Raw genomic sequence first — 144,179 nt, 5'->3', positions numbered from 1 at the left:
GGAGGCTTTAAGATTCCGTAGTAGTGCTTCTATGTCTTTATAATTGTTTGTTAAGGGAGCAAGGAGATTCTTAATATGCTGTATACTTTTGTTGGGATCAATCAGATGTTTTGAAAAATTTCATGCGCAACCGGTAGCAAGATTGCCTCTAAGATCCTCGGATATCTGGTGTCAATTCTGTCTACAAAGTTGTTGACTGTATTCGTGAATCTGCCTTGTAAACTCGGGTACCTTAATTTAGAGCTTCTATTGCGTTTTTGTTGAGTATACCGTTTTAAGAGACTTTCATGTGCTTCTGGTAAATGGGGCCGGTAATTTTGAATCCCTCACTGAAACATGGTTGAAGCTCACGGTATACAGTTATTTTGATTTCCCAATCAGGCAACATAATGTGGGAATGATGGACACAAGTCTAGATATCACTATAGGAAGGCGCATCGAAAATCTACAATAGAATAGAATGACACAGAATTTAAGCAGTATTCACTATACTATTAAAGTTAAGCTCAGTGGTCCACAAGTGTCTCGAGTGCGAATGAAACATAAATAATTAACTGGAATAACTCCAGGAAACAGAGGGAAGGAAATCAGCGAGCAGGCGCGACGGATGTGCGCGCATGGACAGCAGAGGTTCTCACGTTGACTCAGTAGGAGTCAGCGGACCAGCTATCGAAATGCTTATAGAGGTTACTTTTAAGTGCACAGTATTTTAGTGGCCCGCGCGGCCATATGCTATTATGTGTCCTCTAGTTTCATTTCATATAGTCGCTTGGCGTTACACGGGCAAAACGATGTGTACCACAGTCACGCATAGCATAGTACCGCAAAGAGTAGAGAAAGGTAAGTGAAAGGGGTTGAGTGATTTGAGAGTGAAATGAGGAAAAGAGGAGAGACAAGAGGACGAAAAATGGTGCCACTGCTACACTAATTGAGGTTTCCTTTCGCTTCATAAACGCCAAGTAGGCTGTACGTTTCAGATATCGGCACTCGCTTTTCCGCGAACGCTGGTGTTAAATATGATCAAGTGAATCGCTGCTCTTCACTTCTTGTAGCCTTCTCGTAGAACGCAGCAGCCCATTTTTTTTAGTGTAAAGTAGCCCTCTTTCGGTTGAGTTTTGTTTGACTCATCCTCGTATACCGAAGGATTCGAGAAATTCCTAAACAGCACCAAATGAAATATCAAGAAGCTCAATAATAATGTACGATACACCGCTCTTTGTAAATATTTAGATTGTGACTGCAAAGGTACCCAGGATTTCATTTTGGAAGTAGGCGAGTAGTTGAACACCTAACTGGCTCTTAGCTGGTTGAACACCTCCCTCTAGCTGAAGCTGTGGATTAGTGGCATAACAAAAGGTTGGTAAACAATGGCACAATTATGTCCAAGCTGTTCATTAATTGGTGAGGTCTGTAAACGACGAACAATCTAATGATTTCAGTTTACATAACAATAACATCTTTATGTTTATGATGCACCGTTAATAGTGTGCAAAGTTCATGCTCTTTTGATGACTTTTGTTCAATACATGCAAAACATTCTACACTCTAAAAAACAAGTTATGCTTCTTCTAGAGCTCTATATTACGCAAACTTTTATTAAAATTCAATTCACGGCAAATAAGCCTTCCATATTATAGTACCACAGGAATGCGACCACATTTACAAAAAATTGTAATTTCGATACACTTTTTGCAGCGGGACGCCCAATCACTGGATCCTCAAGGTCTGCCTGCTGTAACAAAGAGTTTCTGTGCAGTTCAGAAGCCACTTTCGAAAACTAAAAGCAGGAAACCAGCCGAGCCGAACTGAAAGGATGCTACGTAGGGAACATTAGAGGAAAATCTGACGTCAGCATGACCTGCGAATTGTGTTCCAAGACACGCACAAAAGCTGATACGCATAGCCACGCTCATAGTGACACCCTGGCCGCTTCTCATTATATGAGACTCGCACGAGAGTACCACGTGTCCGACTGACACAATACTGGTGCAATAACCCAGCTTCAGACACAAAGATTTTGAAAAGGGCACCTTTGTCAAGTCCCACGCCAACCCATAACCTATTTTATTGCCACGAGTACTTGCCAAACTGGTCCAACGAATTTCTACAACCGATGGCACCAGTCTATATTTTTTTATGATACACTGTTACCTTTGACAATGCAGTACTCTCTTCTATTAGTTCCTGGAATTCGCAAGCTACGGAAATTCTCTCCGGTTACTGGTATTGCATCCGGTGCAACCAGATACACGTGTCGCAAAGACTTCAGCTGTCGCCACACCATAGCACAGGCGAAACATTCCCATTGCGAATAATCTATCCTCCGCAGGTTAGTTTGATACACAGTGAGAATAATTATTTAACATGTACCAACATTTTTAGAAAAAAATCAACTTTGCGTTTTAAATTTATCTGAATACCAAATCTGAGCAAGTCTGATCTTAGGGCTTATACTCACCAGGTGTCATCCCAAAAATAAATTTCTTGATGTAGTGCTACACTCATGCCTCAAGGTTACCGAGAGCCGTTTTTAATAATATTGTTTACCGTTAGCGTGATATCAGAGATTAAGGGATGAGCGTTACCGTGCCGCAAACATTCGTTGCGAAAAGCGTCTTATAGTTAAGCGGGGTGACGCTTACGTGGTTTCTGTGCACCAGCTGGGACATTGGCATGACTTAGTGGAGGATGAATAATTCAAACAACAGTGAAAAGGAAAACAAAAACGAGAATGTTTGCCTGTGTCGGCGCGCGAAGCAATATTACAAGTTTTTTTAAGTAATAATAAAAATAAATAAGCATGAACCACGCACCAAACACAAAACCATTTATGTTGACGATTTGTTTACATCAATCACCTAATAGACCTAAAACGTTCTAATGGTGAAGCTATCTCAAAAACATTACCAAATTATTCGTAATACTCGGTAATCGAAGCTAACTGAAGGCAAGCGAATCCATTTTGAAGAGTCGTTTGCTACGAACAAAGTGAATTTTCCTACAACTATGCCAAAATCACTTCACAGCGGGTGTCCGAAACCACCGCCATGTTTTAAGTACACTACGTAACCCACGCTAACACGGTAACGTTAAAGCAGAAATGTAGCACGCGTACGGTAAGCGGTATGGGTAACGTGCGTATCTACACGTGCGCATTCCGATTCCGCTATAAGAGTAAGTCCGCTATACAGCTAATCCAGGTATACTATAACTGTATAATATATCCTCTTTCATCTGTCATCTCCGCCAGCAACTTCTGAGTGACAATGTGTTCTTTTCCACAAAGACAACCGATTCAGGGGTTTAATGTGGAGCCTCAATGCCATTCACAAATTGTACGAATGCGTTAATTCACTAAACAGTCACTAAACGAAAATCAAGCTAGTTAATTTTAAATGGGTGTACGTTACATAGTAGCCACAGATAATTGTTACTTTTTTTCCCGACTGGGGCGACTGCATTTTCGATGGACGTTAAAATGCTGTAGGTCCATGTGCTCAGATTTCGGTGCACGTTAAAGAGCCCCAGGTGGTCCAAATTCCCGAGCCCTCCACTATGGTGTCACTTATAACCATGTGGTGGTTTTCTCACGTGAAACCCTACATATCGATAGTAAGTGTTACTTTGGTGCTATTATAGTCGGTAACATTTTAGTGTTCATTTGAACGCTCTACAGAGAGGTTTGTTAAAGCGCTTCTAGGCTATTTATTGCAAACGGTAATGTTCTGGCTAAGCTATGGCGTGCAACGGCTCCAGTGTGCGACACGTGTATGCATGCGGTTACACCGGTTGCCAGCACGATTAACTGGGGGAGCCACATAGTAGCGACAACGCTGCGGCTCATATTCCATGCGGGATTCTCGTAGCTTGCCAATTCTAGGAACCAGTGCAAGATGGTATACTGCATTGTCAACGGTCACAGTGTATCATAAAAGATAGTAACTGATGCCAACAGGTCTCGAAATCTGTTGGACGAGTTTTGAAAGTACACATACTCGCGGCAATCAATCGTACGACATGGAGGCATGGGACCACGCGAAGCGGCTTTTCTTCAAGATCTTTGTGTCTGAAGCTGGGTTATTGCATCAGTACTGAGACAGTCGGGCGCGTGGTCCTTTCGTGGAGTTCTCATATGACGAGAGACACTGCCAAGAAGGCAAGTGAATATGAGCGTGGCTATACGTATCAGTTTTTATCTGTGTCTCGGAACACTTCAGTTCGCACGTCATTTTGACGTTGGCTTCTCATCTAACCCTCCATGCGAAGCGACCTTCCACTTCGGGTCTGCTGGTTTCCTGCTTCAAGCTTTTTAAAGTGACTTCTGAACTGTGCTGAAGCTTTCCGTTTGGGAAGGCCTGCCTCTAGGATTCAGTGACTGGGACGTCCTGCTGCTAAAGCTGAATTCGTAGTCACTATATCGTCGCGTTCTTGTGGTACCATGTTGAAGAATGCCCGTCTGCTGTAAACCGATGCATAATAAATAATTCTAGAAAGTCAACGTTAACTCTAGGGCCAACAACATGGTAATTTCAAAACCCTTTCATTGAGTTTTGGAGACAAACCTCGTGGTTTTTAACTTCGGCAACTTTTTTTCATCTAAAGGAAGGGAAAAAGGCGAAAAAGTTTTAACACAAAATACAAGTAACGCAGTCTCTATACAGCAGCAAAATACAATAAGTTGACGTATCAATTTATTAGTTCAACAAAGTTAGTAGAATCATTATATAGAACACAATTCATTCTGCTTTTGAAAATTCCTTTAACTGCGTACCTGAATGGCAGGTTCTGGCCTGTGTACCTTTACCCTTCTCCCGAGAGAGCACATTGGCGTTGTGCCCCTCTAGGTGGCAGTCGCCACCTTGATCTTTCCCTATTTTCTTTTAATTATTGTGTATCTCTGTATGCAATTCAAATAATAATAATAATAATAATAATAATAATAATAATAATAATAATAATAATAATAATAAATCGAGCTTGATTGCTATCTTCCATTCATTTATGAATATAATAGATGGTTAACGTAATATGAAACTCCAAAGAATAAATATTAATTTGTGAGTAAGCTTTTCTACGTATTTGGCTGTTGGTTATGACTGGAAGCTTTGGCATACCCACTCCGTGTGTATGTAGTAACACAAGTCAAACCACTGTCACCTAATCATTGTGGAAAAAAGGCCTTAGATGATAATGTTGGCGAGTGAAATGACCAAGGTTCAGCATGTGCTCTTTCTTATCCAGCTACTGTTACATGAAATGCAGAATTAAAATAACTCAATCCGTAATAGCTTAACTGAGCTGATACAAGAACTATAGCGAACGTAGAACTGTAGCGAACTGTAGCGAAAGCCAGCGCATGCGCAGTGATGTATTAGTGCGCACGCGTTGCCTTTTATTTTTGTCATGTTGTCCTTCTCATAGGTCGACGAACTCACTCATGAGTCGACTCACTTAGACTCACTCAAACTCAGATCAAGCCGTGAGTCTGAGTCTGAATGAATTTAGGTGAATAATATTATGGTGTATATATATTCGAGTGAGTCCAGCTGAAAAAAAATATTCGGGAGTGTGAGTCCGATTCAGTTCAGCCGAGAAATGTTTTGGTGAGTCTGAGTCCGAGTGAGTCCAAAGCACAAGATATATTTCTTGAATGAGTCTGAGGGAGTTCCACTCTTTATTACCGACACAAGATTCTATCTATAGTTATCTTCAGCATTACTATCAGCCTTATCCTAATTAACGTTTATACTCACGTCTATTCACACGTACTCCAAAGCAGTGTCGTTTATACACCATTTAAATATTTATTGATCAGAGGCGTGAATTACATAACGGGTGCCTTGTTGCACACCCGTCCAGTAATGCTAGCGCCAGGCTAACGTACTCATGAGTCGAATCACTCGGACTCATTCAGACTCAGATCGAGCAGTGAGTCTGAGCCTGTGTGAGTATGAGTGAGGAATGTTTTGGTGAGTTTGAGACCGAGTGAGTTCGGTTGAAGAACATTTTTGTGAGTGCAAGTGCGAGTGAGTATGGATTAGGAAGATTTTATAGAGTCTGAGTTCGAGTGAGTCCACAGCACGAAATCCATTTTATAAGTCAGTCTAAGTGAGCTCTAAGGGTTTTGCTCACCTATGGTCCTCGTATTACCACAGGTAAACCAATACGAAATGATTGCCGACCAACTAGCCTAACTTCATTCTGTTCTGCGACGTAACTGAGGCATACCAATCGATTGTACTAAAATGTAATAACACAGGCCATGATAACCTTGTTATAATGTAATATGAGAGTGGGCCAAAAGGACACTGGCTGAAAAGGTTGAAATCGTATGACTGTTCGTGTACTGCACTTTGGATGCACGCACCGTCAAAGCTTATCTAGAACCGATAGTAAGCAGACAACCCCCTTTTTCAGCAAACAGATTGTAGGATCAGCAAGCGTTCTGTGTTTTGCTTTGTTGATAGGAATTCAACGGAGATTTGAAACTGTTGTCATTGTTGTTGCCCATGTGAGAAATATATTATTTTACATACTGACACTTATTTCATGTTGAATCATCGCCTTGTGGAAATAAGTCTCAAACAATTGCATTAAAACGTATTCTTTGCACATGCTATAGTGGGTGCGAGTATACACATGGCAGTTTTAATTTTTATTCACTGTTGCTTTACATCATTAACTATTTTAAAATTTTTGTTTTTGAACATTTCCACTAAGAAACTCTAGGCACATTTCGCATTAAATTAAATGCCACCAACAACCATTCGGAATTTCTGGGGAAAACCACTTTTGATGATGTGGCCAAGTGTGCAGCAGATTGCTCTGACTTTAGTTTCACCTGGGCTCGAGGGACCAAGTTTTTTGTTGGTATTTTTCCTTTGTTTTGATAACACAACTAAAAAAGCATTTCAATTTGGCCCAGCTTTGGCACTTCTTATCTCGGAACAGGTGGTTCTCCTAAAGTTTATGTCAATTTACCAGCGTTATTATTATTATTATTATTATTATTATTATTATTATTATTATTATTATTATTGTTGTTGTTGTTGTTGTTGTTGTTGTTCATGAAATATATAATCTCTTCTACGCGTCAAAGGGTTTACATTGACCTTCAACCTGGCATCTCTCGCGCGAACTGATAACGTTTTATAGGTGTGAACTTCATAGCTTCATCTAACTGTGTGGTGTCCTCAGCTTCTTATTTTTTTCTTACCTTGGTATCTGATTCAATGTTCTGACTTACCATTGGTTCAGTGATCAACTGTCATGCGCGCACCATGGGCCTCTTCTTTCACTTTGTATCACCGAGAATGTCGGCTACACCTGTTTGTTGTGCTATCTATTATATTGTCTTTTGATCTCTAAAGAATTTTTTTGCCTAGTCTTTTCCATTTCATTGCGCGCTCGACACTCCGTGACTTTTTCTCCTCTTTTCTTGCTTTCCTCCAAGTTTCAACCTAATACGCTAAAACTTCAAGAAAGCAATGGTTACACACCCTTTTTTTTCGGGGCAGCGCACATTGTCATGATTTGGTAACGTTTGGCGTGTGCACACTAGTCAATATTTATCTATCGGCGCATTTTCTGATCATGATTAGGCCCGGTTAGTAATACGACCGCTTAGGTATACGTGCTCAGGTCAAATTCTAAGAGTTCATTCGCAATAATGTAAACATTTCTCGCTTGCAATCCTTAATTTTGTCTTCAGAATATTTATCTCTCAGTATAATTAAATATTTTCTTGGTTTAGCTGATAAACAATTTCTTCAGAGTTCGACAATATCATTGCTGAAGCGCACAATGTCGTCCTGAAATTTTAAGTTGTTGAGGTATTTTCCGCTAATTTTCATTTCATTTTCACTCCATGATAGTCATTTAAGCGGTTCTACACATGCAGTCAGAAGCATTGAAGAGGCTGTATTGGAGTCGTCTGCCGAATTTCTCTGTCATAAGTTTATTTATTTTTTCCTGAAGCAGGGTGGCTGTGGAATCTTTGTAGATGTTAGATGGAATATTTATATATTCTTCAAGCGCTCCTGGGTAACGCGAACGCTTCCATGTCTGCTGGTGTTTTTACTGAGTGAAATTTTTGTAGTGATGAATGACGCGGCGTTGATACTTTGCAGAAAAACACTCCCTCAACGCGGCTAGCACTGTATAGCTGGTTGAGTCAAGTGTTTCTTCTGTAAAGATTTTTTATAAAAACTTTCTCTAAGCAAATCGGTTTATGATTCTAGTATTATTTGACATTATCCTTCTTGTGTACCAATATAATGCTGACATTTTTTTCAGATCACTGGTACATTTGAAGTTTTAGCGCTTGTCAAGTTCCTGCAATATATTATACTCAGCATATTTAATTAAGTTTGAAGTTATGTCAAATTTTTGGCCGCTATTCATAGCACATACCTTTATGTCTTTTCTAACATTATCGGTAGTGACATATACAGCTTCAGTGCGTTATTAAATGTGAATTATTTATTACCTGCAAGCATATCTATCTATCTATCTATCTATCTATCTATCTATCTATCTATCTATCTATCTATCTATCTATCTATCTATCTATCTATCTATCTATCTATCTATCTATCTATCTATCTATCTATACCTTGCCAAGTTTTCGGGGACGACGACTAACTACCGGTGAGGCAGAATGCCAAATGTTTGAGTTCCATGGTTTTCTGTGAATAATTTTCATTCCGCCTGTCAAACACAGTCTCCTGCAGGTGTGCGATGGAGTTGAGCCCTACGGAAGACTACTGTACACCGGAATGACCACGAGTGTTGCTTCCAGGAAGCGCTATAGCTCCGAGAGTGGCACTGACAGTCATGACACCGAACCCTACAATGTCAGCAGTGATGAATCAGGGGACGACAACTTCGAGCTTGTGAGAAACCACAAGGGAAAAAGACGATTTCTGAGCACGTCACCCAACTTTAGTGAGCCCACCATGCGATCTTCGCGGAATACCGAGGCATTAACCATCCTTTGCATGCCAGTTCTCGCTAGTGATAACATGAGACGCCTTAACCGGCAAGCTGTGTCTGTACAGCTAGATGCACTAGTGCCGAATGAAGTGAAGGAAGTCAGAGTGAATAGCCGCAAGAACATCCTAGTGATTGACGTCAATCATGTGACTGCGCTTGACAGATTGCTTGAAGATTGCGTGAAGATTGCGGGACAGATTGCGTGAAACTTAATGGGATGAAAGTCCGCTCTCATATACTACTGGGCAAAGAAGGGTACACTGGGGTGATACATGATGTCGCCGCAGTCATTACCAACTCGCACCTACCAGTCTTGCTTAAGCCGGCTTCGCAAGATGCCTTTATTACAAGTATATATCGTATTGGGACGTCACGACGCCTAAGAATTACATTTAAGGGTGAATCACTTTCACCACACGTAAAAGTAGGCCACTTCCGACACTCAGTTCGCCCTTTTATACCAAAACCACTTCAGTGCTAGAAGTGCAAGGAAGTTAGGTCACGCAGCCCCGCCGCGGTGGTCTAGTGGCTAAGGTACTCGGCTGCCGACCCGCAGGTCACGGGTTCGAAACCTGGTTGCGGCGGCTGCATTTCTGATGGAGGAGGAAATGTTGTAGGCCCGTGTGCTCAGATTTGGCTCAGCGAGCTTAGAATACAGGAGGTCACGCTAGAGATAAAAAATAAATACAAATATCTGGGCGCATTGATAAGCAATGAGTCGGAGTATCCAAAATATAGTTGCCACGAAATATAGGTGGCAACTAAAGGTAACAGGAATGCAGCGGTGATGAAAAGCAGGGCACTGTGGAATTACAATAGGTATGATGTTGTGAGAGGAATATGGAAAGGGGTCATGGTTCCTGGTCTGACGTTTGGCAATGCGGTCTTGTGCGTGAGATCAGAAGTTCAAGCAAAATTAGAAATTAAGCAACGTGGATTAGGTAGGCTTGCCTCAGGAGCTCATGGATTATGATGATGATATGTAAGGTGTGACGTCCCAAAACTACCATATGATTATGAGAGACGCCGTAGTGGAGGGCTCCGCAAATTTCGACCACCTGGGGGCCTTTAACGTGCACCCAAATTTGAGCACACGGGCCTACAACATATCTGCCTCCATCTGAAATGCAGCCGCCGCAGCCTAGATTCGAACCCGCGATCTGCGGGTCAGCAGCCGAGTGCCTTAGCCACTAGACTACCGCGGTGGGGCAGGACCTCACGGAAATACACCAAATCTCAGAGTACAAGGTGATACGGGATAGACATCATTTGAGGGCAGGGAAGGAAGCAGCAAGATGAAATTCGAGAAGTGATTGAAAGAAATGGGGGAGGAGTGGTCGGCTAGGAAGGTACTCAGCTACTTGTACTTGAAGAATGTCGATACAAAATAGAGGAAGCGAACCAGAAAATTGAGTGGTAAATACTGAGAAAACAGTAGGAGGCCAAACCAAAAAGAGTTATCGGTAAAGAAGAAGTTGAAGGAAGCTGAGACTGATATGTGGAGAATCGGCGTGATTAAGAAGTCCGCACTAAAGATTTATCGAACTTTTAAGTAGGAAATTGCCAAGGAAAAGATCTATGATAATACTCGGGGTAGTTCTCTTCTGCTTGAGGCCAGGACCGGATTATAGCAACCAAGACATATCGAATAAAATATGAAGGGGTAGACATGGTATGCAGTGCGTGTGGAGAGGAACAGGAAACTTCCGAACACTTGATAATGTTCCGTAAAGGGCTTCAACCTATAGTTCAGGATGATGGCGCAGAGTTTTTCAAAGCACTGGCGTTCAGGGACAGGGAGGGCAAAATAGACTGTAATTGGGTAGAATTAACTAGAAGGAGGTTATCTGATTGGTGGCTAAAGTCAAAGCACGAGTGAAAAATAAATCCTTCACTGCAAAGTATGACTCCTCAACCTCACTATTTAAAGGAAAAATAAATCTAGCTTTTGGTTCAATACGTATTACGGCTTGGTGGCATTAGCCACCACCCGATCTGAAGGGCACAGCCATATTAATCTATCCGTCCATCCATGTCGGTTTTCCGCTCGACCGAGTTAACCGTTGCTCTTTTGAACGTGTGGTCCCTCAACGCACACGTTCATGACGTCAACCATGATCCCGTCCCTACCGCACTTGCCGTGCTCTGCTTCACAGAAACATAGAACGCTGGAAACATGCGCATGAATGGTTTCGTTCTAGTCGTCTGCACCAAAGAAGCGGAGTGTCCTGTAGGCGGTGCGGAATCTACGTCAAGCCACCTGATTCGGCTGAAGATGTCGCATTTCCAACAACCAGCCAGAAGGAAGCACGCCACTGGGAAGCTCTCATCCGGAATAGCAGTCACGTCCATGCACCTGGCACTGAAATTGAAAGAAAGAGACGTCACCACGGACATCGAGAAGGCAATGCATCGATACAGGACCGAGTTAAAACACAGTCCCTTCGTGCTCGTTGTAGATATTAACGTGGGCATCATTCAAAGCGCTTTCCCCGCCGTGGTGGTCTAGTGGCTAAGGTACTCGGCTGCTGACCCGCAGGGCGCGGGTTCAAATCCCGGGTGCGGCGGCTGCATTTCCGATGGAGGCGGAAATGTTGTAGGCCCGTGTGCTCAGATTTGGGCGCACGGTAAAGAACCCCAGGTGGTCTAAATTTCCGGAGCCCTCCACTACGGCGTCTCTCACAATCATATAGTGGTTTTGGGACGTTAAACCCCACATATCAATCATTCAAAGCGCTTGGCTAGTCTAACACATGATGTCACGTTACGCTCTCTGATGCTTATCGTATGATTTCAAACGTCCCACCGCCATGAGGGGCACTTGTGTTGATGTTGTTTACTCGAAATTTTTATTGCGTCCCATCATTTACGATCCCTCGGCGACATAGTTAAGTGATTAAAAAGTAATAATCTTTGAAAATAAACGAGTCCACGAGCTCATAGAGGAACGCCCTTTTAGTATTTATGATGATCAATAGTGCGGTTTTATTGCGCAAGGGTTATAAGTGGCCAAATCCACCCATAGCATTTGGTGTATATATAAAGTATATAGTGCAGGCATCATGAAGTGATTATCTTTAAAGGAATGCGAGTCCCTATGCTCATAGAGCGATGCCCCTCTTGTACTTTGCAAAAGAACATCTCTGGCGTATATAAAATGTATATAGTTCATCAAAATGTCTATAGTGGATCCTAATGAAAATAATAAATATTATGTATGTAATATATATGTAACAACGTTGTCACGTCAATATATCATGGTAGGAGATGTGTACGAATGATTCACTGGTTACCCCGTGATCACCGAGCAAGCTTCTCTAACATCATTCTCTTTCTGGATATGACGGGGATTTTCTTTTGCTTTTTTTTTGAAAGGTGGCCACTGGCGGGCACTAGGGAAACCGAAAGCGACGCACCTAATAGTGCATCTACCATTCACTTTCAAAACGCCATGAGTGACGACACTGTTTTACTGGCCGTTATCAACCCTTAATCTAGACACTTCGCTTCGATCCATGGACAATCACTTATCTCCCCCCACCCTACGCGGAGGGAACAGTGTCGAAAAATTGAATTGCTGCAAAAACTTGAAGAAAAAAAACAAGGGAGACAGGAAAGAGCGCAGACTCCTGACAGCATCAAAAAGCGCGCCATGTGGAATTGAGTAAAAAAGTTCTTCCACATCAATTGAAAAAGCCGTGGACGCCACTGGTAAGCTTTCCTTCAAAATAGAACCGATTTCATAAGAACGCTACAGCCATTTTTCACCTGCAAGACGCACAAGTGTGACTACCCGCTACGCCTCATTGTGTCCGAGAAGGGCAGCTGGCAAAGGGTAGTGTCACGGTACCTACAAGGCATACTTAGTTCTCTTAACAGCGGTGACCCTTTCTTAGTGCGAAGTTCTTTGGAAATTGTTTTATTTTGAAGGAAAGCGTACCAGTGGTGTTTACGGCTTTTTCGATTGATGTGGAAGAACTTTTTTACTCAATTCCACATGGCGCGCTTTTTGATGCTGTCAGGAGTCTGTGCTCTTTCCTGTCTCCCTTGTTTTTTTCTTCAAGTTTGTGCAGCAATTCAATTTTTCAAGTATGAACCAACTAGTCTGCAAAGAAGTATTGGAACAGTGTCGTAATAGAGGTAGCTTTTGAAGGGAATGATAGATGCGCTGTTTGTCGCGGTAGTTTCGGTTTCACTTGCTAAGTTGACCAATGTCATCGCTCCATGGTGTTTACCAATGGCCGCCTTTCACAAATTTCACAACTTCTTTGGACTATTCACAGAAATGAGTTCAATTGGCTAATTTGACTCCATTGACTACTTTCACTCGTTAAAAAGGTAATTGTTTTCTTTTCCCAGGTACTGTCATAATTAATTTTTGCGCGCATCTGAAGTTGCCTTCTTCCACAGCAAAGTTAACGTCGAAGGCGGCACGTAGATTCTCCTTTTCTGTGAGTTTTCAAAAATACTGAACACATTTCTTCAAACAGCCTGCATATCTGCGCAGCTAGCGGTTTGGCTCGAATGGGTTACCAGTGCATTGCTGTCGAGATAGGCCGCTCTCACGTTGCAGTCACAGTTGCAGTGCGCAGTCGTCATCTCATAACCTAGTCATTGTACTCTTCATCACTTTTTTGACATCTTATAAACAACTGTTCGCTTTACCCTTTTAGTTTGTGGCATACGGTAAAGCTTTGCGAAATGCGAAATGAGACTGGCTAGTTTTCTCGGTGCGAAATGTCTTGCATAGCAACTTTCACAAGACCATAGCCTTTCTTTTTGCTCACATCGTAAGTATTCCACAGGTTTCTTTATTAATAAACTTCCAAGAAAAGGTTTGAACCTCAATCAAGGTGCTCATTCTCTCACCATAATTAATGTCTTGCATGTCCATAAAGTGATAACACCTTGTGTGCACGTTGCGTCTTTAATATTCAAGCTGAGCGCGCCAAATACTTGCAAAACTCTCAGCACCACTGAGGTTTTTTTTTTCGTTTTGCAAAAACCATTTCTTGGTCAAGTTGGGTTGTCAAATATTCAAGAAAGTATACACTTGAATGTAAATGAATCATTACACAATCGAGAAAATACACTGGCAGCGCACCTGAGATTTAATCGGTGATCTCTAGTCTACCAACGCAACTTCACGGCCACTCAGAGAATCAGTTGGTTTCAATGCTTTCTATCTTACTAAGCATGCAACAAGCGGCGCACTAATTACCAAAAGAAGAAGTAGCGTGCAGCATTTTATTCTAAAACTAATAGGATGTATTTACGCACATGTAATTAGATTTAGTTTTTCTTGGCAAGTTGGTAAACCAGGCGCTCCAGGATCTGATGGCAGATCAGGGCAGCAGCGCGCATATCGGTTCTCTCAGCGTCCTGAAATTGGTAAACAAAAAAAAAGATAAAAAGTTGTCAAATAAAACACCTAATAATAAGAATATGCAGACTTTATTTATTAGCTTAGAAACGCTCCAGCAGGGAATTAACTAGCTTCTTGCAAAAGTGTTCCTGCGGCAAATGGCAATAGCTTTAAGGCAAAGTAAATAAAGACATAAAAACAAACATTCGGTAGGCTTTCATTACCTACTGCATGCCATAAACCGCTTCTGGTGCGCATTACTAATACGGTGATCTGGAAGAGTTGGTATACTAACATCTTTGAAGAAACGTGCAGCGTAGCACCAACAGATTCGATGCAATCTGTTGGTGCTCCGTGGAGCACCTACAGATTGCATCGCCCGCCGCTCCGTGGAGGGTGGCGACATACATTGTTCATACGTCCACCATTGAGGTACCCACCCCTTCACTCACGCTTACGTGCCTGCCAAAACAAGCTCACATTCTGGCTAGGTCTCTGCACTGCAAAAAATATGCCTGTATGCTGCGTTCCCCTGTACATGCAAACTTTTCCAACCATGTGCACGTGCCAGCCACGTGCTGCCAAGAAGTAGGCACAAACATGGCACAAATGTCGCCACAGTGCACAGAGAGGTGGGGCAGAATGAGCCCTGAGACACCCTAGTCGGCAGAAATTTCACCTTCTATGATTTAGCACTTCTTCAACATTGACACGTTAACAAAAAACAAATTTGGTTCGTCCGGTCTGTTTAGTAAGCTATCAAAGCTGTAACTGGAGAAAGAAGCTACCACAGGCGGCATGCACTTATCATAATGGCTATTTTTCGTTCATTGTTAATCAAGCCACTCTTTTTCTCGCCTTTAGGTTGAGGAAAAACGGGGGGAAAGTCAAGCGCAGAAAGGTTAACCTTGTGTCGCATTCAAATACCACTCGTTTAAGTGCTGCATGCCATCGGCTGAATAAAACTAACAATACGTCTGGCGTCATAATTGGCTGAAATATTCTCCCACCAAAAGTTTTTCACAGTTTTAACGTAAAGCTTGCGTGAGTGTCAAGACCCTGGTTCTTTTAGTTCTGGCTAGCAACTTTTGCTATTACTGCGAGTTAGGTGAAATAGGATTATCATTCCATGAAATCTCATAATACTATGTCATGGCAGAGATTGCCTGCATCAAATATTGCACAAAGTAAACGTTTTGACAACAGCGATGGCTAAAAAAATTGAAGACTATTGTAAAATCTTGACTTGAAACAATAAATCTTCGAATAGTAAACCCCAAGAAGTTATTCTGTCATTAAAAGCCACGTAATCTAAACAGCAGTTTCACTAGCCCTCCTCTGTCCAGATTATGAATAACACACAACAAGGATAACACTTTCGGCTCATATCACAGTGAAACGCAGGAAAAAAATTTGAGCACACAGTGCTGCTTGTTGGTAGTGATGTGCCCTTGCGTTTTTGGTGTATGAAGGTTTCTTTGCTCTAGATCAATATGTATGCACCGTTCACTATACCACCCATATGTTTCACTAAGAGCTGCACTGATCAACAATGCTCAAGCTACACAATATATAACAACTCTGAGTCTTGAATAGTTTCTAGAATAATATCTATTGATGTATAGAGATAATGCTTACCGAGAGCTTGTCTGAAGGGTCTTCCTGCAAAAAATTATAAAAATATGTTTATATGTATACAACTCACTTGAGTTTATATATGATGCGTTGAAGCTTTCAAGCACAAATTTATCGCTTTGCAAAATTTTAAGCGACTGAATAAACTAGAGCGGTTCCTGGGTGCTGGCGTCGGCTATAATGAAAGTTCCTGATACCATCGTTAGTTAAGAGTTTGCTAGTTTTTGTCGATATTAGTCAGCTGTTACGATTGACCGACGCATTTTTTGCGAATCGCTAAAACGCTAATGTATAAGCAAATCCGTCTTTCTGTATTATCTATAAATTCAAGCGTGTCCTTGCAGTACAGACCATTCATCTATGAGTTTTTTTAAAATCATGTGCTATTTAAGGTATGCTCAATGTCGGAAGCAGTTGAACACCCACACGTGAGCGCACGCATGTGGAATTGTTGCCGTGGAGCCATCGCGTCGGGGGCGCCCTCACCTGAAACTTCACCACCAATCTCGCCCTAGTAAATATTTCTGGGGTTTTACCCTCCAATGCTACGATATCATCATCAAGCTTGTCATAGTTCCGCAGTCTGATATAATTTCGATCACCGGGGAGATTTTAATTTGCTACATAGTTTAAATAGCAAGTCGTTTTTGTATTCGCGACCGTGAGGGTCGACAGTCGAACCCGCCACCTCCACCTCAGCAATACTTAAGAAATGCTCGGAATATAAATGCAAAGATCACATTCACTATAACAAAATAACGAAGAGATATTATGCGTATTGTTGAAGTGCTGCCAAACTTTCTCCTTTCTGTGAAAATCTGCTATTTACCAACACGACAAGCAACACGAAAGGTGCTTAAATAAGCACCAAATACAAGCAAGTTACCATTCGCAGTACACCTCTGTGTAGGGCTAAATTTTGAAAGTACACCGCAAAGCATTATGTAAATGATACCTGAGACGCACTGGCACATACCCTGCTTAACGGAGCGAATGTATATATAAATCACACTTCCCAATATATTAACGTGGTTCGAAGTCATTAGCTCATAGCTAAACTATTTGTATCATATAAAATGTACCAGTGCACTCACTTAAACCCACGTAGCTTACACTCGTAGGTAGTTCTCTGGCTAACTACTCATATAATCGGTAACGGCTTTTAGATCATTGTGTGCAGGAAGTGCATTGTGAAATAACATACCCTAGGTTTCTATGTTCTTGTACTCTTGCTTATCTTTCTGTTCCCTAAATAAAAGCAGATATTGTTATTGACATTAGTGCAGACTTTTCATAGTATATTTTTAAAGACATAGTCGACCAGTGCTTGCAGCAACCACGGTTTCACCAGAAAAAGAACGCGTTCCTCTGTAGCGAACCCAAGCGCACCCTACATTTTCGATACTCGATCTGAACAGATTTATTACAGTGGGCGCATGTTATGACATTGGAAATGACCACCGTTTCAAGAAACAACTTTGACATGATCTCAGCGTCACCCTCGTTAGCCACACTAATACCGACTATTGCCCCGACATACGTTCACTTGAGGATAATTGCTAAAAATAGCCCGTAACTAATTATCGGTCTGAAGCTTCTCAGTAGACAAACAGGCTGACTGGGCTAGTTGTTTGTGGATATTTAAGGTTAACAGCGTGAAAATAACACACGGCGGACAAGAAAAAGACGGAACAAGCGCTGACTTCCAACTGTAGTTTTATTGACAAGAAGCCTCTTATATATGCCCTATTGAGCAGTAAAAACAGTGAGAAAAGACGACAACATATGCAAAGATATGAAACAACTAAACAACAACGATCATTGAGCCTGCAACGCCGACCCTCACAACCACAGAAAGCAGAGCTCTCTTTCTTACGGAGCAACTGATGGCTTGCTCACGCACGTGCTCCTTTCACGTGCTATCTGAGCAGCCTCACATATTACGCGCACGTGCCTTTCTTTCATCTTTTCGAGAACTGTGGTTCTTCCAAACTGCGCAGTGAACCCAGAGTGCTTACGCGTAGTTCTAGTAAGTCATCTTTGCCATTGCGAACGTTTTTGGCGTGTTGCCATAAGCGTTCGTTTAGTCATCCGCCCGCCTCACTCACGTAACACGCACGACAAGACAAAGGGATCCTGTACACCACGTCCTGCGCACAATCGACAAACTGCGTCCGATGGTTTAGCATGCACTGTTTACAGCGCCGCTTTACCTACCCCGTAAAAAGCCGTGGTAAGTAGTGCGTGGTCAAACACAGCTAAGATGCAGTTTATTATTTTCGTGCGTTTAACCTTATCTACTCAATAGGTGTATAAATGCTCCCGGTGATTGACTGCTCGTTGAGCTCGTAGTAAAAGTTGTATATCTTCTGCATTTCGTGCTTGTTAATTTTGCTTCGTTTTTGTTTTTGTTGGTTTTTATTATGAAGTTGAAGGAAGCAAAATGCCTGAAGACGAGATGTCTCAAGGGAGACAGTATAAGGACACGGAAACAGGTGCAGGGTTATAGAAAAAAAAGTGATCGACCACTTCCCCGAAGGGAACCCTGAAGGTACGCAAAGCAGCAGTGCTGCACACGGCGTTGCCCGGTTAAAACGGGCGTCGAGACGTGTGCTGGAAGAACGATTTGAAGCAAAACTCGATATACTGTTTACTCGAGTAAATATTTGTTTGACACGCAAACACACAAAAGGTGGGTTGCATTTCGTGTAAGTTTCATCGCAGACAACGAGCTGAAAGAGTAGAGAGATTTAGTAACTCATCCGCAGAAGCCGTACGGACGCAGACTGTTAGCCATTTGCAATGGCAGGCCACTTCTTTACCCCAGCAGCGTACGCGCAACTGAATCAGTCTAAAGTTTCCACTCGGCATGTGGTCGAGCGTTGTGGCTGGTGCAGAGGTGAAGCGAAAAAGAAGTGTGTTGTGAGCGGGCGGAGGAGCCGGCCGCTGATGCGGGGGAGGAAGTGACGTCAACGTGCAGCTGTGACAACCTACTTGGCACCGCTACAACACCTGCAGTTAGGGGGTTGTGTGGACTCACGGGACAGCGTTACACAGGCTAGTCAAAAGCTGCTTGGCATCTAATAATGTGCCAGTAGATAGGTGACGTGACAACACTAGTTTGCAGTACCATAAGTTCTGAGGTGCAAGACAACCTTCTGAAGGCTCACTTACCAATGTTCGATTGGTCCCTTCATAGACTCTGGTGATAACGCAGTGAAGGTCTCCGCAGTGATACTGCTCCTTCAAAGTCCTCACTTTCTGTGCAGTCTAAAAATAAATTGATTCCTTTCAGTCATTTGTTCCTAAAATACCACTCGGAAGTGCACATGATAAAAGGCTCCATTGAGCACAAGTACAAAACAGGCTTGTTTATAAAACAAATAAAAAGGAAACAATAAACCTGTGTTTGTCATTTACCATGTCATAAGTTTGACTCCGCGTAAACGCGAAGCCGCCAGCAGCACGAGGAGCCATGACTGATGCGACAGAAGAACCAATTTGTAAATCCAGTAGTAATGATGACTTCAATGATGTAATTATGCAACTATTTTAGTAGTAGTAGTAGTATTAATAGTAGTAGTAGAAGCAGTAACAGTAGTATTAGCAGTAGTAGAAGTAACAGTAGTAATAGTATTGCATTCAGATTGTTGACGCTGTAACTGCCACCATATACCACAACGGCCCCACTCCTCTCTTTAGTATGTGTGGTCTGTGGAATTTCGCTTCCTATAGACTATTTTACCCAACTTTGAGGGCCTTGTATTACTCTGTATCGTCAGCAGCCATATTTGATGCGTTCATCTTTTACAGTCACTTCCTGTTACAAAGACAAATTTTATACTCTATTCATTGTCGTGGTGTTGCCGGAGGCGGAAAAAGGTGCATGACTCAATACTAAAGTGCTGTTTTTATAAGAAAAGAACAATCGACGCAACAGTTCCATGTTATAAGTTAGTTATTCAAGCTGTATGGCGGCAACTTTTATTGGTGAGGCTCAGTACTTTGTGCGTCCCATCCGTAACGTCATGAAGCACGTAATTATGCTCTATTTCTCACAAAAGGCGAAGCCATGCTCAGAGCTTCGCTCATGTGCACTACGTGAAACATGGCACTCTTACATATGCACGGCCACATGCAGATGAGGCGTGCGCAGAACTAAGTCTACTTTATTTAAAATTTATTCAGCAGAACATTCCCAGTGATGTAGCTGGTGTGGAAAGACACAAATGTAGAGAACAAGCTTCGAATTCGCTTACGCATAAAATTAATGAGAAGCTGCAATTGCATCAATAGCGAGGCCTTGAATAAGTGCAAATAATTGTGGTTACTTTTGTATACTACCAAAAACCAAAATAATGTTGAGAACTAACAGACAATGACAACTAACAAAGTTCTCAGTAAAATTGTATCAAGCAAAGATCGCGTGCTTTTCAAATTCAACTTTTTTTCTTCCTTCAAAAGAACGTAGTATAATACACAACCTTGTTTGTTTCTTAGAGCAGCTGACTTACTTCTGCATTTAGATAAATCGGGGCACATCCAGAAAGAGCCCTCCCGTAAGCTTTGGCCATTGCTGCAAAATACAAAACAGAGGCCAGTATGTACAAATCGTCAAAAATAAAAGCTCTCAATTTCGGCCGAAAGGTCAATGCGTCGTGCTTTTTATAGAAATTATTCCTCTAGCAAGCTTTTAGGATACAACACAGCACCTTGGGCATATCATATGGACACCTAGCCTAAGGTGCGCTTTCTTTCATTGTCACCAAGTCATAGATAGGTATGTCTTTCACGCTATGCACTACATTATGATTCAGTCGTTTTCTGCGTGAAGCGGTTAAATATTACCTGCCCTGTGATGGTCCAAGAGGGAACATAGCATTTCTTTGTCTTGGCAATAGTTTGTCGTTATTGACGTTGTATATAGAAGTATTACCAAGATATTGAGCAAAAAGTACTATAATTGCATTATTCACTACGAAAGAGCCCCGCTGGCGTCCCGCACTGATATGCTATGAAGAAAAAATGAGCCTGAGGCAAACTTACAACATTGTGTGGGTTCAATTTGAGAATCTTTAGCTCACTTGAAAAAAAAAGTACTTTTTTGTAACTTTCTGTATCATGTCATACAAGCGCAGTTTACTTCACAAAGATCTATAAGCCATAGTATTACTTGAACTGCTTCATTTTGAAGCTATGAATATATAATGTGTGAACATACAACTAGTCAAAAAATTATAGCTTACATGAATTAACGATTATCGCTTATATAAATTAAATATTAAAGCTATAGTACATGAATAATTTTGCGAGTTCTTGCGAATGTCCCAACTAATCAAAGCTAAAGAATGGATAAAGTGTCACAGTGATGAAAGATCAACGCCATCGGATTTCAGCAAATTTTGTTTTGTGGTGATTACTCTGACTAATAATTTTATATAGAATATTTAGCGTGGCCAAACTTTTCTCAGTGCCTTAAGTTTGAAACGCCCTAAGGCATCACAAACTTTCTTTTCCGAAATATAATGCCTCCATAAATACTTGTCACATTCACCTATACTAGAACATTTTTTTTCTGCATAATTCAAAGTATTCTGATAACCGTGACAACTGATATGTAATGAGCCATATATGTGGGTTTGCATATCAAGTGAATTTTCGACCATTTGTAATTGCCTCGTATAGTGGAATCAATGATATCCGAAGCATGAATGAGAAAGGTTGATACGTCACCTTAAAATCACCATAACGTTACAAGGCGGACATAAATATGTTGTACAAGACTGCACCGCCATGAATATCTTGTTGGGATGTGTCATTTACTTTCGGCGTCTATTCCCCGTCACGTTATACCAAATTTAGTATATGTGGAGTTGGTGAAACGGCCACGAGCGTGCTGTGAGCGTGGCATGTAGCCATGTCTTACAAGACGCTCATGTGATGCTTGTCATGTTTGGACGTGTCATTTACCTTCGTCATCCGTTCGCGTCACATAATACCTAATTTGGTATATGCGAAGCTAGCGCAATGGCCACGAGCGCATCAAGAGCGTGACATGTAGCCATGCTTTACATGACACGCATCTCATGATTATCGTGATTGCACCAGTCACGTACCTTCTTCATTGATTCACGTCCCGTAATAACAAATTTGGTAGATGTGAAGCTAGTGACATGGTCGTGAGCGAATCATGAGCATTGCATGCAGTCATGTCCTTACAAGACACGCATCTCATGATTAATACAATTACACCAGTCACATACTTTCTTCATCTATTCACATCCCGTAATACCAAATTTATTATATGTGAAGGTAGGAAAAGGGTGGTGAGCGCATCATTAATGTGGCATGTAGTCATGTTCTTACATCACACGCATCTCGAGATTATCATATTTTCAACATTCACATATCTTCGTGATTTATTCACGCCTTGTAATAACAAATTTGGTATATATGAAGCTAGCGAAACGGCCACTAGCGCATTATGAATGTGGCATGTAGTCATGCCATTACATGACACCAATGTCATGATTTTTATTTAGGGTCTGTCGCCTGTGTTCGCCATGCAGTCATGTCCTACCATACCAATTTTGAAGCATGTCATGTGAAGGAAACCATCGCAAGAGCAGCAAAAACATGAAATGTCAATTATGACATCCATGAAATACATGTCTTGATTTTCATGTTGCGACTAGTCAATGATGCTCGTCATACAGCAATTTTATGCCATACCAATTTTGGTAACACTACCATAAATAATATAGATAGATGGATAGATAGATATAGATAGATAGATAGATAGATAGATAGATAGATAGATAGATAGATAGATAGATAGATAGATAGATAGATAGATAGATAGATAGATAGATAGATAGATAGATGCGCACCAAGTCGTGAAAGTTCGCTAAAAATGGTTTGCATTTAAAATTGAGCAGGTATGTCATTGTGAGGAGTAGTTATTGTGGTGTTATGATTCGCGAAAAAATTGTGTGGCCTAGAGGGCGTTTCAAAATTGGGGCACGCAGGTGAATTTGGATCACGTTAAATTAGTTATATAGTAATATTGGTTTGAGTAATTAACACCAAACAATTTTTCATTATCTCAATCTGCTAGTATTTCATGACTATGACAGTTTATCATTGTTTGTTTTAGTTTGCTTTCTGTTTTGCTTTGCGAAATATCACAATATACTGCACGTCTAGCATTTTTTATAAAAACTATTTTTTTCGTCAGTACTATATTTACATTTTCTGCTTCATATGTTCGTATATTAAATGAAAAAACTTCTTCGGGAGCAAATCAAGCAAAAATACTGCAAAATGATAGATTCAACGTGGAAAGAACCGCATTTGGACTCATATTGCAGCTCAGTTTCCCAATGTAGCGGTCTAATTAAAGATATGGCTTTTATAATTTGCAAAGTAGAGCTTGCCCGTGAAATAAGCAGAAAGTTTTAAAATAGTAAAAAACTTTCTAAATGAACATCGACAAGATAGTCAGAAGCCTGCCTTTTTCTCACCTTCACTGCGTAGCACGTCAGCGCGAGATTCCTACGGCGGCTTTTCGGCAGCGAATCATCCATGTCATACAACTTCTTGTCACTTGTTTTAGTAATACTGCTCTATATAACGTCCACGTGGGACAGTAGTGCTTTCTTTGTAGAACAGTATCTTCCCCCTTGGACTATCAGAGGGCTGGTTACATTGAACCGCTTCATCGTCCCAAGAGGCCAAAATATAGTGCAGTCAATGGCCTGCAATACAGTATGGAGGCGTGGTGTTTTGCTTCTCATGAATAGGACACATGGTCCTAATAACTACTGACGACATAATTAACGTCTATTTCATTTAAGATATTTTTATTATGTTTCTGGTATAGGCGTGGTGGCTGACCACTGGTGTGCATGATGAAATGATGGTGTGCATGATGAAATGAAACTCAGGTGTACACTTTGGAGATTGTTATTTGTCGTGCCCATAATTGACAGTTCATTCGCCATTTTTGGTTCTGATTCAAACTTTTCATCCATCTTTTTTATTGGTCCTCGGGTGTTGAAAACATTGAAACCACGTCACCATTACCGGACAGGCTTTTAGTTTAAATCATTTTCAGCACATTTTGTGCCATTAAAAAAGAGGGGGCTAAAAATATTTAAATTCATCCGAAAGTGGCGACCGAATTATCATTTATGCACTCAATATTTAATCATCTCCTACGGGTTTAGGAGTCCGTGAAAACAAAACGTTGACGTTTTTTTTTGTTTTTTTGTGGGGGGGGGGGGTCCTTGTTTTTAACGATGTCTTTTGCTGATTACGCGCACAAGGCAAATCAGATGATTTGGAGCAGTGGTTCTCAGCCACGGATATGCGAGGCAACCTTTGTAGGCCAGTGGAAGTTTTTTGGACCCCATTTACGGAAGTAAATGTAGCGTGAAATAAGTGCATTTTATTTCTCCCTGATAACTAATCGTAAAACTAAAGTGCCCGCCAATTCTGCTTCAGCAGCACTTGAGACTCAGTTCTCCCTGCGCATTATTCTCCTAAGTGTGGAGCAAATTAAAAGGCCGGTCTGCCGTATGTTATCTTATACATAGAATCACATGCTGTCGTCGTCGCTTAGCGTTGCGCAGGCAAAACCACATCCGAGCACAGCCATCTCAACACGCGCTCGCACAAAAGAGAAGTCCTCTGCCTCGTTTTCTTTGAGCGCCAAGTGCAGAGGGGCCCGGGCTGTCGTACGCTGTCACATGCAGTTGTCACTTGTTGTAATGAAGGCAAATCCACGTATAAAAATTGATTGACTGATATGTAGATTTCAACTTCCCATAACCACCATATGGTCATGAGGAACGCCGTGGTGGAGGGCTCCGGAAATTTTGACCACCTGGGGTTCTTCGACATGCACCCAATCTGAGCACACGAGCCTACAGCAATTTCGCCCCATCAAAAATGCAGCCGCTGAAGCCGGGATTTGATCCGACGACCTGCGGGTTAGCAGCGAAGTACTTTAGTCACTATACGAGTGCGGCGGGGCCCGTATGAAAATTTGAAGAAAGAATGTAAGCGAGAAGTGTGAACAGTAATAATAATACTAATATTTGGGGATTTACACTCCTAAAACATGATATTATTATGACAGACGCCGTAGCAGAGGACTCCGGAAGTTTTGAACATGTGGTGTTCTTTAACGTGCATCATCTGATATCACACGAGCCTCTACAACTTCGCCTTCATTCAAATGCAACTGCTGCGGCAATGATCGAACCCGTGACCGTCAGGTCGGCAGCCGAGCCCCGTAACCACTACGCCACTACAGTGGACAAAACGAGACAGAAAGAAGAGAGAAAAAATAGGAAGAGCAATGGAAAGAAACGAAATCGTGATTAAAAAAAACACAGAAAGAACTGGTGAAATCAACAAAAAGTAAAGCGATGAGGAAATAACGAGAAAGCCGAAGATCAACATAAAAGGCTGCCTAGCTCAACATTTCCTCTAAGTCTGTCACCATATTAGGCCATTAGCGCAAAGCAGCCGTAATTTCTTATATTTCAATAATACCATATGGGTACCGAAGAAATTATAGGTTAGAGTACAGCGACGCAAATGCACTGCATAAAAAATACACTTCAATCGTATCTCGTAAATAACGCGCTTTTGAAGATTGCTTTTAGTTTCAAGACACGTGCGGTCAAGTAGGCAACAAAATGTATCTTTTTATATCAATCTCGGCCAAAAAGTCTTGGTACCAAAAGGGCTTCGTAATACACCGATTGAGTTACATAACTCTCAACTGCAAAATGTTCTCATACGATGAAATACGCTAACAAGTTTTGTCTTTGCAAGATACATGAAGAAATGCGAAGGGTACGTTACCTATCAGCTGAATTTCTCGTCAAAAAATGCTCTGCCGGGACGGCTGTCAGAGAAAGTGAAAGGTTCTTCGGGGACAAAGGATACACAATCGTACATCGATCAAATAGTGATGACATAATTCTTCATGTCTCTTACAAAATTGGGCTTCACCTGCACTTTGGCTTGCTTGTTCAGCCGGATCTTCCGTTTTGATCACCTGCTGAGGCTTACAGCCGATTAATGCGTTGACGAACTTGGTGTTCTCTTCAGTCTGAAGGGTGCAATAAAAATGTCAAAAATGAATGAAATCTAACGCCCAGTTGTGACAATCCAGATAGTATTATTTATTTCGATAGCAAGTATCTGTAACTCTATTTTTTGTTTTGAGCACAACAGCCACGTAGACATTGATTTCATTTCATTTCATTTCATTTTATTGACTATCTCACAGGGCAGAGGGCATGAGAAGAAAAAGCTCGACAGACCTTCACTAGGCTTCCCAGCCGGTTACAGTCCAGCGTCACGCAGTCGCAGTTCACACATTTTACGGAATAAAAAGAAATGAAAAACACCCATTACATGCAGAGAGTCATCAGCTGGGTAGGTTTCTTCAAATATTTAGCAGAAAATCCCCAAAAGGATAATTGAGCTAAGAAATCATGCAAAATTATTTATATTCTGTGGCTATCAAAGTTGAGGAAGAGGCGACATAAATATTTACTCTTTTTATAATTACATTATGTGTCTATATAGCGCGTCCCACCTAAATGAAAGCATATGTCACCACTTTGTAATACGTTGGCATAAAAAGCGATTTCTTCAATTAGGCCCAGTGACAAAAAAAGCAAAAACATAGCAATGGCTGATTGAATTTGGAAATGAAAAATGATAGTCGGACTTCGGTACAGGAAACTCACCGTGAAAACATCAGTGCGCATGCCCTCCTGAAATGCATAAAAAATAATTTATAGTGTCTGTCATTATATTGAAAAGAAGCAAAAAGTATATAGCCCAATAAACTCATGGGAGGAAATTGATTCAATAGAATAACGATGGGAGTATTGGAGCTATATAGAAGCCCCTACATCCCCTAACAACATATAGAAACAAATAGTGAAGTCCCTGTTCTTCAGCATTGAAGTGGAGGCGACCCAAAAGTCTTACATGTCACCTTCACATTAAGTTTGTCACGTTGCTTAAAGCACGCAAACTTGTTTTACCAAAACAACATATAGAAACAAATAGTGAAGTCGCTGTTCTTCAGCATTGAAGTGGAGGCGACCCAAAAGTCTTACATGTCACCTTCACATTAAGTTTGTCACGTTGCTTAAAGCACGCAAACTTGTTTTATACCAAAACAACATATAGAAACAAATAGTGAAGTCGCTGTTCTTCAGCATTGAAGTGGAGGCGACCCAAAAGTCTTACATGTCACCTTCACATTAAGTTTGTCACGTTGCTTAAAGCACGCAAACTTGTTTTACCAACCTTCTTATTTTTTGCTAAAATAAATAAGAGAAGAGGTGGCATCTTACTATATCGGATAATTGCAGTCGTGTAGCCGCCGTGCCTATCAGTGATAGAGCCACAAAGAAAATTTGTGTTGCTGCAAAAATTGGAGCGAAAAGCACTCCAAACCTATTGGTGAATACATTGTAAGAGGAAGCAATGTTAAATCAGCTAAAAAATACAAAGAATGTAAGAGAAACTCAAAAATAAAACTGGGGCAAAAATTTTAGAGATGGTTAGGACGTAATATTGGACCATTTGCTTTGAGATAACCTTAGAATGCCGCCATGTTTTATCAGCATATTGTTGTAGGGCTACAATCTATTTTCGCGTTCTTTCTGGGTTGTGATAATTGGACGCCAGTTCCGACAACTCATTTTGCAGCATAAGCGATTATAAGCTCCCAACAAAAGCCAATTCTGTTGGCAATGTTGTCCATTGCAACAATCACACAATAGGGAGTTTTTTAACAGCATCCCCATTAAACCATGCCGGTATCCAAGACTCCTGCGAAAAAAGATCCTATATATACATCATTTATGCCAAGCGGAAAATTGCGTGAAGTGGTGCAATGCTGTGTGGCAGAAGAGTTTGTATGAAATCGTACAAGGCATCCAAACACGTGAAGTTCGAAGCAGTTGGCTGTTTAGAGCTCTTTACTTATGAGAAAAAGTTCCAACGTAACTCAGAATAATCGTAATTATCAGCCACAACATTAACAAAGTGTGCAGATACGGAGGTGCCTGTACTGGACGCACAGTCAAGTCTTTGTTACTTTGCAAACTAGGATGATTTATAATGTTCGGAGTCTCTCGCCAATTTTCTACTTTGCAAAATAGGATGATTTATAATGTTCGGAGTCCCTCGCCAATGCAATTGCTTCAGGCTTACTTAGAGGATTTACAATGAGCATCCTAATGTCCCGTTTCGAGTTTACATCCTGACTGCTGCATGTTTTGTCCAGCCGTCAAGTTTTAGTAGTACAAGTGTAGTTCAACTGAATGTTGCATATCAGCTCTCGATTGTACACCAAATGGTTTATCTTGGCACGTTGGTAGTCCATGTTTATGAAGGGTAAAAGCGCACTGCAGTGAAAACGAACACACAAAGAAGGCACATAGAGGCACTCATATAGTTGGACTTAGTTGTGCCTTGTACGTACTTGTGTGTGGCTTCATTGTGTGTTCGTCTTCTGTGCCCTCTTACGGCTCATCAACTGTGTTGGGATAACACTGAGGCGACAAAATGTACATTTTCTTTTACCACAAAAAACGTATGTAGCACAAGAGGAACGTCTATCATTGGATGAGGAATTTGTTGTGTTACAAAGAAATTTTAGTGCAACAACAGCTCTTTCAGTTGGAAGTTTCAATAGGCAAGACATGATTTTTTTTCTTTTACGTTTTGTTTTTGTTTTTTCATAATACACTTTCTAACAAGGTTCTTAGTTGTCACTGCGGCCCAGTGTTTTCGCCCCAATATGAGTGGACATCTGCAAGCGTTTGAACAGCTTTATAGACCCCGACAGCGGATGCCACGGTTTCCGGGTGGAATTCAAGGTGTACTGCAAGGATTGGGTGTCTTATAAAGACTCTCAGTGGTCAAAATTTATTTTCTGAGATCTTTATCCTGTTTTTGACGCATAAAATATATGATGAAGTTTGGGAATAGGTTTCACACAATAACATTGGTCACTTAACAGCAGGAAGTAAAGTAATTTATTTCCATATTTAGCCAGCACGTGCCTTGCGCTTTACCTCAGTTTTTTTGTCAGCTATAACAAATTGCCTTTACGATTGAACACATTGGAGTGACAACACACTGGTGTTTATCCTGTAATCGGGCTTTGCTATATCGGACGTGTTGGAACCTTGGCACTGACAAGAAAAATCATTTGCATCAAACGAAGAAACACCTTGCTTTTTTTTCTCGTTCTAACAGAAGCTCCATGCACGTAACGTGCACACAAAGGGTGTCTTGAACGTATTTTAAAATAATCCCAGGATTCAAAGCCACAGTCCCTGAAAAACTATAAAATATATGCATAATGTTGAACGGAATCGTCCTTAGTTCCTCATTGTACGCTCTAACGCGAATATTTTATGCCCGATACCGTAGTGTGAATACACAAGTAACCTCGTTGAACCAGTTTAATCACTTTAAAATAATCACTTATTCCTATATAAGTATTCTCTCTTCACTTAATAAAGCAATGACTGGCCACTCATTAAAATTTAATATGTGTGTTAAGTAGTGGAACCACTTTCTTCCTCATCTAGAAAGAACTGCAAAAATAGAACATCAAGTGCCCAAGTTTGAACTTACCAGAGTGTCTTGCTCCTGGCAAAGTTTCGAAGCCCAAAATTTGTGGGCGGGACACCAGTAGATGTCGTCACACTGAAGCCTCTCACTCACTGCGGCCAGCTTACCTCGAATCTGCGTAATTACACGTTTACACGACATAAACAATTATGTTTATTTGCCTGCTCTACCCTTTGCTAGAGAGGACACTAATGATGAGTTTAGTTTTTACCACGGTAATAAAACATGTAATCACGAGTTGGGCAGACAAAATTATAACATTTGGGTACAGTAACTGCTCCCGCAAAAATCTTATTAAGGGATAACTTTGGTAGTTAACAAACGAGTAACAACCAAGGATCTCCCTTCGTAGCTGATCCGAAGTTCTTGAATATATTTTGCACCGCACACCTAGTCTCGCGCCGGTCACATTGCGTGGTGCGTGCGGCGCTGCATGGTGCCCTTTGCTGGCTGACTGTGTGGCTGCCATTGCGAACACTGGATGTGGCCTGCGTATTCAGCTGACGACAAAGCACTTGTCGCATCATATTCTCAACGCACTACAGTATTCGCAATGACAATAGTTTAGTGAACCATCTGAATAGATAGTGGGTACATATCCGAAGTTTGAAATTGTATAATTTCATTTCTAATATTGTCCAGTTCTCTTAATAATTACAGGCATATTTCATTATCCTTCTTCTACACAAATGAAACGAGCCTTCGAAGTTCCGTTCCTTCATTCAAGCGTGTTATAAACAATTTACATGTGATAACTGAACAAATTGGCAACCAAGTGATTTATTATGGTGTCATAAATACATCACATCAAAATTCAAGAAATGCAAAGCGTTTCAGACCATCTTCTCTATTTCCTGCTAAGTTGATAAAATAACCAAAATCAATTGTTCGATTTACACACCTTGGTCGTTATTACCCAGTTCTAGAGTTCTAGGCTGAAATGAGAAGCAAGTTGACCTGGCTTAGATCTGTAGTGGCGGGCGGTGCCATTTTAAATCTTGCATTTTTACGCCACCACAAGAACCGCTTTTCAATGTGCGTTTTTTGCTTTCTGTGCTCTATTTGCAGAGGATAAGATTTAATTACGAAATTTTTATGCAATTTGTACCCAATTGCATCTTTCCAACTTGAATATACGTCGGTGAAATGAAATGAACTTTCTAGGTCAGCGACATCACAGAAGGTTTGCGGAAAATATTTTTCAGCATTGAAAATTATCGTTTTCGTGAGAACTGTAGATCTTGTTCAAGCACTATTCAGTTTTTGACACTGAGACTTGTTTATTGCCTATTAATCTGCACTGACGGGCTTAATAACTAGAAACATCTTTAGGCCTGTCTATCAAAGCTTGCTGATCTCACACCCAGGCTGCTAGCGAGTCAAGCGGATACTCTCGCACGAACACCTGCCCCGACAGTGGAATGCATGGTGCGCATGGTTTACGTTAAGTAAACAAGACACACTGCAGCTCTGAGGCAGTAATATGAAAAAAAGTACCCATACGCGCCAATGGGGCGTCTGAAAGCTTGTCTGTGCACTACGGCATCGTCTCTGCATGTCAAACAAGAAACAAAGCAGGTGGATAATATTTAGCACTGCCTGCGATCACGATGCTCCATGGGAATTGTGCCAGAGGTGTTTTCGGTTTCTCCACGAGTGGATAATTGTAGTTATAACAGAATAGCTAAGAGCCGATGGACAATGCGCAAGTGAGTACATTAACTGCGTGTACTTAGCGTGGTGCCCACCAATTCTATTTCACGAACCTCATTCGCTTGACACGTAGCTGGGTTGAAAGTAGTCGCAAGATATGTGGGTGGTACACTTAGTAAGTTTCACTCCTTTGACGAAAATCTAAAACAAAGCAATGCTTTCAAGAGCAAGCAAGCAGCATACATTACTTTCCACTTTCGAAGTAGTTATTAAGCTTGGGTGCTTTTGATGGCATCAGCGCCTTAAGTATTACGAGCTTTCATATTTAACTGATAATAAATGGTGCGGTATTTGAAAACAGCCGACCAGAACTCCTTTCCGTCACAGACCCAGGCGTTGCGCTCTCTCAAACAGCAAACTTTTTAGCATATTTACACAGCACTCAACCAATCAAAGACCGCAATATTTCACTAATTTCAATATCCGCTTAGCTAATTGTAGCACAGCTACGTTTGGAAAGCATGATTACTGCAGGATTGAAATCACGCGAATGGCACTGCCAGTGACATTTTCTGATATCACGCTTTTGCGAGCAGTAAATATTAGAGTGTATAAGAGCACCAATGAAATAACTATTACGTTCCACCAAACTAAACGAAAAGTGCGCACTTATGTGCGATGCATGTTGAAATGATAAGTGTTGATTGATGTGCTCAACTTGATAAACCAGCATCCTTTCACTCTTTTGCGAGCTCTATACTGCAGTTACGACGCAAGCGTGATACTGCGGGGACGTTCTTTTACAAATGTAACAGCGTACGTACTTGAAAACGTTGCTTCCGCAGCCTGCTCAGCACGTACTGTATACATTTTGGACTTGCGTGAGCAAGCATTCTTGATGCTTGAATGAAAACAGCGCAAATGTCCAGGCCAGAAAAAAAACCAAAGCGCGCTCTGCGAAGGACAAAGTTTCGGTAGCTTCATGTTTGCTGTGTGCAGCGTCTGGTGTCTTGGCAGCCCACAGATGCTGCTTGGTCCCTCTTGCTATAGGTGGTGCCACGCGCGATGAAAATGTGATGAATCGCATGGAATTTGCTGTGTTCCAGTTTACAAGTGTGTTGTGCTGTCTTTAATGTCTCTGTTTTGCTTGCGGACTGTATATTTCAATTACAATTTTTTGCTAATTGTACTCAACATTTCCTCTTTCCCAACTAGAATATGCATCGGCAACATGGAATGGCCATTCTAGCTTCAGCAGTGGCATCATAGAAATGGTGCGAAAAAGATTTTTTGCGGCGTAAATCATCGCTTTTGTGAGAACGACTCTGAATTATGTTGTATCACTATTGAATTTTATAGGGTGAAGCTCCTTAGGATTAATCCTTGTGCTCCCGTCAGCGTGACGTAGTACTTAGAACACTTTCTCTTCGACAGTAAAGATAATGAAGCACTCACTCCCGGTGCGCGTTCTGGGTTTGCGGGGAGACCGCTTGGGGCGCTGTGGTGTCGCTGCAGGAAGAAAAAACTGCCGAACACTTGATAATGTTCTGTAAAGGGCTTCACCCTATAGTTCAGGATGATGGCGCAGAGTTTTTCAAAGCACTGGGGTTTAGGGACAGGGAGGGCAAAATAGACTTCGAGCGGGTAGAGTTAACTAGAAGGAGGTTATCAGATTGGTGGCTAAACTCAAGGCACAAGTGAAAATTAAACCCTTCACTGCAAAGTACGAATTCTCAACCTCACTATTTAAAGGGAAAAAAAAGATAAATATAATGGTTAGTTCACTAAGTATTATGGCTAGGTGGCGTTAGCCGCCGCCCGATTTAAAGGGTACAGCCACATCTATCCATCCATCCATCCATCCATCCAGTGTCACTCTCTCTTCGACAGCGAAGACAATGAAGACGAGGCGGCAAAGCTACATGCGTAGCTGAGGGCTCGCAGAGGAGCTGCAATACGGAAACGCAGATAAGCGGATCCAGAGTTGCGGGTTGGAGAAGCTGAAGCGAAACAGAAGCGCCGGCAACCTGATCCTAGGTGCAGGGCTCGTGAAGCTGGAGCGGTACGGCAGCGCTGAAAAGTGGACCCGGAGGTTGTGATGGCTCGCGAAGCTGCAGCGGTACGTCGACCCCGGCAAGCGGACCCGGAGGCGGCGAGAGGACGGGAAGCGACTGCGAAACGCCGAGACCGATCGCTACCTGAGTTTGGCGGGGCCGATGCATGGCTCAAGCGCAATTTTCTCGGCCGATGTTTTGGGCGTAGCTGCAAAGTTTGCGGCCACTTGTGGTCCGACAATTTTCTGGATACGATTGCCCCAAACGAAGAGTCCTGCTGCAGCAGGAGTTTCGCCGTCGGTTATGAATCTCACAGTTGCTACATGGATTGATGTACTTGTAAAGATTTATTGGTGGCAGGCAAGTTGCCGGCAATATGCCAACTGCTACCCATTCAAACATGATCACTTACGCGCTTCTAACCGCATGGAGGAGACGTACAGGAACGATCGAAACGTTTCATCTACGTGGTTCAAAGCGGGTAAGTGATCCCCGCACTTTGCCCACTAATCACTAGCAACTTCGCAAGTATGAAGTGATTTTCTTCCCTGTGATTTCTTCATTGCCGACGAATCAACGGTGATCCGCTGGTTAATCTTAAACTTCTCTAGGCCAATAGTACATTCACCTGTTCTTAACTATTCAGCTGCATCTTTTAGCTTTTTGAAATTCCATGTAAGATAACCAGACGGCACAAATTTTTTGTGCCCCGGCCTGCAATAGCTAGCCATTCACAAAACACAGCCGTTAAGCTGCATGTTTTCTTGATTTCAATTCTTTTCATAAATCACAGACATTGTTTTTTCTGTAAACATGAAGGTTTTGTAATATTGTGTCATAGATTCTTCGTGCCTTTTTTTCTCTTTTGTCTTATTAGCGTCAATTGTATTTGGTTGCAACGCGCACTGTCTTTATCACCATAGTCGTCTAATGGTGATTTTGCTTGATATTATGCAGCTTTGTTGATAGGGCACCACAGACAGTACTACATTGATTGTGGTGTGTTATGTTCCCAAAGTGCTTAATCCTGCGACCAATAAGTAAGCGTGGTGTGGTGTTGGGGAAGAGGGAAGGAGCTGGAAAGAGCGGAGAGTAAAAGACACCAATTGAGAGTAGAAAAGAGAGGCCACGTCGTCGAGAAAAGTGTCTATTGTTTTCTATAGCCGCAACTGAGCGCGACCTACCCCGACCTGCGCTGGAGCGCATTGGATAAAAACCGGTCTGTGTCCGGATGCCCTGAGAATCCAACCTAGTAGCTCAAAAACTTGGACACACTCTACGGTGCCTTGTTCTGGCTTCCAAAGTTTGTATATGTCGCTGTGGATTCAACTCCCCTGTCCATCCTACCAGTAAAAAGAAAACATTCACTGCTCTTTCCTCTTAAAATAAATGTCCTAAAGAAATCATTAGTGAATTCGAACCCCACCCCCGTTATCATTTCATTCAAAAATACACTCAACGACAGTATTTCTCTGACTACAAATCTTCATTTTTGTACCACTCCTAAAATATGGCATTTACTACATCAATAGGAAAAGTCGCATAGAGCAGTTTCTATGGTAAACTTCTGCCAATATGCGTTCAGTGCGCGAAACAGGACTGGACATAGATACTCGAAAAAGCACTGCGGAATAAAGATATTGAAATACAGGAGCTGGAAGTCTAAAATACAGAGAAGATACATTTGTTTTGACGTAGTAGAGTATCTCGTAGGTACTTTTTCAAAAGCACGAAACAAAATGCTCCGAAATGTAGATACTGCTCATTTTTTTTTCTTTTGGGAATGATGAAGCTCTGAAAAGACATTTATTGAGTAGATCACGATACAATAAATAATCCAACAGTACATTGCTACCTTGAACTCAGTTATTTATCGCATGAACCAGTAACAAACGCAAGTGACTTTCAAAAAGTATACCCTTCTTTTACAAAATTTTGTGTTTTATTTTAAGGCTCTATAGTCCATTGCTCTTAGGCAAATGCAACGTTGCCTGTGTTTTAGGCATGCTGGCCGTGAAAAAAAAATGTCTCGCTGTCCGGAAAATGCCAAGGGTATACTGCTCCGCATTGAGAGATAGCGACTTTATTCATCAGAAGACCACGACACAGCCCTTAGCTGCCACGATTAATTTTCTGCTTTTGCTCTGTTTAACACAAAAATCAGTTTTGCCGCAAGGCCGAACCCTGGACACGATATAGCCACAAGTTGAGTTGTCGCACGAGTAACGGCAAGCAGATCGAAACTAGGAGTGCATTGCCTAATCGAAAGGACGCATGAAAGTAACACCCACAAGATGAGCCCCCGTAATAACAACGTTCAAAACTTGGCACTTAATGCGCTTGTCATATATATATATATATATATATATATATATATATGAAGCTCAGTGGTTAGAGCATCGAACGCGTTATTCGAAGGTCGTAGGTTCGATTTCTGCTCGCAGCTGGTTATTTTTTCATCCACTTTACTTTCTTCTTATTTACATTCCATTGGTTCTAATAACTTCCCCTGTACATTCCTTGGCATTACTGTCTGTTAGATCTCATAATTATTGTGCTAAAACACGGATAAACGAGCCCTTAGGTATACACTTCTTTCCCTTATTTCATTAAACGAGGGTCTCGTACTGGCAAACTTGGTGTCATTAGGTTGTATACGAGGGACTATTATTCAGCTGCCCGCTCATAATAAGTTCACGTGCTACGTGACGCCAAATATGCGCATAACAGAGTGTTTTCACACTCGTCGCTTGGCTTATAGATGGCGCTGACTGTCACTCCTACTTCTAAATTCACATATAAACCCAAAAAAGAGGATGGAGGCTGCTGTGGTAGCTCAGTGGTTAGAGCATCGAACGCGTTATTCGATGGTCGTAGGTTCGATTCCTACTCACTTCTGGTTATTTTTTCATCCACTTTTCTTTCTTATTTACATTCCATTGGTTCTAATAACTTCCCCTGTACATTCCTTGGCATTACTGTCTGTTAGATCTCGTAATTATTTTGTTAAAACACGGAAAAACGAGCCCTTAGGTATACACTTCTTTCCCTTATTATATATATATATATATATATATATATATATATATATATAAGTATCAAAGTAGATGCGCTTTCTCATAGCGACTTGTTTATTCAGCCGACGCTTCGACGGCTATTTACACGACGGCTATTCACACATTTTCGTGCCTTCTTACAGGAGGGAAGGGGACAGAATAAAAAATATTAACAAGAAAAAAAGAAAAAAAGGAGAAAAAAAACGTTAGAAAGAAGCAAAAGGGGCATGGCGGGATTAGAAAGGAACAGGAGCTCAAACAAAGGCGAACGTAAACAAGCTATGTCATCTTTGTCAATAATACCTCCCAAACACCCACCCTTCCCCCAAGTGGACATTTAGACCACCGTTTCTCTATATTGCCGGAATATATGCCGTTATATTTGAAGGTAGTACACATTGTTAAATTCAAAACTGTTCAATTTGTGTACAAGTCTCGTTAACATTTCAATTACTTTTTTGCTTGGATATGCGATAGGGTTGCGGGTGCCATACGATTCAACAAGTGCCCGTACGCCAAGGTCATGTGGGATATTTTGTAGAGTGAATTACCATCTAATACTAGGAGGAATGCACTTTCTAGAATTTTCACGTCTGATATTTACCGAAGGAAATAGTTTGTGTCACGCAAGAGAGACTCGTGTGTGGGTTGTATGTTTTTGATTAAAGAGTCAATATACCTAGATAATGGTTCCGTTAACGTTACCGTGCCTGATATCAAGTGTCTGCCAGGGTTTCCCTTCTTATGTATCTACGGCAGCATGTAAAATGGATCAGGCGGTGAATGTACTGTAGTAAAAACCTTTTGAAGCTTTGAATCAATGGCGCCTTCACGTGTGAGATGCTCTAGGGTTATTACAATGATCTTTTTGTGCTCGGTGGTAGCGTCGGAGTCGAGCTATTTATAGAATTGTTTGCCATTTTGTTGTCGCTTCCTTCCTTGATGTAGTCTGATCTATTCAGAACAACAATCGCGCCTCCTTTGTCTGCTGGTTTAATGACAAGATCTTCGCGGTCGCTCAACGCGAGTAGTGCCTCTCTTTCTTTCCTTGATATGTTATTCATACCTGCTTTGTGCACCTTGTACGCATGTGCGACATCTTTCTGATATGGCACTTATGAAAGTCCAATTTACTTTCATCTTGTGATATCAAGCCTTTAATCTATAAATGGTACTTAGACGATATGTTCATGATTTGGACACATTCGGAAAACGAGTTGCTCAAATTCGTACAGGCATTCAACGAAGTACACCCCAGCATTTATTTTACACACTCCTACTCCAACACTGAATTAAGTTTCCTTGATTTACTTATTCGAATGGACGATGGTGCATTGGAAACTAGCGCATACAGAAAACCTACGGACAGGCACTTCAAAGCTGCACTTCAAAAGCTGCCACCTGCGGCACTGCAAGACCAGCATTCCCAATTGCCAAGCACACAGATTCCAACGCATCTGCTCCCGCACCGAGGACTTCCCCAAAAACAGCACACATATGCGCGAAGTAGTCCTTCATCAAGAATACCCGTCAACTATCATTGATGGCGCCATCAAGAAAGCGGAAAATCTGGACCGCCAGACTCTTCTACACCACCAAAAAGATGCCGACCAGCACCGTAACAAAAATTTGCTATTAACTTTCACGAGCAACCCACCTAACGTAAACAAGGTCCTAAGAAAACATCTTAAGATATGGGAACAGAGTCTGCGACTATCCAAAATGTTCACTTCTCCTTCTTGTGTGGTATACAGGTGGTCGAAAAGTATAAGGGATCATTTGATAAATTCATAAATGGGCGTGAAACCTCAAACAGGGTGCCGCCTTTGCCGAAAAAGCAGATGCAAAGTATTCAAACACATGCAGACAACGACAGTGGCGGAAAGCACACACTCAGATTTTAAGCACAGGATTAGAGGTGCACTGGACTGTGACTCGGATAACGTCATATACCTTCTGGAATGTGGGGAATGTAACATGCAATACGTGGGCCAGACAGACACACCGTTTAGAATTAGATTCAACAACCATCGGGCACATGTACGTTCCCTGCCAGGCCTTCCACTTTCAAAACACACTTACAATAAAAGACCACAGCTTTGATGACATTAGGGTTACACTATTGGAAAGCAATTTTCAAACAATCAGAGATCGGGAACAGCGAGAATCTTACTTTGTCTACAAATTCAAGACGATAAAAAACGAAATAAATGAACACCCAGGCACTTTGTCACCGTTACGATCACTAAAAGACGCTAACGTCCCTCTTTGATCAATACTCTGCCCCAAGCCTCCCATTACAACAATAATATTACCCCCTAACAAAGATTTAGCATATACAACTGACAATAGAGAAATAGATTGCCACTTCAAGCCCTGTCGGAACGCACAGATAAGTGGTCCCGGATGTCGTACAAGTTCCCCCTTTTCTTCTTTTTCTTTTTTTTTCTTTTTCTGCCTCTTTTTTTTCCTCCACTGACAGAAGACAATGTATATAATGAATACTGATAGCGGCACTACAACCAGCAGCTTTTTTCATATCTTCCAACGCCACCAACATGCACTTGAAGCGCTTAAGCTCTCCCCCCCCCCCCCCCCGATTTGTCGTAAACTTCAAAAGAGGGCAAGTTGCCAGCGAATCGCACCGGAGGGTGAAATAGAGAAACGGTGGTCAAAATGTCCACTTGGGGGAATGGTGGGTGCTCGGGAGGTATTATTAACAAAAATGCCATAGCTAGTTTACGTGAGTTTTTGTTGAGTTCCTGTTCTTTCCTAATCCCGCCAAACCCCTCTTGCTTCTTTCTAACGTTTCTTCCTCCTTTTTTTTCTTTTGTTCTTCTTTTTCCTTTTTTTTGTTGTTAATATTCTTCTTCTGTCCCCTTCCCTCCTGTCTCGAGAAGCTATAAGAAGGCCCGAAAATGTGTAAATATTATTATGCCTTGAAAAAGTCGGCGCTCCCGTCGAAACGTCGGCTGAGTAAACAAGTTATGTGAAAGTGTGTCTACTTTTATACTTATATTCTTGCGGTAACCGAAGTTAGTTCACTGCATCATATATATATATATATATATATATATATATATATATATATATATATATATATATATATATATATATATATAGATATATATATATATATATGACTTGTGCGTAAGACTAGTCAGAGCTTACACGTGTCTCAGCTCTCCACTGTGTTTTGAACAGCAAACAGGGGGGGGGGGGGGGGTAGCTCTGCGGTGAGTCAAGTGGTTTTTGCGCTCTTTGTAACATGAACGCCCATGATAGAAGATAAGCGCACATCCGCACTCGCAAGGCACAAGTGACTACGCCTCGTAGGACAAAGGGCAGGTTACGAGCGAAACTATCGCGACGAGAGGGGTGCCGTGCGCGTACTTTGCATGCGCAATCTCGCTGGTTTGCTAGCAAGGCGCAGAACACGCCGATCGTCACCTGAGATCTACGCGCCAGCGGTAAATGGTGGACATAAATAACTCGTAGATTGTTTATGCTTAACTGCGCAGTATCGCGAAATAATCGACGCATTGTAAAGGTATTTCACTACTTAGATACAAATACATTTCCAAATGTATGTCGATACAAAAATACAAGTACATAAAAGTATCTCCAAGATACTATCATGATACTGTTCTATCGCTAGACTGCCTAGGGCTGGCAAGAATAATTGCTCTTGAGAAATGGTTACCTCGTCTGTGATGTTGCGGTGAATACAATCCAACACTGTTGCCAGTCCGTACAGGTTGAGATCTGCACAAAAATGGCGACCGTCAAAACTCAGTGGTCCTGCTTTCTACGCGACTTTCAATTCATGCTTCGCGAAACACATAGAACAGTCCTGTCCCCCGCTGTCTCTCTCGTGCGTGTTGTTTTATGTGCTTAGGTACACTTTTCACAGATTAGTAAAGTGCCATCTCCTTTATTTTTCTTCTTATTAGGGCTCTGCGAAAATGCATTTAAAGGAAGAAAAACATATATATGATATATATGCTCATAAATTTTACATGAAATGCTCAAATGAAGTATGCGCGAGTGGCAAAGGCTTGCCCTTACCTTTATGTTGGTAAAAATACATAAGTGATTTCGAAGCTCAGCTGACATAAATTATTGAGCAGTTTCTACTGCATATAAAGGTCGAAAGCTACGGGACGGGCTGAGAGCCAGAGAATCCTCCTTGCAGCATCAGTAATGCAAAATACGTAGCACGGCTTGACGTTAGGGACAATATAAACAGTTTTAGCCAATATTAGTTAGACTTTTATTGCTAATATATGGTATGGTAGCGCATTCATCATATTAAAGATGCTGTAAAACGCTATTCACATAACACACTACAAGGCAATGACATGCGACTGATGTTTATCTTGACCATATTGAGGGTCTTGAACCGAAATTTTATGAGAGAGAACAAAGTACAGAAAAAAGAGGCACTAAGAACACAGGGTGTCCAAGTTATCACACAGCGCTATTTCAATAAAGAACAGTGTTAGGCGAGGCAAACTATATTGTTCTCGATATACTGAAGTAGGCACTAATCGTTTGTCCGTTAGTTACAAAACATCAATAGTCATATTTGTTCTTGTAACTCAAAAGTACTCTCCCAATTATGAAAATGTCAAAGAAGCAGATGTGCGCATGTTTAAATAACATCAGACTGCGACATCTTTAACAATGAACTACTTGCATGTTCATTTTTTTCAGATGATAAAGAATGCCCACGAAATTTGAAATGTGACACGTTACTAGACTGCTGCGTGTCTTCGTGCGCATCAAAAAGCAGCACTCATTAAAAGGTTCACTTTAGAAAGCCAGTATCAATGAAATAAATGTAGAGAAAAGTATCTCTCTGATAAGGCTATCAGCCACTTCCCGTCCGATGCAACCCACCGATTCGATCCTACACGGTCAGGGTGTAATCAGAACGATGCTGCGATGACGTTATCAGTGGAACCAGTGAGCGTGAGATATGGGAAGTGGCCCTGATGAGGTGATCTATAGTGGCTAAAGTACTCGACCACTGACCCGCTGGTCGCGGGATTTAATCCTGCCTACGGCAGCTGCATTTTCGAGGGAGGCGATAATGCCGTATTGGCCCGTGTCATGGAGGAGGGAATAAACTGAGGAGAGACTGTTACGTCACATTTTGTGAAACCGGAAGTAGGGAACAGTAAGGGATTTCTCCTCGCAGTTCTTGGCACACTACGGCGGCTTGCGCATGCGCAACAGACGCCATTGAGAGCTAGGCGAACCGATTTTGGATGCGCCGGGTGGCACCGCCGCTGCCAGCTGGTATACGAGCTGGGAAAGCGAAAATTTTGTGCTCATTACGAGCAAACGTTCTGCCATACTCGCTTGTATAGCACCTGTGTGCTCTTTGCAGCCTCATTACGGCTCATTTTGTGAAGGTATAATACACTAGCAGCTTTTCGTGTTTTTTCAGCTGAACGCAAGAGAGCAACAGCGCGAATCGGCAGGATAATCTGCATAACAGGCAGTTTTATTCTGCACAAATGGTAAGTTGGGGGTACGAAACATTGTGTAACAATGAAATGTTATTTAATTTGTCTTGCTATTCAGCCAGATGGAGCACCTTCGAATCATTCGAATCATTCATTGTCATGTGTCACAATACGTGCACACGTGTATTGTTCGCAGCAGCGCGGGTTGGCCCACTAGGACCATATCGAAAACAACTTGGCCAAAAATGAGCTTACTGCGCAATAAACGTAAACAGAAAGTGATAATTCAAGCAACATAACCGTGTCAGGCACGTCTAATTCTTCACTATCCCAGCTCCGGTGAGAACAGTGGGCCACGTACTGCCTTCCAATATTTAGTTGTGACCCTCGTACACGAGAACGGCTCACCATCGCCTGTCGCATTAAAGACGCTAGGCTTCCTTCGCTGAGACACGCAACAGCACAGTGCCGAAGTAAAACAACGAAACCACGGCTGCAACCGTTTTCGAAGAAGTGGTCGCGAGCATCTAAAACGATCGCTTTTGACCTTAAGCGATGTAAACTAAACTCGCAGTCGTCAAAACCAGCGCTCACTGTAGACTTCTAACGAGTTGCATCATCTGCGGAATGCAACAGCTGAATAAAAATGCACATTCAACACTCCAGGCGGATATCAACAACGCGGTCATACGAGTGGTGATGCAGACGAAACGATACGGCAGCGTGCCCACCTTGTCTCACTACCCCCCTGCGAAAGCACGTGACTTTCGCCACACATTTCGCTCTGCAGCTCGCATTGCAGGGGCCTCCCTCTAGCTTTCATTCCTCCACGGACCGTGCGCTCAGATTTCGGTGCATGTTAAAGAACCACCGAGGGCCGAAATTTCCATAGTCTCCACTACGGCGTCTCTCATAATGTTATAGTGGTTTTGCGACGTGACACCCCAAACATAAGTTGGGGAATAGATAATGATAGTGACGAACAATCAAGTGGAAAAAATTCTTGCAAAATTATGACTCATGTTTCTGCCCGACTTGCACCCTTGCCAATGTGTGGAACGCTCTCTCTGGTAACTAAAGAGAGGTAAATCGATTGCTTTGAGGGCGCTTATTTGAGTAAGCTGCTTTCTTTTGCAGGCGGGAGTGCTGTCTCAAGTTGTTTTTATCGTTCACGGGTCTTCTTGATTAACAAAAAATTATCACGCAATTAGTACGTCGTTGAAAGTAGCACAGAGAGATGTCACTTCAACATGCGCACACCTGCATCATTGGCATTGTGAGAATTAGGGGACCACAAATGGAGTTATAAATAAAATTAGGACTAATTGACTTATTCTTATTAACTAAGACATAGGTAGTGGCTACCACAAAACACTTGCCGCGCCGCAAGGGTCTATTAGCTAAGGTACTCGGATGCCAACCCGCAGGTTGCCGGTCACGCATTTCCGATAGAGGCGGAAATGTTGTAGGCCCGAGTGCTCAGATTTGGGAGCACGTTAAAGAACCCCAGGTGGTCAAAATTTGTGGAGCCCTACACTACCGGCGTCTCTCATAATCATATGGTAGTTTTGGGTCGTTAAACCCAATATCAATTAAAACCACAAAACGCTTGGAACAATGTGCACTCAGTTTGGTTTGCGTAAAACCGTTCTTCTTTTTTTTTAAATATTGGGGTCTTAACGTGAGCGACGGGAGCAGACTGTAGGTAGAAGATGATTTGATTGATTTGTGGGGTTTAACGTCCCAAAACCACTATATGACTATGAGAGACGCCGTACTGGAGGGCTCCGGAAATTTCGACCACCTGGGGTTCTTTAACGTGCACCCAAATCTGAGTACACGTGCCTACAACATTTCCGCCTCCATCAGAAATGCAGCTGCCACAGCCGGGATTTGATCCCTCGACCTGCGGGTGTAGGTAGAAGATGAAACCGTTTATGTGGGCCGAACCTGTGGCCGGTAAACTGACCATCTGATTACAACTAGACACACTGAAACTTAGCGGCGAACAGAGCGTCGGCCGTCGATCAACTGACAAGCGGTGAAGCGCATCGGCGTGTATAGACGTGCCGTCGAATACCTTAGCGTTATCGATAGCGGCCACGTAAGTTCCAGAGTGATCGGTAATGTTCGCGAAGTGGACGACTAATAACATAACGATCCACTATAGTCGCGAAGCTTCTCGAACACTGCAGGCGCTCATTGCACTGAGAATTTCTGGCATTGCAACGGGGTGGTAACACAACTTAGGAAGGAACATAGCATTGTCCCCTCTCTGAAAAAGGCATCGTCCCGATGCTTTACTAAAAGACGAAAGTGCAGTTTAAAATATAATTGATATGTGGGGTTTAACGTGTCAAAATCACCATATGATTATGAGAGACGCCGTAGTGGAGGGCTCTAGAAATTTCGACCACCTGGGGCTCCTTAAAGTTTGTAATATACAATAAGCACACGCGAAAACTTACAATAACATAGCTAACTGTATAATATATACATTCCATCGGTTCGAGTACTAAATGGTTGAGACGCACGACATGGACGACTTCACGTCGCGCATGGCGCCATTACAAATTTTTAATGCCGTCGGGGACAACCTCGTAGTCAAGTAAGCCGAGATGTCGAACTACCCTGTACGGTCTGAAGTACCGTCACAGAAATTTTTCCCTAACTCCACGTCGGCGTACAGGCATCCACACCCAAACACTGTCACCGGCTTGGTACTCCGTGAAGCGTCGTCGAAGATACTAACGGCGGCTGTCGATTGTCTGTTCGTTCTTGATGCAGAAGCGGGCGAGTTGACGTGCTTCTTCGGTGCACTGAAGGTAGAGTTACGTCGAGGATTTCTTCGTCAGCGACGTTTGGCAGCATGGCGTCGAGCTTCATGGCCAGGTTCTTTCCAAAGACGAACTTGTATGGTGACATCTGCGTCGTCTCCTGCCCCACCGTGTTGTATGCGAATGTACAAGGCCAGCATGTCGGCGATGGCCTTGTTTAGACACTCGGTGAGGCCGTTGGTCTGTTGTTAGGAAGCGGTCATGCGGCAGGGGCTTGTGTCACTGTATTTCAGGATTGTTTGAATAGGCTCCGCTGTAAAAACCATGCCTCTGTTCAGAACCAAGACCTCTGGGGCGCCATAACGTAAGACGATGTCTTAAACGAATAATTTGGCTACCTTGGCAGCACTGCCTTTGGGCAGAGCCTTTGTTTCGGCGTAGCCGGTGAGGAAGTCACAACGATTCCCTTCTTTCCAACAGCTGAGGTCGGGAACGACCCAAGTAAGTCCGTACGATTTGCTGGAAAAGTTGGCGAGTGGTTCAATGGGCTGCAGAAGCCCCACAGGCCTTGTCGGTGGTGTCTTGCTTCGCTGGCAGTCCCGACAGGCCCTCACGTAACGAGTGACGTCAGCGAGAAGGCGTGGATAGTAGTGCTTTTTTTTAGCGGCGAAGCTCCTTACGGCATGAATTATGCCTGCCCCTTGTCGTAGTGCGTAACCTGTGGCACATACCCGTATACCAGTAGCACATACCCGCCCTCGAGCACATATCCGCAAGTCCACACGTTACGAAATACCGTAGCACGGCGTCATTATCACGTTCTCTGTGTTAAAAAAGCGCTCACAGCAGAAACTTCGTACATACTCTCGCTTAGCCCTTGGATTGTCTGTTAAATGGTGGTACTTGTATATGATTGATTGATATGCAGGTTTTAACGTCCCAAACCACCATATGATTATGGGAGACGCCGTGGTGGAGGGCTCCGGAAATTTCGACCACTTGGGGTTCCTTAACGTGCACCAAAATCTGAGCACAATGACCTACAACAATTCCGCCTCCTTCGGAAATGCAGCCACCACCACCGGGATTCGATCCCGTGACCTGCGGGTCAGCAGCCGAGTACCTTAGTCATTAGACCACCATGGTGGGGCGGGTACTTGTATATGATGAATATATTGTTACGCTTGAAAGAGAAGGGTAAAGGTTGACAAGGGCCGTTTATTAGGTCGTGAGGGGCAGCTCAGAAGCGGCCGGCTGGTTATAGATCCTTCTGATCCTCTTCCTCATTTTCAACTCGGGGCGACAAGTGCGTTCACTGTATACGCTTCGTTGTCTTCGTCCAATAATATGATAAAAAGAAGCGAGACTGCGGTACTTGAAGCGTTCACTAGATGAACGGACGGACGCCGGAACGGACCCACGTACGGACAAAGAGATGCACGGACGGAAGCACGGACGGATTGATGGACGTTTCACCCCACTCATCATCATTTATTCCATGGATATACTGTGATTTTTTGTATCTTCGCGAGCGTGCTGGAAACACCGAAGTGTCCAGCCGTTGTATCATCGTGCAGGGCCTGGAGGTCTTCTGGATGCAGTGCTGAAGCTCTCACAACAAGGTACTTGGCTCGAAACGGCAACAATTTTCTTTTGGTTGAAGGCCCTTTCGCAGGAAAAAAGAAGCAAGTGCCCGCTGAATACCTTAGGAACAACGACGGTCCTGCCCTCGAAGTAAAGTAATCTGCTAGGTCTTTGATTTCCTGGTCAGCTCAAAGTGATTCAGTGAAGTCTTGAATCTTACCGTTTCCAAGAAGTCATCAATCACTCATCATTCTTGTCGTCAGGACGCGATGGATCGACGGGGGCACAAGGCAGAGAGTCGGTGTCAGAGTGTTTTCTGCTAGACTTGTAAATGGCGGTAATGTGATATTCTTGAAGGCTCAGGCTTCATCGCACAAGGCGACCTGAATGATCTTTCAAGCTGCCCAGCTATCACAAGGCATGATGGTCCTTCAAAACTTTAAAGGGCCTGTCGTAGAGGTAAGGACGACACTTCGACGTAGCCCAGATTTTGGCAAGGCACTCCTTTCATGATGTGGATTAATTGGCATCTGCGACCTGCTAGCGCAACTAATGATTATTTCCACTTTATTAGTCTTCTGCAAAAGTACAGCGCCGAGTAATACGCTGCCTGAGTCAGTGTGCACTTCGGTTTCGGTGTTTTCGTCGAAATGCGCGAGTAACGGAGGCGTTTGCAGGCATCGTTTTAGTTCTTGAAATGCTTCCTCCTGCGACAATTCTCACTTGAACTTGACGTCGGTCCTCGTAAGTTTAGTGAGCGGCTAGGCGAAGCGAGCAAAAGTTTTGACGAACCGCCTGTAATAGGTGCACAAGCCAAGAAATCGACGCACGGCCTTCTTGTCACCTGGTCGCCGGCGGGATTGTAGCAATGACGGCTCTCTTTTGCGTATCACAACTTACTAAGAACTTGCTGTGCACGCGGTCCAAGTACAAGAGTTCCTCATACGCGAAACGGCCCTTCTCCGACTTTAGGGCGAGTCTGTAGGATTTTATGGCTTGAAGCACAGCTTCAAAGCGCCGAAGATGCTTGTGCAAGCTCGAGAAAAACACGGAGACATCGTACAAGTACGCCAGACCAGTCTGCCACTTCTATACTGCTAGCACTGTATCCATAACACGTTGAAAAGTCGCAGATCATGAGCAATGACCTATGGGCATGAACTTGAACTCGAAGAGGCCGTCTGGTGTTATAAATGCAGTCTTCTCTCGGTCTATCTCGTCGACTTCGATTTGGCAGTAGCCAGTCTTGAGGTCTATTGACGAAAAGTACTTCGTGTAGTGGAGCCGATGCAATGTGTCGTCTATCAGTGGAAGAGGGTAAACATTTTTTTCGTAATTTTGTTGAGGCGGCGACAATCGACACAGAAACGTAGAGTTCCGTACTTCTTCACTAACACCCCGGGTGACGCCCGCGGACTCTTAGGCGGTTGGATGATGTCGCCGCGTAGCATTTCATTGACTTGTCTTTTCACGGCCCCAAGTTCTCGCGTCAAAACTCTATAGGGGCTCTTTCGTAATAGTCTGGCGTTTTTCTCTGTTATGCGATGTTTCACGACTCGGGTCTGACGAATTTTCGACGAAAACGAAAAGCAGTCCTTGTATTGCAAGAGCAGGGCCTTGAGCTGTTCTTGCTTATGCTTCGGAAGGCTCGAATTAACATTGAAAGCTGGGTGAGAAGCTTCGTTCCTCGGAGTAGGTTTTGCAGAATGGGGAAGGGCGAAAGCACTTGCGGGTTCCACAATTTTTTCGATGTATGCGACCATCGTAGGGGTGTCTTCTGCACTACTGCGAGGTAATCGGCGATATCTTGAGCTTGTTCACCCCGCTATGGACAGAGCGTGTTCACGCCGAAACCGCGCTAGCCCCATTTGCCGGTATACTGGCAGCAGCGGTACGTGTGCCCAGCTTCACGGCAGTGGTAGCATAGGGGGCGCTGGTCAGTGGCGTGCCAGTACAAGGAGTACAAGGTGATATTGGATGGACATCATTTGAGGGCAGGGAAGCTAGCAGCAAGATAAAATTTGAGAAGCGATTGGGAGAAATGGGGCAGGAGCATTGGGCTAGGAAGGTTTTCAGCTACTTGCACATGAAGAATGTCAATACAAAATGGAGGAAGCGAACCAGGAAATTGACTGGTAAATACTTAGAAAACAGCAGGTGTCCAAACCAAAAAGAACTATCGGTTAAGAAGAAAGTGAAGGAAATGGAGGCTGACATGTGAAGAATTGGCATGATTAAGAAGTCCGCACTAGAGATCTATCGAACTGTTAAGCAGGAAATTGCCAAGGAAGGGATCTATGATAATAATCGGGGCAGTTCTCTACTGTTTCAGGCCAGGACGGGAGTATTGCGAACCAAGACATATCGGGCCAAATACGAAGGGGTAGACACAGTAAGCAGTGCTTGCGGAGAGGAAGAAGAAACTGCCGAACACTTGATAATGTTCTGTAAAGGGCTTCACCCTATAGTTCAGGATGATGGCGCAGAGTTTTTCAAAGCACTGGGGTTTAGGAACAGGGAGGGCAAAATAGACTTTAAGCGGGTTGACTTAACTAGAAGGAGGTTCTCCGAATGGTGGCTAAAGTCAAGGCACGAGTGAAAATTAAACCCTTCACTGCAAAGTACGAATCCTCAACCTAACTATTTAAAAGAAAAAAAGGTAAATCTAATGGTCAGTTCACTAAGTATTACGGCTAGGTGGCGTTAGCCGCCGCCCGATTTAAAGGGTACAGCCACATCCATCCATCCATCCATCCATTCAGAAAAGTAGAGATTAAGGACAGACATAGTGAGAAAAAGAGGTCATTCTGCCTGAAAAGGCATAGAGATGGAAGACAGATTTCTACATTTCTTTAGTATATTAAGATCGATGTAATGGAAGTAGATGAGGCATTAGGCCAACGCAATCAGAAGGATTTTTGTTTTTGTTTTTTTCGCTAGACTGGTAGCACTCACGTCACCGCCCCGTTATAAAGGGGATGCTCATAGCATCCATCCATTCGCCCATCTATACAGTGCCTAGATGAGCGCACCACCGTTCAGAGTGTGGTCTTTCTTTGAAAGGGTTGACTCCGCCTCGCCGTGCGCGTCCGTCATGTTTTAGCCCATGCGGCGCTTCTTTAAACGTGTACGCGGCGCCTGCCACCTTGTGGTCCATCTGATTAGTCGCAAGCACAGTAAGATGACTGCATACTGCGTGCCACACCATGCACGATGTAGTCTAGACATGAATGAAACTTGTTTTTTTTTCTCAAGCAATCCTAAAAGAAAGCTCTATTGACAGTAACAATAAAAAGTGTCAAGTTGCAGCCGACAAGGGCCTCTGCTTATGAAGTGTGAATATTGCAAGCATTGTTGCTGTTTTTTTCACCATTCCTTTCCAACGTCGGGTACTTGGGCATGATTTTAGAAACTACCTGTACATTCTTAGCAACACTGTCACAGATTAGACTATTAGAATGTATGTGCAGGATTTCGACTTCGTGTTTGTGCGTGCACTGGTTGCACCTTAACTCGATCGAACGTTGAGCGAACTGGTAACCCCGATGGCTTTTATGGCATTTGAACCATTCTCATAAATTTGGTATTCTTCTCGGGGTGTGCTTCAAACTAGTACTTTCGCTGTTGCGGACATCTCCTTGTCTTTTTATGCTTAAAGCGTGTTTATGAAATTGATCTTTTTTGTGCATTAACTGCAACAATTCACTTGAGTTGTAATTTCTTGCGGAGCAAGAACTTCTATACAAAAGTTTAGTGTTGATACTCACATTGCTCACAATAGTACATTTTAACCGCATGTATCGGCCCGCAATAACTGCCGCGCCACTTAACTGCTACATGCCGTATACATCCGCTCAGTAATTTAAATATGCCGACTTAATATCATGCCCTATTATACACCGATTTTTTTTTTCGAATTTCAAGCGTAGAGATACATGCAAGTTCTTTCAGACGTGTGTATTATGTGGAGGTAATCATAGTAAAAAGTGTTGACTTTTTTTTTCATTGGATTCCTTTAAATGTGAAGCATTTCTTAGCGAGCTTAGACGAGTTGGAATCTATCTATCTATCTATCTATCTATCTATCTATCTATCTATCTATCTATCTATCTATCTATCTATCTATCTATCTATCTATCTATCTATCTATCTATCTATCTATCTATCTATCCGTCTAACTCTGTCTGTCTGTCTGTCTGTCTGTCTGTCTGTCTGTCTGTCTGTCTGTCTGTCTGTCCGTCCGTCCGTCCGTCCGTCCGTCCGTCTGTATGTCTGTCTGTCTGTCTGTCTGTCTGTCTGTCTGTCTGTCTGTCTGTCTGTCTGTCTGTCTGTCTGTCTGTCTGTCTGTCTGTCTATTAGCCACTTCCAACTTTTAGCTCTCCTGGCCGTTTTGATAATGGAATCTATAACGTTGGTATGAAATAATGCAACTGCATGACGAGCATAAGTAGCTAGTCAAACACGAAAATTATAACATGTATTTTATAAATGTCATGACTTACATGTCATGGTTTATCTGCTCTTGAGGATGTTTTGTTCACATGTCATATTGCAAAACTGGTATAGTATAACATGACCGCATGGTGAGCATAAGTGACAGGTCCTGACGTGGAAATCATGGCATGCATGTCAAGTAAGTCATGACTACACGCCATGCTCATGGCAGGCTCGTGGTTGCTTCACTAGCTTAATCTATACCAAACTTGGTATTACATGACGTGAAAGAATAATGAAGGTATATGACTTGTGCAAACATGATAACCATGACATTTTTGTCATGTAAGAACATGACTACATGCTATGCTCTTAGCACGCTCGCGGCCGTTTCACTAGCTCCACATATACCAAATTCAGTATCACGTGACCTGAATAGACGACGAAGCTAAATGACACATTCAAAGATGATAATCATGACATGCGTGTCATGTTAGACCATGGCTACATGCCACTCTCATGATGTGCTCGAATCGTTTCGCTAGCTTCACATATACCAAATTTGGTATGACGAAACCAATGACGAAAGTATAGGAGTGGTTTCATCATGATAATTATGACATGCGTGTCATGTAAAACCATGACTACATGCCCCGCACATAGTTCGCTAGTGGCCGTTTCACCAGCTCCACATATACCAAATTTAGTGTTACGTGATGCGAACGGACGCCGACGGTATATGCCTAGTGCAAACATGATAATCATGATATGCGTGTCATGTAAAATATGACTAGATGCTACGCTCACAGCGCGCTCGCAGCCGTTTTGCTAATTTGGCATATACTAAATTCGGTATTAGGTAATGTGAATGGACGACGAACGTAGATGTCAGGCGCTAACATGATAATCATGACACGGAAGTCATGTGCGGTATAACATATCAACCTTCCTCGTTTGTGCTTCTGACATTATAAATTCCCACTGTACGTGGAATTTGTCTTTTTTATTATATCTTACGGTACCAACAAGGAGAGGGCGAAAAAACAGGCAGCACACTCAACGTACAGACTTGCCTCATAGTGCTTGAAGCACCGGCGTGGGGTTCTGGAATAGTTTGAAAATTACCTACATCGGCAATAATACCCTACAATCGACTGCCTACAGCTGTACAAAACCTAATTTGTATTTTCATTGTTATGTCTAAGCTGACCTAAACAGGTTTCAATGTCATACATGTGCACCTTCGTTAGCTAATAGTGGATTTAGCAGGTATAAAATGAGAACCTGCCTGAGCAAGCCTGTATTTACAACAGGGATGGAAATTTCAGGCTCCGATATTAGCCATTTCAGTTTATTACCACGTCCATATGTAATCTAACCATCTAATCTCCCTGCGCTGCCTCCACGTTTTTGGGGCGAAGCTCCTTATAACGTCACCTAGTTTGACGTCCTTCCATCCTGTGCAGCCAGCATATCCACGGAGTGAATAATAATCAGTGGGGCGAAGCGTCCGCCCATCCGATGCGTGCTCTATTGTGGTAGGAGTGGACGGACAGACAGACAGACAGACAGACAGACAGACAGACAGACAGACAGACAGACGGACAGACAGACAGACAGACAGACAGACAGACAGACAGACAGACAGACGCAAGCACAGATGCATGGACGGTTGTATGGATGGACGCATTCACGGACGGGTGCTTCGTCCCACTCATCATCATTCACTTCGTGGATATGCTGTGTTTTCTTGTTTTGCTAATATATTTGCTTCACAAGATAAGTTGAAGGCTTATATTAAGAAAGACGGCGACATTTATAATACGCTACTGAATACTTCGTGTGGAAATTCAAGAATTCGAGCTGGAACAACGTAAGACTTAATGAAAGCATATATTCTGTGCCTTGATGGTAGGTGCATCATAGCAGCACTTTTCTTTTTTACGGTTCAGGGAATCATACAGTTCCATTACTGTCTTCTAATGCACAGTGTTCCGCATCTCTAACTTGCCTTAATAAAGAAACCTTGTCGTCCCATAAAACATAAGCATATCCACGCGCAAAGTATAAGAGCGAATAGTGAAGTATGTAGCTGTGCACAACTCAGCCGCAGCTGCAGCAGCCGAGTGACCATGCCGCCAGTCAGGATCGACACGTTCGGTACCACTTTGAGGCACGAAACATTAGTTTACTTGTTGAGACGCGTGCCTGCAAACTCATAACTAGCAACATTCATAAACTATTTCGGCAGCAGTGCACAAGAAAGGCGTACCTCTGACGCTCAATCTACTGCTTTTGCAGATTTCCCTGCCAAGTCGGCCTACCGAGCCTCGTGGAAGTACTGCCGTTTCTTCAACGAACAAGCAAGACACGCTGGCCCCCGGACATCGCTTCGGCGTTTCTGCGCAGCCATTTCGGCGCATGAGCCTATCAAGTCAGCTGACACGGAGGGAGTGACGGCGAACAGTAGAAAAGACGGCGGAATCCTGCGGCTCGCTTAGTTCGGCAGCAGTGCACAAGAAAGGCGTACCTCTGACGCTCAATCTACTGCTTTTGCAGATTTCCCTGCCAAGTCGGCCTACCGAGCCTCGTGGAAGTACTGCCGTTTCTTCAACGAACAAGCAAGACACGCTGGCCCCCGGACATCGCTTCGGCGTTTCTGCGCAGCCATTTCGGCGCATGAGCCTATCAAGTCAGCTGACACGGAGGGAGTGACGGCGAACAGTAGAAAAGACGGCGGAATCCTGCGGCTCGCTTAGTTCGGCAGCAGTGCACAAGAAAGGCGTACCTCTGACGCTCAATCTACTGCTTTTGCAGATTTCCCTGCCAAGTCGGCCTACCGAGCCTCGTGGAAGTACTGCCGTTTCTTCAACGAACAAGCAAGACACGCTGGCCCCCGGACATCGCTTCGGCGTTTCTGCGCAGCCATTTCGGCGCATGAGCCTATCAAGTCAGCTGACACGGAGGGAGTGACGGCGAACAGTAGAAAAGACGGCGGAATCCTGCGGCTCGCTTAGTTCGGCAGCAGTGCACAAGAAAGGCGTACCTCTGACGCTCAATCTACTGCTTTTGCAGGTGAGGCTAGTCCCATTTGTTTCTCTGGCATAGGAGTACACTGCTGCCGAACATAGCGTCTTTGCTGTTGTTGTGCATGACATTTTGGAAATGGGAAGTAAGGGCTCTGGAAAAGATACTTCAGATTCTAAAGAGATACGTGACCTGTTCAGGGCGTTTGAGAACTTCAAACGTGATTTCCGGGTAGAAATGAAGGAACTGAAAGAGGGAGTGTCTTTTTGTTCTGATGTATGCAATGATGTTAAAGACGTCGCAGAAGATATCAGGACATTAAGGCAGGAAATAAAGGAACTGCTTAGTGAAAACAGGAAACTAAAGACAGAGAATGAGCGCCTGTCGAAGAAGTGTGATGAGCTAGAGCAGTATCAGCGTTCAAATAACCTGGAGATTAAAGGCATACCACCTGGTAGTGATGCTCTCAGTATTCTTCAAAAGATTGGGGATAGCGTGGGTGAGACCGTTGACACGTCAGATATTGACATTTGTCACTGGGTTCGCACGCCAAAACCTACAATTCAGAACATTCTTGTTCGGTTCGTCAGGCGTGGAAAGAGGAATGATTTTCTGGCTAAATGTAGAAAGAGGAGATTAGACACTTCAATGCTTGGTCTTAGACCAGGGGCTGCTATTTTTGTAAATGAGCACCTAACTCAAGCTAACAAGGCGCTGCTTTCAGCCGCCATCCAAAGGAAAAAGGAAAAACAATGGAAGTTTGTCTGGACTTCTGGTGGTAGAGTGCTTGCCCGTAAGGATGAATCTTCTGCTGTGGTTAATGTGACCTGTCAAGATGACATAGAAAAAATGTGCTGAGTTTGTTGAGTGTATCTTGCGTGTACCAATGTTGTTTTTCGTTGTTCACTATGAGTGTTTTCAGTGAAACTCATAAGTATTACAATGTTCTTGATTTAAAATCGTGTTATCCACAAAATAAAAATTTCCTTTCTGCTTTACATGTGAATGCCAGGAGTATTAGAAGTGAAATAGACGACATAAGCATTTTTCTAGACACCGCGGCAATAAACTTTGATATGCTCATGTTCACTGAAACGTGGTTAACCGATGATAATAATGTCCCAAGTTTTCCTGGATATCGATCTGAGCATCTTTGCCGCGCGGACAGAAAAGGAGGCGGAGTTGCAATTTATTTAAAAGAAAAATATACCCATGAAAAACTAGAACTGTCGGTAATCACAACAGATTTTGAATGTTTGGCTATAAAGGTTGATAAACTTGTAGCGATTGTCATTTATAGGCCGCCTCAAGGGCACAAAACACGTTTTTTAGAGTTTATAGACACACTCCTATCTTCCCCATTACTTCACAACACTTCTTATGTTATCATGGGGGACATTAATATCAATCTTGCTGCAAACGATACGCCCGCCGTACATTTTGAGACACTGCTTTCTGCGTTTGGTTGTGTAAATCATGTATGTTCCCCTACCAGAGTGACCAGGGACAGTGCAACATTACTCGATATATGCGTTACAAATTCGAACCCAGCGGAGATCATAAGCGGTATCGTGTCAAGTGATCTTAGCGACCATTTGCCAGTTTTTTGTTACATACCCTTGTTATTGAAACACCAAAAGCAACAGAAGGAAACCTTCGTCCGACGCAACATAAATAGTGAAAGTAAGAACTTATTCTTTCAGCTCGTCAAAGCAGTAGATTGGAATGATATATATAAGATAAAAGATGTTGATGAGGCCTATAATGGTTTTTTGAATGCATTACGTCACTGTTACAACACGGCATTTCCTAGGAAAGAAGTCTCTTTTCGAAAGAGAAAAACTTGCCGGAAACCTTGGATAGACTGCTCGCTTTACAAACGTATTCAAATAAAAAATGGCCCCTTTTTTAAAAATTTTTTAAGCCTACGAGAACCCGAAGCATTTGCCGAGTACAAAAAATACCGCAACGCACTTACATCAGACTTAAAAAAGGCTAAACGAGAATATTATCAGAAAAAATTTCAGAACATATGTGATAACCCAAGAAGGGTCTGGGAAACAGTGGATGCCCTTACTGGGAGAAAGAAAGCAAGACATGACGTCACAGAAATGCAAGAGGAAAACGGGGTGCTGCGTGGAGAGAACCTAGCCAATGCTATAAATCGTCATTTCGTCAATGCGGGCGCGTATAGTGGTTTTTCTGAAAGAGAAGATGACTCGTGTTTCGAAGAAACAACAGCTATGCAGAATTCAATCTTTATGCTTCCTACTGACAGTGCTGAGATAGCTAACCTAATAAAAAAACTTAAGAGCAATGTGACGCCAGGGATAGACGAAATCACCGCAGCTGAACTAAAGTTGATATGTCCGCTAATATCCGAGGCGCTTGCTTACATAGTAAATCTTGTACTGAAAACAGGCGTGTTTCCGGCACAGTTAAAAGTTGCAAGGGTAACCCCAATTTACAAAGGAGGTGGCATTAATAATATGTCAAATTATAGACCCGTTTCAGTACTCTCGACATTATCAAAGGTTTTTGAAGGCGTTATTCACGACAGGTTGTTATCCTTTTTCAATAAGTATGGCATCATCACAACATGTCAGTATGGTTTTCAGAAAAACAAGTCTACTGAACAAGCGTTAACGATTATTAAAGATCAAATAATTACAAATATGGAAAATAAGAAATTTACGCTTGGTTTATTTTTGGACTTAAAAAAAGCCTTTGACTCAATACATTATGATATATTGTTACGGAAACTATCACGGTACGGCATACGTGGGGTCACCCTTAAGCTATTACAAAACTATTTGCATAACCGGTACCAACTAGTACAAATGAAGACAGCCACATCAAGTCGGCTTCAGTTGACCCAAGGAGTTCCGCAGGGTTCTATACTGGGTCCTTTGCTCTTTTTGCTTTATGTTAATGATATTGTATGTATACCCGCCTCACCACAGCTTATTATGTATGCAGACGACACAAATGTATTTTTCACATCAGATCACTTAGAAATACTAGAAAAAAATGTAAATGAATATATGACGTCACTCTCAAACTGGCTTAAACAAAACAAGCTACAGTTAAATGCCAAGAAGACGACATATATTATATTTCGCCCAATAAATAAACATGTTAAATATGACATAAAGATAAGCTTTGACGGGAACATCATAAAACGAGAAAAACATCAAAAATTTCTTGGGGTATGGTTCAGTGAAGACTTAACGTGGAATGTCCACGTTAATCATTTAGTTAGGCAACTTGCGGGAACGGTAGGATGCCTGTACAGAATTGGTTCCCTCATTCCTCAGTGGCTGAAGAAAAATTTGTACAATGCCCTATTCTATTCGAGACTCTGTTACGGCGTACTAGTATGGGGTACCACAACAGCGAAAAATTATAACAAACTTATAATGCTACAAAAGAAAATACTTCGCTGTTATGAAAATTACCAGGATAGAATAGACCGTTTGAGCACTTCAGTGCTCTTTGATAAACATGAAATCTTAAAGGCAAACCAAATATATTATTTTAAACTGCTTCAAGAGGTACACAAAAATAAGTGGTATAAACAAAAAGAAAATGACCAACGTTATCCTGCAAGAAGAAACTTACAGCGTTTACCGAGAACCAGGACAAATTACGGAAAGCAAACACTGCATTACCAATCAACGCGAATAGTAAATGAATTCCAAAATGGCTTGCAGTTTGACGTCAGCCTAGGGACATTTAAAAAACAAGTTAAACAAATTTTGATCAAAAGAGAAATAACTTATCATCACTAATCTATATTGTGTAAAAAGAGTAGGTAGAATGTTAATGTTAAGAAAGTAAGTAGTTCATTATGGTATACGATGCATCCATTTTATGTTCCTGCATCTGTATTATGCTAAGTGTATTATATGTTGCTTGTTTTTTTTTTTTATTCCTGTATTTCTTTTGTTAACGCTCATGTGGTACATGACATGTTAGTTTTTGTTGCTTGTTTGTATCTGCAAAAAAAAAAAAAAAAAATGCATCTGTGACGAACTACAGGTGCAGAGGCCTTTGTCAGGCGTATGAAACGCCTTTTGCTTCTGTATCCTTTTTCTTGCCTTTCAAGAAATAAAATAAATTACTACTACTACTACTACTACTACTACTATTTTGCGTTTGTGAAGGCAATTACAACACAAAGTGCCTTTACTCGAGAGCAGAAGGCCGCGAAGACGCGCAGTTGCAGTGCGCGCACTGAGCTGTGGGCCAAGTAATGACGACTGCTGTAGCAGACGACGCACTCATTTACACTCTCAACTGAGCAAACATGCGCATCGAAGCACTATTCGTAACACTTGAAAACGCTGCGTGCACTGGCAACACTGATCGAAAAAATAAAAATGGCTACGCTGAACTAGTTCAACGCGGCACTTTCACTCGAACATGGCTTGGCGCTGTGAAGAAGTTCGTTGAATGTGGCGTCGGATCATGTTCCATTGCCGAAGGCGAAAGGGTGCGGGCCGCGGACCGCAACATTATCATCGACATAAAGTATTTCACTGGCAAAACAGCCGAAATAGCTACACTGTGCGCTCAGACATCGAGCCTCTTCGGTGAACCGCATCAGATTTACCTCAAGTTCAAGAACCTGTCTAATGAGCCCGAGGTTGAAGAAGGCAAATGTGCATGCTAGCGGGCCTCTCCGAAAGGTACTATAGCACTTTTGCATTGCGTTGCTACACTGCTAGAAGCAAGGTGTTGAAAGATTTTGAGGCAACTGCGCTGCGACTCACGCTACGTATTGCTTGTATCCCATTGAGTTCAGTTGTCCCGTCAAAAGGCGGAAATGTTGTAGGCCTGTGTGCTCAGATTTGGGTGCACGTTAAAGAACCCCAGGTGGTCGAAATTTCCGGAGCCCTTCACTACCGCGTCTTTCATAATCATGTAGTCGTTTTGGGAACTTAAACCCCACATATCAATCAGTTGTCCAATCAAAACCTGAATACGCATGCCGTTCACTTGATTACACTGCAGAATGGAGCTATACCTGGGCCAGTGTATTTTGAGATAAGGCAAATCGTAGTTTCGATTGTAGCATGAATGCTCCTTTATTTTCGTTCGCTGATCTATGTTATCAGATCTCTAATGAGAAAGGTCATGTGCTTACTAACATTCACTTGTTTGTGTAGGCAGTAGCAGATATTCAAAGAATTTATATACACGCACACTACCCACACAAAGAATGCACGGACGTGATACACATACGCACGAACATACAGTATATAAACGCACGCGCGACCTTCACGCACGCGTTTGTGTTCGCAAAGATCGCGCACACATTTGTGCATGCAAGCATAATAAAGAATACCGCAGCTTAATTTCAAAATGGGTAGAACTACGACTTGCGCAGAAAACGAGCACATGCGACATATACACTAACCCACGCTACGCAAAAATTTCCTAAAGCGCTTGCTTATATTACAAACTATGCTATGTGCTTAGAGAAGCCCGAATATTGATAAGAATGTAGACGTGCTAAGTAATGGTGTGCTCACCAAGGAGAATTAAGTCGTCGTGAGCGAATTTACTAGAACAAACTACCGTAGTTTCCGTTACCTGTTTTCCAATACGTAAGTTTCTGATTTGCGCCATTCTCCATCGCGCCTCGAGTGCAACTTTCGGGAAGTAATAGAACGATACGTCGCCATCTTTCCACCGCGATGTCACGCATTGTAGCCCACTTCAATGGTTTTCAAACATCGCTTTCTTGTTTTTTGGGCTCACACGTTTGGCACGCCGAAAATAAAAGAATATGCGGCCGCTTCTCAACGCACGCAACGTGGTAAAGTAGCGCTTTTCAAGGTTGACCCTGTTAGCTCCGTTTCTAGGCGTGGCCGCCAGGTGGCGAGCATTTAGTTCGAGCCGCGAATAGTGCGCCAGACATCAGTCTCCCTGGAAGCGTAGCGCTGGCCGGCTGGTGGGCAGTATGGCGTGAGTTGTGCTGGCGGCAGAGTTTGTCGGCAGAGAACTGTGGTGAGGCAGCGTCGTGACGCGGCCACGTGGAGCGGTGCTGCTTCAGCGATTCCAAGGGATTTTTGAACTTCATTGCGGACGATGTCGGTGATTGAATCCACTTGAGGCAGTGGCGAAGGTTTGCGCAGCTCCTCCCGCATGATCGCTCGAATTTTCGCGTGCAGGTCTTCGGTGCTGAATTCATGAGCCTCAGAATAGTTGACTGTTGCAGAGCAGTGGTTATACTGCCTTGTGTGCATCTCAAGTGCCTTCTTCATTGTGGTGGCCTTGTGAGGAATTTTTCGACAGTCTTAAATACCTTGTGCGCAAGCCCCGCAAAGGACTCTTCCTTGATATCTCGCATCAGAAATTCGAGCTTCTTCTCGGCCATAGCGGGGTCATCTTGACGGAACAGCTGAGTCATTTGTTCAACGAAGGTGGTCACGTTTTTTGGGGGGAGCTCTACACACGTCTCCAAAATAACAGCGGCACGTTTCTAGCGGACAACGCTCGTGAACATGCTGAGAAACGTCATCCGAAACATATTCCAGCTTCGTAGCGTGGACTCTCGGTTCTCTAACCACGTTTTCGCGGCATCTCCCAAGTAAACGCAGACGCGGTGCAGTTTTTAATCGGGATTCCAGCTGTTCAAGGCGGCGACACGGCCATATATCTCGATCCAGCTTTCCCTATCTTCGATTGACGATCCACGGAAGGCCGGTGACTCTTTGAGCTGCCGGAGCATGATTGAGGCAGGCTGCACGGGGGCGGTCATCGTGCCTATACGGTTGAAGCCATGGTCTTGGTTTGCCTGATGTTTTTTTGGCAGAAGCCCGTGTTCTGGCAGTAGGCCCTGCTGCGTGCGGCTGGTTTGGCGACAAGAGTTGTTCTTTGCGTTGTCTTATTCGAGGCTTAGGATGGGTTCACGGTTTGACGGGGGTGTCCGGTACATGAATGAGCACCTCTCCACCAGATGTCACGGGGTCATGACGTGACCGAATGAAGCAGGCTGTAGGAGAAGATGAAACTTTTTATTTGTACCGGACCTGTGGCCGGTAAATGGACCATCAAATTACAGCAGTACACACTGATACTGATAGCTTCAATCAATTGACGAGCGGTGAAGCGCGTTGCTTCATACAGCTGCCGTCGAACGTTCTAGCGTTAAAGCTGGTCGCCACGTTGCTTCAACAATCATGTTTATTGTTCGCGAAGTGAACTTCATTTCAACAAAAATGATTTACTAGAGTTAAAGCTTCTCGAAAACTGCAGGCGTGGTTTGCGCTGAGAATCAGTCAGTGCAATGGGGCGGTAACAAAGCATAGAAAGGAATCTGGCAATATCGTGCAACGCGATAACCGGGACACCCCTTGTATATAAGAGATTTACAGGTGAGATTATCTGCGAAGATAGCCAGTTTTGGAGTCACAATTTTGGAGGCCCACGAACTCGCTGTACACGATGTGAGCGACTTGGATGTATAGTAACCCCCCGAACACATCCTGGATCCTGAAGCGCGGAAGACAAGACGGCGCGTACGAACGGACCTTCAGAATGGCGCGGCGATAGTGATGCCCTCTTGCTTAGACTCGGTGTGTACTTTCTATACGCTCACTAATCTTGGGCACATCTGTCTTAGTCCGTGTTCGAGTAAAAACTAGTCAAAAGGCGTTCGAGTCAAAACTAGTCCATCTTTAAGCATTACCTATAAGGGGGATATATTCACACAAATTCAGTAGGCCTACATGCCACATTTCTCACAGAATGTAATTTTTAGCTACATCTAATAAGTTTCAGGACAAATACTGACGCCTGTATCCATTGAAGAAATAGTATGTGGGATTTCACGTCACGAAACCACGATATGACGATAAAACACCCGTAGTCGTGGGCTCCAGATACTTTGATTGTTCTTTAACGTGCACTGACATCTCACAGTACGCATGCCTCTAATATTTCGTCTCCATCGAACTGCAATCACCGCGGCTGGGATCGAACCCATGACCTTCGGGGTCAGCAGCCAAGCCCCCTAGTCTCTTATCTCCCGAGGTGCATACATACAATGACGGAAATGTGCGTGACTTACCGCACAGTGATGCACGGTGGTCTTCGTGGTCTCCATTGTGCTGTCCCTCAGTGCCATCTTGTTGATCGGCACAGGCGATCATGAAAGCAATAGCTAAGACCAGGGCGGCCTTCATGTTGGTTCAGTCTCAAGCACGACGTAAGATAACTAAGAGAAGAGTGGCGACTCTGCCGTGCAACGTTAAACCGTGCATTGTGAACGCGGTGGTGTAACTCGTTTCGTCGCTCTGCTCCTCCGCTCCTCTCCACGGTTTCGAACGTGCTTTTTTCTTTCTCAGCGCTTATCGCAACGCCTAGCGCCATCGGTGGAGGTACATAGAAATCATCCTACACCTGCGCTTATGAGCGCATGCGCCAAGTGGCAGAGGACTGCGGCGGCAGAATGTGGCGTGCGCGGTGTGCGCCGTCTGCTAGAAACCCGTTTGCTCAGCTGTCTCAGTATACAAAAAAGCTTGCCTATAATTCCATGAAAATAATTACGTCATAAATAAAAGCATCGTACTGCGTTTGTATATTTGTGCGAGACATTGTTGCATATATTTAGAGCAAACAGGCAAAAAGTTACGCTGAACAAAAAACGGCGGAATTGAGCAAAAACGGTATAGCAGAAACAGTTTCGCAACCACGAAATGTTCTCATACGACCAATAACAAACTTTGCTTTTTCCAGATACCCATGCATAAAAAAAGCGAAGCGTACATTAGCTATGCGTAAAGCTTGTCATTAGAAAATATGCTGCCTGGACGGCTCCCATCGGTCAAAGAAAATGAAGGGTTCTTGGAAGGCAAGAGATACACATTCGTAATTTTATTTGCTTCCGCAGTGATCACTTAATCCTTCGTGCCTATTTACAATGTAAGGCTTCAGCTGCAGTTTCGCTCTCTTATTTAGCCGCATCTCCAGTAGTGGCCAATGTCTGTGGCTTACAGCCGATGAATGCATTCCGGAGCTGGATGTTCTCTTCACGCTGAAGGGTGCAATCAGAAAACAGCAAGAATGAAATAAATATAATGCCAAGTTATGATGACCCAGTAAGTATTATTGGTTACGGTGGGAAGTGTCACCAATTCTATATTTTGTTTGGCACCACAATAGTCACGTAGACTACAATTTAAGGGTGCGTTTATCTTCTAGAACACTGAATAGAAATGCCCAGAATGGGTACTCGAGCTTAGCGAACAATGCAGACAAACTCTTCACTGAAGAAAACACATTACAATAAGAGGCGACATTATTCACAATAGTTATACAATATTGTGACGCAACGGTTAATACTACCTTTATTTATAGTCCCGAAGGCACAGTGAAGCGACCATACCCTAGGCACAGATAACAGTCATGCCGAGTTCCCAGAACTGATGAAGATGACAAACACCCATTATGACGAACATGTATGAAGATTATAGATGTATGAAATGAATGCCCACAATACATGTAAAAATATAGCCAGTGCCACCTAAATAAAAGAATATGCTTTTATTTGTAATACATTAAGTATATCAGGCAATAACTTAAATTATGCCAACCGAAAAGAAAGCGCGAAAGAACGGCAATGAAAGAACGGCAACTGTTATTTGGAAGTGCTGGGAAATAAGTGTCGGACTTTATTTTGGCAAACTCACCGTGAAAACGTCGGTCCGGTTGCCCTCCTGAAATGAGCAAGACAATGGTTTAACACTTTTGCAATTACGTTTAAAAACAAGAAACAATTCATATAGCTCTATCGCAGCCATGGAACAAAATTAGTTCGATACGAGAAGGATAGGAGATATTGGCACTATAAAAAGCCGTCAACATCTCCTAAGCAACATATAAACGCCAATGAGGAAGTAACTTTTTAGGGCCGAAGCTTCTTATAGCGCCACCCGTTCATCCTTCGTAGCCGTTGTAGTAGTGTGTAACAAGTATAACATTTTGACCTCCAAGGTGGTGCCGGTGGGAGATTTATTCTGTGCGCTGTTGAACAATAAAAGATAGCGCTCAGTGTACATGCCGATGGCTGCTAAGGGGGAATGAGAGACAGGATAATTTGTCTTTTAGTTAACGCGCACGCTGCGAATTTTTTATTGTTCAACAAGGCACAAAAGACAAGAAAGGGTTGCTACGTTATACTTGCTCGGCGTAACCTCCTAGGTTTTAGAAAGGTTTAGCGAGCGTTGGACCGCAGTGCCATGAATACAGGGAACTAGTATATACCGTGAACCCGAGGTGGTTAAAGGTGTGAAGTAGACACGAAGCGCAAGCCGTAAGAAAGTGTGAGTGTGCCTCCCCTCGTTCAGTCCTTGGCATGTCCGCTGGATGGCGGTGCTTCTATAAGACGAATATATGATGAAAAGATGCGAGATGGTAGTACTTGGAGTGTTGAATAGGTGGACGAACGGACACACAGACAGATGCATGAACGGACGCACGGATGGATGCGCGGACGGACGCAGGAGCAGATGCATAGACGAAAGCAGGGACGGGCGCACAGATGAACGTGCAGACGCACGAACAGACGCATGCACGGACGGGCGGATGGACGCACGCATGGATGGACGGAAGCAAGAACGAATGGACGGACGGATGCTTCGCCCCACTATCCATCATTCACTTCGTGGATATGCTGCCATATTTTTTTTACAACACTCAAGTTGACGCTCTAAAGCCTTAGGACCTGGCCACATGGACGCGCTGCAGCGCGTCAGTTCATGGCTCTTTGACACGCCACCATGACATTTGCCTATTGAGAGAGAGGGCGCGTGGCTATGCAAAGCTGCGCACCCTCTTGAGGTCATGGCGCAGCGTCAAAAAGGCGCGTTGATTCCCTGCGATGGATACGTGTGATCAGGCGTTAGTATTTCACCTTCAGATTATGCTTTAACGTGTTGGCGAGGGCATTAAAACTCGCTTTGCAAAGCTTCTTATTTATGACAAAGATAATTAAAATAAGAGGTAGAATCTTAATGGATATTATAATTACGGTCCAGTATTAATTATGCATATCAATGATACAGTCCCAAGAAGATTTTGCGCTGCAACAGTTGGAGCCCGAAAAAGAATTTCGGGGACATTAAAACAGGCACTGTGAGATTGAAAGACAAAACGCAACAATGAATCTGCGCTATGAAGCTCGAGCATGGTTTAGATTATTGGGACATTGGCTTCGAGACAACTTCATTGGGCGGAGTTTCACCTTAGTGTGAGCAGATTTTTGTAGTTCTACAACCCTTTTCGTGTTTGTTGAGGTAGATTCGTGCTATATGACAATTTTGTGCCTGTTCTCACAGCGCATTTTGCAACGTGAGGAATCATTCGCTCCCGGCAAGAGCCCATTCCGGTGGTGATGTTGTACTCCGCCACAGCCGATGTTGTTCGTCGCAGGTATCGCACACCATGTGAATCAATCCCATGCATTTACATAGCTACCAAGTATTCTACCACAAATTCATATAAGTGCTCAAACGTTCTACGAGGAAAGAGCCAATGCTTGCGTTATGCCGGAATTTCCATGACAGGTGAAATATTGTGCGGAAGAAAAGTATGTATAGAATCGCACCAGGTATCACAACATGCGAAGTGCATAGCGAGTCGGTAGTTTGAAGCTCCCTACTTATGACGAAGGGTGCAGCTGTCATTATTTATGGTCATCGTCATTATAACCACCCACAGAATTGAGACAGCGTGCAGCTGCGAAGGTGCCTTTACTATTTACAAACGCGTTGTGAGCTCTTCGCTACTTCGCGAAATGAGATAATTTATCGCGTTGCGGATACTTAGGGAGTTTACAATGGGCTCTATAGGAATGTCACTTCTCGTGTTTATTGTGTTTACAATGTGAGTTCTGCTTGTTCCGTACAGGACCAGTGTTTTTTTAGTCGGTATGACAGACATTTATTCTAGTATATCAGCTCTGTGTTGTAGCACTCCGGCGGCAGAATTTGATTTCGGTGGTACGACGAAAAAAAATGTCTGTTTAACAACAGAAAATTCTGTCGCGGCATTGGAAATATGCAGCGACTACACAGAGATTTTGGTGAAACAGCAGTAATTTGCCCTGATGGGAAATTTTGTTGCCATCTGCCACATAGAAGGCAAATTGTGTTTTATTTTCCCATGAAAATTTATCAACTTAATACCTACGCGTCGCTGCGCACTGGTGTTTTTGCCACAACGAGAGCAAACGTGTGCAAGTGTATGAAAAGCTTTATGGCTAACGACCACTGTCGCAACACTCATAGAGCCGAATGCAAAAGCATTTGGTACTGTGGATTCAGTAGCAATTAAACGCTCTCGATGGCCAAAATTAATTTGGTGCCCACTGCCATGTTGTGTTTTTTATTCCTATCCCACTTTAAGCTCTTAGATCCTAATTAATTAGTTTGTGGGGTTTAACGTCCCGAAACCACCATTTGATTATGAGAGACGCCGTAGTGCAGGGCTCCGGAAATTTTGACCACCTGGGGTTCTTTAACGTGCACCCAAATCTGAGTACAAGGGCCTACAACATTTAAGCTCCTAAATCTTCTGATGACAACTTTGAAGTTTTTGCTCACACGGGATTGATTTTTACTTTAAAGCGGTCATTAGGGTGTTTTAATTTTTTTTTTCATATTTAGCCAACGCGTGGCTTGCGCTTCCACTCAAATTTTTTGTGAATTATAGAAAATTTTGTTTAAAGGAGACCGAATTGGTATGACAAAGGACTGCTGGTTATCGTGTGTTTGGAACTTGCTGGCGCGGACGCGTTGCAGCCTCGGCATCGGTAAAAAAAAAGGGGGGGGGCGGCAAACGAAGAAACGCCCTTGTTTCTTCTTCACTCTCTCTCTCACACAAGTTCCAAGCACCAATAAGGTACAGTAAAGTGATTTTTAAAATGTGGTGTCGTGTTGCAACGCTGCAGTCTCTATTAATTAGTTATTTATTTCAAGTGTTTAACATACTAACCACATAAGATTATGAAGGGTGCCATGATGTTAGGCTCGAAAATTTTGACTACCTGCTGTTCTGTCACGTGCACATAAATCTATGTGTACGGACCTCAGAAATTTCCACCTCCATCCTAAACTGGGTCGCCGCGGCACTGCCGTCTCTAAATATTATCGAAATGTGTGCATGCTCGGGCCCAGAGTCATCCTTGAAGTTCATAATAACGAGCTTCAGAGGGATTAACATATGTTTGAAGCCGTATAGTAAATCTAAACTTGACCTCGGAGAGCATGTTTCCCCTGTTTTAAAATAATCACTTATTTCTATGTGTACACCTTCTCTAAACAGAAATAAATCGATAGCTGAACTACTCATAACCACAAAATTCTGCCTGTTAGGCAGCAAAACACTTTTTTCTTTCTCCTCGCCAGAGGCCGAGCCACTTTCTCTTCCACATCTAGAAAAAACTGAACTGTTATAACATTAACAAAGTGCCCAAGGTCATACTTACCAGTGTGCCGTGCACCTGGCAAAATTTCTGAATGCCACACAAGATGGTGTCGCACTGAAGCCTCTGACTTACTTCGGCCAGCTTCCCGCGGACCTGCATAGCACATACATGTACTCACCACAAATAATGATTTCTTTTAGAATGCTCTACCCTTTTCTTAGAGCGTGCACTGGAATTAACTTTACTTTTTTTGAAGTTTACTCTACAATTGTTTTCAAGTAGTTCATTTACTATCGCAACCAAGAAATACAGTGACTGCTGCTATAAATACCATCTATTTAGAGTGGGCCCACGCCCATCAACTCAAAGGATAACTGCCAGGAATGTCCATCGCTAGCTGCTTCTCATTTCCTCAGTATATTTTGCGCCACACATATACTATCGTACCAACTCACACAGGCTGACATTGCATGGCATGCTTCGCTTGCCATCTGTGTGGCGACTTAATGTTGCGCGCGTTCTCAGTGGACGTAAAAAACTTGCGGCAATATCTTCGCGGTGCACTTCGCTACTTGAAAGGCCAATGGCAATGTTAAACCCCAGAATAGCCCAAACCTATGTGGTGTTTAAAGTTTTATCACTTAATTCCAATTTGTTTACATCGGTTGTCTTTACAATACAAGCGCATCTTCATTAACGTCGTGCCACACAAACGAAATGAGCTCTCAAAGTTTTGTTGTTTCATTAAAGCGTGTTGCTAATATTTTACATAGGAACATTCAGTGAACTATGAACTAAGTCATTTAAAATTGAGTCATACGCAGCATTGAATCAAATATACTGAAGTATAAAGCTCTCCTATCTCCCTTTACTACTTGCCGTAAACTCTAGGAAAAAACGCCAGGCCTGCGCAGAAGGCGCAGCACATTCACCGCGAAATCAATAGAAGAGCGGCCTTTCAGAGCGTTTTCTAAACACTTATTGGGTAATTGGTGCAAGCAAACTTGCTTGATACACACTAGGGCATTAATAATAATGATTTTCGGGTAATAGGCCAGCATTCGCTGTACTATTTTTCGTCGTTCTTCCGAGAAGCGTGGTATTCGCTAAACACTTGCAAGAAATTTTGCGCCAATTGTTCAAATTGTTCATGCAGTGGCTGACGACGATAAGAATCATGTCTGAGGTGAGTATGCGCCACAGTTAACAGGTGAACTAGAACAAGCTTTTGTAATGGGTTAGAGCATTGGACGACCCACTTGTTACTTAGCATTGTGCGACAACTGGTTGTTCTTTAGCTGTTTCAAACCCTTTAAAAATTGTAAAAACGCGATTGCTTTCCCGACATCAAGCCTGCCTAAGGCAAGTTTGTCAACAAGTCCCAAGTAGGGATAGAATACTGGGCTTGCACCCAGCTAACCCAGGTTCAAACCCCACTATGTCATTAGTATTAAGTTTTTTTTTCAATTTTGTGCGATGTGGTTACGGACACCGGCGCCGGCAGACAACTATGGCGCCCACATGACCCGAATTTCGATGTCATAACAGCTTTCGCTGTAAAATAAATTGCTCTAACCTGGCTATTTAGAATAGATGCATGTTGCTGGATGGTGGTCTTTGAAACTCTATGTCTTTTTGCTCGCACTATAAGCGCATTGCAATGTGGTGTCTTAGCTGTCTCAGCCTCGTTGGCAGACTATCTAGATATTTAAATTGTAGAATTCTTTTCTTCTAGTTGTACACAACATTTACTCTTTCTCAACTTGAATAAGGGTTGGTGATATGTATACAAAGGTCTCTCTAGATCTAGCAGTGACATCACAGAAGGGGTGCGGAGAAGATTTTTCAGCAAAAACAATCATCAATTCGGTTAGAACAATTGTGGATCTCGTTCTAGCACTACTTGTTTTCTCTGACGCTCGGCCTTTCAGTTCTCCTGAATAAGTACTGATAAAATATTTAATTCGAAATGTTACAACATCGTCACCTGTCCTGAACTATTCAAGTTTGTCACTTTTTCAGAATTGATGCTTCTATGTCCCTAACTGCAATAGCCAACCATCCAGAGCATACAATCGTTGAAATGCTTATTTCTTTTCCTTTCACGTGTTTCGTTTATCACTTTCATTGTTTCCTTATCGTTTGAGCAATAGTAGTATCGTTTCAGGAAGTGTTCATGTTCATTTCTCCTCACTTGTCTCTTTAGCGCACCTTATGTTTGATTGCAGTGTCTACGGTCCTGATCAGATAAATAATGATGCCTGGTGGCACTGGTAATCTAACCTAGCAGCTCCCGCACCTGGGGTGGCCACCGTACCACTTGAACAACGTTGTGGTGTTAAGCTTTGGCTTCCAAATTCTATTTTGTATTTATTTGACGGCAGCCACTACTCCCCTACGGCGCTTACGCTCTCACTGCTGCACCTAACCCTAGTCCCCTTTCTGCTTTCTTTTTACCTTTACAATTCTTTCCTCTCAAAAGAAAGGCACGATAAAGACCTTCACAATCTATATGAACCACACAACGGACATTGTTTCATTTACAAATTCGTTGATCGCCAATTTTACCACAAGTACAAATGCTCGATGTTCTACTGCCTTTGAAATATGACATTGACACTACCATGAAACGAAAAGTCGCAAACAACTGTGTAGTCACAAACAGAGCAAACGTGTGTTTAGCATACGAAATATTGCTCAGGAGAAACGCCCATACCTGATCTGTGACGTTGCGTTCGACACATTCCACCACTGTAACCAATGCGTCTGGTGGGAAACCTGCAAAGAAAAATGGCGGCCATCAAATCTCAGAAGTGATACTTTCTACGCATTTGTTCTTCCTGAAATACAAAGAAAAACTCTGGCTCCCGATCTCTTCACTCTGTTTTTCGTCCAATGTTGTCTTAAAAGATGCGGCCTCATTGTACTTTTACACACTGACAAAATATTACTCACTGTCTTTTTCTTCTTATAGAATTCCGCGAAATATGTTTTAAACCAATAAAGGCATACTTAGGAATCATAGCCACTTCATTGTGACATAAAACGCAGAAATAAAACATGCGCCAGTGGCGAAATGCTTTTTCTATCTGTAAGGAGGTGAAAATACGTTATAAGTTATGTTGGAGGCCTTCTGGTGTAGCTAACGAATGCGTTTTTTTCTGTATATAAACGCTCGAAACTACAGATTCGGCGCCGAAGAATCTTTCACAAGGAATTAATCATATCAAATATGTAGTGCAGGCAGATTCATAGAAGTTGCAAGCAATTTTAACGTGTATTAGTTTTACGATTCGAATGTCTATGCACAAAATGTGGTATTGCAGGGCATTCGTCATTTTAACGATGCTGGAAAAATTATATTGGAATGAAATAACTTTATTATTGTCCTGCAGGACGCGCTTAGAGCGGGCGTCTTCCACGTAGGGACCGACAGGGAGTACCTGGCGGCCGCTTCGTGGGCCTGCTGGATGGCCCATTGCTAGTCGGCGAGAAGTGAGCTTCTGAGGCACCTCTCTCACTTGTTTGAGGTAGAGTCGGGAGGAGCATTTCCGCACTCCCTGAGCATGTGTTAGAGTGTCGCCATGTGGTGCCACACTAGGGGCACGTGTCACTGAGGTACGTATCAGGATAGTAAACGTGAAGCTTGGCAAGGTTTGGGTACTTGTGGGTTTGTAATAGGCGCAGGGTTAAGTTTGGGACCTGGGGGCGTAAAAATTATATTCACAAAATATCTTACGACGTCACTTCAAGCGGCAGATTTTCTGCCTGATTTTCCGTGTACTAGTAGTTCAAGGATCTTCAATGGACACTGCCAGTGAGAACAAAGTAGTCACAAGAAAGATGGGCCCAGTGCGTTCGCTAGTCCCTTGTGCTTCTTTTTTGTCCTTGTCTTCTTGGTGGTGAACTGTATTCAAGTCAAAACGAACTAATCCATCTTTCCACATTAACTTCAAAGGATATGCAGATTGAGCACATCTCATATCTTTCACAAGATTTTAGGGGTTTTTTTTTATTTTTCTAAAATGCAACCACTTCTCAGTGCAGAAACAGACGCCTGCGTGCAGTGAAATAAACATAGTGAGACTTACTGCAGACGGATGCATGGTGTCCATGTCCGTGTCCATGATGGTGTTCGTGGCCTCCATGGTGATGTTCTTCGGTGCCTTCATGGTGATCGGCGTAGGCGATGACAAAAGCAATGGCTAGGACCAGGGCAGCCTTCATAGTGGCTCAGTCTCAAGACGTTTCGAGAAACAAGACTGCCCGGGGCTCCATTCGACACGCTTTAAATAAGGCTAACCGTTGGCCATTTGGGTAACGTCTGTCTCTCTCAACTCTTCCCTCAAGAAAAAGGCATGACATCTGATATAGATCTTCAGAGGCTCGAACTTCATCACTGGAGTGATACACTAATGCTCATCTTACGGAAGTCCCCATGTAGGCGTCAGCACAGTCATGTAACAGTTGAGCCATGGGAGATTTGAGAGCGCTAGACGTTGCTCTCACTAGCAAGTAAAACTGTTCTTTAGCTGCTGCCTATCTCCTTGAAGGGTTGCCAGTATCTTCTATGTTCGACCGCTATCAGCTCTTGCGTGCTCTTTTCTTTATTATACTTTCAGTCGTCATCTTTTTTTGTCCTGTTCTTATGTTTCCCGGCGCTTTTCCGGATGGCGCTAAAGAACTTGCGCTACCTCGATAAGCTGTCTGCAATTACTGCTGACCTGGCAAGACAACACTTCTGGTTGCTGTACATGCGAGTCTCTTCCCGTTTGTGTTAAGTGTCCAAAGTTGGAAGTATTAGTTTACATCATTTTTTTCTCGCAGTAAAAAAACATATAAAAGACGTAAGTCTCTTAGAGCATACTGATAAATCTTACAGAAGGCTTAGCATAGGAGATCATCTACCTTGAAACACATAGGCCTACAAACCACATCTGTGTTACACTCGACGTGCAGAAACCATGACTGGTAGACTATCTATTATGTAATTAAAGCTCAGTTACCTATGCTTCTAAAGCAACTGTGCACATGAGCAAAGTAAAAAACCATATTTTCAAGATTCAGATGTTTAAACACTGAGAAGTTTTGCTGTTACGGTGTTTTGAAAAGAGAAAAAATGTTGCTTTGTTTTACTTTATGGGCGCGGGGACGCGTGGTTTCATCGTGTATAACTTCCCTACACGCTTATATTGAGATCACCCTGGAAAATCACTTAATGGTTTATTTTCGTTGGGCGATTTTCAGTTGCCCCACTGCGGTGGTCTAGTGAGTAAGGTATACTCGGCTGCTGACCCGCAGGTCACGGGATTGAATCGCGGCTGTGGCGGTTGTATTTTCGATAGAGGCGAATATGCTGTAGGCACGTGTGCTTCGATTTGGGTGCACATTAAAGAACCCCAGGTGGTTGCAAGTTCTGGAGCCCTCTACTACAGTGTCTGTCATTATCATATGATGGTTTTGGGACATTAAACTCCACATATCTTCATCATATCATCGGGTGATCTTCAGTTATTATTAGTACCAGGCTGGCAGTTTCACAGCTCGCAGCAGATATATACCTAAGGTTACGATGTTTCTGTGATGCTTTCAAAAATAATAATTGTAAGTCAATTATTAAAGAGACTGAGTCAAATTACTCGATTTGATACATTTCATGAAGTACAGCATGCCCAATGCTTTCGGATAGACATTTCATAACGCTTCACAGAAGCCGCACAGAGTTTTGGAGTGGTCACAGGCGACATAAAACACCAGTCGAGAGTAACAGCAGCCGGTCGATCATTCAGATACCACTCTCTAGCGGCTCCCATTTTCTCGTCAACGGTGTGCCGTCTTTAAAGCGTATTGGCGTTCTCTTCGCCTATCAAGCAGCAGTACTCTAGAGGTTAAAGGAAGCTATCATTTGTGTTGTCCCTGTCTGATTGTATGGGAGAGGAGGGCAAATTCATGCCAAGGTGGAAGCCTTTGACCTCTTTATTTCACAATCGCTGAGGGCTACAAAAAATATCGCGTGTGCATGTGAGCTGCGTGTCCACTTGATCTTTATGGTTCTCGAGTCGATTAAAAAAGGTGCAAAAAAGGGCAATTTACGAGACTAGACCCACTCATTGCAAAGGGGTATCGCAGAAAACGCACGCGATGGAAAACGCGTTCACCGAGTGCCTTGTGCAGTCCGGGGTAAGCTGAAGTAGTACGCAGTGCCAGAGGAGGCTCGATGAGTAAGAACGTATTTATCTTAACGGTTTTTTTTTTCACGTATATGCTTTTGCCTTCAAGTCACCTTCAACAACAGCGTAAAGGGACCCTTCACTTTTTTCGCCGCAACCTTTACATGCAATTTTATGAAGTTAGAATAAATGAAACGCTATTATATCGTGATGGCAGAAACAAAAATCTTATTCACAATAAAAGTTTTCATAGGCGAAGTCTGAAGATAACAATAATTCGTGTAGACCAATTATTATTATTATTATTATTATTATTATTATTATTATTATTATTATTATTATTATTATTATTATTATTATTATTATTATTATTATTATTATTCACACATATGGTGAAGCACGTGTCACGAGCTCATAAGTAGCGTTGCGCCCTATCGAGGTAAATTTCCTCATTGCCATTCACTACAACACATCTTATTTTTGGTCACCATGTGTTTGTAGTTCCTTGAGCACATGTGTTTCTCAATAAATTTGAACTAATAGTAAGTGTTGTATACGTGTGCTCCTTTCCTTGTCTGGGCTTTCTTTCTTTGCACTTCATTTATTGATGGTATCGTACTAATTCGCGCAGTAAAATTTCTGGTAGAAAGGGTTGCACTCCCATTGGTAACAGTGCTTGATAAAAAAAAAAGACAGGGCTGACCCCTCTTTCTAAGGATCGGCATACACCAGAACATAGCAAGCTCAGCGCGTGCTGCCTTACTGAAAAGCTAGTCGCGCCATCTCTTGCAAGTGTGGCGAAGCAACTCCCTGCACTGCCAGACGAGAAAACGCTCCACAAATCAAACTCGAAACTTTACAACCCGAGTCCGGCTGTAAGCATGTTTTGCGTTATTTCTCTCCTGGCAGTTGGCGCTGATTTCGCGTGAAAGGTCGAGGAAACCTTCCTCGATAGTGCGAAATGTCTACAGCACGTGCACTGCAGACTGCAGATGCAACAACATCAGGTCCGTACTATCGCGATTGAAAGGAACGCGAACAACGCAAAACATTGCTTTCAACTTAGTCGAGCTTCAGCGTGCCTTGGCTGTGGCAAAGCAGAATTTGTGCTGTAAGCCAGCGTCAACGTAGCGCTAGACTCTCGCTCAAACTTGCGCTCATGCACTTCATGGGTTTATTAATTGCCAGTCCCGCTGGTCCCTCGGAACACACAAGCAGGGCGAAAGTGCCAACCAGAGCAAGACTTTATAATGCTACGGTGATGCCGGCCCAAAGCACAGATTCGCCGAGTGGCAGTCAAGGCATGTCGCAGTTCGACAAATTGGACGGCCATGCTTTCCGCACCCTTCACCTCTCTTTGCATCGCGATAGTACGCCGTTACAATTGTACTAAACGTGCGCGGTGCGTGCATTGCGTGCATCCACGCGTGAGTCGTAATATAATCTATTATTGGCGTGCGACCTGCGAAAGAGTACGGCAATGATTTGGTACCGCGTACTACATACAGGCATACTGCACGCAAATCGCTACTGGTAAGCGGGACATCTGGCTTCACCCTTGAATAAACACAATAAATATACTTACTTGTGCACTTTTATTAGGGTCGTAGTTCTTCCTGTTGATTGCGATTATGCCCATAGGCGGTAGAGCTCGGATGTTTTCGTTGCAAATGAAAATCTAGAAATCTGTGCAACCGAAAAATACCACATTGGCACAATTGCCGCATCATGTTGTGATCTGCACAGACAGTGCTGAGTACTATCTCACTATTGCGCTGGTTGTATTCACAGCTGAAGACCGCACCCAGCCAACTTCTTGTAAGCGCGGTAGTTGGCGTCGCTCTTGAATACACGCAACCAGTGTATTTACTCGTGCGTAGTCTTTCCTGTTCACGACATTTATAAATTGGCGACGAACCTCGGCGCTTTTGTTGCTGATGAAAATTGGTGAAAAATTAAAACACCGCACCGGCACGATTACCGGTATATACTGTAAACTTCACAGGGAGTGCTAAGCAATCGCTTCCTCTTGTGCTGGTTCTTGCCGCATCCGAAGATGGCGCAGTGGTATCAATCGTTCTTTATTCTATATTGGTACCCAGATGAATTCTTATAGGCAGGTGGAACGGGAACAGGCGCTTTTTTTGCATTTTGAAGTCCCAAGCCCACTGCTTGCCGTGCTAGCGAGGCAGGTCTTGGCAGTTCAAAACTAATCATTACGTCTCTGGGAACCAAGGCATAGCGCCGAAGGCGCCCGGGTGCGAGATAGGCGTGCTCTCGTCTATAACACGAAAGTGAAACGTGTCTTCACGCTAGTAGTTGACCGGTTTATTGTGCATTGTTTCGCCACAAGAGCGAAAGCATGAATGCTACAGCAATAAATTGCAATTTGACGCGAAGTAGGGCAAGCAGCTCGAAACTTACTTGCAGCGCCCACCTGAAGCAGAAGGCATGAACGAAATGAGCATACACAGAAGGAGCGCGGTCTAACAATTGTCCCAGCTCAACGCTTTAAGTGCGCTGTTCAAACAGAAAGACGCACAAAACACATGACAAACGCGAACAACTGTCACAAATTTTTCTTCGTTTGTGAGCAGCAGGCTTCTCTCGTGAACACGGGCACGGCAGCGAGCGAAGTGACCTTTGTGCATTTCGGACTCACTAGTCTGATAAGTGCGCGCTCAGGAGAAACCACGCTCCTTGGAGGAGGCGTGACGACCTTTAGAGTGCACCTAAAGCTAGTTTCAGGAGGTATAGGGCTACTAGTTTCGCGCAGAACTACTACGCGAGCCCGTTGTGTCATCTTGCTGCTGACGTTGTGGAGCTCCAAGGGCTACAGAATAGCACACTGTATATATGAACCATATATATATGGTACATAAAATGTTTGCCGTTAACTGTACCTGCAACGTAGGCTTAGTGGCCTAATGATTATCGCCACGCACTGCTGATCAAGAGGTCGCTAATTCAGCGCCCGATGGCCGCAACCTTTCTTTCTCTCTTTTTCTTTTCTTTGCTCTGTTTTAGCATATACTTTGCAACCTCATATCCGTGATAGAAATGGGTCAATGGAGCCGCGGTGGACCTCGGCATAATGCTTTTGTGGTGAAAAATACAAATAACAAGTAACCGTTGCCAACAGTTGCATAAATTCTATGCAGCAGTTTTGAAAATGTGCATACTCGCTAGATATAAACACGTTACAAGCTGGAATAAAAGTACACAAAGAAGCCTCTTTTCAAATCGTTTCGTCAGAAGCGTCATTATCCCATCCCCAGTGACAACAATGACATTCTAGGGACGTCCACAGACTACCTCTAACTGGATATCAGATATCCGCTGCATTTCGAAAACAACAGTGGCGGACATTCCTTGCTGGTTGATTTGGCTGCACTTTCCTGAACCCCGGGTTATGCATTGTAAGTTCTGAACAATTCCCGAAGGACACTCTGTGTACATTAGAGGAAGATTAAGGGATGCGTTTATTCAGGGTATCTTCTAAAAGCAGTTTTTTATAGTCTTTTTTTACTCTCTGAAGTTGCAATATCAGAAGTTCAAGACATGAATAGGTTTGCCTCTGCCTTCAGATTCTGAATTAATTAGTTCTTCTAGACATGCACTGAAATTAATGACATGAGACTAAAGTACACACAAACTTTTTACTAACGTGCATTTTTGAAAAATAATTAATCAAAATAGCAGCTCAAAGCATAGATAAACTGCGTGATTTGAACTTCCGAAATCGCAACACTTTCATGAAATGAAATTTGACAGATGGCAACATATATTGCTGAATGTTCGCTTGTGCTAAAGAAACACTGAGTGAAGTGTATTGTATACACACTTTCTTTATTTAGGCACATAGCTCAAAAACACGTAAATTGCGCACTGTGACTAGATGTTAGATACATACATGTTTAGGTTACGTGTAAACTGGAATTGAATATTGAAGAAATAGGTATCGACAAGTACGGCAGATACTACAAACTAGAGACAAAGAAGCTGCGATATAAAAAACAGTACATGACAGGCCCCTAGGGAATGTCATAATCAGCAGGGTCATGCTCATTCCATGTCTTCAACTGGCGCCCCAACATCTTCATGTTTCTTTCGCAGCGATCTGTTAAATTTGGATGTTTCCTTTGAGCAAATGCATGCCTCTATAAAATGCTGTTTTCCTGCTACATGCATGCCATTCACAGGAAAACTGTGAGCGAAAGCAAAAAATAACGAAAATAACCGATAAAAACAAAATCAAAGCTTGCTGTTAATCGCACACATTCATAAAGTGGAGTTCTCTACACAACAACGTATTCCCACAAGGTGCACAGGCTCAGACAACTAAGGTGACCTTTTACTCAGCCTGAGAGGGCGGGATTAAATCAGAACTTATGGAGCCGCATTTTGATGGAGACATAACAACTACAAAAATGTTAATCATACACCATGATATGATTATGAGGTTGCCATAGTGGAGGGCATTGGCAATTGTTTACATTTGGAGGTGTTTAACATGCACAGATATCGAACATGAGCCTTTAGCATTTAACCTCCATCCGAATGGGGCTGCCACTGCGAGGATCGAAACCACGATCTTCAGGTTAGCAGTGAATTGACACCATTGCAGCGAACAGGCATAGTGCCATTGTGCTCACGTGCTTTTGTTGTAAAGCATATCATACTACCCAGGAGGTAAAAGTTAATACAAAGCCGTTTATTATGGCAAATAATTATTATTGTTTTTGAAGGCAAAACTCGAGAATATAACGTGCAAAGGTATGTTCTTTGACAAAAGGTGAAGAGCAGTAAGTAATGTGGCTCTAGACAGTGGGGGCTGGCAGCAGCAACTTCTGCACTATATTTAAGAAGCCTACTAAGAATGGCACAAAGGCAGAGTACTTGCACCATTAATAAAGAATACAAAGATGACACGCCCTTGTTAGAAATAGTACACCTAGTTGGCCACACAAAGCTCGTTTTGCTATCTGAAAAGCGGTCACCACAAAAAACACAGTGCCAATACTTTATATCTGTGAAACAGCATATCTGGTTTTGTGCAACTGTAAGAGAAAACCAATTGAAATACAGAAGAACACTTACCAATGGCATAGGCAATTGCAAAGGGCTAGAACACATCTCTGTTGTGGACACAGCAGAATGGAAACCAACTTTTTAGCCAGATACCGGCCTTCATCAGGGAAAAAGAACTCTTCCCTGAGATAAACGTTGTCTAACTGATGAAGGCCTGACCTTAGATAAAACGTTGGAAAATGAAGTTTTTGCTCTGTGCATCGTCTAACTCATAGTATGTATGTATGCATGTATATGCACAAAGAAAATATTGGGGACAGAGGACTCTTTTGTTTTGTTAGTGAACAACACACACACACAATCATACATACACACACACACACACACACACACACACACACACACACACACACACACACACATATATATATATATATATATATATATATATATATATATATATATATATATATTTGTTCTGCTAAAGTTTAGTAAATGCAAAATTCATATGTTGTATTTACCAACGAAAATCTCATAGGTTTATTATTGAAATTAAGTAGCACTAATATTGTATGCGTTATTTGAGGTCTTGAAAGACCTATGAAATGTCGAGGTGTTTAAACAAGTTTGATAGGGTTTTTAGTGATTCACTAAGTTGCACAGCTTTCCCGTTTCGAAGACGTTAAATTTCCATTTATTACATAATTTGCATGCTGAATATATACTTCGTAACTATTGTTTATTCAATTTTACAATATTTATATTTTTGTATTTTTTTCGCTTCACTGTCTGATCATTTATGGGCGAAGAAAAATGTACCTTGTTTCATTTTGTGTGCGTTGGGCGCCAAGCCACAGTCAAAAGGAGGTTGAGGACGCAAAATGTGTACGGAACTACATTTTTTGCGGATATCTGAGACAGGATATGTTTACGATATTCCTTGTGGGACATATTTAGCTCAAATCGTAATGGGTGTCCCTTTGCTATCCTTCACTGGTCCGTTGATGTCCGCGGATGTTCGGAGTTGTTTCGGATGTCCAACGGTTATTGTGCTTTCATTGGGATCAGTGCTTCGACATCTAAGCAGGTGGCCCTCTCGTGACAGTAAGGCTTAACAAGCTCACTACTGGCATTGCAACTACAAACTAATTGGGCTATTTTAAATGCTCCCCTAGGCTGTTGCCCTGCCTCGCGCAATTCAAATTAGGAGCAACCTTTAGAGGAGGATCTGCAGACGATACATCGACAGCACTACGCAATCGCTTTCTTGTTCAGCTGTCCTAGACGGAATGTTAACGCGTTGCCAAGAAACAAACACTACGACCTTGTAATTACCTGCATCAGTGAACAAACCGAGCCCTCCGTGACACAATAAGCTTGATTTGTTCTTGCGAGGCTTGAAACATTTTGAGTGAAAATGCGTGGCAACCCACGCTATCAGTGATAGTCCAAAGCACACACATGTCAGCTTAACGAGGTTTTCTGTAGCCGCGCAGGTTTTATTCTGTCCATTTTAGTCGATATCCACTTTATTTTACTTGCATGAATCATTCATCAGTGCTTTTGTAATGCATAAATCTGATGACATCCCGTTCTGTTCTGTTCTAACTGTTTTCGTGTGGAGAGGTTGAAACCAATACTTCCTCGGCTACTTCTATACGTTCTGCAGTGAAAAAAAATAAAAAAATAATACTGAACGGTACCCCAAAATGAACAATCAGCAAAAATATGAACTGAATAGCACACAGAAAGCAGTTGGAATAGCACGCCAATGTAAATTTTGCTTGCAGCAGTTCACACTGTCATAAAGTGTTCACACGCACACCCTTTTATTTTTACTCTCAGTATATGCGCTAACACTTGAATGTGAACCCCTTGCAGCCATTTTACATGTCAAGTCGCGCTAGCTCGTGATTTGCTCTTCCATGACTGAGCGATCTCGACTTTACCAACGCTGCGCTTCTTGCTTTCGTACGTTTGTTGACAAGTGACAGCACACTGCAAGGAATTTCGTTGTTGACCGATATGAGCGTAAAATCTTCTCCGTGCCCAGATAACCTGGTGTCACAGAATGGCTTAAAGTCGTTCGGTGGATGAATCTCTTATAATTGTTTTTAGCAGTTATATTCTTGCAGGGATAGTTATTGAGGGTCGAATCGCACTTTACGTCCCCTCATGCGTTAAGTCTTTTTTAACACTGGTAAGTTCTTTTTATTACGTTTATTGTATAGCATCCTTCTGCGAGATAAGATGAAAAACATGCATTTTCTAGTACTTTGCATGTAGCACATGATTAGAGTGATTGAATTGTAGGGTTTAACGTGCCGAAATCACCAATAAATAAAAAATAAATATGATTATGAGAGACGCCGTAGTGGAGGGCTCTGGGAATATCGACCACCTGGGGTTCTTTAACGTGCACTCAAGTGAGCACACGGGCCTACAGCATTTTCGCCTCCATCGCAAATGCAGCCGCTGCAGCCGGAATTTGATCCCGCGACCTGCGGGTCAGCAGCCGAGTGCCTTAGCCTTTAGACCACCGCGGCGGGGCCATTGCATTTACCACAATTATTGTGCATATTACCTGAGCGCCGCATGTTTCCAACACACTTAAGCTCAAAGTGCAAACGAACATGTTTGAACGATAAAACGAGCAGTCACTGCCACAATACACGGCTCTTGGTTAACTTCTGTTCTGCACCGGTACATTTTTAATGGCATTGTTATTTAACTGATTTTAGCAAAGTCGAACAATTTATTATTACGAAAAGCACACGAGAGTGTTCTTTTCGATATTCATGTTTTGATTATGCCGATTAAATATGCAACATCTGAGTGCAGTGAAGTTCGCTTTGAGCGAGTCTGAGCCCTCGATCAAGGTGGCACATGTGCTCATCATACATGATGTTTTGCGGGGCTATCAATCGATGACACTTCAAGTGTACGTGGCGACTCTGATATTCAAGTTAAGCGCCAAAGTACTCACTAAACTCTCAGTGCGTTTCGTAACAAACTTCCACCACTTATATTGAATTGTCAAAGGTTCGTGAAAATACACCTAAATGTAAGTATACAACTAATTTTTCGCTACACAGCTAGGAAAATATGCTGCCAGTGCAGATGAGGTTGAATAATTCATCTCGAGACAATCAATTCAACTTCACGGCTTCTGAGCGAACTCGTTAGCTTCAACGCTTTCGATTTCAGTGAGCATGGAACAAGCGGCACAGTAATTTAACAAAAAGAAGAGAGGTAGCATGTACCGTTTTATTGTAAACCAATAAAATGTATTTAAGCCCTTGAAGTGGTATTTAGCTTGTCTTAGCAGCTTCAGCCTGGCGCTGCAGGTTTTCTCGGCAGGTTACAACAGCACTGCGTATGTCAGTCTTCTCAGCGTTCTAAAATTTGTAAAAAAGAAAAAAAGTGGCGAAGGGTTATGCAGACTATCATATTTAAAAAGACAAACAGGCTTGCGTAGCGTTATGGCAAAGCTAAGAAGCTTCTTGGAAAAGTGCTCATGCCGTAAGTGGCCATAGCTCTGCGGGAAAATAAGGTGAGATATGAAACCAAAAAAAAAAACGGAACATTCTGTACGTTCCTGGTAAATACTACATGTCATATAATCTGCTTCTGATGCAGAGTTCACTTTTGTAAACATAGTCTTCAGCATCGTTGTCTTATTAAGCACTTATAGAAGCTTCACATGTTTCTGAAAAATAACACCAGTTTATCATGTCGGTTTCACTGACTATCAAAGCTCTATAACAGCGGCAAATAGCTACCACAGACTGCTTACGCTAATCACAATTCCTAAGTTTGGTATAGTGTGGTTGAATTCATTCAATTTATCACCCGTTCTTAAACACTCACTGCCATAGGCTGATAGTGATTAATTATTCGTCTAGTGTCATGATTGTCTTAAATATTCTCTCACCAAGATCTCCTGGATGTTCTGAGCCTATCAGTGTGTACAACGAGATATACAAGCACCATTATCTCACAAGAAGATTGCTGCCCCTGCCACACTCCTCGTGCTACAGGGCCCAAGCTGTTACTCTCAGACTTCTCCAAACAAGAACCTACCCGAGCCCTGCGGCACTGCACACAACATACCCCGAACGGTTCTCAAGTCCGGATTGCCGCCTGTGTGGTGGTTATGCGGACTGCGAGCATGTAATGTGGGACTGTGCCTTTGCCGGTCTCCCTTTCCACCAAGAGGAAAGAAACAAGCTGATTAAGTCCCAGGATCTCACCTCTCAATTCCTGGCCGTCCGTAGGGCCCCCGCGAGGGCATTCAGGTTTAACCTGGCCATCCCTGAGAGGGCTTAGCTAGGTGACGCTGAGTTAAATCACGTCTTTTGTGGACCTAATAAAGTTGCTTCACTCACTTACTCAGCAAGACTTTTTTTTCACATTTTAACGTAAAACATGTTTGGGTGTCTGGGCCCTCGTTCTTTTGAAGTTGTGGCTAGCAGGCGCTGTAATTGCTCCAAGCTGAGGAAATGAAGCACTGCGTGAAATTTCACCTAATTTTGTCATGATGGAGCTCACCTGTGTTACACACAACATGAAGTGAACGTTAGAACAACCACGATGGCAAACAAAAGCCTATACGAGCGCAAAATCTCGAAACATTCAATTTTAGAATATTGAACGCCCTAGAAGGCATTCTGTCAGTTAAAATCGTATAACGTACACCACGGTTTCACTGTTGCTATTATTCTCGGATATTGAATCACACAACATGAATAGAACTTTATGTGTAGCGCTATGAACCACAAGGAGCTAAAGGGTGACTTCAAGACACTGGGCTACGTTTCAGCAGTGTTGAGTCCTCATGTCTTCCTTGGTGGCCTCAAGAGTCTTTTTTCTTAGGTTAAGTGAATGCAGGGCCAATCCTCTCACGAGTCTGTTTTGTTAAAAATGGCACAGTTGACTGATTTTTCAAGCTATACAACCAATAGCCTCTCAGAAATTTGGAAAATTTTATGAATGATGTTAATTGTGGTAAACAGAAAAGGGCTTACCGAGAAGAACTCGTTGGAAGGGTGCTCCTAAAAAACAAAACAAGAACAGTTTCGATAGGATACGTCAACTTTTTGATTGACAAAAATATCGCTCTGCTAAATTATATCCTCATGAATACATGTCTGAATCCACACAGTATTTCATGTTCTAGAGCGCTTCATTTCTAAAAACCTGACGTCGGCTATGATAAAAATTCCTGATATCAACGGTGTTGAATATTGTGTGGGTGTTCGTCAATAATATCAGTTGTCACAATTGCCCAACACCTTTTTTTTTGCGTAGAGCTCATTTTACGCACCACTACAACAACTTAAATAAAATTAAAGACGTGTTATCTTTTCTATATTATCTATAAATTCTCAAGTGCCAATGCATTCGAGACCTTTTACCGAGGTGTTTTTGAAAATGTCATGCATGGGCTATTTACCGTATGATCACAGCGGAACTACTTCAACACATGCACGCGTGCACGGCACGCACCTTTATTATTGCTGCGGAATCATGGTGTCTTGGGCATCCTCGTCCAAAACTTCACCCCAAGTCCATTCTTACTAATTATTTCTTGAGCATTATCCGCCAATTTAAGATATGATTCTGGGGCATGTCAAAGCGGTGAGACTCGAAATAATTTCGACCACTCGGCGTATTTTAATTAGCTACTAAGTTAAATTACAAAGTTGTTTTGTGCTTGCGGTCAGGGTGGTTGTGGCTTGAACTCTCCTCCTCTACGTTAGCACTGCTCAACCTATAATAAGTTACTTAAGCGATAATCTACCTATTATTGTTGGGCTATCAAACTATCAGCTTTATGCTAAAATCTGATAGATAAAAGCAACAAGACCAACATAAAGAGGTCATTAAATCAGGAGCAAATGCCATCAGTTGCTATTCTTAGTTCAGCTTTGTGCTGTTAAAAATTGTGTAAGTACACCACAAAAAAAAATTACGCAAATGTTACGTGGGATGCTTTGGTGGATGATCCGTTTAAAGGAGCAAATGCATATATAGATCCCACTTCAAAATATCATGGCATGGCAGGACGTCATATGCTCATATTTTATCTACTTGTAATATACAAAATATATCTGTGCACTTTGTTCATTCCATGTAGCTAACTCGCGTAGGTAGTGATTTGCTAACTTCTCTGAAAATTCGTAACGGCGCTCAGATTATTATGTTAAGGGAGTAGGCCTATATTGTAAAATAGCATTGGTGCACTATGCTTACATGTTGTTATACTGTTCTTTTTGTTTTAGTGCCGCGAATTAAAGACGTTCATACTGACAATTTTGCCACCTTTTCATCCTTTCTTTAAGGAGCGTCGTAGTCGACAACTATACCAACTCACCAAATAAACACTATTTCGCCAGAAATTAAACGCGTCCCACTGTTGCGAATTCGTAAGCATACTACACCAATACATTCAACTACCTCGGACCAGATTTATTGCAAAGGGTGCAGGTTCTGACGGCGTACATGTTCGTAAAAAAAAACTTTGTCATGTGCTCATAACTGCTCTCGTTAGCCACACTAATACCGACTTATGTCCCTAGATACATACGTTCACTTGAGCACAATATTTGTCAGCACAAGAAAAACTGCCGCCACCTATTAGCTAGCTAGAATCACACAGCAGCGGTGAAAATACTCCTGGATACTAGTTGAACTCGGCGTACAAGAAGTACAAGTAGACGATTGATGTGTGGGATACAACGTCCCAAAACCACCATACATTTATGAGAGGCGCCTTAGAAGAGGGGTCAGGAAATTTCTACCACCTGGGTTTTTTTAACGTGCACCTAAATATGAATGAGCACACGGGCCTCCAACATTTCTGCATCCATCGAAAATGCAACCGCCGCAGCCAGGATTCACTCCCGCGGTCTGCGGGTCAGCAGCAGAGTACCTTGGCCATTAGACCACCGTGGTGGGGCAATCTTGGAACCTCTGTTCTTTGTTGTAGGTGTCTCATCAGGATGGCCTTGTGTACGTATTTGGCGAGATTTACGGCGATACCCAAACCATTGGAGAGTTTGCAGGTGTGCGCGTCCCAAACAATAATGCATGACGTTGTGAGGCCTAGCTTCTTTGCCAAGGTAGTCTACTTTCTCTTTTGGTCCTTGTCTACCTTTCACAAAGTGTGGGTGCACGTTAAAGAACTCCAGGTGGTCGAAATTTCCGGAGCCCTCCACTACGGCATCTCTCATAATCATATGGTGGTTTTGGAACGTTAAACCCCACAAATCAATAAATCAATCATTATCTTTCACAAAGTGTGTGATGCTCGAAGACACGGCTTGTATCGACGTGAGGCACATTAAAATGTAGTAACGTGAAAGCAGGACGCGTCAACGCGTAAAAAAAGGAAAGAATGACACCAACGCCACTTGTAATCTAAACATGAATGCACATGAAGGCACATGAATACTAGCACTGAAAATATATGTCTTATTGGAGTACAATAGGTTAAACACGAGACACCCGTTAAAGCCTTCCTTACCAATGTGCCATTGTTCCTATCACAGATTCTGACGAACACGCAGTAGACGTCATCGCAGTGAAGCTGGTCTTTCACAGCACTTAGCTTCTGAGTAGTCTGTAAAGAAATTGACACATTTCATAAATTTGTAATTGAAATGTCACCTGGAGGAACGCATGACGAAAGAAGGGTGTTTATAGAGCAAGCGTCAACTGCGGTAAACTACGCTCGCTGGCCTAAAAATGTAATCTACAGGCTTAATGTGGAAAATCATAATAATAATAAATAAAAAATAAAACAATAACATTATGTGCATGATTCACAGGGTCATAAGTTTGACTATGCGTATACTCCAAAGCCGATAAAAGCACGACAAGCCATGAAAAAAGTGGCAGGAATGCCCAGTAATAATTACAATAGTAATAATTATTACAATGCTGCTATATTAGTACCAGTAGTAGTAGTTGTTGTTGTAGCTGTACTGTATTCAAATTGTGGACCCTGCAGCAAGCAAGTGCTACCATATACTACAACTGCCCCGTTCCTCCCTTCCGTATTTGTGGCCTGTCTAATATTGTCGCTCTTACAATACAATACACAATTTTCGGCACTCTGTGTTACCTCTACGTTGATCAGCAGTAGCAGCCATATTTGATGCATAGAGCCTTTAAGATTAATTGCTGTTACGAAGACGAATTGCATGTTGTGTTCCTTCTAGTGGCGTCACTGGACACGGCAAAAAGAGCATGACTCAACATTACAGAGCTCTCTTTACAAGAAAAGAAAATTATACCAAACAGTTTCATGTTATAGGTTTGTTATTTATGCTGTATGGTGGCAGTTTTTAAGGCTTGGTACTTTGTGTGTTCCATCTGTCGTGGCGCATACATAGGTGATGACGCCTCATTTCTCAGAGGATCCATGCTCAGAACTTTGTCTTATCTACACTATGCGAAACATGGCGCATCCCCACATACCGACGAAACATACACAGAACTCGAATGTATTTACTTAAAAAATTTTCTGCAGCACATTTTCAGTTATATAGCCGGAGTGGGTGGACGTGGATGTAGAAAACAAGCCTTTGAATTAGCTCACGCAGAACAGTAACGCGAAGCTGCAATGATCGTGAATATCACGCTCTTGAATAAGTGCAAATACTCGGGGAAATCCGACAGAGCGATAGAATAATGACAATTAACGAAGAATGAGAACTAACAGTGAAATATTTCATATTATTGTGCCTAAAAACAAGCCGTTCAATTTTAACTTCCTTCCTTTATTCAATAGAGCGTGGTCTGATACGCAGTCTCTTTTGAGTCTTTCATACATACAACAGCCAACTTACGTCTGCAGTTAGATGAGTCTGGACACATGAAATAAGAGCGCGCTTGGCATTTTCTTCCAGTGCTGCAAAAGGTAAAAAAGACATTATCTGCAAATTGTCTAAAATAAAGGATCATATTTTCAACCTAGAAGCCAATGCGTGTTGTTTTGTGAGGGAAATATTTTTTTAAGTTACAAACTTTTAAGATCCAGCACATCGTTTCTAGTACGATACGGTCACTAATCCTAAGGTGTAATTTCTTCGCCTGTCAATAGAGTAAGCAGTGATTTCCATTGCGCGTTAAGAGGCACTCACAATCCACGTAGACTGGTCGTATAACTTGACTATATTTTTCAATGAATTAATAATATCACTGCTTGAGTCTGCCGCTTTCAAAGCGCTGAACCAATTTGAAGTCGCATAATCGATACAAAAAACATTGGCTTAGCAAATATTTTTCCCTGCTGCGAAGACACAACGCGCCCCCCTTAGGCCGTTTCATAAGTGCAGATTGTTTTGATTTGAGGGATTTTGAAAGTTTATTTTGAATGTCTTTCGTGTTGAACTCTGGCAGTAAGAGTTAATTCTTTTTTATTGTTAAACTGCATGGTTAATTTGACAAATAGGACAAGCATTTTCTTTTGGCATTATATATATGACAAGCAGGAGTATGGTATGAACATGAATATTTTTTTATTAATAACGTTGCGTCGAGCAATAGATTGGGCGGCTGTCACATTATTCAATGTAAGAAAAACAATACCTCCCTAAAAAGTTCATTTGTTCCAATGTCTGTTTGGGAAGGCACGTTGTTTGCTGAAACAATTTTGTCAACCCTGAGTCAGGTAACTATGAGAAAATAAAGAAGAGCAATATAGGAGACAAGCGTATCTACATCGAAGTCGCCAATCATAATTTATGCTTATTGAAACCACCGAGTCGTATAAGGCACAGGGAGCGACGCCGACGTGAAATAATTTTCAAATAATGTTGAAAACATGAAGTGTTCAATGCAGGCCTAACGATTCCTTACATTCCTCTATTATACACGTATACGTCCACTTGACAGTTTTTTTTTTTCGCAAATAATCATGTGGAGAACTGCCAAACCATTTAAAAACATATAACGTAAAACAACCAACCTTGTACAGGGTGGTGATCTTAACGTCATTAGTATTCATTCTTTTTAGGTAGTAGGACTTATCATGTAGGCCTTATTTAAACGGGTAGATAATTGTTTTGTTTTGAACTACAAAACCATATGAAGTAAAGAAAGAAAATGCTAATGAAGACAAAATATTTACCACAGACAGAGCGTGGTTGGCCTTCGTGGTGGTCTGCGTAGGCGAGCCCCACCAGACCGACGAGCACCAGGCCGAGTAGCGTCCTCAAGTTCATCGTTCGTGCGGAAAGTGACGAGAATTCAGCGGTTACTGGTGATGACCGTGACTCCTAAGCGCGGGCAGCAACCTCTTATAAGCCACCCTGCCACCCGTAATCTTGAAAAGACCCACTCGTGAACCGTAGAGTTGAGATAAGTAAAAGAAGCGGTTCACACCATTTTCTCATCATACGAGATTACCATGGAAATAAAAAGAAAAGAAGCTCGTGTCTGCGTCGAGCACTTGACCTGAGGAGAGCTTTCTATATCCTGTTCACGAGCACATAAAGTTGACCTTACTGCCTTCTACCTTTTTTAAGAGTACTGTTTACGAGTACTGAAGAATGATAAATCTCAGCACAACATTTCTGTTTCCTCTGCTTCGCGACTTGCACTACTTCTGACCGCATGTGCTTGATTGTGCTGCGATTAGGCGCTTATTGCTTCAGCGAAGCTTAATACGTCTAGGTAATGACAATGTGGCATACAATATGTATAAAAACTAAACTGTACGTTAGGTGAAAAACGTTGCTCTGGAAGTAAATAAGTGAATATTACATTTTTCTGCAGCTTGTGTTGGTAGTTGGGATCTCAAGGACACTGGTACTCAGAATAACCAAGTTTCGTGAGATGACAGGGCAGATAACAGCGTGGGGACTATTTCATCTTTACTCAAAACATTAATGTCCTCGTATGTAACACTGCTGTATAGATAGCTATTTAAAACAGACAACTTGTGATTAGCCACATGATTTATCACCAGCGTAGCCAAAGTAGTGCGCATATCAGGTAATGTAAAGGCAGTAAGCAGAGAACATGAGCGCGACGCGGGCATTGAAAAAGGTACGTAGCAATAGGTTTCCTATTTGAAAGTAGGAAAAATTTTACTTTATGTGTTCTTTGTAAAAAGAAGATATACGCAAGACCAGGTTGACCATCTGGGAGTGGTCGTATAGTCTGTATGACTACTAAAGGGCGCAAAAATATAATATTGATCAACCAATCAATTACCGTGCCCCGGCGAACCATGAGGTCGTAGTGCAGGCGCACACAAAAATAAAATACAGTCTTCAGAAAAAGAAATAAAACAAACTAGCGAAAATGCACAGACAAAAATAAACCACAGCACAATGGGAAGATTATTAAGAGAAGAGAATCATGACATGGGAGTGAAAAATAAAAGGGAGTATACACAACTATGTAGAAGCCTTCCCGACTGAAACATGGAAAAGGGAAGAGTCTGTGCACTGTGAGAAAGTATGTTAAGACTCTGCAGGTCTGAGGTAATAATAATAATAATAATAATAATAATAATAATAATAATAATAATAATAATAATAATAATAATAATAATAATAATAATAATAATAATAATAATAATAATAATAATAATGTTAATAATAATAATAATAACATAAAATAGATGGTTACCAAAGATCAGATGCGCATGTAACACTGCACCGAAGGTTTTCTTTCTGTCATATTCAGGCTATATATATATATATATATATATATATATATATATATATATATATATATATATATATATATATATATATATGCGGTGTGCGTGTGTGTGTGTGCGTGTGTGTGTGTGCGTGTGTGTGTGTGTGTGTGTGTGTGAATGAAGACCTAAGTTAATATACAAAAAATATATCAAGCTCGAAAGAAAAATGGTTCCGAAACACACACGGAATCGGCCTTCGTTGAAATAATGCGCAAGTGTGAGAGTTACGTAATATATCGCCTTATAATAGGTTACCGTCGCATGTGTGCATCGCTCAGATGAACGCCAGTCCCTTAGCTGAAACGTCGGTCTTTTTCAGAACAATATTTCCTACGTGCTTGATATACATTGTTACGGTGCGACATAGACATGAACCAAAAAGGTGCATGGTCGCCAAAGATGAAGATGAAGAGGAAACGTGCTGCTCTTGCGTATGATACTCATCGGTCATATCGCCTGGCAGACAAATTATCAGCAATCAAAAGCTATTATTATTTCGGATGCTTTGTCTGTATGTACACATCTCACGTCCGCAAAGAAGTCTCCTCTTCTCAGGATATTTTGGTCTCTCGTAGCGCATAGCTTATCAGAAGTTCGGTTTATTTGGGTCCCCGGGCATGCTGGAATTGAACTAAATGAAATTGCTGATTCGCTCGCTTCGGCATCTTTAAATTTCTCGGTGGTGCTAATAGCACCACAGTTTCCTCTTATTACTGCCGAACGATTCAAACGCCTGTTAATCTTAAAAATCAGCGAAACGTCGCTTCTACAATCTGAAGAATTTCGGCACTTGCAATTCACATGGAACACCGCAAAATTCCTTTCCCGTCAATGTGAGGTGACCCTCACAAGCTTTCGCTGTAGAGTTCCTCTGTTAAATCTTTATCTCAACAAATCAGGATTTTCATTAACTAACCTATGTGTTGTTTGCAATGAACCGGAAACAACAGATCACTTTCTTCTCACATGCCGCCGCTTCGCCTCACTGCGCCGAATAATTCTTGAAAGACCGATTGGTATGCTCGGATTGCCAGTCAGTACATCCAACCTATTATCGTTTGGAGCCAGTCAGTTGGGTGTGGGCCGCAGTGCTATTCTGTCAGCGCTACATAAATTCATTCAGGCAACCGGAAGGATACGCTGCTAGTGGTACTGCCAGATATATCCAATTCTTTCTCCCCCTTCCTCATTCTTGTTAATTTGTTTTATATATTCTAGTTTATCGCATTCTTCTGAAATTTTTCGCGTTTTTTCAAAGGAACATTATTACTGTTCCTATCTAATTTCTCTTTATTTTTTTAGCAAGCGTTGTAAAAATGATCTATTATGAGGTACAGTGTGGCCAATCCCCCATGTGGGTATGAGCCAAGATTTCCTAGGAGACAAGACAAGACAAGACAAGAGACCATTCGCTGTATGAATAAATCAACATGTCGCTTGCGTCAAATTCGGGTAATGTGCAGGGTACACCACGCCTCGCAATGAAATTTCGCAGCAGCCTTCGTTTGAGGGGTCACTCTGGAACAATGACAGAAAATAGGGCACCTGCATCTGCACCCGGTGTTCCTGAGGCTGAAGATGTTGTGGTGGCACTCGGACCCTTGCAGATAGTGGCACATTTAGCAGCCCCGGCGATCCCAGCTCATGAAGTGGACGTGGAGGTTTCGCTGTCAGAGTACGAACGTGTGAGTACTCAATGCCAATGGTATTGCTCTTACGCTAGACAGCCTGTTGTTCCACCTTAGGGGAACTGGCAAAGTGTGTTATAAAAACCATGAAGCAGAAATTGGGCAACGTGCACGCAAAAAAAAAAAAATCAGGGACCTTAAAACTTTGTTTTTAGGAGTTGAACACAATAGCGACATCCTGTTCTTAGTGCGCACTTCAAACACTTAAGGCATAAAACCTTTACAAATTTCCTATGCCACTCTACGTGGGCTTAAGGGAATAGGCGCAGTAGCGTGTGCGCCTTTCGTAGTTGGGTACTGACATTTAACCACAGAGTCATTATGAGAATCACATATTCTGACGCCCGTTGGCAATGGACGCTTGTACCACGCATTATTACTGCAATATTTCATGTTGCATTGTGAAGCATGTATGATGACGCGTGTGTTTGTGAAGCAAGAAAGCTACTTTAACTGAAATTCGAAGCACAGAAAGTTCTCTTCACTGCTTTCACAAGCAGAAGCGTCGTCATGTGGTAGAACATACGCTTGCCACGCAAACAACCCGGGGTCGATGCCCACTTGGACCGAAGGTGTGCTCCCCACTATGCTGCAGTATTCCTTATCCTTTATTTGTTTTTTACATTATTGTTGACTTTCTTGTCACGCATAAGATGATGGATTTTCGCTCACAACCAACAACGCCGACGCCATATTTTTTTTTGCGAAATGAGCTCTTTAACGCTATCGCGTTAATACGTTGGACTTGCTTGGGAAACCCGTTAGAAGATTGCCGCAAACAAAATGCTCGCGTCCCAGGCACAGAATTCCGCAGAATCGTACATCTCGTACATCAAAGATGCAAAATGGTTGTGTCGGAAAGCCAATTCCGAGATTCCGGAGGCCGACAAAGTTGGGCGTATTCGTAGTCGGATTGCCGACAACGCTTTCAATCTTCTAATATTTGAGAAATGATCAACCATTTGAACGTCATTTAAAGGAGTACAGGTGCTTTGAGCAAAGTCCGGCGCAACGACGGAGCATTTGCCCAGTTTCCGAACATGGCTGCAGTCTTTGTGTGAAGCTCACGCGAGAACGCAACCACCGGCTCCCTTTTCCTCAAACCAAGTGGCTCGAGTCCTACGCCGTGAACTTGGAGCTGTAGTACTCCAGCTTACACCGGTGTAGCTGATATGACACCGGTTACTGCTGTTAAAGCGTTTATTAGCCCGCAACCAGCGATCATATGCTATGGCGACAGTCATGGCCAAGCACGGACTTACAGCGCGAGCGGCGTCCTTGTTAGGTAGCCCCACTAGAACGTACTCAAGAGTTTGACCCATTTAAGAGTTTTGAGGCTTCGCTACAATTACTCCGGTGTTGACGAGGGAGCCGCCTGGCGACCCAACAGCTTGTTATTATGAGCGGGTCATATTATGCCTTCAGGCGTCCCACGTTGACGATGTCGCGCCCGCGGCGGCGCATGTCCGAAGATTGTTCGACGGGTTCGACCAGAGAGTTGACCGGAGATGTGCGCTCGATGACACGGTAGGGGCCTTTGTATTTGGGAAGTAGTTGGAAGAGAGGCCAGCTACAGAGGTCGGGATTGAAAGCCATACAAGCGCACCAGGAAGGAACGTGGGCTCAGAAGTGGTGGAGCCATCGCAAATACTCTTTTGTCGCTCTTGTTATTGCGTCGTAAAAGTCTTGGCAAGCTTCGACACTCTTCAGCAAGCCTGGCTGTCTCAGAAATAGGAACACACTCAGATGGATCCGGCGTGTACGGCAGTATCGCGTCCATGGTGTGCGACAGGTGCCTTTCGTAAAGCAACAAGAAAGGTGAAAAACCAGTCGTGCTCTGAGGGGCAGGGTTGTAGGCGTAGGTGATGAATGGCAGTATATTCTCCCAATTCGTGTGGTTGGCGGTGACGTATATCGAAAGCATGCTGCCGAGGGTGCAGTTAAAGCACTCGGTGAGGCCACTCGTCTGCGGGTGGTAAGCAGTAATTTTGCGGTGGACAGAATGGCACTCCGTCAGAATGGCTTCGAAGACTTCCGACAAGAAGATACAGCCTTGGGGTGGTCCGTGGAAGCGCTTGGGGTGGTCCGTGGTGCAGTAATAATTGATGCAGCAGGAATTACGCAACATCGCGCGCAGTAGCCGCAGCGACAGAGGCGGTTTCGGCGTATCGCGTTAAATGGTCTTCGGCAACGATGGCCCAGTAATTACTAGCCGACGTCAGCGGAAGTGGTACATACAAATCAATACCTGCGCGCCCAGACGGACGGTCAGGGCACGGTAATAGTGGCAGACCAACGTGCGACGTGTGTGCTGACGGTTTGCGGTGTTGGCAAGTGAGGCAAGAGCGAACGAACTGCTGCACGTAGCGGTACATCCCGCGCTAGAAGTAGCGTTGTCGAATGCGGTGTAAGTTTTGGATACACCAGAGTGCGCACATTGGGGTTCAGAATGGAAAGATTCACATATCTGCGACGGCAGACTGCGAGGTATCACGAGTAACCACTGCCGGCCATCGGCGTCGTAATTGCGTTGGTGTAGGAGGCCGTCACGGATGGCGAAATGGTGAGCTCGACGACGCAAGGCTCACGTGGGGGGTGTTGCGGACGCATCAGAGAGCAAGTCGATTAGCGGGGCGATGCAATTATCCTTTCGCTGTTTGATAGCGAGGATGTCAACATGGATGGAAGATACAGCAATTGAGGTTACTGAGCAGGGCACGTCGCTTTGAAGTAGAGGGGAGCGCGAGAGGGCATCGGCGTCAGCATGCTGGCGTCCGTTGCGGTAAAGCACGCGGATGTCGTAGTCTTGTAAGCGAAGAGCCCACCGGGCGAGACGGCCTGAGGGATCCTTCACTGATGAAAGCCAGCATAGTGCATGATGGTCGGTGACGACATCGAATGGGCGACCATACACGTAAGGTCGAAACTTTGTAAGGGCCCAGACAATCGCCAGGCACTCTTTTTCCGTGACAGTGAAGTTTGTCTCGGCTCTCGTGAACGTACGGCTTGCATATGCCATGACATACTCAGGGAATCCGGGTTTGCGCTGCGCCAGGACAGCGCCGAGGCCTACACCACTGGCGTCCACGTGCACCTCCGTTGGGGCCGCAGGGTCGTAGTGGCGTAGAAAGAAAAGAGACGTCAACGAATGGCGGAGCTTTGCGAATGCGTCGTCGCACTCGGATGACCTCGAATTGAGTGGCCCGTTACTTCCAAGGAGCTTCGTCAGCGGTGATATGATCGCGGCGAAGTTTCTTATGAAGCGTTGGAAGTATGAACATAGGCCCACGAAACTATGCAGTTTTTTGACGGACGCTGGTTTGGGAAATTCGGCCTCGGCACGAAGCTTGGCCGGATCAGGCAGAATGCCGTCCTTAGACACGACGTACCCTAGAATGGTGAGTTGCCGTGCTGCAAAGCGGCACTTCTTTAGATTTAGTTGCAAGCCGGCATTGTTCACACGTGCAAAAACTTCTTTTAGACGTTGGAGATGCGTGGAGAAATCCGGAGCAAAGACAACGACATCGTCGAGGTACACAAGCACGTGTACCATTTCAAGTTGCGCAGAACCATGTCCATCATGCGCTCAAAGGTGGCAGGTGCATTACATAGACCAAACGGCATGACGTTGAACTCGTACCAGCCGTCGGGCGTTACGAAGGCGGTCTTCGGTCGAGCGTCGTCCGCCATGGGTACTTGCCAGTACCCTGAGCGCAGATCAAGAGAATAAAAAAATTCGGCTTCGTGAAGGCTGTCAATCGCGTCATCGATGCACGGCAGTGGACAAACATCCTTGCGAGTGGTCTTATTGAGCCATCTGTAGTCCACACAGAACCGCATAGAACCGTATTTATTCGCAACAAGAACAACAGGAAACGCTCATGGACTGTCCCAGGGCCGAATAATTTCGCGTCGAAGCATATCGTCAAGCTGCTCGTTAATTACCTGACGTTTAGCAGGCGATACGTGATATGGAAGTTGCCGTAAAGGTAGATGGGCACCAGTGTCAATGCTATGCGTAACAGCAGACGTGCGACCGAGAGAACGTCGCCCGACATCGAAACAAAAACGATATTCTTGCATAGAAGTACTTGTTGTTGAGCTAGTCTGTTCATCATACTGAGGGGTACTTCTAGACGCCTAAAGCACCACAGGAAGAAATAACCACAGAGAAAGAAAGCTCTTTCTCTGTGGTTATTTCTTCTTCGAAGCAAGGTAACAGTGTACGGAGATGGGTTGGTTACAAAAATAGCGGCATTGCCCTGGGTGACTTGCACGGTCGCGAAAGGTACTAGCAACCCTTTCCTGCTACAAGCGCGGTGGGATGGCGAAATGAGTGCAATTGTGTCGGAGAGACCGGCGCAGTTGACCAACACAGCCGTCGTCGAGTTCGGAGGCACTGCTGTATCGTCTTTCATAAGAATCTTGCTCAGTGTCAAGGAACTGTCATCTGGCGTGAAATGCGAGAAGGGTGAGAGTTCAATTTCGGCGGAGGCACAATGGATGACGGCGTCGTGGTGAGAGAGAAAATCCCATTACAGAATGACGTCATGAGAGCATGTCGGAATGATGATGAATTGGGTGACATACAGAGCGTCCTGAATGACAACGCGAGCTATGCACACTGCTATAGGATGAATACGATGCGAACTAGCAGAACGGAGGGATAACCCAGAAAGTGGCGTCGTCACTTTTCGAAGTTAGCGGAAAGTTTCTCGTCCATAACTGATACGGCAGCTCCAGTGTCAATAAGAGCCAATGCACGAAAACCGTCCACAAACACGTCAATGACATTCGAGGGGCTGCTCTGAAGGCTTTCACATTGCGATAGCGTCGTAGTCCTTGCCTCGGGCCCTGCGACGACTAGTTTTCCCGCTCATGAGCAGCCGAACTTGGCCGCATGGAGGACAAGGAACGACGTCGTGGAGGCGGCGACCTTATAGGAGATAGACCTGGGCGAGACTGCGGTGGCATAGACGGTGGTTCGTCGTGATAGGGACGGCTGAGCTGCCCAGCAACGGGCGAAGAAATGGGAGCTGGCTGTACGCAAGAGTAATAACGTGCTACGTGACCGGCGTAACCGCAGGAAAAGCATATGGGCCGGTTGTCTGGTGTGCGCCATCGGTTCGCCGGGGCAGGTCTCACCCATGTCGCCAGAGCCGATGAACGGAACGGTGGCATGAAAGGCTGCATGGAGGGCTCAAGCTGAGGCTGATGGGTTGCGTCGACATAGGTAGCGGGCATACCCGCTGCAAACGATGGAGGTCGAGCGGCAGCTTCGGCGTAAGCCAGAGGGGCGGGTGCTGGAACGACTTGAGGTGGCCTGGTGACCACTTGAGGTGGCCTGGTGACCACTCAGGGGCGCAGGACACGGAGGTTGTTTGGGGTGGTACGCAGGCATGACCTCCGCTACTTCCTGCTCAATCGCTCGACGGATGGGAGGGAGAAGGAGAGTGGCCAATTGTTGAACAGCCGGGGGGGGGGGGGCAAAAGGCAGGAGGGAAAACTGGCACGCGATTTCCTCACGGATGAAGGACTTGAGGTCTGCCTACAACGCCACTTGATCACAACTGGCCTCCAAGCCAGCAAGCGTTGCAGCTCGTGGTGGGGAGCGACGGGTCATCGAATGCTGCCGGCGGAGCTTCTCGTAGCTCTGGCACAGTGTGATGACTTCAGCCACTGTGCGGGGTTTTTGGCGAGCAGCATCATGAAGGCATCTTCGTCAATGTCTTTCATGATGTTTCGGATCTTGTCAGACTCCGACATGCTGTGATTGGATTTGTTGCACAAGTCCAGGACATCTTCAATATAGCTGTTGAATGGCTCACCAGCCTGCTGAGCACGTTCACGTAAGCGCTGCTCGGCTTGCAGCTTACGAACGGCAGGGCGGCCGAAACCGTTGATTACAACGGTCTTAAAATCGAACCAGGTTGCGAAATCCCACGCGTGGTTGTTGTACCACAAACTGGCTACGACCGCAAGGTAGAACACCAATTTCGTCAACTTGCCATTCTCTTCCCATTTGTTGGGGATGCTGGCGCGCTCATAAATGGCGAGCCAGTCCTCCACGTCAGTGCCATCGGCGCCAAGGAAGATGGGTGAATCGAGGACCTGGGGACACCGGGACAAGGGGGTGGCATAGGAGGAGGCATTTGCTGAGAGGCGTCGTGGGGCATGGTAGAGGTAGGGTACGTGATCGAAGCTCCAAGGCCATCGATAGGGAGCGCAGCACTCTCCACCAATTCGTTAAGGCGTTTATTAGCCGGCAACCAGCGATCATTCGCTATGGTGACAGTCAGGGCCAAGCACGGACTCACAGCGCGAGCGGCGTCCTTGTTGGGTAGCCCCACTAGAAGAAACTCAAGAGTTTAACCCATTTCAGAGTTCAGAGGCTTTGCTACACGGCTCCCATTATTCAGACCATCGTCCGTCAAGAGCTCGCCAGCATAAGCACCCATACTATGTGCGCTGTGATCAGTTCACAGCCACTCTTATTACGTCCACCCTTGTCCCATCCTGAGCAGAGCTTTTCTGCCCGCTTTCGCAACCCTGCAGCTCGGAGGACTGCCGACAACCGCACGATTTCTTTCAACTGCCGTCGTACCGGTCATGTATAGTTCATTACTGCGATGCCCACTGGTCCTCGCCACCTCGGACGTCGTCTGCCCTATACCACCGAGAGGATGACACCCGCTTCCCATCGCCGACCCACATCTTCCCCCAACGTCTACACAAGGTTCAACAGCTGCTCCTCGTCACCCCGTAGTCATCAGCTACGTTCGCCTCAAGGCCGTCGCCAGTCGTCTCATTCCTGTATGCTCATCGGCAGTCCTCCCCGTTTAACCCTGCTCCTGCCTACCCGGAAAACTAAACAGTGCAGCGCCAGGATGAGACGTTGCATTGTAGACTTCCTCCACAAATCCTCTCTGGACGCTTTCGATGAGACGAAGTTTGCTTGACGTTGACGTTGATGGTGTGCCTATTTCGGTGCTTATTGACACGGGAGCACGCATTTCAGTAATGAGCGTACACCTTCGTCGCTGCCTGCATGAAGTTGTCATGCCTGCGGCTTTCCGCACACTCCAAGTCGCCGCTGTCGTTCACGGAAAGTGCACCGCCCGTATTAAATGCGAAGTATTTCTTAGCGAACCTCGGTGACTTTGGATCTATCTATCTATCTATCTATCTATCTATCTATCTATCTATCTATCTATCTATCTATCTATCTATCTATCTATCTATCTATCCGCCTACGACTTTTAGATCTCCTGGCCGTTCCAATATTGGTATCGACACCAAAATCGGTATGCATAACATGAATGTAAGACGAGCATCAGTGACTAATCGTACCATAAAAATCATAACATGTATGTCACGCATATCATGATTTACATTTCATGGTCTAGCTGCCGCTGCGATGGTTTCGTTATTATGACATGTTGCAAAACTGGTATGGTATGATGTGACTGAATGTCGAACACGAGTGACAGACCCTAACGCAGAAATCATGGCATGCATGTCCTGTAAGTCATCACTGCACACCCCGCTCAAGGTGCGCTCGCAGTCGTTTCGCTAGCTTCGCATATACCAAATATGGTATTTCAGGAAGTGAATGGATGACGAAGGTATTTGACTGGTGCATTCATGATAATCACGAGATGTGTGTCATGCAAAAACATGACTACATGCCACGCTCATGATGCTCATAATCACGAGATGTGTGTCATGCAAAAACATGACTACATGCCACGCTCATGATGCTCTCGCGACTGTTTCGATAGATTCACATCTACCAAATTTGGTATTACGTGATGCGAACGGACTACGACGTAAATGACACGTATAAACATGATTATGATAATATGCATGTCATGTAACAACCAACTACATGCTACGCTCAATATTCTCTCGCGGCCGTTTCGCTAGCTTCAAATATACTAAATTTGGTATTACGTAACATGAACGGACAACAAAATTAAATGACACGTCCAGACATAATAATTATGACATGCGTGTCGTGTACAGCATGACTACATGCTACACTCATAGCACGCGTGTGGCCGTTTCACTAGCTCCACATTCACCAAATTTGGTATCACGTGACGTCAATAGACGACGAAGGTAAATGACACGCCCAAGCATGATAAACATGTGAGCGTCATGTAAAAGGTGACTACATGCTACGCTCATAACTTGTTCCTGGCCGTTTCGCTAGTTCCATATATACCAAATTTCGTAATACGTGACCTGAATGAACGACGAGCACAAATGCCAGGCGCGAACGTGATAATCATGATATGGAAGTCATGTACAGCCTCATTTACTTCCGCCTCCTAACTTTATGCTGACTTTGAAGTGACACATCAACCTTCCTCATTCATGCTTTGCATATAATCAATTCCCACTGCACGTGGGATCTGGAATTTTTTTCATGCTGTCTGTAGGTGATTATCAGGGCAGAATTATCACCGTTTTTTAAAGCGTGCATTGGACAGGCGCACATGTGCCTTCACGGTGCTTTCTTACCTCTTCTTTTTTTAACACCAGTCACCACTTTCCCCAGAGAGGGGTAGCAAACCTGACGCGTGTCTGGTACCTTCCTGCTTTTCACTTTTTCCCTAGCTCCTGCTCCTATACCCATGCGCTTTTTCAATCCATCTCCACAAACATGTCCTCTGGGATGCTAACTGTTGAACGTTCTGACTGGTGAATACAGAACTTGACCTTCTCCTAGTTTGCCATCATCTTATCGAGGCGAGTAGGCTGTTTCCTTTGCACTGCTCTTTGTGAAACAGCGGCTTGCTCTTTAAAAGGCATGCTAGTTTAAGTATTCAAACCCTAACTTGGGGATATCTGCATTCGACTCTGATTTATTGGTTCTGCAAGCAGTGCGGTGTTTAACGAAAACTTGTAAAGGTCAACACGTGAGTATTATCTTGAGTAGAGAAAGCAATTTTTCAGTTCTCTAAATCTTATCATAAACGGTACTATTTTTATTGTCAACTTAAGTTGTTTCTATTTTCAAATCCAATTCTGCGGCAACTAATACAATTGTTTGCCTTGAACTTAAATAATAATTTTGCGCTATTAGCCGATAACGAATCGGAGTCGTATAAGTACCACCATGGGCTATTATAGCGTATAACTCTGACATTCATCTTCATCGTCTGGCGCTATAACATTATTCAAGTGGATAGAAGAACAAGCCCAAGACGCAGCACTTCTTCTCTAAGATGACATCTTTAAAAAAATGTTAGCGTCACTTATATGGCCCGGGAACAGCCAGAAGAACAAGGGATATTTTCAACACGACAGCGTTAAGATCACGTTTCGCATAAATTTGGGCGTCAGCATCGATGTAGGCGTCGTTGTTTGTGAGTGAAAAATATTGTGCGCGACCTAAAAATCTAGAAAGATGAAAATAAAATGAATAATAAAAATATCCTGGTGTGAGTGAGGATAGAACGCTCGACAAGCACGTGTTCTACCACACAGCTTGGCATCTGCTGGAAAATAGAGTAAAAAAATAACTTTCTCGGCTGGGACATGCAGCACAAACAACGTTCATGCCTCAAAAACGAACGTGACTTGTATACAAACTTCATAATACAACATGTATTATAGCAACAATATTTATTGTTACAGCGTACTTTGCCATCGGGTGTCACAACATGCAATTATCATAATGACTCTGAGTTTTGAAGCCGGCCACCCATTAAAGTATACACACACGTAAGGCGCGTATTCTATGGAGACCACATAGTGTCTGCATAGAAAGTTTGATAGTATTTCACGCGCATAATTGCTCGTAGTTGAAAGCATGATACCCATTACACAGAACAAGGCCTTATGTGAAAGCTTCACTGGCGCAAGCCGTTGTTCACTTTATTGATTCCATTGTAGAAATTCACAATTTGAACTTCTCTAGCAACATCACACAACAAAAAGTATGCACCAAGTGTTCCAAGTACGGACTAAGAACATGATATTGCTATTGCGTTAAACTCTCAAAAGTGAAGCCTAATGATCCTCCAATTTCGTTTATTTTTCTTACCCTTTCTACTGTTTTTCTCTTATTATCGAATCCAAAAGTTGTTGCACTGCAACAAATAGCAAACATGGCTATTTAATCAACGAAAAAGTAGCATTGTCATCTGTACTTCTGTTAGTTACGTGAATACTGAGTATGCGGTCTTAATGAGCCTATACCCAACTTTCACACTTACCAAGAATGTGTAATCGCTCTTGTATTTGCCCCCAACCACCCTTGCTATGTCGCGCGAAGCGAGCGCCCTCACACACCAGAGTGCGCTGCTCCTCTCCACTCACTCTCCGTTACTCCGCTCACACCACCTGATCCGGTTGCTAGGGGCGAAGATAAGTGCGTGCGCCCGCAGCTGTTGCTATAGGAGAGGGAGTGAGAGCAGAGAGATAACACCTGCCGGCGCGTGGACACCGATAGACGCCTTACATGCCCCGACTTAGAAATGCATTCGCATTTAAGAAAAGTAGATCACGCAGGACACCAAACATAGACAGCCGCATCAAGCACAGCTGCGTCACATATGTTATATGTATACGAAAATTAATCTTAAAAAATGCAGAAATCACAAAAGGGTAATAACAATGCGAAGAATAATTAAAGCAAACTGCAGCATTGGTCTAGTTCAAGGGCAATAATTCACCAAAACAAAACAACACAGTTTACTACCACTAAATAGTACAAATCATGACAACTGCCAGGCGCACACACGAAATTCATGAAGCTTAGTGATCAAGGGATTCAATCAATTTTATTATAGAAAAGAACGCATCAGTACAAGAAAGAGAAAGAAAGATGCAATGAGAGGCCGAGAGGTTAACCAAACAGACGCCCAATGTTCTACCCTGCACGGGGGGAAGAGATAAAGGGGGGGGGGGAAGAAATAGAAGAGAGGAAAAAAAGAAATTTCTACAAATGACGAAGGAAGTCTATTCTACTGACTGATAGTTCTCGGCAAAAAATAATTGCTGAAGAATGGTGTATTCTAGAGTTACTGTATATGCTACCTACCTAAAGGTAGCATATACAGTAACTCTAGTGTATTCGATTTAGATACTCCGATCTTCTGTTTATGTTCTTTGTGGGCCTAAATGTTGTGAGGCCGGCTAATGTATACGTCACTGGGAATTTGAGTATAAAAATAAAACATGCTGTGCAATAGCTTTGGTTGACACGATGCCCTTGAGTGCTGTATCGACTTCCATTTTAATATGAGCTTAGACTCTGTCGCACTTAACTGTCTGCCGTAAATAGTTACTATTTACACAAATCTCCCCGCCATAGACTGAGCTTTTTCTTATATTCCTTTGTTTGATGCTGTTGAAGGGTCCCGCACACAACATGTGTAGTCAAGCACTAATCTCGCGCATTATTTGTATAGTAGCTCTCGGGTTTGCTGCTATTTAACATAAATAACGTCAGTACATGCCAGTGGGGGCTCGAGCTACGTTTACATTGTTCATATGCTGAATGTGGAGCACACCGCGCTAACACTGACGCTAAATCCTGGCGTTTGTTTTTTTCCGCTATACTAAACCTCGCAATAATACGAGCTTCTGTGAAACTATAATAATTCAACAGACGCAAGCAGGCACATTCATTTTGCCCACACACGGGGTCCGGTCGTCCTCTGAGCAGCTATACCGTGCACTGTCAAGCAATGTCAAGCACCATAATTTTGAAAATAGCCGTACTTTGTAGTCTCGCTCCTTGTTTCGGCAAGAGCTGAGGAGTCCTAAAAGGCACGACGTATCTTGCTGCACGTTAAGCTAAGGATGGTTGCAAGAGCAGACTTATACCGGCTGGATTCAAATTACGCCGCAGCCGTTCCTCCACATGGCTACGAAACTGAGCTCGCGTACGAGCTGTCAAGATCTTATCGCACCATTTTTAGCCGTTTAGTGTTTCGCAGTCACGTTTTTCTTGCTTGTTCAGGTTACACAGTTAATGCGAGAGGTCCAAGTAAATGTAGTAAAGCCGTTTAGTTTTAGCCGTTTCATGTTTCGCAGTAACGTTTTGCTTGCTTGTTCAGGTTACACAGTTAATGCGAGAGGTCCAAGTAAATGTAGTAAAGCCGTTTAGTTTTAGCCGTTTCATGTTTCGCAGTAACGTTTTGCTTGCTTGTTCAGGTTACACAGTTAATACGAGAGGTCTAAGTAAATGTAGTAAAGACACATTACCACTACCGCAATCAGTGTATGACTCATCGTGCGCTCACAGCAGATAAAATGTAAGGTCACTTGGTGTCTAGTGCATACGAGTTGCATCTCTTCCATTTGTCTGGCGTTTTTTTTTTCCTTCGTTGCACTCCTTTCCCCAAATTCAAAGCGTGGCTCGAGCGTTTAATGTCAACGTTCTTGATCTTATCACAAGTCTGTACCACATAATCTTGCTTCTTCAAGGCAAGCGGGATCTTTAAATTTCTTGTTTGTTTCTTCTTAACCAAATATTCCACATTGGTGCTTTTAAAGAGCCACTTACCAGGTTTGACAATTTTGAGCTGACAAGCGCAATGCGTAGATGAGGTGTTCATGATCATGCCTGCAAAATATTGCAACGCGCCGCGGAAATGGGTCAAATTTCAAGATCAAAGCTGCTCTCCCTCCTCTCTGCCGGCGTACGCGTAGAGAAGGAGGGCATGACGTGGGCGTAGGAATGGCCCTACGTACACGGCGATGCAGTGACGTGGTCCTATACGTAGACAAGTCTGCTCTGACGTTGTCAGTCGTATACCACGTGACATGGCAAAAAGTTATTTAACACAACATGCGTAGTTTATGTATTTTTTGCTTTAAGATAATAATAAAACTTAATATAAATAATGAGAGGCAATAAAAATTGTGCGCGTTTTTCTTTCATTTTTCCCGTGAAATGCTACGAGATGCGTGGCTAATGTGCTAGCGTTTCGCATGCGTTTGTGTCTCCGCGGTCAGCGCATTGAGCAGACGACCACCGTGGAACGCTCCTACGCGTTCGCGCACTTATTGTCTACTCTACCGCGTCTAAGCCAGTGTTTTCAAACCATCCCGCAGAAACAGGCAGAAGACCACAAAATAACGCAGGTCATCAAAGCAACGCTGCTCGCGTGCTCGGGGGTTGGACTTGTTTGGGCACGTCCTGCGCACGTCATCTTATGGTGGGATGCTGGAGAGGGTGGGGAAAAGATTTGGCTTGCGAAGGCTACGTGGAGGAGCGGCAAGGGTTTCGAGCTCGCCTCCTCTCATCCTCCTTTAACACCGCTTCAAAAAACCTGTTTTCTTCACTCGCGATGAGCCGATTCAGAACATTTTGTAGCAAAATGTTCCTCATTGGACACCCAACAACTTCCACTGTCTAACTGAAATTTGGTATGGGGCCTGGTGAGTGGCCCTTTAAGCATGATGCGCTTACCTGTCCTGCATGTTTCTTCGACTTGCGTTGCGTTGTCACCATTTTAAATAAAATTAATCAACGAGCCCAAGAATTTTTTGTTTAAAATTGTGAACGTGATTTTTTTTTTTTTGGAAAGCACTGTACAGAAAAATATAACCACTGCCTTGTTACAAAATAGCAAAAGCTGGAAGGAAGCGGTAAGCATGCATACAACAATGATAAAACCCGGCAGAACCAACTCGGCATTTTTTATATATGTATGAGATTGCATGTGCATAGACGACGACCACATTTGGTTTATATATATGCATGCATATATAATCAATGTATTCACTGTATATGCGGGATCATATACAACAATACATGAGATATTGTGCTTTTTTTCTTTTTGCCGCTGACGTGAAGAATGGCGCTGTCAATGCTGAAGTACGGGACATGCCATACAAAAGTATGCAACTGCGTATTAAATTCGTAGACAATCGTTGAATTGAAACTGAACGAAGACAATGGAGTGTTGTAACAGCGAATGATTATTATAGCAACGGAATAGGTTACTTTGCCCTGCATTATGCCCCGCCACGGTGGTCTAGTGGCTAAAGTACTCGGCTGCTGACCCGCAGGTCGCGGGTTCCAATCCCGGCTGTGGCGGCTGCATTTCCGATGAAGGCGGAAATGTTGTAGGCCCGTTTACTCAGATTTGGGTGCACGTTAAAGAACCCCAGGTGGTCAAAATTTCCGGAGCCCTCCTCTACGGCGTCTCTCATAATCAAATGGTGGTTTTGGGACGTTAAATATCAATCAATGCCCTGCATTATCCAGCAATAGCCGACGTCTACAATCATTCGCACAACATACGTGGTAACACAAGCTCTCATTTACGATTAGTAGCCGTGCTAAGCAACATATTGATGTGTGCATATTTTTACGTATTCATATTTGGCCAGCCATAGCAAGCAATAGCCTACGTTAGCCATATTGTTGTCCAGCCTTAGAGGTCATTAACCATCGCTAGGCACCATTTTGCGACTGTCAGCCAGATGCGCCCGATCATGCTGTTCACCACTTTCTCCTCTAGCCCTTTTCTACTCTCGCCCATCACGTAGCTTTTGCCTGTGCTTTGCTGTCATGGCGAAGAGAGCCCTTAATGCAGTACCTCACGACGGGAATAAAATAAAGTATTTTTTTTTCTTCAGTTGTGTAGAGACGCTTTGGTCGGCGTCTCGCACTCCTCGTTATTACAATGTTGGCGGCAACACTGGCTCTGTAAGTGATACGGGGTTTTCAGATAGCGTGTCGTCATTCGTGGCGCTATGCGAGCAACCAATGGGGACACGCCACGGTGACGCCGCTGCATAACTAGCACTGCGAAGTGGCGGCGGCATCGCTTCCCGCCACAAAGAAGGAGCATGAAGAAAACAAATATAAAAGACGTGTGATATTGGAGAGAGACCCACGTCTATCACGTTTCCGTGGAAAAGCTCTCGGAAGAACGTGTGATGCAAGCAGCACTACCCCTACTGTGGTGTGAAATCACGACCACTCTCTGAACTGCGGCCGACCGACGGCTCTCGTTGAAGAGCGCGCGTTTGCACTGGCATTGAATGAAACAAAGTATGCGCTCAGTTAGCCATAATTCGACATCATTATCGACATTAGCAATCATATAGCCATATTCGACCGACATTCTCTAGCATTGACTCCAATTTACTCAACCTAGAAAGTAATAAGCATAAGTCAGCCCCATTCAAACTGTTAGAAGAATTCAACGGGTCGAAAAAAACATCTGCATTATTTCCTAGTTACGTTATTGCGCACCGCTTAAAAGGTGAACACTTGGGAGTTTGGTTTGAAGTTTATGCTTGTGTCTGCCTACTCATTCATTTCCCAAGTGTTCGTATTTTAAGCAGTGTGCAATAACTTAGCAATAAATAATTATCAACTCGCCCAAGCAAATGGCCTTATGCATTTATTTTCTGATAGTGATGGACTGCTCTAACTGCGGGGCTATTGTAGGGCTTGGGCTGACAAGAGATGATTTTCTACGTCGCATGTCACTCTTCACGGTTCCGAAATACAACAACAGATAGCGTAACTGCATCGGTTGTGGTAGTCACAGGAAACATTTTAGAGTATTGCATTTGTGTTTTGTGAAGTGCCATTGTTGCGACTGGCTTACTCGAGCCACGTGACACCTTGTCGCCGTATACCCTCTAAAGCGCTTTCAGTGCGCGCGCTGAATGCACTGCGTGGCTGGACGTTTAAGGTATTTCGTCACATCCCTAACACATATTTCAGATGCCACAAATTACCTCAGCAGCAGCAGAATGTAATCAGAAATTTTGTGTATTTTTGCATTCCGGGAGACAAAAACGTCACAAAGCGACTTGCATGGTAACAACGAGGGGGAATACCACATAAGATCGAACAGGCAGGTCGACCTCTTAAATTTGAAAATTTTATATATTGTTGCCTCATCAGTAAAAAGAAAAAAATGCAATTAGTTTTGCAGTAAAACATTTTTCTCTGAGCACAGCAGATCAATAAAGACGAAGACGCTTATTTTTTGTTTAATTTGGCGATGAATTACACAAAATACTGGGTGTCCCAGCTATATTTAACCAGAGTTTAAAAATACGCCGACACACGCAATTGCGACGTGGTCAAATGCATGTTGCTGACCGTTGCCTGGAATTAGTCAGGCTATTTTTGTGTTCTAAAATATTGTTTACAAGATATGTTTAAATAACTAACTTTTGAAGGAAGATGAATAAAAATTTCAATGAGAAAGTTGTAGAATGGTTTGCAAAACACCTGATTAGACAGTTGTGAACTTTATATTTCTTATCTATTAGTGTTTTTCTGCTAACTAAAAACGTCTGCGAAATACAAAAAATACCACGTGATAAACCCGCTCGCACGCCAGTGCGCACGATGATTCCAGTGCTCCCTAACGTTCCGCGTATGAACGACCATAGCATTTGCTTGATTGTGCTGTCTCCACAGGGTCACAACGATGGTGGTGGCTTTGTGATGAAGACGTTTCGCTTTCGGCCACAAAAGTGATGACCACTGTGACTGCTTATCGCTGTCGTAAAATGGTGCAAGGAAAGCATACCGTTCGTGGGCGGAACGTTAGAAAGCACCAGAATCACGGCGCGCGAGGGCGCGCCAGTGAACTTGTAACGTGGTAATTTTCTTGAATTTCGCAGGAATTTGTAGATAGCAGAACACTATATTAGTTAAAAGATATAAAGTTCAAAACTGTCTGATCGGACGTGTTGCAAACCAATCTAGAACTCTCCCATTGAATTTTTTATTCATCTTTGTTCTTTCAAAAGTTAATTAATTAAACAGGTCTATTCAAACAATGATTTAGAGCACAAAAAAATTGTCTAACTCCAGGCAACGCTCAGCAACATGCATTTTATTGTGTCGTACTTCTGTGTGTCGGCATATTTTTGAGCTCAGGCTGATGATAGCTGGGGCACCCGGTATATAACGCTAGGTACCGCAAAATTCTTTAGCTAAATATAGATGTATACTTGCGCTGATGCTTCAATTGTATTTCGAATCTATGCATAGTGTACATTTCTTAATGAAAGTTTGGCATTGGCTGTATCACAACCTACCCGTCTGAGGACACGAAAGCGAGTCCTTGTTGCCCCGCAACACGCCGGACTGTGCACGCTTGCTTGCTTGTTACTCTCGCAGTCGTGGCCGCTCCCGTTATCGAACCATTTCGAAATAGGCTTCTTAAGTGCGGTCAACAATCAATTCAGTGCTGTTTGCTTTTTAAAAGAGCCCTGACATGAAATTTACTCTTGTGAACACTTTTATTTTATTCACATACTGTAGCCCATTAAGGGCTGTAGCAGGAGTGGGTGGAAAAAACAGAGCAGTGAATTACAAAAGTAGCACTTCCGGGAACACACTACAATATAACACACGAGCAAAATACAATATACATGGCAATTCCATTCAGTACAAGAATAAACATCCAATGAATGGGCACTGCAGGGCGTACATATTAACAGAACAAAGCAAGGAACTATTGGGGAGATACGACTTTCAAGAGAAGGCAGAAATTGATTTATCGATGCACTCCTAATCTCACCCGGCAGTAAATTCCACTGTTCTATCGTTCTAGGAAAAAAGCTAAATTTGAATAGATTGGTGTGTGCGCGAAAAGGGGCGAGGTTTAGTGCATGATTATTTCGAGTTACGGTTGGCATAGCATACGTAAGATAGCTGTTATCGGAGAGACGGTTAACTGAGTGAACGATGGCATGCAAGAATTTGAGCGACTCGATATCGCGTCGAGTAGAGAGTGAGGTTAGATTTAAAGTAGTAATGGCGGATGTAGGCGAAAAATGGTGGTCATAGCGTCGGCAAATGAAACGGATTGCTTTTTTTGCACAGATTCAATTTGTTTTATTTCTCTTTTTTTGTACGGACACCAAACGATAGAGGCATAATCAAGAACTGGACGAATTAGTGTTTTGTACATTGGTAATTTAGTTTCATGTGGGGAAGTTCTGAGGGTACGTCTTAGGTAGCCTAGTTTTTTAAGAGATTTGGTGCAAACTGAATTGATATGTTTAGACCAGGAGAGATTGGTGGTGAAAATCACGCCAAGGTATTTTTAATCTGAAACCCTTTGGAGCATTAGGTCATTGAAAGAGTAGTTGAAAACGGAAGTCTGCGTTTTGGGAGTGAACGACATCGAGACAGTTTTACGGAAATTGATATTCATTTGCCATGGGTCACACCAAGAGCAAAAGGCACTAAACGAATCATTGAGAAGATAGTGATCTTGAACGGAGTTAATGGTGTTATATAGAACGCATTCATCGGCGTAGAGACGTAATTTACAGGTAATAGATTGTGGTAAGTCATTAATAAAAATCAAAAATAATAAAGGACCAAGAACGGACCCTTGTGGTACCCCTGATGTGACTTTGATTTGAGATGAATTGCCAGAGTTAAAGCTAACGTATTGGGAGCGATTAAACAGAAAATTGGCAATTAGGTCTACTAGACTAGAATTTTTTAAGATGGCACCGAGTTTATTGAGCCACTTAGAATGCGAAACAGTGTCGAAAGCTTTTGCGAAGACAATGAATATTGTGTCGACCTGGTGGCCGCAGTCAAGACTAGCAGAAAAATTATGGGTAAATTCTGTCAATTGGGTTAAAGTGCTGAATCCCCTACGAAAGCCATGCTGCATATTAGATAAGACGTTGTTAGTCTCAAGAAAGTCGATTATATGTTTATAAATGATGTGCTCCAACAGCTTGCCGGAATGTGGTGTCAGCGAGATTGGACGATAGTTTGGCAAAAGCTGCTTATCACCAGACTTATAAATCGGCCGAACCTTGGCCAGTTTCCAGGCACTAGGAAAAACACCCGAGGATAAACACTTCTGAAATACGATGGTAAGGTAACGAGATGTCCATAACGCATACCGAATTAAAAAAGAGTTTGGAATACCATCGGGGCCGTCTCCCTTTTTTGCATCTAGATTCAGAATAAGATTCAACACACCAGCATGACTGATAGTTACATCAGTAATTGCGCCTATATCGGAAGGGGAGTTAAAGGCAGGGGCAACATGATTATCGACGGAAAATACAGAGTGGAAGTAAGTATTAAACGCATGGGAGATTTTCAGGTCATCAGTAATAGTTTCACCGTTAATCAAGAATGAGGAGGAAGAGAAGCTACTAGGCAGAACGGATGTCCAGAATTTGCGAGGATTATTTTTGAGTAAAGAGTGTAATTGTGTGCCAAAGAAAAAATCCTTTGCGGAAGCCATCATTGCGGCAAGCTGTTTTTTAGCTTTCAGGAACTCATTCGTGCTATTAGGTATATCAAGGTTCATTCTACGCCTCAGCCTGCGTACACGACGAGATAGGTGAAGAATATCTCTATTCATCCAAGGAAGTTTCTTATTCGTAAACTCCCCGCAAAGGTTCTCTAACACCAACGTTACTTGCTTGACTTCTGCAACGTCACGAGGGGGTGTCTGCCTACGTCACGCCACAAAAAAATGTCGACTGAACCTAAATACTCGGATGAGCACGCACCCTCACTTTAAAATAAAAATAAGATATCGTACGGGCAACGCTCGTCGCTGATAATCGGTGAGAAGTGTCACTGTATACAGAAATGTAAACAACACAAGCACCTCGAGTTTCTATATTTGGTGTCAGGGGCCCTCTACTGAATGAACCAACTCGCCCAGCTACACGATTTATTGATTCATAAAAAATGCTTAACGTAGAACGTGCTCTCTTTGGACATTTGTTTTCCACATCAAGTATAGCTTATTCTTATGTTTCCAATATAATGAAAATGGCGGGAGTGTGTGTGTGTGTGTGTGTGTGTGTGTGTGTGTGTGTGTGTGTGTGTGTGTGTGTGTGTGTGTGTGTGTGTGTGTGTGTGTGTGTGTGTGTGTGTGTAGCCCTGCAGTCGGGACACTTGTCTTCAAAGCATGGATGCCCCGGTTTAAACTCAGACTCCTTGAGTAAACCTTCTTTGCTCTATTACATATTCCTCGATCAATGTATTCTGCCCTTCGGGACTAGAAAGCGGTGAATATAACCAGCCCTTCGATGGTTCAGGGGGGAAAATACCGTTCCCCCAAATGAGCACTATTACCTTTTGACCATTTTCTACAGCAATATTTCATAAAAAATAATGATCAGTTGTATGACGCGCATCATTCGCGGCCAAAAAGCTCTCACTAGAACCTAGCAGTTATGTGGTATGCAGTGAAGGCATGGCCAATGCAAATTTCTGACTACCTTGTGGTGAGGTGGAAAATATTTCTCTGCCTTCCTTAACACAAAAAACTATTTTTCATACTTTCAGTGTGTTTCAATAACGAAGCATACACCACCATTTTTACTTCGAGCGTTAAAATGAGAAAATGAACCCACAATATATGTCGAACAGCTATTTTTTTTTCAACTCTGTCACAACAGAATGGCAACGTTTCAGAGGCGAAGTTCCTCACGCTGTGGGGCGTATGTCCCGTGTTTGTACTAGTAGCCACCTCTCAATTTGTCCTTTGAAATGTCCGCTGGATGGCGTTATTTTTACATAACGAATATATTGTTACGCACGAAGAGGACCTGGACGTACACGGCTGAAGGGGCCGTTTATTCGGTCGCGAAGTTCTTTTTATACAGGAGTTTGTTGCATACACAGAAGAGGCATACTGTGGGAGCTGTGCAGAGCGATGATAGTCTGGTGTCCTTTCGCTGTTCGTCTTTGAAAGTACTGAGGTCGGGAAACTGCGGTGACACAGAGGCTACGAGGTGGTCGAGGTTATCGGTGCCACACTCTGTAGTGCTAAATTGCATGCGCAAAAGGCAATCTGCATGGGCGTGTCTCAGAGTGGTTTCATACGTAACTGTGAAGCTATACTCTGGGAGCCAAAGGGCCCAGCGCGCTAGACAGCCGCAATAGTCCCGAAGGTTGACGAGCCAACACAAAGAGTGGTGGTCGGTGACGACTGTAAATGGTCGTTCATAGAGGTAAGACCGAGACCACTGAAACGCAAATACGAGGCATTCTTGTTCTGTGACAGTGTAATTACGCTCGGGCCTACCAAAGGAGCGACTTGCGTATACGTTCACGTTCTCGTGGTTACAGTAGCGTTGAACGACAGCACTGATTCCTATTCCACTGGCATCCGTGTGCAGTTCTGTTGGAGTTGATGAGTTGAACTGTTGAAGAACAGGCCACGACCTCAGGAGGAACTTCAGTTGACGAAAAGAGCAGTCGCGCTCTGGAGTCCACTCGAAGGGAATATTCTTTCATAGCAAACATGTCAGAAGATACGCTACATCGGCGAATTTAGGCATAAAGCTGTGAAAATAGGAGCAAAGCCAAAGAAAACTGCAGTGCTCCTTAACAGAGCATGGCGCACTGAACGCTTCAACGGCTGCTGTCTTCTGGGGGTCTCGACGGATGCCATCTTGATCGACGAGGTGTCCGAGAATAAGGGTTTGTCAGTTTCCGAAGTGGCATTTTTTTAGTTAAAGACAAGGCCGGCGGTTCTTATGCAAGTCAGTAGAATATCCGACGTAAATTGTGTTCCCTGAAGGTGCGGCCAAAAATGTCAACGTCGTTGAGGTAGCACATGCAAATGCTCCACTTCGAGCGACGAAGAACAGTGTCCATAAATCGCTCAAAAGTTGCCGGCACGTTCTGTAGTCCAAATGGCATCACGTTAAATTCCAAAAGGCTGTCAGGGGTTACAAAGACTGTCTTTTTTTTATCTTCAGGATGCATGTAAATTTGCCAGTAGCCCTATCTTAAGTCTACAGAGGAAAAGTAAGAGGCCGAATGTAGACAGTCGATGGCATCATCAATACGCGGAAGTAGGTACACGTCTTTTTTTTCATTAAAGCATTCAATTGGTGATAATAGACGCAAAATGTGCAGAATCCATCTTTCTCTTTAACGAAAATCACTGGAGCTGCCCATGGATTCACCGACTCTTGAATGACTTCGTTTCGAATCATTTCGTACACCTGCTCGTTAATAATCCACCGATCGGATGGTGAAACGCGGTATGGCTCTTGTCTAATCGAATTGGCCATACCCGTGCTGATGGTGTGACATCTCCGAGAAGAAGGAATTAAGGGTGCCTTGTCTTTCTGCACAAAGTCGAATGCAGAGACGTGCTTCGAAAGTACATTCAGCAATGTTCGGCGTTTACTTGTGCTTAGCACTTATTCACCATTGACAGAAGAGCCGTTTCCGAACTGTGGAATAATCCATATATATATATATATATATATATATATATATATATATATATATATATATATATATATATATATATATATATATATATATATATATATATATATATATATATATATATATATATATATATATATATATATATATATATATACGGGACATGATAGTGACGACGACAACAAACAACCGCTGCAAGTGTCTATTATATTTGCTATCTGGACACCATAAATTCCTCATACAGTGCTCTGATATACAAATACAAGCATCGCATTTCGTCATGCTCCTGCATGCTCGAACAACTCTGGACCATATCTTTCAGAGCCACAGTGGTACATGCACGTTTATAACATTGTTATAGGAGCAGATAGCCGATACTGCAACTACAGGGAATGTTAGGGAAGCACGACCACATCACCTGATGGTGTACAAGCAACCCACAACTGGCAATTTATTGGATTGATGTGCAATATGTTCCGCATATATAGTTGGTTGCTGAGGGTCAACGCAACACGTTCGTCTGCATTTGCCCACTTGTGAGATGTCTACAATAATGCTACCATTTATAACCAACTTCCTGTTGTGCTAGCCACATGCACTGTCTTCTTATAAAAGTTATCACTAATGACTACTATAGCCTGTTTGTGGGCTGATAGAGGTTGTAAGGATCAACATTACGTCACGTAGAGTTTAGGTTTACACACTAGAGGCCGTGGTGTGCACACGTACAGGGTAGGTCCACATATTCCAGGCCGTGGTATGCGGGAATCCGCAACCCGTGGCGGAGCAGAGGAGGGTCTTATAAAAATATTTTTTCGCAGAATAGTTGGTTCATACTTGAAAACTCTATTTGCTGCGCAAGCTGAACGATAACAAGAAGGGAACGCGCTCTTTCCTCTGTCACTTCTCGTTTTCCTTCAGCTTGAAGGTAAAAAAAAACCGGAGGCACTGCGTCGACCAAAGTAAAAGTTTAAAACGAAAAAAAAAAAACACGGAAAAAAGACGTTTCGGCTCCCACACGGAAGCCTTGTTCATAGTGAAATGAAAACATGTGCAAAGCATGTGTAACATGCCTAAAGTCAGTAAACTTGACCTCGCTCATCATGATGAGGCCGGCACATGCATGGTGTTGGTTCTTTCAAGACTCCGGGCACCCCCGTCGTCTTCCTTATCTTCAGAGGAGCGTCAAGCGGTCAGGAGGCTTCATGGCAACGATGAGCTGGTGATCCTTCTCGCCGAGAAGGGAAACACAGCTGTTCTGTTAGACAGAACAGACTACTCGTGGAGGATACGAACACGCACGCGCCTCTCGACCGTGATCCGACACCCAAGTTGCAAAAAGACTTCCACAGACTCTTGGCGGATGTCTTCCGTGTGGTTCCCCCTGAACGCAAGTCACTGTACTTCAGCTTACTTTGTCACAATGGTTCAGCACCGGCTTTGTACGGCCTGTCCAAGGTCCACCAGCCAGGCGCTCACATGCGCCCAATTGTGGATTTTACATGCTCACCCCTGCACGAGCTATCAGGATTTCTGCATCGTGTCATTTCACCCCTTGTAGGACACCGCAGAACTCACACCCGCAACTCATACGACTTAATGGACAAAGTCCATGACGTCGTCCTTAATGAAGATGATATTCTACAGTCCTTTGAGGTGAAATCGCTTTTTACCAGTGTACCCGCAAAAATAGCTGTGGATGTGTGTAGGACAGCTCTGGAGTCGGATGCAAATCTAGCGGAAAGATCGCCAGTGGACGCACCAGACTTACTTCGGCTCTTACAGTTCTGTTTGTCTAATACGTATTTTACTTTCGAAAACAAGTTGTACAAACAGATCCACGGTATGGCTATGGGTGCTTCTATATCAGTGACCGCTGCTAATTTGACTATGAAAGCGATTGAAAGTTGAGCCTTCTTCTTATTTAGTCCCGTTCTGAAGGTGTTTTTCCGCTATGTGAACGACATTTTTTGCATCATTTACTATAAGGTGGTTCAGGCGTTCATTTCACATCTCAACAGCATTGAAGCAGCAATTCAATTCATGGTGGAGATGGAAGTAGAAGGAAAGCTCCCATCCCTTGATATGCTCATTGAAAGAAAAAGGCCAACTTTTTCGTTTGGCGTGTTCATGAAGACGACCCACACAGGTCGTTACTTGCATTTTGATAGCATGGAGCCCACTTCTCACAAAAGAGCCGTGGTTTGTACACTTCTATGATGCGTGCAGAAAATCTGCACAAGAGAAGAAGACTACGTCGAATGACCAATTGCACGTCCACAATTGCCCTGTGCTGCATCTGGTGAAAAGCGTGCGGGGATACCATATATTCCCTTCATAAACGAAGCCCTCGACTGTATTTTGCGTTCCTACGGCCTCCAGGTGGCACATGTTCTGGACCAAAAGCTGCGACAATCACTTGTAAATATGAAAGACAGACTAGTCAAAGTGAAGTTCTTTGGTGTGGTGTACGCTATCTCTTGCGCGGATCGTGACGATGAGTGTATCGGTGAAAGTGGTGACTTGAATGGCGCATCAAACAGCACATTTACGACGTTAAGAAAGGAAATGTTAAATCCAGTGCTGCCCCGCCGCGGTGGTCTAGTGGCTACGGTATTCGACTGCTGACCCGCAAGTTGCGGGATCGAATCCCGGCTGTGGTGACTGCATTTCTGATGGAGGCGGAAATGTTGCAGGCCTGTGTGCTCAGATTTGGGTGTGCGTTGAAGAATCCCAGGTGGTCAAAATTTCCGCAGCTCACCACTACGGCGTCTCTCATAATCAAATGGTGGTTTTGGGGCGTTAAGCCCAACATATCCAAATACAGTGCCTTGGCCGAACATGTGTCAGGTGGTCACACAATCGATTGGGGGAAGGCACGTGTTCTCACTAGAGAAAAAGGACTGTCATGGCATCTTTATCTTGAGTCGCTCGTGATACAAACCACTCCGCGCACTTTAAACAGGAGTGATGGTGATCTGCCGTCCATATGTGCTCGCTGCCTGCGTGATATATTGAAACATACCTAGGGCGAACTGCTTTAGACATGTTTTCATATCACTGTGAACAAGGCTTCTGTGTGGAAGCAAAAAAAAAATGCTTTACACATGTTTTAATTTCACTGTGAACAAGGCTTCCCTGTGGGAGCCAAAACGTCTTTTTTCAGTGTTTTTTTATACATTTACTTTGGTCGGCGCAGTGCCTCCGGGTTTTTTTACTTTCAACCATGTATCATTCCGACCAGACGGGCTTCCGTCAAACTTAAAACTTCATTTCCTTCAGCTTGTGCAGCAATTAGAGTTTTCAGGTCTTAAAATGAACATGACAGGCATGTCCTGTCAATAAATTAGATAGATAGATAGATAGATAGATAGATAGATAGATAGATAGATAGATAGATAGATAGATAGATAGATAGATAGATAGATAGATAGATAGATAGATAGACAGACAGACAGACAGACAGACAGACAGACAGACAGACAGACAGACAGACAGACAGACAGACAGACAGACAGACAGACAGACAGACAGACAGACAGACAGGAGACACGTTTCAATTATTCAGTGTACTCAGGTTCTCATCATCATCAAGATGCCCTTTACAATGTTTCTGGATTTTTCGTATGAAATCACCCAGACTACAACTGCTTAGCTCAAATCAACTATAGTGGCTTAGCGCACATGTTATCTGTCGAGGTTGAACCATTGTAGTGTTGCGTGCCTGTTTCCCAAACTCAAATAATTTAGCTTGGTTAATATGATCATGGCTACTAAAGTTGATAGTATAGACTTTAACAGTTCCTCATGTCAAAGTAGTTTGGAAGAAGAAATTTACTTCCCCCCCCCCCCCCCCCCCATCAAGAACTAAAGAAGTTAGCCGACCTAGGGCTACGTATCAAAAGACTAAATGCCCGCAGACTCTGCAGTCTCGCAGCTATAGGTTGTTTCCTAAGTTACAGGATTACTCAGTCTTCTTGCTACTGGAAAATTAAGCTCAATATTTCAACTGATTCTGCGCATAACGACAAATACGGAATGGCCTAACCAGCTGACACGAAATGACCGAGCGCTAACTCTCCTTCAGTGTTGGTCCGCTCGGCCATTCTTTCTTATGTCGCGCGTAACCAGTTGAAGCATGACAAACCAACTCTACAAATCTTCAACACTGGTGAGCTTAGTATTGTTGTTCATACTTGACAGGAGTCTATATCGAGTCTTACTACAAAAACAACTCTCCCTCCTATATAGCGGGTTTCTCAAAAGATGCAACTGGGAAAAGTTAGCACTGTTTTGTAAAACGGAAGAAAGATGACCTGCTTATAAACTAAACACTGCAAAGGAAAGAGTTCCATTTTTGTAGTTTTTTTTTAATGATCTGAAAATATACCTCTTATCTTCCTTTTTTTGGTTAAAGAGTATACCTGCAAGACAATAGGACTATACTGGTGCCACCATAATACATTGAGCTCATGCAAAACCAGAACTAACAAATACGGCTATACGCACAGAATGCTGACAACACTCTCGTAGGTTCTTGAGTGAATATACTGCTCAAAATTGGAGTGCTGTCTTTATTTTATGCGCACAAGGTGATAGTATCTTCACCAGTCATATTTTACCGCGTTTAGTTGGGTTAAATAAGATGCGTGTAATGTGGTGTTAGACGAGAAATCGCCAAGTTTTATGCATTGTATGGGGATCTGAAAAACATGTTGATCATCGAAATATTGTTACCACTGCCATGCCTCAATATATGAAATCTTAAGCTTCTATTACTTACTGGTACATGAAATTAAAGTTAAACTCAAAACTCCTCCTCTTTTATTACGATGTCGTTGCCGGGACTACCAACGCCATTCAGATAACAAATGCGCTGATCATCTTCATAAAGTGCCGCCACAGTTCGCTGCCCACGGACACCTCGGTCACCCGCCTTCGCTTGTGGCATTTCTTTGCAGCGTTGTAGAACTCCAAGAAGTACTTGTACTGCGGAACAATGGACGAGAAGCGAGTAAGTGGGAATTCAAGTACATGCACAGAAGAAATAAACGAATTAGGATCTGTCTTCTAACTGGAAATTCATTTAAAGCAATCGTGGGGGGGGGGGGGGGGGGGGGCGTGGCTGGGTAAGTGTGGAGTTGTGGCGGTGTGTGTATGAGAGCGTGTGTACGCGCATGTGCTTTGGGCAGTACGGGGAGATTTTACAAAATCATAAATATATTGTGAGGATTTTTGTTTTTGTTCTTTCTACCTTTTAGACATAATGTGTTGTTTGTTCATGCATCGTTATTATGTATTTACAAGTATATTGGCAGCTTAAATGATATGGATGTTTGTGGATTGTGACAGTCAGCTCAATGTAGGCTACCACCCTATCTGTGTGGTTAAAAATCATTTTGATATGTTCTTATCATTTTTCCCTTCTGGTTTGTGTCTACTACGCAGGGAATGACTCCTCATTATCTTCATGCGGTTTTTATTTTATTAGCCCATTTTAAGGGATCCAATAAACTGAACAAAGGGTGCTTAGAACGCTAAACATATTATATGCCTAATGATGCCGTTTTATTGCAGTAAAACATTTGTAATTTTAAACGGGCTAAACAAAGTAGCTGCGCCAATTATCGCAAACCTGGTGCAGTGGTGAAGCAGGTATATATACTTTTTTATATTAGGATAATAAAGTTAACGGTCAGTACTAGTCAATTTCGCACTCTGCACCGCTACAGATGCAGCAGACAATTAACGAACAGAAAAGCAGGCATTTGCGAGTTCATGAAAATTACTGCAGGCAGTTCATAAATGCTATTCTGCGTTTCATTGTTTTCAAGAAAGGTATTCGCATTGCCTAACTTTCCTACGTGGGAGCAGCCCGTAGTGTCGCCCGAAGGAGTGGCACTACTCCGAATCCTTAAAGGTCTTCGTACCGTACAAGCCATTAGAGTGAGTCTGATGTTCTGACTATGTAGTCCAAAATGCTCAACCAAATGTTCACTAAAGCGGAAAGACGATGTTTGGGACTCAAAATTGACATTTATGGCATATGTCGTCGTCGTCAAATGCAGGATTCATCTAGCTGACAGTTCACAAAAGGAAAAAAAATGTACTCACCGGCATACTCTTAAAAGCTTGTCCTTTCTGAAACACAATTTAAAACCTGAGATATTGTAACACCGATAAGGATATGACAAAATAATCATCCATATTGCAAAGCAGTAAAAATAAAGATGTTACAGAACATGCGCAAAATGTATTTCCATTCAGTTTTACATGTAAAATAAAATGTATAATATTGCACGTGGTTTTATTGTTGGAATTTATTTTTACTATGAAAAAACGCTAAATCAGTGATTTAAACCTAAATGATAGCAGGGAGCATGACAGCACCGCAAAATTTCATATTTACCAAATATTCTTCATAGCATACGACTGCCTCATTCAAGAAATGTCTGATTCTTGTAAGATCTTATGATAACACGACCACTACGTCATTGTGAATTTCAAATCGCGGCCTAATATACCCAATTTAGGAAGTGTCAGGGGGAATCTTGCAGTAAATTAGCGGGAAAATGTGCATTAATTATGGCCTTTTTGGTGTTATATTATGATTACGCGTGGGAAAGAAAACTTCCGTTTTATGCCACTAACATTCTTGGGACAAAGAGCTGATGCATACCGATGTGCGCCACCACATCGGTCTTTTTCGCTGATGTAAAAGCGGCCAATAAAACGTGGCTCGAGTGCATTCAAGATACCATGACATATATGATGTAGCTCCATCGTTAAACGATTATTTCGCAAGTTGAAAGAGATTTCTTGATCTTTGTTGCCTTGGGAGAAAATTCAGGTCGCACGGATAGGTTAATTGAAGACTATACCAGAGTCATAACAGTGTCCAATGCCCTGCAATTCGTATAGGTATTACAAGACATACGCAACAATACACAAATTGGGCGCAGGAGAGAGTTCCGACTTTAGCTAATGATTTACTTTAGAGCCAGTTTGCATGGTAAAGAAAAACGAATAATACCAGGCAAAGTATTGCAGAATAAAACGCTACTGCAAACGTTACTGGAGCACTATATCATAAGGCCGCAAAAACAATTCGCAATTAACTCGGAAAACATACTGTGGTTTTCCTTTTCTGGTTTCTTTCTTCATATCACTTGCTTACATATTCAAGTTTAAAAGGTAGATTGGGTAATTTATATCTAACTTCATGTAGCACAGGTCACTTTTATTTTTTTATATAGACACACTCTTCAATATCACAAGATGGAAGAGATATTTTCACCCATTTCCAGCTGTGGGATGATTTCAATTATTATATAATCAGCAATTAGGTAACAATAACACAAAATTTATGAACTATGTCGTAGTTCGTCAAGAAATCACAAGGAAAACGGAGGGTTACATAAAAAGGCAATAGTCCCAGCGATACACCCGTGCGAAGGAAGATGGAGGCCCGCCGTGATAAGAAATCGTCGAACAAGGAATGCCACTAGCAATAATGTTTCGGCACGAAGACCCACCATCGTCTAAGCCACTGATCCCACGAAGGCAAACCCTTGTCGAATTGTCGGCTCTAGCGATACTCCGTGTTCCAAAATTTTTCATACCATGCATGGTGTAGTGACACACGATCAACAGTATGCAATAAACGCCTAAATGACCGATCACAACCTCGCGTTAAAAGACGAAGAGGTTGTGTTTTATTTACAGTGAGCATAAACAGTGATGACGAATGCCTCTCGTGTATGCCGCGTGAATATTGCAAGCTTTGTTGTTTTCTGTTACCTTTCCTTTGATACGTTGGGTACTTGGGGATGATTATCGAATCACAGTGTATATTACTAGTAAGACAGTCACAGATTGGACTATTATACTTATGTGCGTCGTTTTGACTGTGTTCGTGCGCGTGCTTGTTGTACCTTATAACACGATCGAACGTTGAGCGAACCGGTAAACCCAAGTGGTTTCATGTCAGTTGAACAGTTCCCATAAATTTGTGCTTGTTTTCGGGGTGTGCTTGGAGATAGTACTTTCGCTTTCACGGACATCTACTTTTGTTTTGTTTTATGCAAAATGGTGCGATTGTGAAATTGTCACGTATATAACTAGCTCCAACAATTCACTCCGAGCTGTGCTTTCTTACAAACAGAAAATGCAGTGTTCATGTTCACACTGCTCACAATAGCACGTTTTGATTGCAGGCATCGGCATTTGATAACTCGTGTATCACATAACTGCTACATGCCGTATACATGCACTCAGCAAGGTATATATACACTCACTAAATATCATGCACTAATATACACCGATTGCTTTCGCATTCCGTGAGTAGAGATACGTGCAACACCGGGCAAACATGTGTAGTATTTGAGTTTGATTGTATACATATATAGTTAAGAGCGGCGGCTTATTTTTTATTGAATGCCACGGAACCAACTAGTAAAAGGCCACGGAACAGCCAGTGCACTCAACGTAGCGATTTTTCTCATAGTGTTTCGCGCACCCGCATGCGGTTCTGGGATTGCTTGAAAATCATCTACTGCTGCATTAAGACCCTACACTGTAAACAAAAATATACCCATCTGGGAGGAATCGGAGAAAGATGCGCCCGCTCTGCTCCGGTGACCTCACTCAAACTGGATTGCACCGGATCATTCGTTTTCTAGCGTTTTCCTCTGGTGATCGCCGGACGAAGGAAACCTGAGGAAAACGAGGCCAATGCTCCCGTGGTTCCTCCGGAAATGCTCCCGCGCATCGCTTTTGCCTCGGTGGATGCGCCCCGCCGAGGTGGTCTAGTGGCTAAGGTACTCGGCTGCTGACCCGCAGGTCGCGGGATCGAATCCCGGCTGCAGCGGCTGCATTTCTGATGGAGGTGGAAATGTTGTAGGCCCGTGTGCTCAGATTTGGGTGCACGTTGAAGAACCCCAGGAGGTCGAAAATTCCGGAGCCCTCCACTACGGCATCTCTCATAATCAAATGGTGGTTTTGGGATGTTAAACCCCACATATCAATCAATGCCTCGGTGGATGCTCCAACTGCTCCGGGTCTTCACTCAATGACATTCATTGGCTGGTGGAGGAGTGACGTAGGCAGCCTCACCGCCGGGAGGCCGTTCCCCACAAACCAACATGACGCTGAACAAGTCGGTGCAGTGAGGATTGTGCGAAGCGTTCGGCCGCGTTGGACAAAAGGAAATCGTTCTGGGCATCTCCTGGATATCACAAGCGACAAGCAGCAACGAAGGTTATCAAAGACAGAAGGGAGCTGCGCGAATGGTAATTGTGTGATGGTTCCTGGCAGTGAACGACACAATGTGATCTCGCGTGTATTGAGGGACCCGGCGGTTGCTGGTGCGGCGAAAAAATGGTGACTGAGCTCTCCTTGAATTACCTGTGCCATTCTTGTCAGGTAGTGCTGAGATTGGATAATGTTGGGTTGATAAACGAGATATGTGATCACTATTTGGCTAATTTCACAAGACGTGAGTGAAAAATCAGTGGAATTCTAATAATGCGTTGTTTGGACTACGTGTTTTTTTTTCCTGATATAACTTCGGTGGAGCAAAACGGAAAGGTGAGCAAATCGGTACTGATTCATTATGGCATAAATGTAGCACAAAAATGTGAACAGCACATGCGGTTGTGGTTGTTCACTTTCTTGTCCTCGTTAAGACAGATGCTTGGGCTAGTTGTTGATTGGGAAGGAACATATTTGCACAGCGCAAGACTACAAGTAGTTACGATGTAACTACAGAAAAGACAAGGACAGAAAGAGCGCTAAATATCTTGTCATTGTTCGTTTTGTGCAGCAATAATGCCATAATACCTTCGGTAAATTGAATGAAGTCGCTGTAATACTTGTAGCGCTGACATTATATGCAACGATAAAAAATATCATAGTTTTTGGTTGATTCTATGAAACGTTAATAATTGATATAGGTAACCCTAACTGGTTAAAAGACATTTTTGGTCTTGCCAGTACACATAAACGGTAACATTTGTCCGCTTTCAAAATCAATAAATGCCAGGTCGAGCTCTGCCACTGCGTAAAAATTATTTTGACAGAATATGTAAGCTGAACTAATAAAGCTTGAATAACTAAAATTAGTGTTAATTCTTCATAAATGTAGATAATTGAGGTAGGGTATAGTAAATGATACAGACATTTAGAACACATACACGCACTCATACTTGCAAAAAGGTATTTTGGTTGGATAAATGGTATCTGAGATATTAATTAACTAGTATACTAGGCTCTTCGCGGGACCTGGTGCTTTCAGGAAAAGAAAGAGAGGGACGAAACAAGCTGATAATACTAGAGACGAGGAATGCAAAAAAAAAAAAGAAGAGGAGGAGTAGTTGCTTGGCAGAACGAGTCGTGCAGCGCTGGACGTTTCTGTGACAGGGAGGGGGGAGAGTAAATTTAACCCATTGTAGTAAAAGAAAGAAAGAAAGGAGAAGGCACCCTTTCAAAAAACTAGCTGCATTTTCTGTGTGGATATTGGAAGAGATTACTATCCTTCCTGCTCTATTTTTTTTTCTTTCTTTTTAGTCATGCTGCCGTGGCTGTGGCTGCATTTTTTTTTTTGCAGAGGACGGGAGTGCGAACAGTGCTGAGACGTAGTTTTGACCAGGGAAATGGAACGACACTGGCTTGTGAACAGAAGAGGGGGAAAGAAAATTTCTTCAAGCCGGGGACGCTCATCGTGGCGCTTGCACCTGCATCACCTTCTCTGGTCTCCGAACGTGTTCACGGACCTTTCAGTTGAGTAAACTGGTAGGCCTTTCCTTATTTCTGTGAAAATGCAGTTGGCTTAGGTGGTTTAATGTTTGTGCCTCTTATTCCTTAATTATTTTTTATGTTGCAGTGAACTTTTCCTTATTTTGTGCTCTAAGCTGTTCGTTTGAAGAAATACATGCTCATACAATAACTACTTTGTAAAATGTTCACAACGAAAAGCACCGAAACAGAGCGGGCAGTGTAAATAAAAAAAACAAAACAATGACAACTTATCTCGAACATTATTTTACAAAGGAGATGAAGCAAGGCTTTCCTTAAAGACAGGCCGGAACCATGCAAACTGCAAGGGCCCACTTTTCTAGAAGTATGACGATGAGCACGCAATAAATGCGACTATAATAATCAAAATTATTATTTGATAAAATTAGGAAATTATCGGGAGGGGCATTGCTGATGCCGTTTACAAGAGTACCGAAATAAAATTATTTTAGTCAGAAATTGCTTTTGGTAGCTTCAGCAAAGGTGCAGCTATCGATTTAGCAATACATAGAAAACTTTGCCCAGCTTTGAACTTTGTTCACGTCAGGGAGGTGTGTTTTTTTCACGTTGCGATTGTCTCACACCGGATTTAATCGGATGTGCTTTTTGATATTGAACGCTCATCCTGTCTTTGTGTGTGTGTCTGAGGGGGGGGGGGGGTGCGTGCGTGCGCATGTGTGGTAAGTTTTAGAAGTTGCTTCTTCTCATATACTCACAGACTTTATAGTGTCTGTGGCTCAGTTGACATGCCTCTCGCATGATTTGCAGTTATCGTGTATAATTATATTGCTGAATTATGCTGGAAGCAATAAGCTCAACCCTTACGTCATCAATGAGTCTGGTGGAATGCCCTTCGGGGATAGTGAAAGTTGTTCTCGGTGGCCACGCTTTCTTCGTTTGTCGTGCATCATTTTGCGGCTTTATGGAGTTCATCTGGAAGCGCTGCGCTTCAAACTTGAGGGATTTTGATTTCATCTGATCTGTCTTATTGTGTTTTGTTTTCGGTGGCTTTTTGCATATTTGTGTATTTATGTCTCCTTTTTCTAAATACTGGATAATCATCCAGAATTGACATCTCATTTTGAATAAATCAAAGAATAAAAACTCAAGTGTTTCTTTGAATTTTATCTGCTACAGCTCTGTGGATAAGAATACACTCTGCAGTGCTTGCATCAGAATAGTAACTTCCTTCATCTAATCAATGCGTCAAACGATAAGCACACAATAAAGAGTGGAGCAAACCCTTTAAAAAAGTACTGGTCCACCTTACTGAAATTCTGTTCAGACGAAGTAAGTACACTCTTAAAGTACTCCAGAGGTACCACAGCAAATATACGGATAGCCCGACTGAAAAACCCGCGAAAAACGCTCCAGAGGTGCCACGTAATCAGTCCGGCCAGCCGGAGAAAAATGCCAGTAAAAGCTACTCCGGCGGCGCCACGCAAGTGCTCCGGTCGGCCGGAGTGAAATATCTTTTAAAAGTACTCCGGATGCGCCACGCGATTCCTCCGGCGAGCCGGAGAGACATTTTGCTCCGGATGTCCTGAGCGAAAATTGCTCCAAATAGGGGGGACGTTCACGAGAATTTTCTGTAATTTTCATCTAGCTCAAAAAAAAACAATCTTATTTGAATATATTTTTCCAAATCAGAGGACGAAAGTGTAGAAAATCAGAGGGCTATTTTCTAAAGCTCTTGTTGCCCACTGTTGTTATTAAGGCACATCGGTGTATGAAACCGGATATTATCAAAGAGCTGTGTTAGTAAACAGTGAAAGGGTCTATAGGGGCAACCACAATGCATAGCTCTAGCGAACAATACAGAAAACAATGCGCGCGCAATGTTGGCCATGCGAGCTACGCCGCTCACCCCCCCCCCCCCCCCCCCCCCGGCGAAAAATGGCGCAAGCGAAAAACATCAGCACAGCGAATTAGTCACGCGTCTCCATGGGCAACCACGAAGGAGACCAATCATCGCGCCGAAACAGTGGCAGAGAACGGCGGGAGGAACTCGGACACGCGAGGAGGGAGAGCGGAGGACGCTTGCGTGACGGCGAGTATATAGATAGTGGATGGCGGCACTTCCCCAAGATCATGGGGCTTTACATATGGATGGATGAATATGGCTGTACCCTTTAGATCGGGCGGTGGCTAGCGCCACCAAGCCGTAATACTAATGAACCCAAAACTATATTTATTTTTTTTCCTTAAAAAGTGAGTTTGAGGATTCGTACTTTGCAGTGAAGAGTTTAATTTTCACTCGTGCCTTGACTTTAGCCACCAATCAGATAACCTCCTTCTTGTTAAGTCTACTTGCTTAAAGTCTATTTTGCCCTCCCGGTCCCTAAACCCCAGTGCTTTGAAAAACTCTGCGCCATCATCCTGAACTATAGGGTGAAGCCCTTTACAGAACATTATCAAGTGTTCGGCAGTTTCTTCTTCCTCTCCACACGCACTGCATACTGTGTCTACCCCTTCGCATTTGGCCCGATATGTCTTGGTTTGCAGTACTCCCGTCCTTGCCTCAAACAGTAGACAACTACCCCGAGTATTATCATAGATCCTTTCCTTGGCAATTTCCTGCTTAAAAGTTTGATAGATCTCAGTGCGGACTTCTTAATCATGCCCATTTTCCACATGTCAGTCTCCGTTTCCTTCACTTTCTTCTTAACCGATAGTTCTTTTTGGTTTGGCCACCTGCTGTTTTCTAAGTATTTACCAGTCAACTTCCTGGTTCGCTTCCTCAATTTTGTATCGACATTCTTCATGTACAATTAGCTGAAAACCTTCCTAGCCCAACGCTCCTCCTTCATTCCTCTCAATCGCTTCTCAAATTAATCTTGCTGCTAGCTTCCCTGCCCTCAAATGATGTCCATCCCATATCACCTTGTACTCCCTGATTTGGTGTATTCTTGTGAGCTCCTAAAGCAAGCCTACCTATTCCACGTTGCTTAACTTCTAATGTTGCTTGAACTTCTGATCTCATGCACAAGACCGCATTGCCGAACGACAGCCCAGGAACCATGACCCCTTTCCATGTTCCTCTCCCAACATCATGCCTATTGTAATTCCACAGTGCCCTATTTTTCACGTGCTGCAACAGTGCAGCGCCATCTAGGGAACATTGTGAGAAGTAGGGGGTGGCTACTACGGAGGAGAAACTGAGCCACATCGTAAAGAGCTTCGCCTCTAATAAAATATGATAGCATCGTGGGTTTCCAAAACTTCTGTATTAAGTCGTTACCCACCTGAGTGTCAGTTGCGCCAGTGCAGCGCTATACGTGAAGGTAGATTTTCATCTGACAAATCTGTTCTGTTAAACCACTCATGGTGGCTGTAAGTTAAATGAACTAATAGAATATGTCTGCAGCTGGTTATACAGCATGGTGTTACAAAAGCAACCACGCGAATTGTACGGAAAGAAAATGTACCATCGACTTGAATTCTCGACTGGTTTGCGGATCCGCGATCTGTATTCATCCCACCCCCGCTGCTCCTTTCTCCTGAACGTTGACGAATAGTGTATCATGTGCTGAAGAGCATGATATAATAGACACATCACAGACGTGATGTTGAGTTATAGAGTTTAGATCACTGCCGCATACTGCACTGAACAATGGCTGATGGATAAAAATATCAACGCGCGATTCTGGCTACCCATGACTCAGCAACACGCGCAATGTATTCGTCTTCCTGCTTGCCGGAACACGAGCAAGCTAATGCTATGCCAACGAATGGTATCCAATAACACCGATAGAACACATGTGCGTGCTTTCCCGTTGCAGTCAAGTTGCTTTGTTGAGCTGTCACAATGGGGTAGCACACTATGGTAACCAAGTAATTCACTCATGTAGCTCGAGAGTGTGACAGCCACATTTTACTGTGCTGCGAACGACATGATTAAGTCTTAGTAAAAAAATAACAAAACGGCAGAAAACGGCGATCAACATTCAACGAAGCAGTAACACGTGTAATGGCTTAGCAGTGAGCTTCTTTGTCTCGTGTGTAGTTTGTACTAGACCAAACCATCAAAAAATCGGTAATTGATAGCGCGAATCAATGCAGCACAGAGATAAAAATAATCACAGCGCTGTTCTTTGAGGTAGTACTCTCCTTATCTTCTCGCACTGTCCTTCACACATATGAAGGTATTTACATAGTGTGCCGTTGATGCCGGTGTTTTGAATGCACTCCAATGACTCAAGAAAGAGGGAGAGGTCAGCTTTTTTTTTATCTGCTTTACAACGAAACGAAAATGCAGCTATTTAAGCCTTAGCCTATAGACTCTTGCTAGAACGACAGCATTTTTTCATAGTTCACTCGCGTCGCACGGCGCTCGTGGGCTACTATGTTTCGTAATTTTTCTGCTGCAGATCACAGTGACGACTTTGTTTCCCGCAGAACAGTGCTCTGTGAATGTCGGCCAGGGGCACTTGTAGATGGTTAAGAAACATTTACAATAAACAAACGTGCCATCATATACGTGCACCCACAGTCATCGCAGTCAGGATCTTGCGCTGACTAAGTAACGTAACTCGCTGCACTTTATGACGTTGAACAGTCTTATGTGAAAGGATGAAAGTCTCGCCAAGCGAGTTACGAAAAGTTTATGCAGCTTTGGCAGTGAAGCACGATCAGGTTTAGGGCTTATACGCAAGAATTCGCGTTCTGTAAACAGCACTTAAGTTAAGTGAAAATTCACACTTCTCTCCTAAATGTAGTTGTGCGGACTTGGGCCCACGAAATCTTGGTCAAATAAATAAAATTGATAAGTGAAACCCTAAAATCAACAAGATGGCAGAACGTATCAGGGAACAAACGGGTAGTAAGGACATCATGATTAAAATCAAGAAGAAATGATCATGGGCAGGCTCCGTAGAACGAAGGCAAGATAACCGCTGGTCATGAAGGATCCCAGACTGGATTCGAAGAGAAGGAAATCGGGTAAAGGGGAGACAGCAAGTTAGGTGCACCAATGAGATTAGGAAGTTTGCGGCTATAAAGTGGCTGAAGGAAGCACAGGACAGAGTTGACTGGCGGAACATGGGAGAGGCCTTTGTCCTGCAGTAGACGCTCTCAGGATTATGGTGATGATGATGATGAAACAGACTATGTTGCTGCCCAAGAAGCCGTCTGTGAGAATACCTATGCAGTTCCTAATGCTTGGGCAACGTGCTCCGCTGTCCTTGAGTCATTTGACGCGGAAAGTACAGCTTGGTAACCAGTAGAAAAATTGACGAAAGGGGCCAGGTAGAGAAGAAAGAGCGCTCTTTCACATCATTATTTTGACCCCTGACTGGTTTTTGCTGTTCTTCCATTTAGTAGCATCATTTCGTCCCATCTTATTAGGGGTCGACAATTGAGAGTGATTTAAAATACTTTATTACAAGTACATTTTATATGGCATTCTGATGCGAAAGCTTTGTATTCACCTACGTTAGTATGAATGCCCTAATTATATTCAGATGGACTTGAACGAGTCATAAAACGTTGATTTATTAACGTCGGAATTAAAATTACCTTTGCAGGGCCTGTCCATTTTATTTTTTACGCCCCGTCGGGCAGCCCTTTTTTCCTCGGGCTCTCCACCTTTGCATTTTTTGTTCAGTTTTTAAATACGCATATGATGCGCTTCCACAGCAGCTGCTGAAAAGTTTAGAAGGTGGTTGACTGTAACAATCACATAATTTATTGTAATGACATCTCAAGTCTTTGCTCTACCGCGGTGGTCTAGGGGCTAAGGTACTCAGCTGCTGACTTACAGGTCACGTGGTCGAATCCCGGCTGCGGCGGCTGCATTTTCGATGGACGTGAAAAGTTGTAAGCCCGTGTGCTCAGATTTGGTTGCACGTTAAAGAACCTCAGGTAGTCGAAATTTCTGAAGCCCTCTGCTACGGCGTCTCTTATAATCATATGGTGGTTTTCGGACGTTAAACTCTACCTATCGATCTATCGATATTTAATGTCGTTTATCGTGGGCTTAAAACTCAGAACCATGAAAGTGAACCGAAGGAGCAAGCTTCCCAACCATCCACACTGTGCACGCTGCATAGATACGTTGTGCTGTAATGCAGACACGAAAAGAGAAGCCCAAGCGCTGAAGCCAGGATTGATAACGAGCCATAAAGTAAGGTTGAGGGCGCCTCGGCCAGATAAGAGAGCATGCAGGAAAATAAACCCTCGCCGTACACGCAGATTGAAACATTGCTTGGTAGCAAAAGACACGAGGAGCAATCGGCGTTGATCCTGCGTCTGACGGCAATTTCACTCGATTTCGCAAAGCATTTCGCTTAACATTCATTACAAGTGATTTTTGAAATCTGACCTCAGTGTTTCAATAACGCAAGCAAGACAGACTTGCCCGCAGTGTTGAGTAGCCTTTAAGCAGCAAGCACGCGTGAAGAGTGGCACCCTATCCTTCATCTGGCGTCGCACGCTAGAGGGCACTCCTCGAAGATTTCGGGGCGAATAAACACCAGCCCAGCTTTTGAATTCTGTCCTACAAACTATTTTACCCAACACACGATATTGGGCGCTCATATTTAGGCTTGATGCACGGAAAATTATCGCGTATATGTGCAGGTTATTGTGGTACGGCACGCATTAATAAATTTGCAGTGAAAAGAAAACAAGAAAGAAACGTATCTATCACTTTGTGGAAAATTGGGGTTGAGCTGGAGCCTATATGCATGATTGTAAGATGTTGAGATCAATAGGGATTGACTAACCTATTTAATGAAAATCTCAGATACCCTGCTCAGTTGTTTCGGAAACAGCAAAAAAATTCACCTAAGATCACAACGCTTTGAAATTTAGGTGTATTTCTTTGTAATATCCGAATTTGTCTAGCTCATCCCGAAACGTTCACGTCACGAGTAACTCACGAAGTCGCCGTCGTTCTTGCGGCACCAATGTCCGACGAAGCATACATCGTTTTGGCAGCGTGTCCTGGTCACGAACTTGTGTAGCAGGCTTCGAAACTGGTGTGGTAAAAATTGTGGTGATTATAACACTTTTTTTCCTAAATAAAAAATTGCCATTTGGAGAAAAATCTTCATTTTTACGTATATATAACGTCCCTTGCAACCTGTACGCTTAGCTGCAACTGTTACGGCAGCTAAGTTACATACGGGCAGGAAGAATGAAGAACCTATGAATGTCTCCAAATATATTACGATATCGAGACTACTTTGCCACAGTGCTTCATAGGGGCTTCAATTTTTTTAACAAAATAAGTTGAAAGACGGGCTGTGGGATTGTGAAAGGGAGTCAAACTTTAATTTATGAATACTTTTCTCTGCTTTCGACGTACTTTTACAAACATGCGCTGTGAGAAATTTCTTTCCAGCTACTAGAGAAAAATGGTATTGCTTGTATGGAAGCGCAAATAAATTCAACTTTTCCTACTAATAATACCACGAAACCAATTGGTTGTTGATGTTTTTTTTGCCTCGTGTGGAAAAGTAAAAAAAAGGGCAAATTGATGCTATCTTCAGCAATAATATAGACGTTTAGCATTTAAATAAAACAAATATAAGAAACCGTTCAACACCCTCGTAGCCTCAATGAGCCCACTGACAGCCCTACCACCAGTTTTTTTTTCTTTTTTTACACAGAGCTTCATCAAGTAAATGTGTCAAAAGACTCTCTGCCACTCCTTTAAACTACCCATGCCTGCTATGTTGGTTTCTCTTTCTATGCTTTACCTTCTATTTCTGGCAGCTCATTCCTTCCCTACATTATACTTTGTCTTTACAGCATAAGCTGTTATGGCCTCACAGCAACAGCCAATTTCGGTGACGTAGTTGTGTGCCACCGTCTCCGTTGGTGCTACCGCAGCAAACGGGAACTTAGATTGCTAAAGCGTGGTGGTGAGTGGTACGCCTTTGCTTTCTCGATAGACATCGCTAGACGACTAGCATTCATGGTGTGTTTTATTGGCTTTTTATTTCGACCACAAAAAGCGTGAAAACTGCTTCGCTTGCTGGAGCAGTCGTGTTCTCATACTGGTTTTTAAGCAACGTCAGAACGTATCTAAAAGAGTTCACTGCTGGCCTTAGTTCATATAACTTCCACTTCATTGCTATGTCATTCACTGCCTCGACCGTGCGACGAGGCAATTGTGATCATTTTTCCTTAATTCAGAAATTCTTCTTATGTTACTCAACTGTTAACTGCTTCACCAAGTATTGAACAATGACCGTTTTTTCATCTACGTCTGACATGTGATATTATCGCCACAGCTACCATAGCCCATATTTGGCTGCAGCATGTATAAATGAAAATAAATTAAGATAAAACTGTTTCAACAGACTGGTTGTTTCCTGGTGCCCACTATCTGGAATACCAGCGGGTTCCCGCCAACAAGCAAGATATGTTATACATGAAGTGTTCCGTGAATGCAGATACAGATCGCAGAAATGAGAGTTTCCTCACAGAGCAGTATCTCATCAGGCGTCACACAAAAAGTTGCTTCATTGCTTTTTTTAAACACCAAATTCAAGAGATGAATTCCCGGAAATAATGTATGAAAGAGTCAAAGGCGCGAAGAAAATGAAGTGTGATTTTATTACTTACAGAAACAGTCGTTTTCAGCCGAATACAGTTCATGAGGGAAGAAATTTCTGATGGTGGTTTGCCTATGTAAGAATGACAAAATCAACATTACGCACGAATAATATCTTCGATGTTCGCACCCAGCTCTTAAACTCACTTGGACTGCTCTCTCAGCGGCATATAAACACACCCCGCTCAAAGCGAGGAGGATTCAAAACGAGTGAGACATGTCCATGCAGCTTGCATGTCTTCTCCGCCATCTTTCATTCACACACTTTTGGTCTAAGAAGTGCGCTTTGTCATAAGTACTGCTATAAAAGCGTTAGTACTGTCTAATGACACTGCCAAATGAGATCCACTTGACAAGAGGGGTTGCCTGATGTACTGCTGGTCAAGAAGAAACAGTGACTTCAATAAAACAGTTCTAGTTATTCTGACAACTTGATAGTACTTCAATGAAGTACCAATAGAGCTTTGGTGCACTCCACTCCACTGCCTATCATAATATCTTAAGTTTTAGGAGCCTAAACGATGATACTCTGATGAGGCACGGCGTGGTGGAAGGCTTTAAAAACTTCGGTACACTGCGGCTCTTTAACGTCCACCTAAGTACACGGGCATGTAGCGTTTCGCCTCCGTCGAAATACTACCGCCATGAACAAGGTTAAACCCATTACTCCAGAGTTATCACCCTAGCACCGTAACTACTGTATACCACTGTGAAGGCACATTTCACTATACGCTTTATATGGGAGGCGTCGTCGACCGAACGCCGTTATGCTACTGCTCAGAGTCTCCCTCAGGTGGAAATGCATTTAATCAAGTGTACATTTGAGCAGCTGATTTGCAATTTTGCAAATGGGCTAATATGGAAGTAAAATACACTTACGGCATATGTCAAGTGGATCGGAAGATGCAATGAACGCCACTGCTGACGCGACAATCAATACAACGAGAAGCACCTTCATTCTCGAGTGATTGCGTTCTCAAACCGTTGCCGATAGTGTCGGTGGAGCTACTGGGCGTTGAATGGGAATCAACCTCCATGGTAGCTTAACCCCCAAACTAAGGCGCCTGTTAGGCGCCTGATTTGAAGAAGTGCATCGTCTACAGAAACGTCGACAAGCTCGAAGCCATTCCGCTGACTGTAGATGCGCTTATGAAGCAGAGCTGTCAGCTGTCACGTGCCTGCAACCCGGTCTTTTCGAGCAGAAAGCGGCACTTTCTCGTTTGACGATAAGGTGGCAAGGACATCCTAGGGCTGTTTGTTTATGTCGTTCAGGCCAGTGACCCAGCAATGAAAATCGTAGCGGCAGTAGGAGCTAAACAGATATATATCCACGAAACGTCCATTATTGCAGGCACTAATTTCATCGCTTTTTGTTCAGCCCCTTGCTTGACCAGAGCCAGTTCATAAAATTGGCATAATAATAACGACAAAACCATTAAAACATGCCTTGAAAAAATATGCTTCGTCTCACGTTCGTTTGTGCGCATCACTTAGCCAGCCGTAAGTAGATGTGCTGGCTCACCTTGACAGTAGGTAATACCAATCGTGAGACAGGTTTTACGAATGAGAATGCCTGAATTGTAGTTTGCAATTTGACAATGTGTGCACCCTCAATTTTAGGCTACGCACATTTGCCCCAAAAAGCACTGAATTCCAAATTAAACTTTACCAGTGAAAACACGTGGAATGTGTTGCAAGCATGCGTAGTCATGCCTGTCAAGACTACGTGTGGTGCAAATGCTGCAACGTGCAACGTCATTGCGAAAGAGAGACCCATGCTGCTGTTCCGCACCCTCCAGGACAAAATTTTGAGTTTTGGCCGCGCTGCAGCAGATCCAATATTCCTCAGCATCGCGTTCACAGAAAGCTTTCGATATCAGCTAAATATAAAATTATACAGAGCAAATGCATTTATCTCCTTTTAGTGGACTAATCATTAGGCAGCTGTGAGTGACGATTACAACATAATCATGTACTCACCGATCATTTCAAGATCTCGTCACAGGGGTATGGGAAGCCTCCTTGTTTAATGTGAGCTCCCGGTCTTAATACGTGAGGTCTACTGAGCACCTAATCTTTGCCCAGGGATTGACGAGGTACCCTGCATTTTATTCCATTACCCCTCTTTTCCCCATTTCAGAGCAGCTAACTTGACATCAGATGCCTTGTATAGCAACGACGCCACCTTGCGATTACGGTTTCCTTTAAAGAAATCCAGAAACCGGTTATATATTTCTTGGATGCACCTGACATGTGATGCTTATAAGGCACCAGAAAGCATATAAGTAATGAATAATTCTTCTGCGTGATGCAAAAGTAGCCCGTTCCAGTGTGAATCCTAGCCCACATCACAGGAGGCGTCCAAAGGTGGTGCCTTATATGTACCGCTTATCACACAACCTGAAAAGGATAGTGAGCAGGCCTAACGTGCCGATGGTCTTTTCCACCCCACATCAGCTGGATGATTTCGTTCCAGGATCTCCTGTGGTGAAAGGAAACCCGGCGGTTGCAGGAAAAAAAAGCACGATTCTGCGTATGCAAAATGAGCGAATGGCATCGTCTACGAAATACGGCTGTCTTGTGGGAAATCTTACGCAGGTCAAACCGTGCGCTGCGTGAACGATCGGGCAAGGTAACATGAGCTTCCACTTGGAAACAACGGGAACGCGTGTTTGCCTGCGCACTGTCAAGCTTGCATGTGTTGACTGGTTTTCGGAAACGTCAAGTAATTGAGCAGGACAGTACGCCAATCGAAGCTTTTTATATACGTGTAAGAGGCAATGCTTCTGTTAACGACATGTCTGTCTCACTTTTCGATACCGAGCGTAAGATTTTTCATTACTTCTCATTATCTATTTAGTCATGACCACGTCACCGCTTTTATTTGCACATTTTTGCATTGTATTGAAGAATGGCAAAAATTGAGAGTTCGTTAAAAAACTGCGCCTGTCCATGTTCGTTCTTTCTGCATCCTTGTCTTTTTTTTTTTGTTGCTGCATGCCAGTTTATCTTGAAGAATGAACCAATTCGCCAGTTACTGGTTTAATTGAATGACATTTCTACTACATCATAGTTCATAGTTATGGCACCAGGAGGTTTAGAAGTTGAAAATCTGCAAGTGCGAAGAAAGCAAGTTTTAGTTATGCAGAGCACGATTTGCTTTTGGTCTAGGCACTGTCATGATAATCTTTTTTGGCAGTGGACCATGAGGGTGGCAGCAAAGACACGCGCCGACGCTGATTGAGTGGTGAAAACAGCAGGCAACACCCCTTGAAAGCTAACCTTTCTGCAACGTATGATCGCGTACTTTCACGACAAAAAAAAAAGGGGGGGGGAGGCATGATGCAGAAATAATTATTTTTTTTGAGAAGCGCAATTTAACGGTAATCATATATTATTGAACCTTCAGTTTTTGTTTTTATTAAAGCGTTATGTACCTAGCAACCCCAAAGCTTGGTGAGAAACTATATCCTGCGGATAGCGGACATGGCTACGAACAGCTCGGCCAAATCTTCGCAGTCTTGCGCAGCAAAAAAAGTTTGAGGTGCAGCCCAAGCCGCCATCTTCTTAGCCACCGACTTTTTATAGAGAAGCCTGTGCTCCCTGCTCACTCTCTTCGAAGCAGCTGGGGCACGGTTTTTGACGCCGAACAACAAATGCCACGTTATTGGTCAATAGTCGACATACATCAAGACTGACGTTTGGGAAGACGTGCTTCTAGCCACGGGGTGCACGCCACCACGCTGAGTGCTGTGTTTTGATAGTCCGCTATCGTTACACGATAAAACTACACTAACGCACAGGAATCGCCACGGGAGAAAACAATCGTGTTCCACCGCGCGCTCTCAGAGGCTTAACACGTGCTGATGTAACTTCTGTTTCCCATGCCATCTTCTCGTCCCAACGAGCTTCCATCATGCTCGTTGGGACGAGAGAAGAGAAGAAGCATTGAAAGCATGTGACAAATATATCCGTTCTCTTTTTCTTGACATATTCGAGAAATTTTTGTACAAATCAAGTTGATTCGTGAGACAACAAACTCTGATGCTGAGATCATTCGGTGATTGTGGTTCAGAAAAGTAGTTCGGTGAAAATTTTTCACGAATGTCTTTTAAAAAATCATCCAGGATTTCGTTCACGTTCAGCGCGGCTACTTTTAGCACCCCAAGTAACAGTGTCGCGGATGATTGAATGAGCTTGAGTGAGTGTCCAAGCATCGCGGCATCTGTCCGAGAAACAGACACCTTTTCAAAAATGAAGCAGTCGCTTGTCATATAAGAAGCATCACAACAAAAAATATAGGTGCTCTCAGACTTCTTGTTGTATTAGATGGGATGTACAGCTCTAGGACATTCAGATTTATGTGAAATATGTGAATTGACAAAATACATCAAGAATACTTAAAAAGGCTGCACGAAATGACACGCACAATGAGTGGTACATAAAGTGGCGCGTACTAAGGGCTCCAGAATGCGCCGACTAGCCTAAACTAAAGTTTCACTAAAGGACATAACTATTTCGGTAATCTTTAAAGAGAAGTGCCTTCTATATATTACTTTCAGCTTGATTTGGTTGTCATTAGGTGCGTCAAAACGCACATCCTGAGGGCTCAAGCTTGCATTTTTCAACGGTATCGGGTTTTCATTACATAATTAGCGGAGCTAATTGGGATACTGTGGTAGAATGTATTCTCTTAAACTGATCATGAGAATGCAAAGCAGCTTTCTGTAATAATATACAAAGTTCAAGCATCCTCTGCCCTAACAATCAGCACTTAGGTGATAGTATTATGTTACGATCGTCGTGTCGCGCCAAGGCAAGGCTTCTAGACGACGACAGAAAGTGGCGTCGCTTCAAGAAGTTTCCGCCTTGGTTTCGTGAAAGGGAAAAAAATAAATACAGGCATGTATTGCGGCGCGTTGGTGGGATGGCCATCTATAGAATGGTGGAGAACATTTCAACTCATCCGATGATGTGAGACGCGGAATAAGGGCAAAGCTGGCTGAATAAAGGTATTCGCAGCCAGCCAGCAGACGTTGTGTTTATTTGCCAAGGGGTCTGGCAAATGTTATGGGAATTTTACGCTTTGTCGAAACATTTCGTCTAGCACTTCAGCTAGTAAATACTGTGTACACATTGGGTTCAATTAGCAATCGTGTTTTATATGGAATACTTTTTTGTTTGTTTTTTGGCACGCACGTATTTAGTTAGCGAACCAGAAATTCAGTTCCAACATTTCGAGGTGAAACTCAAGCACGAACATTAAATTTATATTGAAAAAGAACCCCGAGTTGTGAAAGATCTTTATTCAGATGTAGCTAAGCCGCTTATTTTAGTTATTGTGCCAGAATTACTCGCGCATATTTCAGGGCTTGTGCATTTGTGTGATATAAAATATAAGTTAGAAAGCAAGAATTTCCCGACAAAATAAACAGTATTCACAATGTTCCTCGTTCAGAAGTATTTTCTTCTCATTTCTTGATTACTCTTGCCAATGGCATAGGCTCACCTCCAGAATTGTCTAAAATTTCATTATAAAGCCAAGTCTTGAATATTTTGTCAACCATTCAGGCCTTGATGACCTGGATACACTTCATATCACCAGCTCTACGCGATCAAGACCTGCAACTATAAAGCAGCACTTTTTCTAATGTGTGCTGCTGCCATCTATGAACTTTCAATATTGACTCAGTGCATAGGTGTCGTGTATACTTATTAAATCAGTGTAAGTGAGGACAGCACCGGGCACAAAAGGCCAAAGATTTCCCGTTTCGCTTCTAGTTGGCATCGATGCGCTATTAGTTGTTGATTCCACATCGTTGTTTCAAACCAATCAGTTCATTGACTTCCATCTCCTGTAAAAAAAGATAGCAATACATATTTAGATGCAGCTATTTGAACAAGTGGGAAGTATGTTCAGGCTACGCCGCGTCGTCACAGTATTATGTTATCTAACATTATAATTGGTATGCTCGGTCCTTCAGACAGTTGAGGTCTCTAGATCCGAAGTACACAAAAATACTTTACATTCTATGTGACCATGGAGCTTGGGGTATGTCGTGTGAAATTGTGAAAATGGTCTGCTCTAAACGGTCCGGTGGTTGCAGCCTGTACACTTTTCATATATGACGTGCATACATTGAAGTGCCCTTCTACACATGTTTTAAATGGGTACTCTAACCGAATAAGATTATGGCCTCGATTTATTATGTGTTTTATGCTAGGGCTCTGGCAGAAATCAAAGTATTGTATAATAACAAGAAGTTGCTATAGCCCACAGCATGCCTATCTCGCACTGAGACATCTAGGCTCCTGGCGGCATTCTCTGACTCGTAGGTGCCATCTTGTTATGAACTGTCAAGGCGAGTATTTGTGGCCCAAGCTAACATGGCATGTGGCATCTCAGGGACTTGAGAAGTGCGAGAAAGCGCCTATTCGCGCCGCTCCCGCTCAGAAGAAGTCGTCTAAGCGCCACTGCGCTGTCTTCGGATGTGAAAACAATCAGCGCAAGAGGAAGATATCACTCCGCAGTGTTTGCGTAGATAACGACAAGACGCAGAAATAGTGCCGGTGTGTATGGTGTTTACAGATTGTACAGATGTCCATCCATCCGTAACAAAAAACAGTGAGCTCCGCCGCCAGTGGATAATTGCATTCAACAGAAAAGGGCACGAGCCTAGTAAGTGTGTCTGAGTAAGTACTTACGGCATTATTTTAAGCATTAAACCAGCCATTTTGCTTCACAGCATTTATTTGCATGCAGTGTGCCTAGTATGTGGAACCAAATTATTTCCCTACTCTTTCACAGGCTCCATGTCAATAATAGAATATATTCCAACTCACACGTGCTTGCACGCACTGCGCACGTTTAGTACAATTATAACGCCGTACTGTAACGATGCAAAGAAATGTGAACAGCAGAAAGCGTGACTTTCGACTCAGTAGAGCTGTGACGTACCTTGACTGTCGCTCGGCGAATCTGTGCTTTCAACCGGCATCACCATACAACTATAAAATCTTGCTCTTTCTAACACATTCTCAACACGTGTGTGTTCTGAATGCCAGGCATGAATGGCAAATGATAAACACATGCAGTGCGTGAGCGCAAGCAGGAGCGGGATTCTGGCACTGCGGTGATGCCGGCTCACAGCATTTTTGCCTTGCCACAGCCAAGGCATGCCGCAGCTCGACTGAGTTTAAAGCACGGTGTATTCTTACACCCTAGTGGAAAACAACGCTTTCCGCTGTTCGTGTTTGTTTCCGTCGCGATAGTACGTACTTGATGAAGTTGCTTGTTGAGTTGATTGACTTATGTCTCGCTAATTAAAGTACAATTAAACTGAGAAACTTGTGAGCATGACCCGCGGTCAGCCCCAGACTTCACTTACTGGGTAAGTTCCCTCAATGATGACAGTTATCTACCCGACTGTGGCGTTTAAAAAGATAGTAAAATTGTGAACCGTGGTTTGTAGAGAGTAGTTGGTTATGTAACATGACCACAGAGTTAGCGCTGCATATTGTGAGTTTTTTTTGTGTGTGTGTGTTCTCAAGTCCCCGTATTTTGTTTAAACTGCATCGTGTAAGTGGAGTGCTATCCATTTAAATTTTTGCGTGCAAGCGAGAGACAAGGAGGTATGGTATTCTTTTCGATATTAAAGACGATAGCCTTTGTTTCTTAGGGACCCTCGACGCAAAAATTTTGGTCTGTCTGTCGGTATGTCTGTACATTTGTCTGTTTGTCCACCCTTAACGATACCTCAACACAGCCGACCCCACCCGCAGCGCCCACCAATATTGCTCAAGGTTCAGCGTTCATACTGATGAGATTGTCAAATAAAAAGCAATCACTGCTCATATCTGAGGTACCATAAAAACATGTCGATGTTTTGTAGGTGTGCCTTGATACCAGAGAAGGCACACACAAGTAACTCTAAGAGCCGAAGCGTTAAACACGCTGAGCTGACAGTGCAACGCGATGCTCAAAAAGGCAAGCGTACCAACGCTTTGCTAAATTAACACGGTGGTGGCACCTGTCCATCGCTTCGCGTTGTACACCTTATCACCTCCAAGAATAGCACGTATCTTTCTCCGCAGGCACGCACGCCTTCCTTCGATTCCGAAGATAACTGCCAGATGGCACTCGTGTCTAACGTGCCTCGATGTAGTCGCTCGCCTCCACTGCACGCTCGAGGCACTCTAACGCAGCGCCTCCACAATACCATTCACGGATTTTCTTGTGCAGAACATCAAATAAATGTTTTGTTCACTCCCTCTGGATGCAGGATTATCGTCTTTCGACGACATTTACAGTGTAACATGCACATCTGGGGCCAATTTTATTACTTTTTCTTCTTCTGAAATACAGCGTAACCCACTAGGTTGCTTTTAGCTAAACTCGTTGTATTTCATTGTCTACCAATTTATATTGATCAGGCTTAGCTGTTTGTTTCAGGATATTTCACATCAAGCCGTATTCTTTGGGTTGACGTGAAGAAAATGAGGAAGACAAACAACGCAGAACATTATCACTAGTAAATAGGTTTCTGCTTACGTCTCCTAGTTTGGCACTGTGTAATTAAAATACGAACTTTACACATACGTATAAGTCACTTTGTGATATTTTTTGTTGCAAGTTTACTTTCCAACGTAATACCGAACGCCTAAGTTGGCAAATATACAGCGAGTAAAATAAGTAACTTACGGGCATGTGTTTTCGTAGCTCCGTCACCTGAAACAAATAAAGCGTAGAAGCATGATGTGCCCAAATTTTATGGTATGTGAACCCTTTTCATGTGGAGAAAAAAGAAGAAAATTGTATGAAATTTACCGAATTTTTTTTTCAATCAAGTGGTAGAGCTTTTTTCTTCTGAATGAAGCCATACCGTTGCTTCATTTCAACGGGGTCCTTTTATGTTTTAGGCCATCATCATTATCATCATCTAACAAACTACGTAAAAGTAAGGCTCGAAGATAAATTCCACATGGCAATACAACGAAAAGTGACAAAATTACAATCGAAAAACACATGACACAATATGAACAAGTGTGGCCATCTAGCGTCAAGAAACACAACCATGACGAGTACAGTCGGGATTGTTCTATGTTCGATCAGTTATTGTTGATGACTAGTGTAGTCGCCATTGACATGGAGTCATCATCGTCATCGGCATCGAGTATAACTAGCATCAGGTTTTTGCTGCAACATCTCCAGAAGACTACTCGACAACTGAGGGGACATGATCGCTACGTGTCCTATCCTTGAACGATTAGTTCTCGTTCTGTTGAGCCACAGTTTTTGAACGCGTGACCAATAATTACTCTGCGTCATTTTACTGCCCATTAGAAACACGGGCATGCAGTGTGAAATGAGGCTTTACACTCAATTCACGCTCTTCGTAAGTCGCACGGAAGCCGTGATGGTGTGGTACCACAAACCCACAAACCATTGGTGCACTTCAATCAGCCTGCCGCAGTGAAGGGGAGTTCTTGGGATTGGGAATGAAAAGTGAACCCCGCAACGGTCCGCAGCTAAGTGCCACACCTCAGCACTGGTTCACGGGGAAAGGGAAGGGAGGGGGGTATAAATGACTTGAGTGGTGAGAGGAAACGGCACTGAGAGAGTGAGGGAAGAGATCGAAAAAAACAATAAAAAGGGGGGGGGGCGTAGGCCACATGTTGACCGTGTCATTAAAATTCTTGGAGATTACAGAAAACATCAGAATAGGAAACTCCGAGTTGCTATATAAGTTAATGGGAAACAGCAGACTGGGAAACTCGGGAGCTCCTGTAGAAGGGTCAGCACAGAATGAATGAAGAAAAGCTTGCGCGGTCGGTGCGTGCCTTGATCCCACTAATCTTAAACCTTGCAGTCACTGTTGCGAACACACGATGAAGCGGGCGCACATGACAAGATACCAAGTCATGAACATGTATGAAGCGACCATTTTATGTTACAACAAGCACTTTATCGTTTGCCGAACTATTTAGGAACTGGGTTTTCGAAAATTCGGTCAAATTATTTTTTTTGCAGTGCTCGCAATCAGCATATAAATAATCATATAACGGCACAAAATCATCCGTAATAAAGACTGAACTTCTATTTTCTAGGAAAATTTATAAAGTGCGTCTAACCAGAGTGCTGTAGAATACCTGAAGGTTTAAACAGCGACCACCACGCTGGAGTTTTCGCTGTCTTAAATAGATTTGAACGATCGCTACAGCCATTACGTGAATTGCTGCCGTTGGATTAGTTCGATCACTTGTGATGAAAGGTGAGGGATGAAAGATTTCTTGTACGTCTTTCTCCCATATTCTAGTCATCCCTAAACGTCGAGTTGGCGGTTAAGGCAGAACGTCCAAAAAAAGCTCATTTACTGATTTTCGAGCAGAGTTTAATAAATTAATTTTATTTCTACGAAAACGCCGAAAAAAAGAACTGACTTCTGTAATGTTTGTATCACCACTGTGTATGCGACGGCGGCGTTAGCCTATGACGGTGCTTTGAGTGATATGCATGAGACGATATGCACGAGGCAGCTTTTCAACGACACGTAATGAAGTCGGAGTTGTTTAGATAAACAATGAAATAAAATTGGCCTCGTATAAACTTTAAAGTTCGCAACTTCCCAGCGTCACAAATCAGATGATTTGAAAAGTCCGTAAGATTTTATCCACGTTTTTCTTCTTGGAGATATTTTCACGCTGCACCACTGCGTAAGAACACAACCTTTGCTTACAATTTCCGCTATAGACAATAACCAATGTTTACCGACAAAACGAAGGAAAAAAGCATAAACAAAGGATTAGGGGTGTATGGTTATAAGCAATCACTTATCACGATAAGCA

The 144,179-nt window shown here is 43.1% G+C and overlaps 6 protein-coding genes across 7 annotated transcripts in view; 1 reads left to right on the top strand and 5 right to left on the bottom strand.

Moving 5' to 3' along the window:
* Window positions 1-14,082: 14,082 nt before the first annotated feature.
* Window positions 14,083-62,073, bottom strand: LOC142776176 (uncharacterized). Of its 2 annotated transcripts, XM_075879382.1 has the most exons (9): window positions 61,820-62,071; window positions 40,147-40,208; window positions 29,684-29,794; window positions 26,767-26,793; window positions 26,021-26,120; window positions 20,509-20,570; window positions 19,169-19,264; window positions 15,998-16,021; window positions 14,083-14,376 (listed from the first exon to the last, which is right to left on the bottom strand). In XM_075879382.1, the coding sequence occupies exons 1-9, from the start codon at window positions 61,932-61,934 to the stop codon at window positions 14,287-14,289; spliced, it is 687 nt and encodes a 228-aa protein (XP_075735497.1). In that variant the 5' UTR covers window positions 61,935-62,071; the 3' UTR covers window positions 14,083-14,286. The 2 variants fall into 2 exon arrangements, with proteins under 2 accessions (XP_075735497.1, XP_075735498.1); XM_075879383.1 differs by lacking the exon at window positions 26,767-26,793 and having other exon boundaries at window positions 61,820-62,073.
* A 537-nt stretch (window positions 62,074-62,610) lies between these two features.
* On the bottom strand, window positions 62,611-71,461 carry LOC142776177 (antimicrobial peptide microplusin-like). Its single transcript, XM_075879384.1, has 5 exons — window positions 71,269-71,461; window positions 69,894-69,955; window positions 67,238-67,330; window positions 63,441-63,467; window positions 62,611-62,785 (listed from the first exon to the last, which is right to left on the bottom strand). The coding sequence occupies exons 1-5, from the start codon at window positions 71,402-71,404 to the stop codon at window positions 62,702-62,704; spliced, it is 402 nt and encodes a 133-aa protein (XP_075735499.1). The 5' UTR covers window positions 71,405-71,461; the 3' UTR covers window positions 62,611-62,701.
* Window positions 71,462-81,611: 10,150 nt separating this feature from the next.
* On the bottom strand, window positions 81,612-88,677 carry LOC142776175 (uncharacterized). Its single transcript, XM_075879380.1, has 5 exons — window positions 88,517-88,677; window positions 87,234-87,295; window positions 85,907-86,002; window positions 83,406-83,432; window positions 81,612-81,776 (listed from the first exon to the last, which is right to left on the bottom strand). Exons 1-5 carry the CDS (start codon window positions 88,608-88,610, stop codon window positions 81,690-81,692), a joined length of 366 nt encoding a protein of 121 aa, XP_075735495.1. The 5' UTR covers window positions 88,611-88,677; the 3' UTR covers window positions 81,612-81,689.
* Window positions 88,678-91,574: 2,897 nt separating this feature from the next.
* Window positions 91,575-125,073, top strand: LOC142776173 (uncharacterized). Its single transcript, XM_075879378.1, has 2 exons — window positions 91,575-91,785; window positions 124,584-125,073. Exons 1-2 carry the CDS (start codon window positions 91,582-91,584, stop codon window positions 124,758-124,760), a joined length of 381 nt encoding a protein of 126 aa, XP_075735493.1. The 5' UTR covers window positions 91,575-91,581; the 3' UTR covers window positions 124,761-125,073.
* On the bottom strand, window positions 118,779-134,409 carry LOC142776172 (uncharacterized). Its single transcript, XM_075879377.1, has 5 exons — window positions 134,214-134,409; window positions 133,346-133,407; window positions 131,653-131,748; window positions 120,092-120,118; window positions 118,779-118,966 (listed from the first exon to the last, which is right to left on the bottom strand). Exons 1-5 carry the CDS (start codon window positions 134,290-134,292, stop codon window positions 118,838-118,840), a joined length of 393 nt encoding a protein of 130 aa, XP_075735492.1. The 5' UTR covers window positions 134,293-134,409; the 3' UTR covers window positions 118,779-118,837.
* A 4,210-nt stretch (window positions 134,410-138,619) lies between these two features.
* Window positions 138,620-144,179, bottom strand: part of LOC142776174 (antimicrobial peptide microplusin-like) — a 7,518-nt gene continuing 1,958 nt past the window's right edge. The window contains exons 4-5 of the mRNA XM_075879379.1: window positions 142,036-142,062; window positions 138,620-139,189 (exon numbers count right to left, since the gene is read on the bottom strand). Of these exons, the coding sequence (XP_075735494.1) occupies window positions 139,133-139,189; window positions 142,036-142,062 (84 nt within the window). The 3' untranslated portion in view covers window positions 138,620-139,132. The remainder of the gene's footprint in view (window positions 139,190-142,035; window positions 142,063-144,179) is intronic.

The sequence above is a fragment of the Rhipicephalus microplus genome, chromosome X (genome assembly GCF_043290135.1).
Source record: "Rhipicephalus microplus isolate Deutch F79 chromosome X, USDA_Rmic, whole genome shotgun sequence".
NCBI lineage: Eukaryota > Metazoa > Arthropoda > Arachnida > Ixodida > Ixodidae > Rhipicephalus > Rhipicephalus microplus.
The sequence above is the reverse complement of the archived record's forward strand: the minus strand, read 5'-3'. Positions and strand labels throughout refer to the sequence as shown.

Bases quoted from the DNA above. Each gene is read 5' to 3' on its own strand.
- LOC142776176 (XM_075879382.1), bottom strand. From the start codon at position 61,934: ATGAAGGCCGCCCTGGTCTTAGCTATTGCTTTCATGATCGCCTGTGCC. The intron at 20,571-26,020 runs GTGAAGCCCAAT...TGTATTTTGCAG, and splicing joins ACAAGCAAGCCAAAGTGCAG to CAATGGCCAAAGCTTACGGG. The intron at 19,265-20,508 runs GTAAGTCAGCTG...ATTTATTTTTAG, and splicing joins CGATTTATCTAAATGCAGAA to ACTGCACAGAAAGTGAGGAC.
- LOC142776177 (XM_075879384.1), bottom strand. From the start codon at position 71,404: ATGAAGGCTGCCCTGGTCCTAGCCATTGCTTTTGTCATCGCCTACGCC. The intron at 69,956-71,268 runs GTAAGTCTCACT...TTTTCTTTGCAG, and splicing joins ACACCATGCATCCGTCTGCA to GTTTCCCACCAGACGCATTG. The intron at 62,786-63,440 runs GTGAGTTTGCCA...TGCACCCTTCAG, and splicing joins ACCGGACCGACGTTTTCACG to CGTGAAGAGAACATCCAGCT.
- LOC142776175 (XM_075879380.1), bottom strand. From the start codon at position 88,610: ATGAACTTGAGGACGCTACTCGGCCTGGTGCTCGTCGGTCTGGTGGGG. The intron at 87,296-88,516 runs GTAAATATTTTG...TACCTTTTGCAG, and splicing joins CCAACCACGCTCTGTCTGTG to CACTGGAAGAAAATGCCAAG. The intron at 86,003-87,233 runs GTAAGTTGGCTG...ATTTCTTTACAG, and splicing joins AGACTCATCTAACTGCAGAC to ACTACTCAGAAGCTAAGTGC.
- LOC142776173 (XM_075879378.1), top strand. From the start codon at position 91,582: ATGAAATTTCGCAGCAGCCTTCGTTTGAGGGGTCACTCTGGAACAATG. The intron at 91,786-124,583 runs GTGAGTACTCAA...TTTTTTTTGCAG, and splicing joins CGCTGTCAGAGTACGAACGT to AGGACGGGAGTGCGAACAGT.
- LOC142776172 (XM_075879377.1), bottom strand. From the start codon at position 134,292: ATGAAGGTGCTTCTCGTTGTATTGATTGTCGCGTCAGCAGTGGCGTTC. The intron at 131,749-133,345 runs GTAAGTAATAAA...TTACCACACCAG, and splicing joins GGCTGAAAACGACTGTTTCT to TTTCGAAGCCTGCTACACAA. The intron at 120,119-131,652 runs GTGAGTTACTCG...ATTGTGTTTCAG, and splicing joins GCAAGAACGACGGCGACTTC to AAAGGACAAGCTTTTAAGAG.